The sequence below is a fragment of the Oryctolagus cuniculus genome, chromosome 18 (genome assembly GCF_051225735.1).
Source record: "Oryctolagus cuniculus isolate XC-2025 breed Fujian yellow rabbit chromosome 18, ASM5122573v1, whole genome shotgun sequence".
In the NCBI taxonomy this organism is placed as follows: Eukaryota; Metazoa; Chordata; class Mammalia; order Lagomorpha; family Leporidae; genus Oryctolagus; species Oryctolagus cuniculus.
In genome coordinates this window covers 22394875-22534528 of record NC_142884.1, presented here as the reverse complement: position 1 = coordinate 22534528, position 139654 = coordinate 22394875, and the positions used below count along the sequence as shown (strand labels likewise).

General features: G+C 53.0%; 4 protein-coding genes, 1 long non-coding RNA gene and 1 pseudogene across 25 annotated transcripts; 4 read left to right on the top strand and 2 right to left on the bottom strand.

Moving 5' to 3' along the window:
- Positions 1 to 18038: 18038 nt before the first annotated feature.
- On the bottom strand, positions 18039 to 20129 carry LOC149120850 (major allergen I polypeptide chain 2-like). Its single transcript, XM_089320057.1, has 3 exons — positions 19971 to 20129; positions 19025 to 19206; positions 18039 to 18280 (listed from the first exon to the last, which is right to left on the bottom strand). Exons 1-3 carry the CDS (start codon positions 20038 to 20040, stop codon positions 18167 to 18169), a joined length of 366 nt encoding a protein of 121 aa, XP_089176183.1. The 5' UTR covers positions 20041 to 20129; the 3' UTR covers positions 18039 to 18166.
- A 4008-nt stretch (positions 20130 to 24137) lies between these two features.
- LOC149120849 (major allergen I polypeptide chain 1-like) lies at positions 24138 to 25062 on the top strand. The gene is made up of 3 exons (XM_089319707.1): positions 24138 to 24215; positions 24348 to 24535; positions 24933 to 25062. Exons 1-3 carry the CDS (start codon positions 24155 to 24157, stop codon positions 24960 to 24962), a joined length of 279 nt encoding a protein of 92 aa, XP_089175833.1. The 5' UTR covers positions 24138 to 24154; the 3' UTR covers positions 24963 to 25062.
- Positions 25063 to 48746: 23684 nt separating this feature from the next.
- Positions 48747 to 77072, top strand: LOC149120848 (zinc finger protein 302-like). Of its 17 annotated transcripts, none has more exons than XM_089319534.1 (8): positions 48761 to 48894; positions 50085 to 50123; positions 51873 to 51994; positions 62886 to 62955; positions 63369 to 63497; positions 67019 to 67139; positions 67355 to 67438; positions 74946 to 75418. In XM_089319534.1, exons 2-8 carry the CDS (start codon positions 50091 to 50093, stop codon positions 75017 to 75019), a joined length of 633 nt encoding a protein of 210 aa, XP_089175660.1. In that variant the 5' UTR covers positions 48761 to 48894; positions 50085 to 50090; the 3' UTR covers positions 75020 to 75418. The 17 variants fall into 17 exon arrangements, 15 of the variants coding, with proteins under 15 accessions (XP_089175655.1, XP_089175656.1, XP_089175660.1 ...); XM_089319535.1 differs by having other exon boundaries at positions 74911 to 75418; XM_089319536.1 differs by lacking the exon at positions 63369 to 63497.
- Positions 77073 to 82221: 5149 nt separating this feature from the next.
- On the top strand, positions 82222 to 85028 carry LOC138846472 (uncharacterized). Its single transcript, XR_011383970.2, has 2 exons — positions 82222 to 84033; positions 84808 to 85028. It is a non-coding gene; the product is annotated as an uncharacterized LOC138846472 (long non-coding RNA).
- A 2840-nt stretch (positions 85029 to 87868) lies between these two features.
- On the bottom strand, positions 87869 to 107468 carry LOC149120847 (zinc finger protein 211-like). 5 transcript variants are annotated; one of them, XM_089319526.1, is made up of 7 exons: positions 107230 to 107467; positions 106523 to 106561; positions 104714 to 104843; positions 103367 to 103431; positions 94668 to 94757; positions 92722 to 92817; positions 87869 to 87995 (listed from the first exon to the last, which is right to left on the bottom strand). In XM_089319526.1, exons 1-6 carry the CDS (start codon positions 107239 to 107241, stop codon positions 92752 to 92754), a joined length of 402 nt encoding a protein of 133 aa, XP_089175652.1. In that variant the 5' UTR covers positions 107242 to 107467; the 3' UTR covers positions 87869 to 87995; positions 92722 to 92751. The 5 variants fall into 5 exon arrangements, with proteins under 5 accessions (XP_089175652.1, XP_089175649.1, XP_089175651.1 ...); XM_089319523.1 differs by having other exon boundaries at positions 94631 to 94757; positions 107230 to 107462; XM_089319525.1 differs by having other exon boundaries at positions 94631 to 94757; positions 107290 to 107458.
- Positions 107469 to 132863: 25395 nt separating this feature from the next.
- Positions 132864 to 133792, top strand: LOC149120846 (histo-blood group ABO system transferase 1 pseudogene; annotated as a pseudogene).
- Positions 133793 to 139654: the final 5862 nt, after the last annotated feature.

Here is a 139654-nt window from a genome sequence, read left to right as displayed (position 1 = left end):
TCCTGTTTACGCTGGAAAACGAGACAGGATGGCGTGAGCCCAGCTTGGGGCTCTGAGAGGGGCCCTCGGATGCAGCTCAGGAGCTCTGTGGGTGCTCAAATGGAAGGAGCCAGAAAAGGCACAGACCGTGAGCCCCAGATCTTCTGTCTGGGGGAGCATCGGTGGCCTGGCCTCTGACCCGAGCTGCCCCTTCATCAAGGAGAGCCCCTGAGCTCCAGCCAGGTCACTCCCAACCATGCCAATGAGTCAGGGCGGCCGACAGCAGACACCCCTGAGCTGCGGCTCACTTCTGGGACAGGTGAGTGTGGTAAGATGTCAGCAGGTGCCGTATAAGTACCGCATCGCAGGACCTTATGGCGCTCCCACTCACCACTGCCGAGCCCCACGTGCCCCCTCTGCCCAGCTCTGCTTCCAGATGACTGGCCCATGGCCAAGGACTTGTCCTTACCTTTGCCCCCGGGGTGCTGTCTTGGGGCAGCTTCTGCTCACTGGAAAGCAAGGGAGGCGGAGAGGTGAGGACAGGACCACAACAGGCACCGCGACCTCCCTAGTGGGCCAGGGAAGGACCAGCTTCATCCTCTCAGCCCAGGGGACTGAGATGGGGAGGGAGGGGCTGGTGACCATGAGCACAGGGAGCCTAGGGCCAGGCAGGGGCTCTTGCTGCCAGTGGGGGGCTCCAGGCCTGTCAGAGGTCCACCTTCGTGGGTGTGTGGCAGCCCCCCACAGCGGTTGGGGGCTGGCTGTCCTGAGCAGGGCCAGACTGCCCAGGGCTGAGGCAGCTATATCCCCACATCAGCTCTGCCCAGGACGTCACCCTGGAACTGACCGAGTCCGAGTGACCTGCCTGAGAGATGCTCAGTGCTGTGAGTGTGCACCTGGGGCTCGAGGCACCTGGGACCCCCACACCCCTCAGGGTCCCCCACTGCCCACCCTCCCCCCATGCCCTGGCCTCCTGAGGTCATGCGCCCCACCTCACCCCTCCTCTGTCAGCCCGGACCCTGGCCATCTCTCCACCACTCTGCTCCTGCTTATTCTCCAGGTTCTGGCACAACATGGAGGCAGAAGCCCTTATCCCCGTGCTAAGGTGGGCTGCTGAGTCATGCCAGAGATGGCCCGAGATGGCTCCATCCCTCCAGGTCACCGGAGCCCACCCTCCAGCAACGGGGCCTCTCTCCCCGACATCTGTGGGAACAGCCTCCACGTCCGACTCCTGCCCCCAAATGCTGACCAGTGACTGCCTGTGACCACAGCTGGGCTCAAGGTCGGGGCCGGGGACAGGTGTGCCGCCTCATGTTGGGGTTTCTGACCCCAGTCCCGCCCTGGGGTGAGCTGGGGTGTGGAGGACTCACTGCAGGAACCCAAGCCTGTCTGGGACGAGGCAGCCGCCCTCATCGTCCTCTTCTTCGGGCACCAACAGTGCCGCTCCTCGGCGTCCCTGCAGCCGAGAGGGGACCCGGATGAGAAGTCACTGGGGGAGCTGTCCACCTGCCCCCTCCCCCGTGTCCCCAGGGAGGCGGGGTCTGGCTCTCACAGGCACAGTCCTTGAGGCAGGGCCCCACCTCCTCCCCCAGCACCCTGGCCAGTACCTGCTCATATTGTCTGAAGAGCGCTGCTCGCTCCTGGGCCCTCCGGGACCTCAGGGCGTTCATATCCAATCTGTAAGACACACACGCACATGGGAGCCAGCACTGGGGAGCCCACAGGAATGCTGCTTTGAGGGCTGTCCCCCTGGTCAGAGGTGGGGCAGCCACACAGCCAGGCAGGCGGGCACCTGGTGGCCGGGTCCTTGGATTATGACTTGTGCAGAGCTCATTGACTACGGACGGTTGGGGAAGGACAGCCCCCACCTTGCCTCCCCTGCCCTTGGAAAGGATGCTCCTCCCCCAGGCTGGCAGCCACGTGTCCTCCAGGGGGCCCAAGTCCCAAGTCTACGGGGCTCCCTGGCCTGCTCCCAGCTCCCGCATCTCTGGGGCTCTCAGAGCTGGCCTCCCTGCCCACCTGATACCAGCTGACCCGACACCTAGTCTTGAACCTGTGTCCAGACTCAGACTCACACCAAGGCCCATTCAACACTGGTGACCAGCAGAGCGGGAGGAATGAGACGACTGTGTACACACTCTGCACACAGGGGCACAACTCAGAGCTCCACCACATCGCCCATGGAATCCGGTGTGGGAGACCAGGGCCGCCCCCCTGGTGGGACCTTCCCCACACCACAGCTCATGCAGAGAGCAAGTCCCACTCACCTCCATCGTGAATCCATGTGATTCTCTGAAATGCGCCTGCTGCCTACACTACCAACTGGTCAGTTGGGCAGTAGACGCACTACTGGCCTCTGGTCGCCTCCCAGCCCAGAGTGCGCATCTCAGTGACTGTGACATCACAGAAGCCTGCCAGCCAATCCCTAGTGGCTCTGCTGTGGCAGGGCTCAGGGTCCTCAGGCCTGGCTTCATTAAAGGTCACCAGAAGTGGGGCCTGTGTTCTCCCCAGGGCCCAGGTGAAGAGGGCAGGGCTCTGGCAGAACCGCCCTGGAACCAGGGGTGCCAGGGCCCTCTGCCACCTGCCGTAATGGTCCCAAGTCTCAGGCAACCGGCACCTCCTGCCCCTCCTTTCTGCCTCTGCAATTGTATTACAGCCCAACTGTGAAGGCCTCTTTCTTTGAACACAAGGTCGCATAGGGAGCCCCACATACACCTGTCCCCACACTCCGGGGCTGCCCCTGCCATGACCTGAACTGAGACTCCCGGGGGTGCAGCCTCCTGTCCTACCACAGGCCCCACCCCAGCACTGCCAACCTCTGCTGCCCCTCCTGCTCTGTTCCAGCCCTTCTTCCCTGGACTTGTAGGAGGTGGACACAGGGGTCCTCTGGGATGGAGGGCAGGGGAGCATGGCCCAGCCTGTCCAGAGTGGGAACCAGGGCCCTGTCCTGGACACGGGCCAGGGCTTCAGGCACAGAGCACTGAGAACTCCTGGGCACCAGCACCTGAGCCACATGCTGGTAACACCGGGCTGCTGCTGACCATAAGGACAGGGACAGCACACGTCAGGCTGCAGGCAGGAGTAGCCACAGGCCCGCGGCTCCCCCTGGAAAAGTGGCTCAGGTTGCTCCCCCTGGGAAAGTGGCTCAGCCCTCCCCCAGCACCTCCTTGGTCCTGGGCCCCACACTGCCCCTAAGCTGCCACCTTATGGCCACAGTCGGTTCTTTTCCCTTCAAGGGCACACTGCTCTGCCTCTCTGCCCACTTCCCCTGCCCTGGCATGGAGACCACAGGGCCCAGGGCCCTGGTCACCCACACACCTGCTGGCCTCCTCTGCGGAGTGTGAATGAGTGCACTGCTGTGTCGTGTCCAGAGATGCTGTCCAGCAACACTTGGGTTTTAACTGATTCTTATATTCCCCCCCCCAACTCAGCTTCTCCGCTTTTAAATTGCATTGTAAACTCTTTTGGAGATTCACAAAGTGCTGTAAAATAACACAGCGAGTGCTGAATGGGGACCACTCAGCTTCAGCAGTCAAATGTTTCTAATTGGGTGGAGGACGCCCATACATTTTCGTTTCTCTGCCTGAGTTCAAACTCCAGATGCCTAGGCTTAGTGTTCTCCACATTGCATTTTCCTTCACTGGGGGTGAGGTTTGTTCCCCAGAGTCCGAGTCCAAGGAGCATGGGTGCATGGGCCCCAACCCAGTTCCTGCATGGACTGACGCTGGCCTCCTGGGGTGGCTTAGGGTGCACAGGGGTGAGTTCCCATTGTTGTTGCTACAAATGTTTCCTTACTATCAAGGTGTTGCTACAAATGTTTAATTCGTGGATCTTGGGGGGTGGTTGCTTCCATCCACTGTTCCCCTCAGCATAGGCCTGCAGTGGCCAGTGGCTAAGGCCTTAATATAAATAAATTTTTAAACAATAAAAATTAAAGTTCAAAATAAAAGCAAGTTCCTCTACTTCTCTCCCTCTTTCTCTCTACATCTTTGACTCTACCCGCCTCTCCCTGCACCCCCATGGGATGTTGGCCACCATGTTGCATGCAGCACGAAGGCCCTCACCAGACAGCATGAATGCCCTCCAGAGCCATGAGCCAATCAGCTCGTGTGGCTTGGACATCGCCCCAGTCTGTGGGATTCTGTCACAGCAGCAGAGAGCGGACCGAGACACCTGGCGTCTCCTGTGTCCTCACTGTGCATAGATTTGCATCTGTCGGATGGGGTGTGGTGGGACACAGCCCCAGGGTCCCACAGGTGGGGTAATGAGGGGGTCTCTGCTCCCCAAGCCCTCCTGTCCCCTGGGCTCCCTTTCACTCCTGCAGAGGCAGGGGTCCCCCATTGCTCCTCTGTGGAGGGAGCTCAGTGAGCACAAAGAGCAGGTCTCCCCTGGGGTAAGTGCTTTAGACAGAGTTTGTGGCACCAAGAGGGGTGTGGGACCTTTAAGAGGCAGGCAGAGTAGGAGGTTGCTAGGTGAGATGGGGTGGGGCCCTGGGAAGGGGTGAGTGCTGGGCTCCCAGAATCAGGGCTGGGCCAGGCCAAAGGCAGGAAATGCATCTGGGTCTCCCTCCCTCGTGGGTGAAGGAACCCCAGTGCTTGGACCACCACCTGCAGGTGCCACCTGAACCCCCGAGTGTGCATTAGCGGGGAGCTGGAATGGCAGCCAAGGAGCTGGGAGTAGAACCAGGCCCTCTGACTGGGGATGTGGGCACCCCAATCCGGGACTTCACCACTGCCTAGATCGCCCACCCTGACCCATTCTCTCTGTGAAGGCAGCCCAGGTATAAGTGTGGGAGAAACAGGAAAAGTATCAACCCACCCTGCCACCCACCCCCCCAGCAAGACCCCGGGGACAGGAGCGGCCGCTCCACCCTGTCTGGGCCTCCCAGCAGCTCACCAGGATGTCACAGATGCTCTTCCCCAGACAGCCCTGTGCCGAGTGCCCTCAGTGAGTTGTGACAGAGCAGGGGGCAGGTGGCAGATCCAGGCCCAGAGGGCACAGACAGGCGTGCGGGGGGCCTGAGATAGGCGGCAGCATCATGACCACAGGGCTGAGCCACCACAGACACCCAGACCCTGGGCCCACTGTGCGGGAGACCCCACGCGGGGTGTGTTTGTGGGGTCACAGCTCCATCCACAGTTGGGGGTTGGCACTGGGACCAGCTGAGGCAGGAGAGAGGATTTCTGGATCATGGCCAGGGGCGTTCATGCCCTCTGGGCTTTAGGTCTTTTTGTCCGGTCAGGGACCCTTCCCACCCCTTATGTCCCTTGGGCCTGGAGGTGGGAGGTCTCATATGCATCTACAGGTGGGCACCACTGCCACCATGCACGGCCTCACACTGAGCAACCCAGCTGGTCTCCCTGCAGAGGGCGGGGCAGCAGAGTGGCAGCTGCTGTGCAGTGTTGGGCACGTGCCCCGGCTCTGAGCCGCAGTGTGCTCACGGTGACGCTGGGACTCACTGCCGCTCTGAAGGTGGCTGGCCGGCTACGCCTGGTTGTGATGCGTGTGTCCTGCGGATCGTGGCCACGGTGACAGAGATCGCACCCCCACCCGCCCCGCCCCACACTGCACCCCTGCAGGAACAACACGGACAGCCCTGGATCCAGCCGCCACTTGCAGTCATGGCAGCCGGCCCCACTGCACCACCCGCCTCCCACACCCACGCCCGGTGTCCGGTCCAGCACTGAGCAGACTCTGTGCAACGCAAGCTTTTATTGTTGCCTCCTTCAATGAGAGGCCGGCAGCGCCTGGGCTGCACCTGCTGACCACGTAGGCGCGGGGTGGCCCTGGGTCTTCTTGCCGGGAGGGCTCCCTTAACAAAGAGGATCTGAGAAGATTTTATTCTGCAAAGAGAAGTCGGGACACCTGGTGAGGCCGGGGCCTAGAGACACCTGCAGGGCACAGGCACAGGGCGCTTCCTGGGGAGGAGCTGCAGCCTGGCACTGGATCTGGGCAGCTAAAGGCAGATCCTCTCCTGCACCCCGGGTGCCTGAGAATCTCTCGTAAAAATCCCTCCTTTGATGAGGAATGAGGAGGAGGTTCTCTGTGGGGGGTGCAGGTGAGGCTGGGACAGGCAGGGGCTACACGGAAGGCCTGGCAAGGTGGCAGGGGCACTAGGGGCCTTCAGGAATGCACTGACCCCAGTCCCCTGGCCCTGTCTATCTCTCGCAAGCTTTCAACCTAGTGCCCATCCCCGCCCACGCTGCACCTGTAGTCAGGGTTCCCTCTGCTCTTCCCCAGGTGTCGCCAGGCCCGGGAGGACAGGAAGGGCTGTTGGAGGCCTGGTTCCAGGCTCGGGAGCCCCAGATGGCCCTTAGGGGTCCAGGGAGAAGGAAACATGAGGTCTGGGGGTGGAGGAGGGCACCCGAGGGGTCAGGGTGAGGAAGTGAGATTCGAAGGCAGGCAGCACCCAAGGCAACATCTTGAAGAAGATTCGGGCTCGGGCGCTGGACAGGTTGTGGTCAGGGAGGCCAGAGCTGAGGTCTGACACAAGCGGGGCTGCCGTGGGGACAGCGGCCCTGGAGGGTCTCGGGCCTGCATGGGGGAGCTGAACAGCCATGGAGCCCAGGGCTCCGGGTCCAAGCAGTCGCCCTCCCTGTCCTTTCTCGCACCACGGGGGGCGGCCCACAACTCTGCGTCCTCATCCGGAGGTTTTTCCCACAGATTCCCAGGCCCGGCTGTGGTGGGCACAAACAGTGCCCCTCCCCAGGGCCCCGGAAGGAGCCGGTGTCGGGCCACGCCCGGCTGGACTCACCACGGCACTGATTGCATGCCCCTTATCCTCCTCTGTCAGTTTCCCATCAATGCACTGCTTCAGCGCCAGGGCGTTTTGCAGCACTAGCGGGTCACTTTGGTAATTTTGCACATAGGAAATATACTCATCGGAGGGTCCTGACAGAAATTCATAAACAGCTGTCTGCACAGCTGGGCAGATGTCACAACCTGAAGAGAAACAGAAGGCATGGGTCACAGCAGGTGCGTCCCTTCATCCGCCCTGGGAGCCAGCACTGCCCTGGAAAGCTGGCCCCTGCCCCCAGAGCACCCCCAGCCCAGGCGCCCGTGGCTGGCACCCACTGGCAAGAGAGATCAGGAGCCAGGCAGAGCCGAGCAGTGCCAGGCAAGCAGCAGGCTTCATGGTGCAGGGACAGCCGCTCCCACCGCGGGGCCCTTTATACCTGCTCCGGGCCACCAGTAGGGCAGGAGGGGCCTGTCCTCCCCCAGGGTGGGTGTGTTCCCTCCCCGCCCCTCCCAGGCCACAGCTTGCATGACCTGCAGTTGCAGAGGGTGCACGTGGGTGTGTGTTGATGTTGGCCGAGTCCAGCCCTGGGTTAACACAGGGGTTGACTCCTTCTCCCTCTCTTTCCGGGGACCTGACACGCACCCATGCCAGGGTGCAGGGAAGGCGCAGAACCAGTGGAAACCCTGCCTGGGCAAGGGGAGAAAGCACCACACAGGGCCTCTGGAGCCCTGGGCCAGCTCAGCCTCTCGCACCTTGGCTGGGACCCTGACGACCAGCTGCTGTGACTATGGGAACTGCAGGAGACCCAGTGCCAGTGTGGCGGGCAGGCTGGAGCGCAGGTCCTCTCCTTCTCTCCTGCACTCACGGCCCTGAAGTCCAGGGAGCACGGGGTAGACCAGTTGTCTCTAAAGACCTACTTGGCATTTGACCGCATTTTGTTCTTTGGGGCTAGAGGGCCCTGGCTGGACTGGGACAGATGCCCAGGTCCTTGTCTTCCCGTGGGGAGAACAAACTGGGACACAGAGAGAAGTACAGCCTTGTCGAAAGGCAGGGGTGGTGCCCGGCTTCTCCATCTCTTCCAGCGCCTGTGCTCCCCGCCAGATGCCCCAGGGGAGCCCAGCTCCCTTCTGTCCCTGGCTTCCCCGCACACACCCTCTCCCACCCTGCTGCCGCTGCCAGCTCCTGCCCCAGTCTCCCTCCCTCCATGGCCTCCTTCCATTTTGTTTTTTTTTTTAATTTATTTGAAAGCCACAGTTACAGAGAAGCATTGACAGAGTCAGAGAGAGAGCAAGAGGTCTTCCACCCGCTGGTTCACTCCCCAGATGGCCACAACAGCCGGAGCTGCGTCCATCCGAAGCCAGGAGCTTCTTCAGGGTCTCCCATGTGGGTGCAGGGGCCCAAGGACCTGGGCCATCTTCTACTGCTCTCCCAGGCCATAGCAGAGAGCTAGATCGGAAGAGGAATGGCTGGGTCTAGAACCGGCACCCATATGGTGAGGGAAGTCTTGGCAGCTGCAAGTTCACCTCCCCCACACAGGGGCTGGCCGGAAGCTGGCCAGGAAGCAGCAGTGGGACAGGACTCTAAGCGTTCTGATCTGGGATGCCCACATCCTAAGCAGCAGTGGAACCCGCTGTGCCCCAGCACCTGCCCCACACATGAGTTCTTGCTGTGGCAGGACTGGGCTGGTAGAGGGAAGCTTGTGCTAAGGCGAGTTCCACTTCCTTGGCTTGCTCTGCTCTCGTCCACCTGCACACGCTTGCCTTCTGCTGTCCACTGTGGCCAGGAGCAGCAAGAGGGCCTGGTGGGGAGCGCTGATGTGCTTGGGGCTCCCCAGGGTGCAGCCCAGGAGCCCAAGTCAGACTCTTCCCCCTGTGAATTCCCTGGTCGCAGACATTCTGTAGGAGCGACAGCAAGGCTCAGCCCAGCGCACACTCGCCCCTGCACGCTCGGGCTCGCCCTCCCCTGTCTTCAGTTCTCCGTGGTTTCCCTCCCTTGTGGAGGGATGGGAGCTCCAGGAACATGAGGGCTGTCAGAGGAGCTGAGGGCGTGGCCTGCTTCTCTGAAGTCTCTAAACAAGGACACGTTCACATCAGTAGGAGAGGACTTCAATAAGTTTATGGAAATTAGCATTTAAAGTGTAGGGGCCACGGTGGTGCTACAGCAGGGTAAGCAGCCACTTGCAATGATGGCATCCCATAGTGGAGAGCCGGTTTGAGTCCTGGCTGCTCAGCTTCAGATCCAGCTCTCTGCTAACAGGCCTGGGAAAGCAGTGGAAGACGGCCCCAATATGTGGGCCACTGCTCCCGCATCGGAGCCCCAGTTGGAATTCTGGTTCCTGACCTTGGCTTGGCATAGAACTGGACCTCAAGCAGTTTTGGGGAATCAACCAGTAATTGAAGGATTTGTCTCTCTCTTTCACTGTCACTCTACCTTTTGAATAAATAAATAATTCCCTTTTTTTAAAGATTTATTTATTTATTTGAAAGTCAGAGTTACACAGAGAGAGGAGAGGCAGAGACAGAGAGAGGTCTTCCATCTGCTGGTTCACTCCCCAGATGGCCACAACGGCTGGAGCTGTGCCGATCCAAAGACAGGAGCCAGGAGCTTCTTCTGTGCCTTGCACATGGGTGCAGGGGACCAAGGACATGGGATATCTTCTACTGCTTTCCCAGGCCATAGCAGAGAGCTGGATCAAAAGAGGAGCAGCTGGCCAGTGCAGCGGCTCAATAGGCTAATCCTCCACCTAGCGGCGCCGGCACACTGGGTTCTAGTCCCGGTCGGGGCGCCAGATTCTTTTCCGGTTGCCCCTCTTCCAGGCCAGCTCTGTGCTGTGGCCCGGGAAGGCAGTGGAGAATGGCCCAAGTGCTTGGGCCCTGCACCCCATGGGAGACCAGAAGCACCTGGCTCCTGCCTTCGGATCAGCGCGGTGCTCCGGCCACAGCACGCCAGCCGTGCTGGCCATTGGAGGGTGAACCAATGGCAAGAGGAAGACCTTTCCCTCTGTCTCTCTCTCTCTCTCACTATCCACTCTGCCTGTCAAAAAAAAAAAAAAAAAAAAAAAAAAAAAAAAAAAAAAAAAGAGGAGCAGCTGGGACTAGAACCGGTGCCCATATGAGATGCTGGTGCCTCAGGGAAGGGCATTAACCCACTGGGCCACTGTGCCAGCCCCAATAATTCCTTTTTAAAAATAGTAAGCTGGGGCCGGTGCAGCCAGCTTGAGACCTGGCTGCTCCACTTCCAATCCAGCTCTCTGCTATGGCCTGGGAAGGCAGTAGAAGATGGCCGAAGTCCTTGGGCCCTTGCACCCACGTCGGAGACCAGGAAGAAGCTCCTGGCTCCTGCCTTTGGACCGGCACAGCTCTGGCTATTGGGGCCAGTTGAGGAGTGAACCAGCAGATCGAAGACCTCTCTCTCTCTCTCCCTCTGCCTCTCCTCTCTGTAATTCTGACTTTTAAATAAATAAATAAATCTTAAAAAAAAAACACAGTAAGCTTATTTCACTTCAAAAATTTCAAAAGTCACATATGACTTTTCCATAAAATGAATCTTCCATTACGTTTTTGAAGGTCTTTTGTGAATGTGTAGATATTGCCTCACATTAATTAAAAAAAAAAGACTTGTTTTATTTATTTGAAAGACAGAGTTAGGGAGAGAGAAAAAAAGAGAGAGAGATAGGTCTTCTATCTGCTGATTCACTCCCCAAATGACCAAAATGGCCGGAGCTGTGCAGATTAGAAGCCAGAAACCAAGAGCTTCTTCTGGGTCTCCCACGCAGGTGCAGGGGCCCAAGGACTTGGGCCATCTTCTACTGATTTCCCAGGCCATAGCAGGGAGCTGGATTGGAAGTGGAAGAGCCAGACTTGGCCAGCAATTATATGGGATGCCAGCACTGCAGGCCAGGGCTTTACAGCCACTGAGCCACAAGCCAGCCACTCACATTAATTTTTAAAAGTGCAGGTTTTAGATGTCACAATATGTCAAAATCAGGGTCCGTGTTGTGGCTTAACCGGTAAAGCTGCTGCCTGCTGTGCCGGTATCCCATGTGGGCGCCAGTTCCAGTCCCGGCTGCTCCACTTCCCATCCAGCTCTCTGCTAATGGCCTGGGAAAGCAGTGGAAGATGACCCAAGTGCTTGGGCCCCTGCACCCAAATGGGAGACCCAGAGGAGGCCCAGCTGCCATTGCAGCCATTTGGGGAGTGAACCAACGGACTGAAATTTTCTCTCTCTCTCTCTCTCTCTCTCTCTCTCTCTCTCTCTGCCTCTCTGTGACTCTGCCTTCCAAATGAATTCAAGCTTAAGCACTTTTGTTTTCTTTTGGCTGGAGGCACTCTATCACCAACAATGACAGAATACGGTTTGCTGAGCATCAGAGCAGAAAAGACACACAATTATTTCGAGCCCAGGGAGAACCCTGTGCCAAACAGGATTCACATCCGGCAACTGCTTTAGGCAAAGAAGCACCCAGAGCTGAGCACCAGCTGCCCTTTGTCCACCTGTCCTCGGGGCTAGGAGCTTTCTCAGCCTGTCCTGAGTTTTCTGACCTTGCCACTCTAGGGGAGGCCTGGCCAGGGATGACCCAATGTCCCCTACACAGAGCTTGTCAGGGGACTTCTTGTAGCTTGGACTGGGGTTGGGGAGTTTGGAAAGAAAACCAAAGAAATCAGGTCCCTTCTTGTCACCTGGCATCCAGGTGTGCATGACAGCTGTGGCTGACCACGGGTTATCACCAGAGCACTGTTCACGTCTGCCAGGGAGGGGCAGTAGCTCCCCCTGCTGGAGGGGAGTCAGCCATTGACTACTTGGGGTCTCAGGAGTATTTGTCTTCTCCATCCGTCTGCTTATGCAGTCAACTGTTTGTATCAGGATGCACTCACATGTGGGGTTTTATTCATGGTTATAACCCGATATTAAGTTACTCGTCTTGCTGCTCACCGGGTTCCAGATAAGAGCACAGGCAGCTGTCTCGGGCTCGCTTCTGCTAGCGTTTCCATGGACACCCTCATCTTGTTGGAGCCAACACACTGTGCTCCTGCATCGGAGGCTGGGGGAGCTCTCTGGAGGGTCTAGGCAGAGCAGCACTGCCCCTGGCTGACCCAGTGCGCGGGCCTGTAGGGCTGCAGCCTCGGGGGCCGGAAGGGCTCGGGACAACTCAGTCTGGGGAGATGCCTCTCTCCCACCACCGCCTGTGGGTGCTGATGGAGGCATGGGGCACTTCAAACCGCCCAGGGGGCCCTGTTCACTGAGGAAGAAGAGGGAGCCAGGAGAAGGGGCCAGGCTGGAGTAATGGGAAGCAAGAAAGGCCCAGGACGTCATGAGCTTCCATAGGGTGAGAAGGAGGCTGGAGGAAGGATCCAGCTAGTGAGAGCCTGACCCAGGTTCTCTGCAGCTACAATGCTCCCACCCTCAGCCCCGGGCTGAAACACAGGCACGCGTCAGTGTTCTGGACAGCATGTTGGCTCCCTTTGGCAGTGTAGACATGACCTTGAGGCCTCCTGTGATTTTTCTCTCTGCATTTAGGGGGATTAGTGCATTGGGAGGCAGGAGAGGCGGGAGGAGGATGTGGCTGGAAAGCCGAGGTGACCCTGGGGCTGGGACAACAGAGCACTTGGCTCAGGATGGAGCCACTCAGAAAGGTCACTTCTCCCCTAGAGCCAACAGCGTCAAATGTCCCCTGCAGCTCGCTCCTCGATGCTTAACCTGTGTGCCACAGTAATTGTGCCATATTTTGTTATTATTTTTAAACATTTCACTTACTTGCAATTTCATTTGAAAAATTGGTTACAAAGACAGGGAGATAGAGCTTTTCCATCACTTTTTTAAAAATATTTATTTATTTATTTATTTGAAAGGCAGAGTTAAAGAGAGGCAGAAGCAGAGAGAGAGAGAGAGAGAGAGAGAGAGAGAGGTTTTCCATCTGCTGATTCACTCCCCAAATGACCAAAATTGCCAGAGCTGTGCTGATTAAAAGCTAGAAGCCAAGAGCTTCTTCTGGGTCTCCCATGTTGGAGCAGGGGCCCAAGGACTTGGGCCAACTTCCACTGCTTTCCCAGGCCACAGCAGAGATAGGATTGGAAGTGGAGCAGCCGGGACTTGAACCGGTGCCCATAGAGGATGCCGGCACTGCAGGCGGCGGCTTTACCTGGTCCACATCAGCACAGGCCCCAGAACCTGCCACTCTGATACAGGCTGCAGGCATCTTACTGGGGCTACCTAACGACTGCATCAAATGAGTGCCCCCATAGGACTGGACACGAGCTGCGGCCTGACCTGAGTTGCTCTGTTTTGTCTCTGGATGATTTCCAGTCATTCTTTCTGTCCTCTCTGTTTCTAACCAGTTGCACAACTACCATCCACTCAAAAGCCAGCCTTGTAAGAATGCTAGCTATGAGGACTGCTTACACCGAGTGCTGGGGAAATGTGTTCAGTGCCCTCCTTGGTAAGGTTAAACTTGCTTGTTCTGGCTTCTGTGACCAGTGCTTGGCTTTGAAGAAACTCTTGGCTCCCGGCTTCGGATAGGCATAGCTGTGGTTGTTGTGCCCATTTGGGAAATGAACCAACGGACAGAAGATCTCTCTCTCTCTCTCTCTCTCTCTCTCTCTATTCCTCTGTCTCTCTATAGCTATGCTTTTCAAATAAATAAAATAAATCTTTTATTAAATTTATTTGAAATAATTACACACACAGAGAGAGAGAGAGAGAGAGAGAGGTCTTCCATCCGCTGGTTCACTCCCCAGTTGGCCACAATGGCCAGAGCTGTGCCAATCCGAAGCCAGGAGCCAGGAGCTTCTTCCATGTCTCCCACGCAGGTGCAAGGGCCCAAGGGCTTGAACCATTTCTACTGCTTTCCCAGGCCACAGCAGAGAGCTGGATCGGAAGTGGAGCAGCCAGGACTCAAGCTGGCTCCCATATGGGATACCAGTGCTTCAGGCCAGGGCTTCAACCTGCTGACAGTGCCGACCCTCAAAATTACTTTTAATAAAAGTTGTGACACTCAAATAGGTGCACAATAGGGACTGGGGAAAAAAATTCACCATTTTTCTCTTCCCAGCAAAAAGCAGCGTGCACAGCTGCTCTCCCTAGTGGATTCGTACAACTTTACCTTTAAAAAAGCAAGGGATGGGGGACCAGCTTTGTGGCAAGCCTGTAAAGCCACCAGCTGTGACATCAGCATTCCTGGCGGGCTGCGATTTGAGTTCCAGCTGCTCCATTTAAAGTCCAGCTCCTCACAAGAGCTCTCCACTCCCAAGGCTGCACTTACAGACTGGGTTCTCGTGTCCGTTTGCATACAGTTTAATGAGAGCTTGGGCTCCGACAGGGCTTCACGCCAGGGTCTTGGAAGATCTTCTGGGGTCAGAAAGATCAGCTTTGCACACTGTGTTGCCCAAAGAGGATGGCACCAGCAGGTACCAGGGTAGATCAAAAGGTTCCAGGAGGCTGGCGCCATGGCTCACTTGGCTAATCCTCTGCCTGCGGCACCAGCACCCTGAGTTCTAGTCCCAGTTGGGGTGCCAGATTCTGTCCCGGTTGCTCCTCTTCCAGTCTAGCTCTCTGCTCTGGCCCGGGAAGGCAGTGGAGGATGGCCCAAGTGCTTGTGCCCTGCACCCGCATGGGAGACCAGGAGGAAGCACCTGGTTTTTGGCTTTGGATGGGCGCAGTGCCGGCCGTAGCGGCCATTTGGGGGGTGAACCAACGGAAGGAAGATCTTTCTCTTTGTCTCTCTCTCTCACTGTCTAACTCTACCTGTCCAAAAAAAAAAAAAAAAAAAGGTTCAAGATGTTCCAGGAAAAATAGAATCAAAAAGCCTAGATTTAGGCTTGCGGCTGCCCCTGCACGCCCCGCTCTGTATGAGTGATCGGCATAGTGGGGTCAAGGTGAGGGACGGCCCCAGCCGCACAGTTGCACATCCTTCACTGCACTTCCCGGGCCACAGCAGAGAGCTGGACTGGAAGAGGGGCAACCGGGACAGAATTCAGCGCCCCGACTGGGACTAGAACCCCGGGGTGCTGGTGCTGCAGGCGGAGGATTAGCCTATTGAGCCGCGGCACCGGCCAGTAACTCTTTCAAATAAATAAATCTTAATAAATCCTGGCTGCTCCACTTCCAATCCAGTTCCCACCTAATACACCTGGGAAAGCAACTGAAGATGCCCCAAGTTCCTGGGCTGTTGCACCCACATGGAAGACCTGGGTGAAGCTCCTGACTCCTGGCACAGCCCTGGCCATTGCAGCCATATGGGGAATGAACTACCAGATGGAAGACCTCTCTCCTCTCTGTGTAACTCTACCTTTCTTTTTTTTAAGATTTATTTATGTATTTATTTATTTGAAACTCAGAGTTACACAGAGAGAAGGAGAGCCAGAGAGAGAGAGAGAGAGAGAGAGTCTTCCACCCACTGGTTCACTCCCCAATTGGCTGCAACTGCCGGAGCTGAGTTGATCCGAAGCCAGGAGCCAGGAGCTTCTTCTGGGTCTCCCACATGGATGCAGGGGCCCAAGGACATGGGTCATCTTCTGCTGCTTTCCCAGATCATAGCAGAGAGCTGGATTGGAAGTGGAGCAGCCGGGACTAGAACTGGTGCCCATATAGGATGCTGGCACTGCAGGCAGCAGCTTTATCCGCTACTACAACTCTAGCCCTGTAACTTTACCTTTCAAATAAGTAAATATTTTTTTCTAACTTAAAAATAATTTTGATAAGAAAAAACTTTTTTCATTGATTCTTGGTGAACACCTAAGAGGACTGCTAGAGCATATAAGAAATGTAAAATTAATTTTGCAAGACCAGGGCAGCGTAATGGATAAAGTCACCCCCTGTGGCGCTGGCATCCCATATGAGCACCGGTTCTAGTCCCAGCTGCTCCACGTCTGATCCCGCATATGTTGACTCAAGTCCCTGAGTCCTTGCCACCCCTGTGAAAGGACCAGATTGCATTAAGGGATTCTGATGTTGGCCTAACCCAGCCCTAGCAGTTGCAGGTATTTGGAGAGTAAAACAATGGTTGGAAACACACACACACACACGCACATATATAATCTCCTGGGGTCGGCGCTGTAGTGGGCTGAGCTTCCGCCTGCAGTGCCAGCATCCCATATGGATGCTGGTTCGAGACCTGGCTGCTCCACTTCTGGTCCGGCTCTCTGCTGTGACCTGGGAAAGCAGTAGAAGAAAGCCCAAGTCCTTGGGCCCCTGTGCCTCTGTGTCTCTACCGCTCTCTCTCTCTCTCTCCACCTCTCCTCTCTGTGTGTAGTTCTGATTTTCAAAATGATAAATAAATCTTTAAAAAATATAATCTCCTGTCTTTTTAATAAAAATGAAAATAAGCAAAATTCTTAAAAATAATAACAAATATGGCACCAGCATTGTGATGCAGTAGGTTAAGCCACTGCCTGCTCTGCTGGCATCCCAGTTCTGATCCAGCTCCCTGCTAATAATGTGGGAAAGCACATATCTGGTAAGAAAGAGCCTGCTGATAGTTTTTGTTCTTCTACATTCTCTGGGTTGACTTCAAGCATTTATTCTTTTGGCTAAACATTAGATCACTCTTCCCTGGAACACTGATTCATATAGATGGATGTGGAATAGCCAACCTGTCTACAATGTCCATTCCACCCACACAAGAGCAGGAGTTGGTTCTTCATCTGTTCAAGGTTCATTCTGTATTTCTCAATAGAAATGTAGACCTTTCAGTGTGACCTACTCATTTAATCCAGCTAACAGGAAGCCCGGGCTTGGTAGCTGTAAGATGAACATCGAATAACCAAACAAGAGGATGCATATTGAGCCAGCACATCAGACAAGAGCCAGGACTCAAGCCTTGACTGTCTCAGCTCCAATGCCCACATCCAGCTTTCTATATTCGACCTTACTGTGGGACCCTGGCCCAGACAGGCAGAGAGAGATGACCGGAAAAGTCACTTTTGTTGTAAACCATTCTCACTTGAACCAGCAGTGATCTGGTTTGCTGGAGCGAAGTCAAACTAGTCTCTGCCCTGTGGACTCCCAGGTGGGCTCCTGGCAAATGCAGTAGCCCATTCGTGCTGTGGGAAGTAGACCCAGAGGGGTCATCACACACCCAGGTGGGAGATCCTACAGGTAAGACTTGAGAGCCTGAGCCCTTTCCACGACAGGGCAATTTCCTCCGGGAATGCTGCCATCCATCCCCTCCTCTGTCCTCCCAGGCCATGGCTGTGTGGGGTCTTGGTCTCTACTGGCAAATTCAAGGGTCAGGGGTCAGTGTTGTGGTGTAGCAGGAAAAGCTGCCACTTGCAGCACCAGATTCCAATATGGGTGCTGGTACATGTCCCAGCAGTTGCACTTTTGATTAAGGTCCCTGCTAATGGCCTGAGAAAAGCAGTAGAATACAGCCCAAGTGCTGAGGCCCCTGACACCCATGTGGGAGACCCAGAGGAGGCTCCTGGCTCCTGGATTTAGCTTGACCCTGCCCATGCCATAGTGGCCATCTGGAGAGTAACTAGTGGACAGAAGACCTAACTTGGTCTCTCCCATTCTTTCTATAACTCTTTCATAAATAAATCTTTTTAAAAAAATCCAGAGGGGTCAGTGCTGTGGTGCAGCAGGTTAAAGCCCTGGCCTGAAGCGCCAGCATCCCCTATGGGCGCCGATTCTAGTCCTGGCTGCTCCTCTTCCAATCCAGCTCTCTGCTATGGCTAGAGGACGGGCCAAGTCCTTGGGCCCCTGCACCCATGTTGGAGACCCGGAAAATGCTCCTGGCTCCTGGCTTCGGATCGGCACAGCTCCGGCCATTGCAGCCTCTGGGAGTGAACCAGTGGATGGAAGACCTCTCTCTCTGTCTTTACCTCTCTCTGTAACTCTGTCTTTCAAGTGAATAAGTAAATCCTTAAAAAAAAAATCCAGAGACAGAAGATGTGAATACCACCGGAGACAAGAGGATTGGTGATGAGCCAGGCCTGGTCAACTCCTGGGGTGATGCCTAACGGGCTAGAGGCTCAGTAACTGTGACAAAGGCGGTGCCCAGACTGCTGTCCGTGGTGCCGACACCATTGTTCTCCATCCATGTGGGTGCAGCCTGTGCTCCAGGTACCTTTCACCCTCACCCAACCTTATTTACAAGTGAGGAAACAGCCTCGGGGAGACAGGGCACCTGGTCAGGAGAAAACAGCCGGTCTGTGGCAGGGTCTGGATCTCTCTCCCTGGATCTCCCTCTGTCTTGTCTGAGTGCAGACCCCAGAGTCTGAATAGCCAATTGGGTCTCTGCTCCCTCCCCCACTGCCTTGTCTCAAGCTTTCCCACCAGTCCCCACAGGCTCCCCACACAGCACACAGACCCAGGCACCCGGAACTGAGCTACACATGTTTTATTAGAATCAGCTGAATGAAGACTAAAGCAGGTGGGGCAGGTGCTGGGTTCCAGCTTCAGGTGAGAAGAGGGCAGGACGATGGCACTCAGATCAGGCGTCAGTGGCAATATTCACCTTCCCAGAGCATTGGCAGGTGCTACGGGAATGGGAAGGGCCTTTATAACTTCCTCCTTGGCTGTCTGCAGTAAGTGGAGTTTGCATTCTTTGCTGCCAGTGATGGATGACTGGAAGAGTCAGAGAGTGGGAACAGAGGTGGCTAGAGGCAGGTCCTGGACCCGGGCAGGGCTACCCAGGACCCCTGGGTCACCCTGGCTCCAACCCACATGTCCACTCCTGGAGATGGGGCTGCATTGGTTAGGGCCAAGAAGAGGATGGCTCCCACATCCCGTGTTAGGACCCGGTCTGAGCATTCTCCCCAGCCAGAGAGGGAAGGAGCTGAGAAGGTTCTGCAGGGCATTGCGTGGCCTGGGCTTGGGGAGGGGCAAGGTGGCTGAGTCTGGGGTGGTGTGAAATCTCTCAGCCCTGAGACCCATCTGCCAGCCATGTTGGCTGCATGGGAGTGCATCATGTGTTGTAAACAGTCCCCCTGGGTCCTCTCTAATGCACATAATAGTGAATTCTGCATTTGGATCAACCTTACTTTTGAAGAATCAGATGCCCAAAGGCAAAGGTTAAAAATCTCCTGCAGTGGAATTCCTCACGCTTTCTGTGTGGCACTGGTATTATTCTTCAATGACCAATTGCATGTGAGTGGTTTAGTGTTTTAGAAACATATGTAGCAAAAGAATGGGCTGCACAGCCTGTGACACACATGGCAAGTGGCTGAAGGTTGTATGTGCTGAAAGAGGGAATAAGACCTGCATGTTTGTGTATCACATCTGTCATGTAGCCCCGATTGCCTGGTCTGTTGGTGCATGGTGGTTTAAGTGTGCTGCTGTGGGGGCAGGGGGACGTGGAGAAGAAATTACCATGACCCTCAGATCCAAGGCCTTGGCTGCAAGCCCTCCCTCATTGTAGCAGTCCTGGACTTTTCCAAGGGCTTCTTTTTCCGATTCATTAGCATGGACCAAATCCAAAGCTGCGTTCAACAGGTTCCTGTCTCCAATGGGCAGCGTCCCAAAGATCTTATAAAATATTGGGCAACCTACAGCTGAAAACACAACCAGAAAACACCTCATTAGAGGAGCTACCAGGCTAGGAGCCCTGGAGGTCACATTTCCCACCTCTTGAAGGTAGCTCCTGTGTCTGGCATCTCTTGCCTGACCTTCCACAGAGACCCGCTCGCCACCCCTGCACCTCCCAGGACTGCAGCTACTGCAGACAGAGAGCACAAGCCCTATGGGAAGAAGTGAGCAGCAGGTGGAGCCACAAACAAGACCCCCGGCCCTGACCACTGCCCAAGCAGAAGAGCCTGCACACCTGTGCCCTTGATGAAGCACCATCCAGGCGAGCCTTAGGCCCAGCAGCCAAGACGCCAACAGAAACCCCCAGGCCCCACAGGGCAGTGCCCGGGCGCAGGCCTGACACAGACGCTGGGGGACCACAGTTTTGGCTCCAATAGCTGGGCTCCTGGAGACCTGCATTGAGTTCCAACTCCAGGTTAGACTCTGGCTTGGCCCCTGGGCATCCCAGGCACTAGGGGAGTGAACCAGTAGATGGGAACACACTCTCTCTTTCTCTCTCGAGTTTTGTAAAGGAAGCCCCATGTCCCCTATGTGTACAACTAATGACCCCTCCATGCCCAAGCCTCTCCCTCCATCTGAAGACCCACTGCCCCTGGTGTTTTCCGTGGCGTTCCTGGGTAGTGACCTCCCAGCTGCCCCTGTCTCTCCCAGAGGCTGCCCAGAGCTCAGCACATCAAGGTGGAATGACTGGTGAGTGACAGCCCAGTAAGCCCACCAATTCCCTCCTTACCACTCTCTCCCAGCTGCAAGCCCAGCTCTCCGCTCACCAGCAAGGCCAGCACAAGCAGAGTCCCCTTCATGGTGCAGGCTGCTGCATGCTCCGCTTGTGGCCAGCTTGCCACTGCTTTATAAACTTCTGGCTCCCCACCCACCTGTGGGCAAGGACCCAGCCCTGTGGTTTCCCAGGTCCGGGGTGAAAAGTATGGGAAGCCTTTCCCACTGCAAGGAGCGAGCTAGTGGGGATGTTTGCCTGACGCTGTTGGCTTTGGAGGAGAAGTGACCTTTCTGAGTGGCTCCATCCTGAGCCAAGTGCTCTGTTGTCCCAGCCCCAGGGTCACCTCAGCTTTCCACATCCTCCTCCCACCTCTTCTGCCTCCCAATGCACTAATCCCCTTAAATGCACAGAGAAAAATCACAGGAAGCATCAAGGTCATGTCTACACTGCCAAAGGGAGCGAACACGCTGTCCAGAACACTGACGCGTGCCTGCGTTTCAGCCCGGGGCTGAGGGTGGGAGCATCGTAGCTGGGTCAGGCATGGGGGCCCAGGACTGGTGGCCGGGCGGCTTCCTAGGTCTGGCGGTACCCCTTTGCTCTCACTAGCTGGATCCTTCCTCCAGCCTCCTTCTCACCCTGTGGGAGCTCATGACGTCCTGGGCCTTTCTTGCTTCCCATTACTCCAGCCTGGCCCCTTCTCCTGGCTCCCTCTTCTTCCTCAGTGAACAGGGCCCCCTGGGCGGTTTGAAGTGCCCCGTGCCTCCATCAGCACCCACAGGCAGTGGCGGGAGAGAGGCATCTCCCCAGACTGAGTTGTCCGGCCCCTGAGAGCTGCAACTCTACAGGCCCACGCGCCCGGTCAGCCAGGGGCAGTGCTGCTCTGCCTAGACCCTCCAGAGAGCTCCCCCAGCCTCCGATGTAGGAGCACAGTGTGTTGGCACCAACAAGACGAGGGTGTCCATGGAAACGCAAGCAGAAGCGAGCCTGAGACAGCTGCCTGTGCTCTTATCTGGAACCCGGTGAGCAGCAAGACGAGTAACAATATCGGGTTATAGCCATGAATAAAACCCCACATGTGAGTGCATCCTGATATAAACAGATGACTGCATAAGCAGACGGATGGAGAAGAGACAAATACTCCTGAGAGACCCCAAGTAGTCAATGGCTGACTCCCCTCCAGCAGGGGGAGCTACTGCCCCTCCCTGGCAGACGTGAACAGTGCTCTGGTGATAACCCGTGGTCAGCCACAGCTGTCATGCACACCTGGATGCCAGGTGACAAGAAGCGACCTGATTTCTTTGGTTTTCTTCCCAAACTCTCCAACCCCAGTCCAAGCTACAAGAAGTCCCCTGACAAGCTCTGTGTAGGGGACATTGGGTCATCCCTGGCCAGGCCTCCCCTAGAGTGGCAAGGTCAGAAAACCCAGGACAGGCTGAGAAAGCTCCCAGCCCCGAAGACAGGTGGACAAAGGGCAGCTGGCGCTCAGCTCTGGGTGCTTCTTTGCCAAAAGCAGTTGCCGGATGTGAATCCTGTTTGGCACAGGGTTCTCCCTGGGAAAGCAGTAGAAGATGGCCCAGGTCCTTGGGTCCCTGTGCCCACATGGGAGACCAGGGGGAAGCACATGGCTCCTGGCTTCGGTTCGGCACAGCTCCAGTGTTGCAGCCATTTGGGGAGTGAGCCAATAGACTTTCTCTCTGTCTCTCCCTCTCTCTGCATGTGTCTCTCAAATAAATAAATAAAATGTTGTTTTTTTTTTTTTTTTTTTTTTTTTTTTTTTACAGGCAGAGTGGACAGTGAGAGAGAGAGACAGAGAGAAAGGTCTTCCTTTGCCGTTGGTTCACCCTCCAATGGCTGCCGCGGCCAGCGCACCGCGCTGATCTGAAGGCAGGAGCCAGGTGCTTCTCCTGGTCTCCCATGGGGTGCAGGGCCCAAGCACTTGGGCCATCTTCCACTGCACTCCCGGGCCACAGCAGAGGGCTGGCCCGGAAGAGGGGCAACCGGGATAAAATCTGGCATTCCGACCAGAACTAGAACCTGGGGTGCTGGCGCCGCAGGCAGAGGATTAGCCTATTGAGCCGCAGCGCTGGCCTAAATAAAATCTTAAAAAAAAAATAAAGTTAAATTACATAGATGTTCAGATATACTTCATTAAAATAACAATGCTTCATTCTGACATGAAAACATCTAAAATATTCACTTTTTAAATTATCCTTATACACAAGGGGCCTTCAAAAGGTTCCCGGGAGATGCTATTATCAAAACTGATATGTGATTTTCAAAACTTTTGCACTAAAATAAACTTATCCTTTTTTAAAAAAAAATTATTTATGTATTCTTTTAGAAGACAAAATGATAGAGAAAGAAGGAGAGACCCAGAGAGAGATGATTCCTCAAAGGCCACAAGAGCTAGGGCTCTGCCAGGCTGCAGCCAGGAGCCTGGAACTCGATCCGGGTCTCCCTTTGAGAGCAAGGGTCCAAGCGCTTGGGCCATGTCCTGCTGCTCTCCCAGATGCATTAGCAGAAGCAGCCGGGATGTGAACTGGAGCTCCCATATGGGATGCCAGCAAGTCAAATGGCAGCGTAACCTGCTGTACCACAATGCCCGCCCCTCAAATCTCTTTAAATTCCAGTTTCCATGAACTTTTTGCAGTCCTCTCCTCCAAATGTGAAATGGGCCACACCCTCAGCTCCTCTGACAAACCTCCCAGGGCCCCTGACCCCTCCCACCCCTCCAGGAGGGAAGAAAAACCACAGAGAATGGCAGATGGCGGCGGGGGGTGGGGTGGGGCGGGGAGCGCAGTACATAAGGGGCGGTGAGGAGCCAACCCTAGGTAAGGGGGCAGGAGTGTGGGCGGGGCCTTAGCCTTCCTGTAGCTCCTGCAGAAAGTCTGAGACTGCAGGCAGCTAGGCTCTAGAAGCGGAAGGAGGGGCCGGCACTGTGGCATAGCAGGTAAAGCCGCCATCTGCAGTGCCGGCATCCCATATGGACGCTGGTTCTAGTCCCAACTGCTCCACTTCTGATCCAGCTCTCTGCTGTAGCCTGGGAAAGCAGTGGAAGATGGCCAATGGCCATGGGCCCCTGCACCTGTGTGGAGACCTGGAAGAAGCTCCTAGCTCCTGGCTTTAGATCAGCACAGCTCTGGCTGTTGCAGCAATTTGGGAAGTGCACCGGCAATGGAAGACCTCTCTTGCTCTCTCTCTCTCACTCTGCCACTACCTCTCTGTAAATCTGGCCTGGGTATGGCGAGCCAGGAGTGAGGAAGGGATGGGGAGGCAGGATGCCCACGGCCCCGCCCAATCCCAGCACCTTCCACGCCAATGCAACACAACAGGACTCTCGGCACCCACACTGCTCACCCCACAGCTGAGCCTCACTTTCCATCCTGGTCCAGAAGCCAGGACACCTTCCTGGAGACCACCAGGCCCCCTGCAGCCCCACCCCCAGCCCCTGCTCCTTCCCATCTTCCCTAAGATGAGGGTGATCCCAGCCTGGGCAAGGGCAGCTGTCTCCTGAGGGCGTTCCACTCACGTCTCCCACTGTGCACCACCGATGCCTTTCCACAATGCTGCACTTCTCTCTGTGTCCCGGTTCTGTTCTCCCCACGGGAAGACAAGGACCTGGGCGTCTCTCCCAGCCCAGCCAAGGCCCTCGAACCCCAAAGAGCAGAATGTGGTCAAATGCCAAGTAGGTGTTTAGAGACAACTGGTCTACCCCGTGTCCCCTAGCCTTCAGGGTGTGAATGCAAGAGAGAAGCAGAGGACCTGCACTCCGGCCTGCCCGCCACACTGGCACTGGGTCTCCTGCAGTTCCCATAGTCACAGCAGCTGGTAGTCAGGGTCCCAGCTAAGGTGCGAGAGGCTGAGCTGGCCCAGGGCTCCAGAGGCCCTGTGTGGCACTTTCTCCCCTTGCCTAGCCAGGGTTTCCACTGGTTCTGCACCTTCCCTGCACCCAGGCATGGGCCCATGGTCAGATCCCCGGAAAGAGAGAGGGAGAAGGAGCCAAGCCCTGTGTTAATCCAGGGCTGGACTTGGCCAATATCAACACACACACGTGCGCCCTCCGCAACTGCAGGTCATGCAAGCTGTGGCCTGGGAGGGCATGGAGGGAACCCCCCCCCGGGAAGACAGCCCCTCCTGCCCCACTGGGGGCACGGAGCAGGTATAAAGGGCCCCGCGGTGGGAGCGGCTGTCCCTGCACCATGAAGCCTGCTGCTTGCCTGGCGCTGCTCGGCTCTGCCTGGCTCCTGATCTCTGTTGCCAGTAGGTGCCAGCCACGGGCGCCTGGGCTGGGGGTGCTCTGGGGGCGTGGGGGAGCTTTCCAGGACAGTGCTGGCTCCCAGGGCGGGTGAAGGGACGCACCTGCCGGGACCCATGCCTTCCGTTTCTCTCCAGATTGTGACATCTGCCCGGCTGTGCAGGAAGATGTTTACGTGTTCCTGAACGGATCCCCTGAAGAGTATGTTTCCTATGTGCAAAATTACCAAAGTGACCCGCTGGTGCTGCAAAACGCCCTGGCGCTGAAGCAGTGCGTTGATGGGAAACTGACAGCGGAGGACAAGGGGCACGCGATCAGTGCCGTGGTGAGTCCAGCCGGGAACCCTGACTGCAGGTGGAGCGTGGGCGGGGACGGGCCCTGCTAGGCTGCAAGAGTGCCAGAGACAGAAGGGGCCAGCAGACTGGGGTCTGTGCATTCCTGGAGGCCTCAGGTGCCACTGTCGCCTTGCCAGGCCTTCCGTGTAGCCCCTGCCTGTCCCAGCCTCACCTGCACCCCCCACAGAGAACCTCCTCCTCATTCCTCATCAAAGGAGGGATTTTTACGAGAGATTCTCAGGCACTCGTGGTGCAGGAGAGGATCTGCCTTTAGCTGCCCAGATCCAGTGCCAGGCTGCAGCTCCTCCCCAGGAAGTGCCCTGTGCCTGCGCCCTGCAGGTGTCTCTAGGCCCCGGCCTCACCAGGTGTCCCGACTTCTCTTTGCAGAATAAAATCTTCTCAGATCCTCTTTGTTAAGGGAGCCCTCCCGGCCAGAAAACCCAGGGCCGCCCCGCGCCTACGTGGTCACCAGGTACAGCCCACCTGCTGCCTGCCAGCCTCTCATTGGAGGAGGCAACAATAAAAGCTCGCATTGCACAGAGTCTGCTCAGTGCTGGACCGGACACCGGGCAAGGGTGTGGGAGGCGGGCGGTGCAGCGGGGCCGACTGCCGTGACTGCCAGTGGTGGCTGGATCCAGGGCTGTCCGTGTTGTTCCTGCAGGGGCGCAGTGTGGGGCGGGTGGGTGAGGGTGCAATCAACATCGCCATGGCTGCGATCCACCAGGCACATGCGTCACCGATCAGGCATAGCCGGCCAGCCAGCTTCAGAGCGGCAGGGAGAGTCCCAGCGTCACCGTGAGCACACTGCGGCTCAGAGCCGGGGAGCGTGCCCAAGACTGCACAGCAGCTGCCACTCTGCTGCCCCGCCCTCTGCAGGGAGACCCGCTCAGCTGCTCAGTGTGAGGCCATGCACGGTAGCAGTGGTGCCCACCTATAGATGGATATGAGACCTCCCACCTCCAGGCCCAAGGGACATAAGGGGTGGGAAGGGGTCCCTGACCAGACAGAAGGACCTAAAGGTCAGGGGCATGAACGCCCCTGGCCATGATCCAGAAATCCTCTCTCCTGCCTCAGCTGGTCCCAGTGCCAACCCCCAACTGTGGACGCAGCTGTGACCCCGCAAACACACCCCACGTGGGGTCTCCCGCACAGTGGGCCCAGGGTCTGGGTGTCTGCGGTGGCTCAGCCCTGTGGTCATGATGCTGCCGCCTGACTCAGGCCCCCCGCACGCCTGTCTGTGCCCTCTGGGCCTGGATCTGCCACCTGCCCCCTGCTCTGTCACAACTCACTGAGGGCACTCGCACAGGGCTGTCTCAGGAGGAGCATCTGTGACATCCTGGTGACCAATGAGCTGCTGGGAGGCCCAGACAGGGTGGAGCAGCTGCTCCTGTCCCCAGGGGCTTGCTGGGGGGGGCAGGGTGGGTTGATCCTTTTCCTGTTTCTCCCACACTTGTACCTGGGCTGCCTTCACAGAGAGAATGGGTCAGGGTGGGCGCTCCAGGCAGCGGTGAAATCTCGGATTGGGGCACCCACATCCCCAGTCAGAGGGCCTGGTTCTACTCCCAGCTCCTTGGCTGCCATTCCAGCTCCCCGCTAATGCACACTCAGGGGTTCAGGTGGTGCCTGCAGGTGGTGGTCCAAGCACTGGGGTTCCATCACCCACGAGGGAGGGAGACCCAGATGCATTTCCTGCCTTTGGCCTGGCCCAGCCCTGATTCTGGGAGCCCAGCACTCACCCCTTCCCAGGGCCCCACCCCATCTCACCTAGCAACCTCCTACTCTGCCTGCCTCTTAAAGGTCCCACACCCCTCTTGGTGCCACAAACTCTGTCTAAAGCACTTACCCCAGGGGAGACCTGCTCTTTGTGCTCACTGAGCTCCCTCCACAGAGGAGCAATGGGGGACCCCTGCCTCTGCAGGAGTGAAAGGGAGCCCAGAAGACGAGAGGGCTTGGGGAGCAGAGACCCCCTCGTTACCCCACCTGTGGGACCCTGGGGCTGTGTCCCACCACACCCGGTCCAACAGATGCAAATCTATGCTCAGTGAGAACACAGGCAACACCAGGTGTCTCGGTCCGCTCTCTGCTGCTGTGACAGAATCCCACAGACTGGGGCGATGTCCAAGCCACAGGACCTGATTGGCTCATGGCTCTGGACGGCCTTGCATGCAACATGGTGGCCAACATCCCATGGGGGTGCAGGGAGCGGCGGGTAGAGTCAAAGATGTAGAGAGAAAGAGGGAGAGAAGTAGAGGAACTTGCTTTTATTTTGAACTTTAATTTTTATTGTTTAAAGATTTATTTATTTTAAGGCCTCAGCCACTGGCCACTGCAGGCCTATGCTGAGGGGAACAGTGGATGGAAGCAACCCCCCCCCCCAGATTCACGAATCAAACATTTGTAACAACACCTTGATAGTAAGGAAACATTTGTAGCAACAACAATGGGAACTCACCCCTGTGCACCCTAAGCCACCCCAGGAGGCCAGCGTCAGTCCATGCAGGAGCTGGGTTGGGGCCCATGCACCCATGCTCCCTGCACACGGACTCTGGGGAACAAACCTCCCCCCCAGTGAAGGAAAGTGCAATGTGGAGAACACTAAGCCTAGGCATCTGGAGTTTGAACTCAGGCAGAGAAAGGAAAACGCATGGGCGTCTTCCACCCAATTAGGAACATCTGACTGCTGAAGCTGAGTGGTCCCCATTCAGCACTCGCTGTGTTATTTTACAGCACTTTGTGAGTCTTCCAAAGAGTTTACAATGCAATTTAAAGCGGAGACGCTGAGTGGGGAGGGGAATAAAAGAATCAGTTAAAACCCAAGTGTTGCTGGACAGCATCTCTGGACGCGACACAGCGGTGCACTCATTCACACTCCGCAGAGGAGGCCAGCAGGTGTGTGGGTGACCAGGGCCCTGCACCCTGTGGTCTCCATGCCAGGGCAGGGGAAGTGGGCAGGGAGGCAGAGCAGTGGGCCCTTGAAGGGAAAAGGACCGACTGTGGCCCCAAGGTGGCAGCCTAGGGGCAGTGTGGGGCCCAGGACCAAGGAGGTGCTGGGGGAGGGCTGAGCCACTTTCCCAGGGGGAGCAACCTTGCGATCAGCACCCCGGGGAGCCGCGGGCTTGTGGCTACTCCTGCCTGCGGCCTGACGCGTGCTGTCCCTGTCCTTATGGTCAGCAGGAGGCCGGTGTTAGCAGCATGCGGCTCAGGTGCTGGTGCCCAGGAGTTTCAGTGCTCTGTGCCTGAAGCCCTGGCCCGTGTCCAGGACAGGGCCCTGGTTCCCGCTCTGGACAGGCTGGGCCACGCTGGCTTGAGGTGCTCAGCGGGAGGCTCCCCTGCCTCCATCCCAGAGGACCCCTGTGTCCACCTCCTACAACTCCAGGGAAGAAGGGCTGGAACAGAGCAGGAGGGGCAGCAGAGGGTGGCAGTGCTGGGGTGGGGCCTGTGGTAGGACAGGAGGCTGCACCCCCGGGAGTCTCAGTTCAGGTTATGGCAGGGGCAGCCCCGGAGTGTGGGGACAGGTCTATGTGGGGCTGCCTATGCGACCTTGTGTTCAAAGAAAGAGACCTTCACAGTTGGGCTGTAATACAATTGCAGAGGCAGAAAGGATTGGCGGGAGGTGCCGGTTGCCTGGGACTTGAGACCGTTACGGCAGGTGGCAGAGGGCCCTGGCACCCCTGGTTCCGGGGCAGTTCTGCCAGAGCCCTGCCCTCTCACCTGGGCCCTGGGGAGAACACAGGCCGCACTTCTGGTGACCTTTAATGAAGCCAGGCCTGAGGACCCTGAGCCCTGCCACAGCAGAGCCACTAGGGATTGGCTGGCAGGCTTCTGTGATGTCACAGTCACTGAGATGCGCACTCTGGGCTGGGAGGCGACCAGAGGCCAGTAGTGCGTCTACTGCCCAAATGACCAGTTGGTAGTGTAGGCAGCAGGCGCATTTCAGAGAATCACATGGATACTCAACGGAGGTGAGTGGGGCTTGCTCTCTGCATGAGCTGTGGTGTGGGGAAGGTCCCGCCCAGTGCCCAGGTGGGTTTCCATGGTCTCCCACACTGGGTTCCATGAGTGATGTGGTGGAGCTCTGAGTGCTGCCCCTGTGTGCAGAACATGTATACAGTCATCTCATTCCTCCCGCTCTGCTGGTCACCAGTGTCGAATGGGCTGGGTGTGAGTCTCAGTCTGGACACAGGTTCAAGACTAGGTGTTGGGTCAGCTGGTATCAGGTGGGCAGGGAGGCCGGCTCTGAGAGCCCCAGAGATGAGGGAGATGGGAGCAGGCCAGGGAGCCCCGTAGACTTGGGACTTGGGCTCCCTGGAGGACACATGGATGCCAGGCTGGGGGAGGAGCGTCCTTTCCGAGGGCAGGGGAGGCAAGGTGGGGCTGTCCTTCCCCAACCGTCCCTAGTCCCTGAGCTCTGCACAAGTTATCCTCCAGGGACCCAGCCACCAGGTGCCCGCCTGCCTGGCTGTGTGGCTGTCCCTGCTCTGACCAGGGGGACAGCCCTCAAAGCAGCATTCCTGTGGGCTCCCCAGTGCTGACTCACATGTGTGTGTGTGTCTTACAGATTGGATGTGAATGCCCTGAGGTCCCGGAGGGCCCAGGAGCGAGCAGCGCTCTTCAGACAATATGAGCAGGTACGGGCCAGGGTGCTGGGGGAGGAGGTGGGGCCCTGCCTCAAGGACTGTGCCTGTGAGAGCCAGACCCCGCCGCCATGGGGACACGGGGGAGGGGACGGGCGGACAGCTCCCCCAGTGACTTCTCATCCGGGTCCCCTCTCGGCTGTAGGGACGCAGAGGAGCGGCACTGCTGGAGCCTGAAGAGGACGATGAGGGCGGCTGCCTCGTCCCAGACAGGCTTGGGTTCCTGCAGTGAGTCCTCCACACCCCAGCTCACCCCAGGGCGGGACTGGGGTCAGAAACCCCAACGTGAGGCGGCACACTGTCCCTGGCCCTGACCTTGAGCCCAGCTGTGGTCACAGGCAGGCACTGGTCAGCATTTGGCCAGAGCTGAGTGACCCTGGGACTCAGGACTGCAGGCAGGGACAGAGCTGGACATGGGGCAAGCACTGGGCACTCTTACTCTGAGGTGTCTGTTTCTGTTAAGTAGAGGGGGTGGCTTACGGGTCCCCATGCTCCCAGGCAACACAGCCTGGCCATCGCCACTCCAGAGCTGTGTCCACAGGGTTGGGGCACCAGCCTAGCATGTGGGCAGTTGTCCAGCAGGTGCCTGGGTTCAGGGGCCAGGCTCAAGGCTTACGAAGACCTAGTCTGAAGGATGGCCAGGGATGTGGTCTCTGTGGCTCTGAACCTGCTTGTGGGCTCCCGCAGTACAGACTGTGGGGAGGGTGCAGCTGAGGGCCCTGCCCCCGGGTCTGTGCTGGCAGGAGTGGGGCCTGGGGCAGGAGTCGGACGTGGAGGCTGTTCCCACAGATGTCAGGGAGAGAGGCCCCGTGGGTGGAGGGTGGGCTCCGGTGACCTGTAGGGATGGAGCCATCTCGGGCCATCTCTGGCATGACTCAGCAGCCCACCTTAGCACAGGGATAAGGGCTTCTGCCTCCATGTTGTGCCAGAACCTGGAGAATAAGTAGGAGCAGAGTGGTGGAGAGATGGCCAGGGTCCGGGCTGACAGAGGAGGGGTGAGGTGGGGCGCATGACCTCAGGAGGCCAGGGCACGGGGGGAGGGTGGGCAGTGGGGGACCCTGAGGGGTGTGGGGGTCCCAGGTGCCTCGAGCCCCAGGTGCACACTCACAGCACTGAGCATCTCTCAGGCAGGCCACCTGGACTCGGTCAGTTCCAGGGTGACGTCCTGGGCAGAGCTGATGTGGGATATAGCTGCCTCAGCCCTGAGCAGCCTGGCCCTGCTCAGGACAGCCACCCCACAACCGCTGTGGGGGCGCTGCCACACACCCACGAAGGTGGACCTCTGACAGGCCTGGAGCCCGCCACTGGCAGCAAGAGCCCCTGCCTGGCCCTAGGCTCCCTGTGCTCATGGTCACCAGCCCCTCCCTTCCCGTCTCAGTCCCCTGGGCTGAGAGGATGAAGCTGGTCCTTCCCTGGCCCACTAGGGAGGTCGCGGTGCCTGTTGTGGTCCTGTCCTCACCTCTCCGCCTCCCTTGCTTTCCAGTGAGCAGAAGTTGCCCCAAGACAGCACCCCGGGGGCAAAGGTAAGGACAAGTCCTTGGCCATGGGCCAGTCATCTGGAAGCAGAGCTGGGCGGAGGGGCACGTGGGGCTCGGCAGTGGTGAGTGGGAGCGCCATAAGGTCCCGCGATGCAGTACTTACACGGCACCTGCTGACATCTTACCACACTCACTGTCCCAGAAGTGAGCCGCAGCTCAGGGGTGTCTGCTGTTGGCCGCCCTGACTCATTGGCATGGTTGGGAGTGACCTGGCTGGAGCTCAGGGGCTCTTCCTTGAAGACGGGGCAGCTCGGGTCAGAGGCCAGGCCACCGATGCTCCCCCAGACAGAAGATCTGGGGCTCACGGTCTGTGCCTTTTCTGGCTCCTTCTATTTGAGCGCCCACAGAGCTCCTGAGCTGCATCCGAGGGCCCCTCTCAGAGCCCCAAGCTGGGCTCACGCCATCCTGTCTCGTTTTCCAGCGTAAACAGGAGGTAAGAAGGATCCAGAAGTGGATAAAGATGATAAAGAACCATAGTAAATACCGCGGCAGCGACAAGGTACCGTGGCGATGAGGGCCCCTCGGGAACACTGAGAGCTGAATTGGGGTTTGAGCAGTGCCCATTCCTGTGCCAGGCACCGCCTGCCTCTCAGATGCCCAGGGGCAACTGTCCAGTCCCTAGGGACACGGGTCATGGGCACACCTTCCCCATACACACAGGACACTGTCCTGGTAGAAAACCTGAAGTCACTGCTGAAGACAATCCCGGATGCAGGGCAGGCGTGGTTCCAGGAGCCCTGTGGGGGCAGTCCGTACACGGCAGAGCCGGTGCCCCTGAGCCCTTGGCCCTCCAGTCACTGTGGGTCATAAGGCCCCCCTCTGGGCAGATCCTCCCTCTGCCAATACACAGGGAGCCCCTGGCGTCTCCCTCTGCTGTCTCACCCTGCGCGGCCTCCACGAGTGGCCACGTTCACCACTCACCAGAGCCTCCTCTCTCCTGTAGTTTCAGCGCAGAATCTACAAAGGCATCCCTGCCCAGGTGCGCGGGAAGGTGTGGGCCGTGATGCTGGAGGTGGACAAGAGGAAGGCCCAGAACCCGGGCAAATACGCGGTACGGCTCTGCACTCAGCCCAAGGGGGCCCGGCCTGCTCGGGCCTGCTCAGGAGCCTGAGTCTCCGTGGAGGACCGTCCCTCACTGAGCCCTCGGGAGCCTCCTCCCCATCCTGCCTTCCTCTCCCTAGATCCTAGTCAGTGCCTCCTCCACGTCTCCTCAGACCCAGCTGGGACTGGACAGGTGTGTTTTGTGCCAGAGGCTTTAACCTGCTCTCCGCTGAGCTCACCTGGGCAGCTTGGCATACGGCCAAAGAGAGGAATTGCTGTTCCCTGATGGGCGGGGGTCTCCCAGGATGAGATCACAATGGTGTGAGGTAGGGAGCCCCACAGGCTCTGTGCTAACATGGCCTGCCCGCAGCTGGCCAGCCCTCACCTAGGCCTGCCCACAGCTGGCCCTGCCTTCACATGGACTTGCAGCCCCTGGCATTGCCCTTGCCTGGAGAGGCCGCTCCAATGGTCAGACAGCTCTCAATGCTTCTGGGAAAGGAGGGAGGGAGGACTGGTGTGAGCAGAGGGCTGTCAGCTGCAGCTGGCTCTCATGGCCCCTGGCTGCCATCAGGGAGCAGGGCCCAGCTGTGTGGCTCACCCTGCCTCCCCCAAGTCTGCAGTCTGGGGCTGGCCCTGGGAGCTGGGCCTGGAGACAGTCATTGCCCAGGCTCAGCTCCAAGCCAAGGGTGGCTTGCAATGTCCAGATGGAGATGGGCCCCTCCAGCGGGGGCAGCATGGAGCAGTGGTCAGGCTGTGGCACTCCTGGAGGGCAGGGCATGAGATGCCAGCGAGGAGGCTCGGAAGCCTGTCTGGGGGCAGACCGCGTCTGTGCTGAGAGCTGAGGCAGGCAGGGGGAGTGCACAGGCACCTTTCAGAGCCCCTGTCTGCTGCTGACTGTCGGGGTGACGTGGGCACTGAGGCAAGTGGGGAGCCCATGACCCTCCCTCAAGGTGGGACCCAGCAGGGAACTCTCCCTGTCAGCCAGAAGAGCTGACGTGGACTTGAGGTCCTTGCGTGGCAATGGGGCTTGGGCAGTTCTTGAGGCTGCCCCTCCCCCTTGTCCCTGCCCTGCAGGAGATGAAAGAGCTGGCCAGGCTGGGCGCCACTCACTTCCATCACATCGACTCCGCCATCGCATGGACTTTCAGAAACCACCTCATGTTCCGGGAACGTTACGGAATGAAGTGAGGCCTCTGGGCTGGGGAGGACCCGCGGGTGGGAGGAGCAAGGGTCCTGGGGCACATGGGGTCCCTAGGGAAGATTGGGTGCAAGCCTAAAACAGTTCATTGAGCACAGAAAACAAACTTGCCTTTTCTATAGTACACAAACTTTCCCAAGACACTGTGGAGAGAATGAAATGAAAAGAAACACCAGGGGAGACAATAGTAGCAATCTATCTAATAAAGATATTGTTTCCAGAATATTCAAGGAGTCCTTCGACTCAGTCATAAGGAAGCAGTGGGCAGCCCCCCAGTATCCCGGGGACACAGGCTCGGGGGACCCTTCATGAAAGCACACACAATTCACCTCTTCAGCGCATGAACACACGCTTATTCCCTACACCACAAAGGCGCACCAGCGCACAGCTGTGGGAATGGGGGAACTAAAACCACTGAGGACGCCGGGTGCTGGGGAGAACATGAGGCGAGGAACAGAGCACAGAAGCCCAGGCCCACGGCAGCACCCAGGGCCGTGTCACAATGAGAAACACACACCTCCCACACGAACCCCCAGCACGTACGCACATTTACACAACCACTAGAACAGCCGAGTGCACAGAAAACACACACACACACTTCAGGGTTGTGTTCACAGTCACTGGATGCAGGGGAAGCCTGCACGATGCTCAGTGGGGAGACAGAGAAGCAACCCGTGTGACAGCTGAATCCTAGAACGGGATTCAGTGAGAGGCAGGACGAGGCTCGGGCCTGGGCTGATCTGGAGGCCTCTCAGGTGATTCTGCTAAGAGAGGAAGCGTCCCTCAGAGCCTACACGTGCTGTGATCCACTGACAGGACGTCTGCAAGAGGCCGACCCCTGGGACACACAACAGGGCAGGGGTGGCCACAGCTGGGGAGGAGGGGAGTTGGGCCACAGGGGGCTCCTGGGGAACACACAGGTGACAGGAGCTGCTCCCTACCAGGCTGAACGTGCATGGGAGGCTGACTCTCCACAGCTTGGACCCATGGGACTGCACTCCCACAGTGGGACGCTCACCTGTGCCCTGAACACCCACCAGGGGAAATGAAAGTCCCAGAACTGCGCCCTGGGAGGTGTGCATGTCCCTGCAGGCAGCGCTCACCCACACGGTGGACAACACGCAGGTGCCCTGATGATGTCACTGTGCATGAGCAGAGTGTCACGGGCCCTGCGTGTGGCTGTCAGGCTCTGTTAGGCAGAGCTGCACTGAGAGCCTCGGCAGCACAAGACACACGGCCTCTGTCCTCTCTCTTCCAGCCAACAGGCCTTATTCCACATACTGATGGCCTATTCCGTCTACAATCCCGTGAGTATTCTGGGGTCATAGCGCAGGTGCTATCCCGGCAGTCCCTGCAGGGCACCCCTGGTCACAGAGATTCCAGCCTGGGTTGAGGGGCCTCGCTCATCCTCAGCTCCGAGGAAGAGCGGTAGAGGCCAGGCTCTGAGCCTCTTGGACCCAACCTCAAGTTCTGGGAGGAGAAAGGCAGCCTTCTCCTGGGCTGGTCTCCAGACCCCAGGAGCTTGGCCGTGTTGGGATGCCCCTCCCAGGACTAGCATTCCACACAGTGCGGCGGGGGGGAGAAGGCAGGGCAGATCAGGTGTATGACTTTGCTCTGGGTCCCACTGATGCCATTACACCCACCAGCCCTGTGGTTGGACCCATGGGCCTGAATCCCACTCTGTACAGCGCCACTGCCACAACCACCCACTCAGACTTTCCCATGAGTGGAGCAGGCGCAGGGCTCCATGGGTGACCCAGCAAGGCCTGGACATCCCCACCCCCCTGACCTGCCACTGGCCAACCTTGCCTGGTGCCCTGGTTCCCAGGGTGCCTGGCATTCAGGAAGCCCAGGCCTGCACCCATGCCAGAGGCACACCACCTGTTCTGGTCCTGGTAGCACTTCCTGGCTTATTTCTTCCTCGTGTGAGAAAGGGCCACCAGCTCACCTGCAGAGCTCAGGGGTCCAGAAGCTTCCATGGGCGTGGATCTGGATTCCCACAGCAACCTGGCCCATGCTGACATCTTGGGGGTAACAGGTGTCCATACTTGAGCTCTCCCCCTGTGCTGCCTAAGCTCAGGGCCTGCAGGATTCCCTCCAGGAACTTGGAGAACTTCTCTGGGCTCCAATTCTTGGGCAGCTGACACCAAGTGGCAGGATTCAGGCACAGGGGCTCCCTGTGCTTGAATCTTCCTAGACCCTTCAGTGGGTGACCCTGATCTCCCTGAGAGGTGGCCATCCTAGGATATCATTCTTGCCAGGGGAGGTCTCCTAAAGGTATTCTGGGATCTTGCAGGAGGTGGGCTACAGCCAGGGTCTGAGCCATGTGGTGGCGCTGTTGCTCATGTATATGCCTGAGGAGGACTCTTTCTGGGCCCTGGTGCAGCTCATGGAAAGCAGGAAGCACGCGATGCACGGTAGGTGGATGGCGTGTGGGGCCCAGTGCATGCAAGTCCGTGCACGGCCCTCACTGGCTCCTGAATGTGCAGGCAGTGTTGCTGGGGGGGGGGGGCTCCCTAGAAGCCAGGGCTGGCAGAGGCCTCCCAGACTGAGCCAGCCCCCTTCTTTTACCACCACCCAAAGGCCCTGCAGCTTGGCCATGGCCATCCTGGGTGTGGGAACCTTCAGAACAAGGGGTCCTGTCCTTGTCCAGTGACTCAGGTCGGTTCTGGATCTTCTGCCTCACACATGTATACGCAGATTCTCAAGCACAGAGCCACACCCAGGGAACTTGTGGAAGGCAGCATCCCCTGTAGGGTCACCCCTCCTTGCTCCTGAGTCTTGGAATGGTCAGGAGTCACCCAGTCTGACTGCACCCACCCCAGCGGGCTCCAGGGGGCAGCCAGGCCTGGGCTGCACACAGTCACCCACCTGCACCCACCTCCCAAGCAGATCCTCTGCCCTGGCCACGTTCATCCCCACCTGCCCCTGGTCCAGCCTCCCCTGACCCTCAATGCTCAGAAGCACCCCACCCAGGCCTGGGGCTCTCCAGCCTTCCTAAGAGGAGGCTCTCACGTGGGGGTGTCTCTGATTCTACTCAGGCTTCTACAAACCAAACACCCCCAAACTGGAGCGATTCCAGCAACACCTGGGGCTCATTGTGCATCGCGTGCTCCCCTCCCTGGAGAAACACCTGGTAAGTTAAGCATCTCCTTTCTCCTCTTGGGGGCTCTGGGCTCATGGGACTGCTTCCTGAGCCAGGGGAGGCCACGCCCTCACCAAAACTTTCCTTGGTTACTGGGGTCCGCGGCAGCTTGGGTGTTGGTTTGTTGTCCAGCACTTGGTCCCCCAGAGTTGGCGTAGATTGAAGGGAGACGCTGTCCCCAGAGCAGAGTGGAAGGAGGGACCTGTGTCCCTTCAGGAACCTGCATGGCTGGGAGGGGGGATGCCCCTGCTGCTGGGCTTCCTGCACCCAGGGGCTCTGCCCCAGGGCTCAGATTAGAGGGAGTCAGGCCTGGGCCCTGGGCCCTGGGCCCTGAGCCCCCTCTGCCTCTGCCTCTTCTTAGGAGAAGGAGGGTGTGTGCCTGGAGGACTCCACCGCCCACTGGTACATCCAGTGCTTCCTGGATGGGGTAAGTGCCCCGGGGACCCCTTGCCCAGGGAAGCTCCTGCCCCAGTGCCTGGTTCTCTGGTGCTGGTGGCCTGTGACTCTGAGCTCCCCCAGCCCCAGCAGACACAGGAGGGAGCCTGCTGTGCAGACCAGGCAGGCCCTGTCCAGCCCTGCTAAGGGTGGTCCAAGCTGAGGCTGAGCCTCAGAGCCAGCAAGGAGGGGACAGGGCCCACCAGGACCCATCCTGAGAGCCTGGCAAAGGCCAGAGCCCTACAGTGAGAGGCAGGAGATCCATAGACCCCCGGAGGCAGCGGCTGGTGGCAGCACAGCCCAAGGGCTGACCCCTCCCCCAGGTCCCTGGGGTGTCTGGCATCTCCAGTGTGGCTTCCAAAGTGTGCAGACCCCCAGGGTCCAGGACAGGACATGGTCATCCTCTGTGGGTCTGGTTCCCTGAGTGCGCAGGGATGTGGCCATGAGGCATGGCCTCCCCTCCCCTCCCAGGAGGAGCTCTGGCCTTCTTGTGTGATCAGCCTCTGGAGTCTCCCTCTGTCCTAGGGGAGTGACACTGCACACCCACCCCTGTGGGCCCTGCTGAGGCCCTGACGGGCGTGTCCTCCAATGCCTCTGTCCCCAGGTGCCGTTCCCCCTGGCTCTGAGAATATGGGATATATACATCCTGGAGGGTGAGCACGTGCTCCCCTCCATGGCATACACGGCCCTCAAGATCCATAACAGTGAGTCCTCAGGGCCCACAGAGGCCTGGGTGCTGGGGATGGAGGAGCTGGGGGTCCCCCTGCCTGTGTCTCGTGAGCAGGGCTTGAGGGAGGGATGAGGGGGTTTGGGAGGCCTGGGTTCCCTTCGGGAGGGCACTGAGAATCCCCCTGTTGCATCCCCAATCCCAGGCCCCCACAGACCACAAGGAGAAGTGGCCAGGGTCATCACACTGGAAATTAACCCCTGAGCAGTCCCTCCAGTGCTTGGCTTGACACCCAAGGGTGTCCAAGGGTGTCTGCAGCCCATGTCTGGCGCTGGGACAGGGCTTGGAGCAGCCATGGTGGCTGCGCCATCCCTAGGGCCCCTCCCAGCCTGACGCCCACCCCCATGTCTAGAGCGCCTGCTGAAGATGCCCCGGGACCACCTCCGGGAGTTCCTGCAGGTGACCCTGAAGCAGGCCTGGTCTCTGAGCGAGGACGCGGTCATCAGGCAGCTGCGGGCCTCCATGCGTGAGCTGGGGAAGCTCCAGTGCCTCCTGCCTCCCGAAGGTGAGTCCAGCACATGGCCCCGTCCCATGGTCCCTTGGGGGAGTCAGTAGTGGGAGTGCCAGGCCCTGACATCCCCGCCCAGGGCCTCACCTCTTCCTGGTCCTCCTTGTCCTCCCCGGGCTCAGCAGTTCTGCTTTCTGAAGCTCTGACAGCATGGCCTGGCAGGGCCTCGGGCAGCTTCCCAGAATCCTCCTGTGGGTGCCAGCTCTCCCCCCAGACTCTGGGGCCGGGCCGTGGAGCTGTCCTCAGGGCCTGTTTGTGGCTCTGGCTCCTCGGCTGACCCCCACTCTGGAGTGGATTGGAGGCCCCGCCTTGAGCTACCCTGCCCAGGTCTGGAGCAGGTGCCCTGGCTCAGTGCCCCCAGGAGCCCAGAGCGCAGCTGGACCCCCACTCCAGCAAGATGAGAAGTGGCCCTGCCTGCCCAGGGGGCTCTCCCCGACTTACCCCACACAGCCTCCTGGCCCAATGACCACAGCTGTCTGCACACAGGACCCTCCTAGGACAGGGGTGGGCGGGGCTCCCAACTGCATGTGGTCAGGGCTAGAGGGAGGTGGGGCTGTGGGAGACCCTGTGCAGTGAAGGGGAAACCAGCCAGCACTGGATCCCCTTCAGCCATCTGAGAACTCCTGGAAGGCCCAGGTGCCCTGAGCCCAGTTGTGGGGGCCGAGTGCACTCCTGTGAGCAGGGCTGGGCACAGAGGCAGGCACTGGGGGCCCCGTGGCAGAACTCAAGGGCAACTGAGTGTGGGCTCTGCAGCCCTAGCCTTGGGCCAACAGAAGGCAGCGGGACCCGGAGCATCGCTGGCCTCTGGGCTCCGGTGGGGAGGGGTCCCCGTGCTCGTCCCCTGCTGCTGCTGCCATCATGGACCTGAGCGCCTGGGTCCCCATGCAGAGCAGAGATGGGCTTGTCCCAGGTCTAGAGGCTCTAAGTGGGGGCCCAGGTGCAGGCTGTCCAGGCACTGGGGAGGCCCCACTGTGCCTCCAGGTGCTGCCTCCCCTGGGTGCTCCTGGGACAGTAGCGGTGACAGCCCAGTCTCACCAGGAAAAAGACAGTGGCCCAGGGGCAGAGGACACAGGGCACCCCTGCCACCTCTTTAGAAGCGGCATTCCCTGTCCCTGAGGGCCTGCACCAGACTCCATGTCTGCCCCACAGCCCCAGCTCTCACCCCATCATCTTAGGCTCAGTTCCTTTCCAGCCATGTAGGAGGGACTCAGATGCGGGAAATTCAGCCAATGCACTGTTAGGGCGCAGGAGTTGGTGCCTCAGTCCCCAGAGATGAGAGTGAGGTGGGGAGTTCAGGGCCATCCACCCTGTGGGGACTGCAGGAGGAGCCGGTGGTGTCCCAGGGCTCCCCTTGCCCGGGCTGCACACACCCTCCCCTCTGGGGCCAGCAGCCTGGAAGAGTCCTCAGCGTCACACGTGGTGATGGGGACCCCAGGATGAGGTCGGGGTAGGCACCCTGCAGGCCAGACGGGGGCTGTGGAGAAGCAAACCGCGTCTCTTCTTCTTGCAGCCAAGGCCATCGAACAGTGCAGCAGGCCCCTGGGGCAGGCACGCGTCTCCCAGATGCACGTTCCTGCCCCCACTGCTCCGAAGGCCAAAATCACCATTCAGGACACAGTGGCAGTGTGGGAGCAGACCAGGGGTCCCGCTACCCGTGCAGTGATGATCCGTCCTCCAGGAAGCTTTGGCCTCCGCATCGCCGAGAGGGAAGGCCTGGAGGAGGAGGAGAGCTGGGAAGGCAGCCCAGAGCCCCTCGGCCTGGGCTCCCCTGTGGGGACCGCAGAGTCTCCAGGTGCGGCCAGCCCCACGGAGACCTCGTGGGGGAGGGGAGGCCTGTGCCAGTGCGCCAGTCTCCCTAACCTGAGCGGGCCAGGGCACAGGGAGGGCGACTCCTCCGACGCTGGCAGCCGGGAGGGCCTGTGGATGTGGGCTCCTCCACAGGCCTCAGAGCCCCCGGAACTAGGGCCCATGCAGGCTATCCCCGCCTGGGGGCCACGGCTGAAGACTCCCCACTACTGGCATGGCAGCCCCACGCACTCTGGGGACAGTCATGGGCTGGAGCCGGCCAGAGCCAGCCCTGGGCTGGGAGACCAGGCCCGTGTGCCCTCCCTGGCCAGAGGCCTCCTTACCTCTTATTCTATGGGGCACCTGGATGATGGGTGCCTCCTAGAAGAGAGGCCGAGTCCACCATCTGTCCTGCCCAGGCTGGGCAGCAGCCTTCCGTGTGTCTTCACGGCATCCTATACACTTGGTTGAGCCCCCACCCCCCAGGCTCTTCCTGGGGCCAGGACACCCTGACACTGGAAGACAACAGCCGTGCCAGGAGCCACTGTACTCTCCTCCCCGCCCCCTCCCCCACCGCCACCCTCAGGTGGTGCTGAGTCTGTATTAAATTGTTCCATGGAAAGGAGTTTGCTCCAGTTTGTGACCCCGGCGCCCAGCGGCAGCAAGCTTCCCCGTGTTCCTGGGGAGATGGGTGGTTCCACAGCCCCCAGCCCCAGGCAGAGACCCACTCAGGACCCTGCAGACAATGCCTGAGATTCAGCTGTGCCCTGTGGGGCTGGGTCAGGGTGGGAGAGCAGCAGCTGTGAGTGCCCGTGACCTCTGGGACAGATCGGCACAATAGGAACAGCCGTGGTTGGAGGGCCTGTGTCACCTCTGTGCTCTCCCCTAGACCTGGGCGGCCGTGGCTGCAGCATCCCTGGCTTGACCCCACACGGCTCTCCCACATGGGAGAGGATGTGCACTCTGGGCTGGGAGGCGACCAGTGGCCAGCAGTGCATCTACTGCCCAACTGACCAGGTGTTCGTAGCATAGGCTGGAGGCACATTTAATAGAATCAAATGGATTCTCGGTGGAGGTGAGAGGGACTTGCTCTCGGCTGTGCCTGTGTGTGAGCACCACGGGAGCAGAGCCCTTGGCCCTGGGACTCAGAGAGGTTCTCCAGGAAGGGCTGCCGCAGAGCGCTAGAGGGGCCTGGTCTGTGTGCTGAGCTCATGTGCTGTGGGCGGGAAGGGCCCTAGCACGCAGGTCACCTTGCTCTCCCACAAGCACCACTGTCAGAGGTGATCTCTGTGGCCGTGTAGCCACAGCTCTCAGCCGTGCACGCGGGCCACAGCTCACCTGAAACGCAGAGGCGGCTCCAGAGCCCTGTAAGGACTGGCGGTGAATTCGCAGACTCAGCATTTCCCAGCTCCTGCCTGGCTCCTGTCTCCCAGGACACACATGAGGCCCCGCGATGTCTCTAGAGGTTGACCTGAGGGACTCGAAGTCCTACCGGAACCCAGGTGCTGTGAGCAGTGCCACTGAGCTGGCCTCTGCCTGTACCCCCAGCCACCCCTAACAGAGGACTCAGTGCCTGGGGGTTTAGGTGGCACAGGAAGCCAAAGTGGGTTTAGGGAGACCTCAACTAAAATCCGGAATGGGGAACCCCTGATACTTCGGGAAGAGACTTTCTCAGAAACCCTTCAGGGTCATTGGAGGGCGTTTAGCTGAAGTTGGAGGGGAGTCCTGGCCACTCTGTGTGGCAATAGCAAAATACCTGAAGCCGCGTTGCTTAGAAAATGAAAGAAGTTCACTTTGCCTGTGGCTTGACCAGCCCGAGAGTGTGGCACGGCACCAGCTTCTGGTGAGGGTCTCATGGCAGACAGCATCCCCCAGCAGGAGTCCGAGTGAGATGGGGCTGGAGGAGTGGGCCCTGTCCCTGATGACAACCCCAGGGCAGGCAACGTGGGGAAGACACCACTGGGACACGTGCATCCCCTCCTGGACCACGCGGGGTCCATCCCCTGCCTCGGCCCCTGAGTCCAGCTTCTTACACACGTGCACCCTGGGAGGCAGCGAGGATGCCTCAAGTAGTTGGGTTCCTGCCACCCACATGGGAGATTTGGGTTGAGATCCAGCTTCAGCCACGCCACTGCAGGCCTCTGGTGAGGGGAACAGTGGATGGAAGCAACCACCCCCCAAGATCCACGAATTAAACATTTGTAACGACATCTTGATAATAAGGAAATATTTGTAGCAACAACAATGGGAACTCACCCCTGTGCACCCTAAGCCACCCCAGGAGGCCAGCGTCAGTCCATGCAGGAGCTGGGTTGGGCCCCATGCACCCATGCTCCCTGCACACGGATTCTGGGGAAAAAACCTCCCCCCCCAGTGAAGGAAAGTGCAATGTGGAGAACACTAAGCCTAGGCATCTGGAGTTTGAACTCAGGCAGAGAAAGGAAAACGCATGGGCGTCCTCCACCCAATTAGGAACATTTGACTGCTGAAGCTGAGTGGTCCGCATTCAGCACTGGCTGTGTTATTTTACAGCACTTTGTGAATCTCCAAAAGAGTTTATAATGCAATTTAAAGGGAGAAGCTGAGTGGGGGGGGGGGGTAAAAGAATCAGTTAAAACCCAAGTGTTGCTGGACAGCATCTCTGGACATGACATATCTGTGTGTTGAGGTGGATCTGTTCTGAGAGGAGGAGCGTGGTGGGGGACAGAGGCGTGGAGCCACCACACAGACCGGGGAGTCGGGTGAAAGTGAGCCAGATCGAGCGGCCCACAGACTAATTTATTTCAGTTGGTACAGCAGCTTATATAGCCAAGACATCCAATCCAGTCATGGGACAGTCTGTGCCCTAACCAATCACAGCCTGTGGCCAGGCAGTTTCCAAAACCATCCATTCACAGCCCATTGCCAGGCAGGCTTTGCTGCCATGTGGTTTCCCAGGTGGTTTTGAAGTAACCTGAGTAACATGCTCGCTTGCCAGCGGCCATCTTGGCATGGCCTTCTCATTCCACCACATTTCCCCCTTTTCATTTATTTTTGAGCAATGGGAGGCATGATTCTTGGCCATACCATTGTTGACCCCATTTCCATGTGGTATCTGTACGCGGCTGTGCCTGTCTTAGGTTGTCCCCCAGGGGATCTTACCCGTCGTTGACTAAACAGTGCTCAACACGGGAGACCACAGGAGTGCTTGCTCAGATGGGGTAGGAATGAGGAAGAATGGTAACCAGGAATTGTGTGACCACACACAGGCTGTGGGCCGTTTGAGTGGCTGATCTGTGCTAGGGGGGTATGAAGCATTAATGGATGTGGCTATGGGCAGTTTCCCAGGGTAGGATGATAGGGCAGGTGCGTCTGCTAACAAGGCTGACTCTCAGTCTTGTTCAGCTGGTTCTGGTTGGCTGTCAGTTGCAGGCTGGATGTTTCTGGCTGGTACCCAAATGGGCTGTGCCGCATTCTCTGGAAAGACACAAGCATATCCTCGACCTTTGGTTAGAGAGGGTGTGGCCCCTTCCATTCTCCTGTCAGGGGTCTTTCCACCTAACCATAGGGGCCGGGGTCTGGGATGGAAAGGATCCCCAGTGTTTATAAACTGGGCTGACCCCTTGGAATCAAAAGGAAGAAACTTGATAGTGAAAAGGACCTCAGTCAAAGCAAGCTGTGGGTCTGGGGGCATACGGTTGTTTTTCTGTCCTTGTAAGAGATCTTTAATCGTCCTATGAGTTCTTTCAATGATTGCCTGCCCCTGTGGCTTGTATGGGATACCTGTGGCAGACTGTATGTTCCAGGACCTCAGGAAGGAATTAAATTCCTGTGGTGTATACGCTGGCCCGTTATCAGGCTTTATTGTCCAGGGGACACCGAGGACCAGCAGGGCTGACTTAACCGCCTTTATCACATTTCTAGCCTTTTCTCCGGATTGGGCTGCTGCAAATACAGCCTTTGAATATGTATCTCCCACCACTTGGACAAACATAAGTTGACCAAAGGAGTTCATGTGGGTGACGTCCACTTGCCAGAGCTTCTTAGGAGCAAGGCCTCGCGGGTTCACTCCTGCTTGTAGCAGTGGGCCTGACGGGGCGAGGGGGCACAATTCTTGCAAGAGTGCACTAGGTGTTTGCATTGGTCATTGTTAGCTCCGGGAAAAGTGATTTTGTGTTGCTTTCTGCCATGTGAAGTTTTTGGTGTAGAATAGGGGCTTGTTCTAGGTGTCTGATGGCAGCCATGTTGCAGGAGATAAGACGATCCACCTTTTCGTTGCCTTGGAAATCTCACATAACAAGCAGCAAGTATGACCTGCAAACCAACGTAAGCACAGCAATGGAGTTTTCTTTCTGAAGTTGAGCCTTGAAGGATCAAAATTGAAAGTATGCATCAGGAACTGAACCTCACCTGTGTTTAGATGGGGCCTGCTGAGTGGGAGAAGTCCTCATGAACTCATTATGTCAGAGTTCTCACTTAGCCTGTGAGAAACTGTTTTTTTTTTTTTTTAAGATTCATTTATTTGCCGGCGTCGCGGCTCACTAGGCTAATCCTCCGCCTTGCGGCGCCGGCACACCGGGTTCTAGTCCCGGTCGGGGCGCCGGATTCTGTCCCAGTTGCCCCTCTTCCAGGCCAGCTCTCTGCTGTGGCCAGGGAGTGCAGTGGAGGATGGCCCAAGTGCTTGGGCCCTGCACCCCATGGGAGACCAGGAGAAGCACCTGGCTCCTGGCTTCGGATCAGCGTGGTGCGCCGGCCGCAGCACGCCAGCCGCGGCGGCCATTGGAGGGTGAACCAACAGCAAAAGGAAGACCTTTCTCTCTGTCTCTCTCTCTCTCACTGTCCACTCTGCCTGTCAAAAATAAAAAAAAAAGATTCATTTATTTGAAAATCAGAGTTACAGAATGGGAGAGACTGAGAGAAAGGCCAGGCCACATTCAGGAGCCAGGAGCTTCTTCTATGTCTCCCATGTGGGTGGCAGAAGCTCAAGTACCTGGTCCATCTTCTTTTGCTTTCCCAGGCCATTGGCAGGAAGGTGGATTGGAAATGGAGCAGCTGGGATTCAAACCAGTGCTGATATGGGATGCCAGCATTGCAGGCAGCGGCTTTGCCTACTAAGCCACAGCACCGTCCCTGAGAGAGTTTTGTTTTTTTAAAGATTTATTATTTGTTATTTATTTGAAAGGCAGCGTTAAAGGGGGGGCAGAGACAGAGAGAGAGGTCTTCCATCTGCTGGGTCACTCCCCAAATGGCCGCAACAGCCATATGGGATGCCGGCACTTCAGGCCAGGGCTTTAACCCGCTGTGCCACAGCGCTGGCCCCTGATAAAGTTTTCACTTACACGCTGAATCTTGGCCAGCTGAAGCTCCGGCTGGGCGGGAGAAACGTGGAGTAAGCAGTGGCAGGAGCAGGTCAGAGGTACTAAGTGGCCTGTGACGATGATTGAGGCTGCAGGCATTTTCCCTGTGCTTGTTCTGTGTGTTTGGGTACGGACACTGACGATTCGCACTTCTCCCTTGCTGTTGTTTTCCACGCCCATTGTTGGGGTTGTCTTTACATACAGTTTTCAGGTTACAGAATGTTCAGCGGGACCATAATGAATTTTTTTTTTTTTTTGACAGCAGAGTGGACAGTGAGAGAGAGAGACAGAGAGAAAGGTTTTCCTTTTGCTGTTGGTTCACCCTCCAGTGGCCGCCGCGGCCGGCGCACCGCACTGATCGGAAGCCGGAAACCAGGTGCTTCTCCTGGTCTCCCATGGGGTGCAGGGCCCAAGCACTTGGGCCATCCTCCACTGCCCTCCCGGGCCACAGCAGAGAGCTGGCCTGGAAGAGGGACGATCAGAACAGACTCCGGCGCCCCAACCGGGACTAGAACCCAGTGTGCCGGCTCCGCAGGCGGAGGATTAGCCTAGTGAGCTGCGGCGCCAGCAACCATAATGATTTCGAGGACCGGCTGCTGAGTCTCATGGAGTCGGCGATTGTTGCTTCCTTATTTTGGGCGAAGCATGAGGACTCCTTTACCTGCGCGAAGCCTACCTGAGTCATGTTGGCTGGAAACAGGATTATTTTTACTGTTTTCTAGTAGCTCAGATGTGTGTAGAAGAGCGTGTATGGGAGCTGAGTACCTAAGGCAGAGACCATGGTGCTGTTAACTTATTGCCTCTCAGCCGCGATTTCTTCTCCGCCCAGCAGTGAGACACAGAAGCTGCACCTGCGTTCACTGGTTTTCTGCTGGTGCAATACCAAGCTCTGCCAGTAGAGGGTGTAGGAGACGCACTAAAGCAGAGCTGAAGAAGGGATTTTGGAATTTGTTCTTCCCACAGTGCACCTGCCGGCGCGTTGTGAGAGCTTTAGGAAGATTTTTATGTCAGCAGGTTTTGATGTCAACATTGAAGTGCCTTCCTGTTCAGCAGCCAGCCCGCAAGCTCCCAGAAAGCTGCTTTCTGTTCCCTAGGCGTGGCCCGTTGCACACAGCATAACCTGCACCGTGCACGGAGTCCCACATCCACCTACTCGGCTGGCGTCTGAACCCAGCACTGGAGGCCCCTTCTTCAGGCATTCTCCCCTTCAAGGGCGACTGGCAGCTTCCTACAATTGCTATTCCTGAGTCTTTAGATTCTGTTTTATCAGATCTACAGTTAATGATTGTTTGCTGCCTAATTATCCCACGTATTAAAAAGGTCCGATTCCAGGTCCAATAAAATTGGGTGTTGAAAACAGTTAATTAGAACTAGAAGGATGGGGCTGGCACTGTGGCGCAGAGGGTTAAAGCCCTGGCCTCAAGCACCGGCATCCCATATGGGCACCAGTTCGAAATCTGTCTGCTCCGCTTCTGATCCTGCTCTCTGCTATAGTCTGGGAAAGCAGTAGAAGATGGTCCAAGTCCTTGGGCCCCTGTACCCGTGTGGGAGACCTGGAAGAAGCACTTGGCTCCTGGCTTTGGATCGGTGCAGCGCCAGCTGTTGTGGTCATCTGGGAAGTGAACCAGCGGATGGAAGTCCTCTCTCTCTGTCTCTACCTCTCTCTTTCTGTGCCTCTCCTCTCTCTGTGTAACCCTGACTTTTGAATAAATAAATAAATAAATCCTTTTAAAAAAAGGAATAGAAGGGAACTTTTTCAACCTAGCAGAGGACATTGGTGTAAAACCCATTGGATGCAACACTGAAGGACAGAGCTTGGCCCCGCAGTCAATAAGGGACAATGATGGCTGCTTTTGCCACCACTATTCGGTATCGTCCTGGATGTCCAGAGCAAATAGGCAAGAAATAGAAATGAAAGGTATCTAGTCAGGGAAGAAAAAGCAAAATTATACTTAGGAATGACAGGACGCTGTATCCTCAAAGCATCTGCAAAACCTAGTAAATTGGCCAGCGCCGCAGCTCACTAGGCTAATCCTCTGCCTGTGGCGCCAGCACCCCGGGGTTCTAGTCCCAGTCGGGGTGCCGGATTCTGTCCCGGTTGCTCTTCTTCCAGTCCAGCTCTCTGCTGTGGCCCGGGAATGCAATGGAGGATGGCCCAAGTGCTCGGGCCCTGCACCCGCATGGGAGACCAGGAGGAAGTACCTTCGGTACTTCGGATCGGTGCAGCGTGCCAGCCACAGCACGCTGGCCGTAGCGGCCACTTGGGGGGTGAACCAATGGAAAAAGGAAGACCTTTCTCTCTGTCTCTCTCACTGTCTAACTCTGCCTGTCAAAAAAAAAAAAAAAAAAAACCCTAGTAAATTGAGCAAAGTTAAATAATCCAAGACCAACACACAAAAACTGTTGTTTTAAATACACAATAGCCATGAACACTACAAAAATGGTATTGAGAAGACAATTTCATTTATAACAACATAAAGAGGCCAGCACTGTGGCATAGCGGGTAAGGCCACCACCGCCTGCAGTGCCAGCATCCCATATGGGCACAGGTTCAAGTCCCAGCTGCTCCACTTCCAATCCAGCTCTCTGCTGTGGCCTGGGAAAGCAGTAGAAGATGGCCCAGGTCCTTGGGTCCCTGCACCCACGTGGGAGTCTCGGAAGAAGCTCCTGGCTCCTGGCTCCCAGCTCCTGGCTCCTGGCTCCTGGCTTCGGAACAGTGCAGCTACAGTCGTTGCAGCCAACTGGGGAGTGAACCAGGTGATTGAAGACCGCTCGCTTGCTCTCTCTCTCTCTTTCTCTCTCTCTGCTTCTCCTTCTCCCTCTGTGTAATTCTGACTTTCAAATAAATAAATAAATCTTAAAAAATAACAGCATTAAAAAAAGAACTTACACAGGAATAAATTTAACCACAACAGAGCAAGACTTGTACACTGAAAATGACAAGCTATCGAAGACCACAAAGCATTGTTGAGAGACATTATGCAAGACCTCAATAAATGAAAAGGTATCCTGTGTGCATAGACTTGACAACTTAGTGCTGGACACATAAAATCGTCTATGTTTATGGGATGCCAAGAGCTGTTTTGACACACGGGTACATGTGTCATGTCCATTCAGGGCAAATACAACCTCCTCCACTGCTTTCCCAGGTTATTAACAGGGAGCACCTGGGACTCCAACCGACACCCACATTAGATGCCAGCACTGTAGCAGGCTTAGCCTTCTACACCACAGCGCCAGCCCCAAATAAATGCATCTTTAAAAAAATAAAAAAGATGCCCCCTTCCACATTTCCTTCACCAGTGATGCGGTCTTCACAGAAAATGTCACTTGGTAAAAGTCTCTTCTTCCAGATAGATGTCGAACTCCTTAAAAGTACTTGAATATCTCTCAGAATATGGAGCAAGACATATTACCGGGATACAATGATGTTGAAGGGTTGGGGCATGCGCACCGATTACACAGTAGGGCTGCTGCTTGTGCGAATTAGCAGGAGAACTCCACACCTGTCCACCTGCGGTACCCTGCAAGCTTCCCCATCTGAGCCTCTCTGCAGTTTTTTATTTTCTCTCGGCATCACCCTGACAGCCTCGAGCCTACAGAATTGACTTGAAAATTTTCTATGAAGGAAAGTACTATGATCTTTATTAGCTCTTAAGATAATAAGTGCTCACGTGTGTGTGTGTGTCGGACCGACGTGGTTTAGTTTGTCTTTTGATTTTGTCGCTTTGGGAAGCACGTGGGTCTCAGAACTTCGGCGCACATTTGCCACCTGTGCCAGAGTCTGGAGCGCGCGCGCCCTCCAGCGCAGAGGCCCGGGAGAACTACATTACCCAGAATCCTTGCGCAGAGCCCCTGCGGCGCTAAGCCAATGGGGGCCCTTGCAGAGGGACGCTTGGGCACGTCCAGGCGGGACTTCCGGCGCCCCTGCGGCGGCGGTCCTTTTGGTGACTCTTGGGTCGGTCCACCTGGACAGGGTCTGAGCTCTTGGTCCGGCCCAAGGTAAAGGGAGCGGGAAGGCGTGAGCCGAGGCGTCGCTCACGGTGCATGGGGGCGGGTCTGTGGCTCGGGAGGGCGACTCCTCGCGCGGGGCAGGCTGGCGTCGGGGTTTGGCTGGGTCGCCTGCTCTTGCCCGCTGAGGCTGGTGCTGCGTCCCCTGGTGCTGACCTGTCCGATCCCGCCACCCCCTGGAGCCCCGAGTGAAGGCGGCTGCTCGGGGCACTGCAGCCACAGCTCTCTGTTCGGGCCAGTCCAGGGGCGGTACGGGTAGGTCCCCTGTTTTTGACACGCGGAGTGATGAGAGATGTCCCTTACAGAGGGACCAGGGTGTGCAGAGCCTGCGGATGCGACTGGGAAGCGTTTGGGACCCGTGAGCAGATGAGCTAATCTGAGGGCACTGGTGGCCCCGGACGGTTGTCATCAGAAAGACTGGATCCCAGGGACGATTTTAAAAGGTTCCCGAAGGTTACTAAGAAGCCGGCCGACTGGGGATAGAAGGCAAGGGTGACTGACGAGGAGAGGAGAGACGGGCAGACAGGAGGCGCAGGGTGACAGGAAACATTGTTGCGGGACCGGAGTGGCGATGCAGTGGTGCACAGATCTTTGAGAACAGAGAAGGTACCCCCCCGCCTTGGAGTCACCACACCCCGGTTTAACTTAGGGAGAAATGGAACAACCACTCGCTTCCACATTAAGGGATCAACGTTCCTCTAAAAGTGTTCATGTAAACACCGAACTGTGGGAATTTAGCAAGTTAAATTTGTGCATGCAATGCAAATGTGGTTAACACCATAATATACTCCCAGAGCCGTACGTGAAAACACTAAACATCACAGTATTGCATCCTCATACTTTCAAAGACCCATCGCATGATTTACACTGAAAACATTGACAGAAGACTTGATTTTGTGGATAGTGATAGAGCCTACTTAGCACTCGATGCGTAATTACTGATGCATTCGATACCCGTTCCAACCCCAGGATGTGGGTGCCATTCTTAGGTCCATTCAGTGAAGATAGGCACCGGAAAGTTGAATCCTTGTTCTGGGTCACATAGCAGGTAAGAGGTCGCACCAAGGACTGAAACCCAAAACTTGGTCAGTTAGCCTAAGGTCACCTTGCAGGGCATGATCAGGCGATCCCTTGGGGCGCAGCATGGGTGCCTTTCGCTCACAGTCTCACTCTTCCCTCAGGTTTCCATGGCTTCAGATGCGTTCACGAACCACGCACAGGTGAGTAGATAGTGTCCCCCTTCCATACCTCCCCATGACCCATATGGTCTCCTGGATTTATCCTGCTACTGCTTGTCTGCCACATTACTCAGTTTGGCCTGGGGTAATGTGTCATCAGACACCTGATCTGGCATCTAGGCTAGTTTCTGGCCACCTGTAGAATGTTCTGTGGCAGGTGTTGTAGGCAGAGGGTCAGCATGTGCCAGTGCACAGTGGTGAGACAGAGCTGGCAGGCGGCTGTCACGGGCCTCTGTATGTCTTAGAGGACCTGCGAGCCAGGATGAGGGAGTCAGGCCTGGAGCAGGGGCCCAAGGACTAGGGCCATCCTCCACTGCCCTCCCGGGCCACAGCAGAGAGCTGGACTGGAAGAGGAGCAACTGGGACTAGAACCTGGTACCCATATGGGATGCGGGCGCTGCAGGCGGAGGATTAGCCAAGTGAGCCACGGCGCCGGCTCCTGGATTTGCTTTTAAAATATATCCAATCAGACTTTGTGATCGAGAGATGGATGGAATTTTGACCCTTGCAGCTAGCAGGAAGGAGATGCCATCAACTGAGAAGGGGAAGTCAGTTGTAGGCGTGAGTTTCAGAAGAATTATCAGGAGGTAGGTTGGGCTATGGTCCGTTTGTGATGTTCCAGAGACCCTGAGTGGAGTGAGTGAGTGGACAGCTGGACACACAGCTGGAGTTCAGGCAAGAGGTTCATGCTGAGGACAGCACAAGTTGGTGACCTGTGTGTGGCCTGGGGCAGAGCTGTGAGTCCCATTTAGGAGGCGACATCTTCAGGTCATGGTGACCATGTTACTGGGCACCTGCCTAGGGTTGGTGAATGTCACAGAGAGGTAACGCCAGAGAGGTGGCTGTGGGGTTTGAGGTGGGTATGGCAGATGGCCAGAGCTTCCCAGGGGCGTGACCATGGGAGGACAGCAGTGATGGAGGTGACATGACAGCCCAAAGCCTGCACTTACTCCCCCTTGTCAAGGCTCACCAGTCCAATGGTGACCATTGGTGGGGCTGGAGAATTTACTTAGGCTTACAAATAAGCTCAGGGGCCAGTGGGAGAGTCGGTGACGGATGGGCGGCCAGGGGAGCTGGGCACTGAACGAGGCTTTGATGGGAAGAGGACAGCTGCGATAGGGGAGGCACAGCAGTAGAAGAGGGCTTAAGGTATTGCCACCTGCATGTGAGGTTGAAGCAGGGGCCAGGACGAGGTGGAGAGGTCTGGACAGCAGGGCCAGAGGCCTTCCCTGGCCCTGTGGGCTGTCAGATGTGGGACTCGGGATGGAATCACCCTTACATTTCCCAGTGTTTTCTGGGTTCTCCCCGGAGCTCAGGGAGATGCCCATGGTATACGCAGGGCATGGACAGTGGCAGTGAGAATCCAAATGTGCGTGATTGATGGTGCCCAGAGGGATGTGGCCAAGGGAGAGCGTGAACTGAGGCTCCCAGGGGCTGGGCCCTAGGAGGTGAGGGAGGACGCTGGGCCCGTGTTCGCTGGTACGGGAGGCATGAACTGGAAGGCATGCCCAGGGGAATTCGTCAGTCCCAGGGCTCAGCATTTACCTGCCCACATGTCTGCAGTTGATGTGGGGGACACAGCGAGGGGACTGTGGTGCTATCCGGCCTCCGCCTCCCGTGAGCCTTCCTGAGAGGAGGATGGGAGGGACTGGGTTTAGGGAGCCAGGGATAGAGAGGGCCCTGGGAGAGGGGCTGCTTAGAGACACTGCTGTGCCCGTCATGGTAGGGCAGGGTGACCTTGGAGGATGTGGCTGTGGACTTCACCTGGGAGGAGTGGCAGCTCCTTGGCGAGCCTCAGAGACTCCTGTACCGGGATGTGATGCTGGACAACTTCACCCTGGTGGCCTCGCTGGGTAAGTCCCTCACCCTCGCAGCGTCCGGGCTGGGCTGGCCCCTCCTCCTCTCTGCAGGGCTCTCTCTTCCCTTCCCACAGCCGCCAGTGGATCTTGCCTCCTTCCTGGGTCTTCTTCCTAGGCTTCAGGCATTCCTCACCCTCTCCCACGGAGCCCCAGCGTCTGGTGCCCTCAGGCCTTCTAGGGAAGGATATGGGGGCCCGTGGCTTCCACTTGACGTGGCTTCACCTTGTCGGGGGACCGTCCGGGATTGCCGCCCCTCTCTGCCCTTTACTGCACCCTCCTTCCTCCAGCTGACGCTGCCTCTTGCCCCATGTCAGGAATCACAGGCGTCAGCTGGAGAACCGGTTTTGGGGGCAGTGGGCCGATCCTAGAGGACGTTTCTCCAAGGTTCTTCTTGTAATACTGGTTGTCACTCCCGGTGGGCTGGGTGCTCTGGCTGTTGGTGTCCATCCACTTAGCTGCTTTGTCTTTCTCTTAGGATTTGCTTCTTCCCAGATCCGTGTAGTTGTCCGGCTGGAGGCGGGGGAAGGCACCTGGGCGCCTGGCAGGGCAGGCGTTGGGCCAGCTGCGGCACTAGGGACTTGGAGGGGACCTGGCCCTGGTAAGCGACAAGGCAGGGATAGTTCAGTGTCAGGGCTAGGTTCTCCTGGCACCCAGCACGTCTGCCAAGACAGGTCCATAACTCATTTCAGTCTCTCCTTTTCTTGGCATTTTCTCCACTTACCCCTCCTGTTTGATTTCTGACCAGAGCTAAGCACACCCCTCTTGCCTGAAAGTCTGCCCCGTTCCTGCCCACCTGTCGTGCTCTCCAACAAGGAGCTGCACATACCGCGCTGTGAGACGTGCTCCGGGCCTGCGTCGTGCTTCGGCAGCTTCTCGGATACGGTTGGTTTTCCCAGATCTGGGCACAGCCTTCCGTTCAGGGCTCCCAGGTCAGCCGCCGAGAAGCCCCTGCTGAAAGCCGTCGGCAGATCAGCGAGTCAGGCTCACAGCGCGCCCTTTGCTGTACTGTGTTCTTGTTCCTCCCCAGAGCCCCCAGTGGTGCAGTGCTGCCGGGCTCGGTATGGAGCCTGCCTCAGCCCAGCTGCGGCCGCCTCATCCTCCCAGGAGCCCCGTGTGTTCGATCCTGGAGTTACAGAACAGGCGTCTGCATGTATGGCAGGCAGTGTTTCTCTGCTTTCAGGCTGTTGGTTTCGGATGGAGAATGCCGAGGCGCCTTTGCAAGCAGTGCCGCGGATCAGGACTCCTGGGTCAGGTTCGGCCGCGCACACTGCCGAGCCATGTGGGATGTGTGGCCCGGTCGTGAAGGACGTTTTGCTCTTGGCCGAACATCAGGGGATTTGCTCTGGGCAGAAGCTTCAGGCATGCGGGGCGTGTGGAAGACAGTTCTGCTTCAGCCTAAGCATCGCTCAGCATCAGGACGGAGAGGGGCTCCCCAGCGGGGAGGAGGACGGGGCGTCACCACTTACGGGCTGCAGAGGCCACCTGTCAGAGGAGCCCTTTCTGTGCGGGGACGATGGGGAGGACCTCCTGCCCCACCCAGGCCCTCTGCACAACCAGACCGCTGACCTCCGGGGGCGTCCGCCCAGAAGTGCAGGGTGCAGCGAGGTCGTTCCCACTGGCAACGGGCGATACGGGTGCCGTGAATGCGGGAAGGCCTTCAGCCAGCAGCACCGCCTCGGCCAGCACCAGAGGGTTCACGCTGGAGAGAAGCCTCATGCGTGCCGCGAATGTGGCAAAGCTTTCAGACGGAAATGCAGACTCGTTCAACACCAGAAAATCCACGCCAGAGACAGGAGTTACGAATGTACGCAATGTGGGAAGTCCTTTAGACAAAGCTATGGCCTTGTTCAACATCAGAGAGTTCACACGGGGGCAAAGCCTTATAATTGTGTAGAGTGTGGGAACTTCTTTGGCTGTAAAACCACCCTGGTTCGCCATCAGAGAATCCACACTGGAGAAAGGCCGTATAAGTGCACAGAATGTGGGAAATCCTTTAGACAACGGTCTGGCCTTATTGGACACCAGAGAATTCACACAGGGGCCAAACCTTACGAATGCAGCGAGTGTGGAAAATTCTTCAGCCGCAAAATCACGCTTGTTCGGCACCGGAGAATCCATACCGGAGAAAGGCCTTACAAGTGTGCTGAATGTGGCAAGTTCTTTAGCCAAAGCTCTGGCCTGGTCTCACACCAGAGAGTTCACACCGGTGAGAAACCTTATGAATGCGCCGAATGTGGTAAATGGTTTAGCCACAGGTCTAGCCTCAATTTGCACCAGAGAGTGCACACTGGGGAGAGGCCTTATGCGTGCAGTGAATGCGGGAAAGCCTTCAGTCTGAAATTTACACTTCTTCGACACCAGAGAACCCACGCGGAAGAAAGACCGTATGAGCGTAGTGCACGTAGGAAGTGCTTTAGCCACAAATCCAGCCTCATTCAACATCGGCAAAATCATGTCGGAGAGTGTTGAGCCAGTGGCCTTCCCTCGCTTGGTACCAGAGGGTTCGCCCTGAAGAAAGGCCGTGGAATACAAGAGTGTTATCTGCTTGGTCAATGCATGACGGCAGAAAAGCTCTGAGAATAGAGTTGTGAAGTGGCCGTCAGCCAAAGGCTACACCTCACACCTGTTGTGCAAGCCGCAGTGTGTGGGGAGGCTTCCGGAGGTGCGTTACCCTGTCTGACCTGCACGAGGCCCTTCCCTGAGTGCTCTCCCTGCCGGTGCCAATGGCAGAATCCATCTCCTATGTACCATCCGGTCGCCCTGTGAGCGGAGGGACGGCCAGTCTTTTACTGTGTCCCCTGTAGGAAACCACAAGTGGCGTGAGGCCATCACAGTTTACCCTGATCAGCTTAACACACTGATGGGGTTAATAGAATTGGAGCCAGCAAACCAGAAGGCATGTGCCTTATCCAGTGGTGCTTAGAGAAATATTCTGGTCACTATAGCTGTGAGGGATTCGGGTATTCAGGTATTCTTAGAACTTCCAGATTTAACGTCTCCTGTGGCTCAGATCACTGGTAGGGCAAATAATCTGAATGTTTTCTGAAATGTCAAGACTGTTTGGGTTGCTTACTTCAAGGTCATTGCTATACAGGCAAGAAAAAGAAACCAAGAAAAGTGCTGGTTGTCTAGGCATGTGACTTATTTAGCATCTATTGCTTGCTAGGCTTTGCTTCCATTGGTGTAGGGCTGTCCCTTCCAAAGGAAGAACATATTTTTTTTTTAAAGATTTATTTATTTATTTGAAAGAGTTACACAGAGAAAGGAGAAGCAGAGAGGCAGAGAGAGAGAGAGGTCCTCTATCCAGTGGTTCATTCCCCAGTTGGCCACAATGGCCAGAGCTGAGCCGATCCGAAGCCAGGAGTCAGGAGCTTCTTCCGGGTCTCCCATGTGGGTGCAGGGGCCCAAGGACTTGGGCCATCTTCTACTGCCTTCCCAGGCCAGAGCAGAGAGCTGGATTGGAAGTGGAACAGCCAGGACTTGAACCAGCACCCATATGGGATGTCAGCACTTCAGGCCTGGGCATTAACCTGTGCCACAGCACCGGACCCCCAAAGAAGAACATATTTAAGATGTGTTTGCCAAATCATCTCATTTTTCAAGAGAAGTGAAGGACCCAGATCTCCATGTTGAACTGTTAAAAAATTTGTTTTATTTATTTATTAGAGAAAGAGCCCCCATCTGTTTGTTCACTACCCAAATGTTTGCAGTGGCCCAGGGGCAAAGCTGGGAGCTGAGATCTCAACCACGTCTCCTAGGTAGGTGGCAGGAACACAACTATTTGAGCCATCAATACGGCCTCCCAGGGTCTGCATTGGCAGGAAGCTGGAATCAGGAGCTGGAGCCAGGGAGTCACCCAGGTATTCAGATATGGGACATGCATCTTAACCACTAGGCAAAATGCCTGCCCTGAACCATTTTTTTTTTTAAAGACATTTATTTGAAAGGCAGAGAGTTACAGAGAGGCAGAGAGAGAGAGAGATCTTTCATCTGCTGGTTCACTCCCCCAAATTGCCACAATGGCCAAAGCTGGGCTGATCTGAAGCCAGGAGACTCTTCTGAGTCTCCCACATGGGTGCAAGGACCCAAGAACTTGGGCCATCTTCCACTGCTTTTTCCCAGGTCATAGCAGAGAGCTGAATTGGAAATGGAGCAGCCGGGACTCAAACTGGCACCCGAATGGGAAGCCAGCACTGCAGGAGGTGGCTTCACCCGCTACACCACAGTGCTGGCCCCCTTGAACCAGTTTTTGAAGGCTCTATGTAGATGCAGTTGATGTTCAGTGTGAAGAATGATTTTTAGGTATCCATGCAACCTTCACCACGGTCATGATAATGAACAGATTTCTCAACCACAAATTTGCCTCATCCTTTACAGAAATCCCCCTTTATCCAGTTTCTTTTTTTTTCTTCCTTTCCTTTTTCTCTTGCTGTATGTCTCTTTCTTTATTTAAAAAGATTTATTTATTTGAAAGAGTTACAGAGAGAGGGAGAGAGAGAGGGGGAGATCCTCCATCCAGTGGTTTATTCCCCAATTGGCTGCAACAGCTGGGCAGGTTGAATTCCATCCGGGTCTCCCACATGGGTGGCAGGAGCCCAAGCACTTGAGCCATCTTCCATTGCTTTCCCAATTGCATTAGCAGGAAGCTGGATTGGAAGTGGAGCAGCCAGGGCTCAACCCAGTGCTCATGGGATGCTGGTGTTGCAGGCAGTGGCTTAACCTGTCATGATGTGGGACCCCCACAGTCTCCAAAGTTTTGCTGTGGTGAATCATAGTCAAAAAATACTAAATGAAAAATTTCAGAAATAATTCAAGTTTTAAATTACTTTTATTAGTTTTTTTTTTTTTTAAGAAAAAGGTTATTTATTTATTAGAGAGAGAGAGTGAGAATGAATGACATAGATCTTCCATCCATTGATCGACTCACCAAATGGGCACAGTAACCAGATCTGGGCTAGGCTGAAGCCAGGAGCCTGGAACTCCATCCTTGTCTCCCACATGGGTGGCAGGCCCCAAGTGCTTGGGCCATCATCCACTGCCTTCCCAGAAGCATTAGCAGGGAGCTGAATTGGCAGTGGAGTAGTAGGGACATTGTGTGTCCCTATGGTACATTGTTAGAATTGTTTTATTAGCTATGTTTGTTAGTACATTGTTAGAATTGTTTTATTAGCTATGTTTGTTAATCTGATATGCCTTATTTATAAGTCAAAGTTTGTCATATGTATGTATATGTAGGAAAGGCCAGTTTGCTTATATACATGGTTTGGTACTGTCGACATCCACTTGGTACATACGCCCTGTGGATGCAAGGGGACTACTGCAGACTTTTTAACTTTTCTAGAATTTTATGTGAATGGAATACCAAAATATTGTTCTAAAGAAGTTTTTATTTTTTTTACACAGTGTAATTATTTTGGGATTCCTCCATGGTCCATGTCTGATTACTTCATTGTTTTAGTCTAGACTAGTATACTCGTGTGGTTATCCCACAATTTGTTCTACATATCTGGTAAGGAACATGAGTTGCTCCCAGTTTGGGATTATTACAAATAAAGTGGCTGTGAACATTCACATACTTGTCTTGTGTGTTAATAGCTGGGAGACAAAGGCCTGAGTGTCTCATTTCTAACCATGGGATTTTAATTTCAGTTGTGACAAAGTGATGACATAGGCCAAGGTTGAAGAAAAGAATTTATTACCTATAGTTCCTAAGAGAAGGGGGAACATCACGTCACACAGGGCTACAGAGAGCACCCTGTTGGTCAGGAGGCAGAAGTGAGCAAGGGGAAGGCTTAGGCCACAGCTTCTGCGGGAATCCCACAGGAAAGACGTGGAAGGGCAGTTTGTAGTGAGCTGGTTTGAATAAGTTAGCTGGACTTTGGGCTGAGGATTGCTCTTGTTACCTGATAATTGCTCCTGGGATGCTTTAGAGCAGAGCGTGTGTTGGCTTAGTGTGAGAGTTAGAGAAGCAGTTGGGGCAAGAGATTTGGGATTACTGATTGCATAGAGTTGTGTGCTACTAGTCAAGCCCTGCGTTAGCTTGAAGAAAGGATAATGTGGAAGGGGCAGTCTGGCCAGCTCGCTCAGCTGTCAGAGCATCAGAACTTAGACATAAACACACGGGGTCAGCTGGTGTGTGGATGTTTGTCTCTTTAGAAACTGACAGACTGTTTTCCACAGTTTCCAGCGGTGTACTAGAACTTTGGTTGCTTGCGAGGCTCACCAACATGATCTAATGAGTTTGCCATTCTCATTAGATAGATAGTGGAATTTCTCTGTGATTTTATTTTATATATTCCCTAGTGACTAATTTGAGAATTTTTAGTTTTGCTACTGCCATCACTACATCTTTAAATATGTATCTTTTGTCCATTAAAATATTGAATTTTGAGAGATCTTACTAAATATTGGATACAAGTCCTTCATTAAATATGTGATTTGTCAATACTCTATCGTGTGACATTTTAAAAAATTTCTTGAGTGTTTCCTATGGCAGAGGTGATTACTGTTGATGAAGTTGAACATGTGGATTTTCCTCCCTTTTAATTAAGCACTGTTTTTGTGTGTGTAGGAAGCATTTATCAAGCTAAAATTTTCCCTTTTGTTACATAATAGAAGTTTCATACTCCTAGGTTTATAATCCATTTTGTGTTAACTCTTTTATACTGTATGAGGTTTGAGGCTGGAGTTGTTGTTGTTGTTGTTGTTTTTTTAATTTTAAATGTGGACACTCAATTGCTCCCTGTTGACAGTACTATTTACTGAGTTGCTGTTGCACCTTAGTTGAAATTCATTTGATCTTGTATATGTTGGTCTGTTTATAGATATTTTTCCTGTGTATTATTGCTGATTATCTTAAAGTTTTACATATCATAATTGTATAATGTATCTTCAAATCAAGTAATGTAGTATTTTAAATCTGTACCTTAGGAAGAATTTCTTGTCCTTATCATTTCCATATGGATTTTAGAACTCTCTTGTCATATTCCTCAAAAGTGTTGTGTGATTTGGATCGGGAGTGCATGGACTATATATGAAGGGACTTCAGCAAGTTCGTGAAAGAGTATAATTGAAAGATAAAAATGTACGCCTTATTTCTCAACAAACTCTATTAGGGTCAAGACACTGTTGTAAATGATGCTACAAGCCATTAATCTATCCTACCCCCCCCCCCCAAAAAAAAAAAACAGTTCTGGGAATCCAGTCATGTCCTTGTAGTCTTCTTTTGTTTTGCTTTACATTGTTAAGACAAGTGGGTGCCCTGTCAAGATATTTGAGGATTAGGAACCCAAAAGTCAAGAGGAACAAGATCAGGACTATAAAGTGATGCTTCATGATTTCCTGTCACAACTCTCAGCAAGGGTGGGTGCTGTGGTCAGTGGGCTAAGCTGCTGCTTGGGACACCTGTATCCCTTACCAGATTGTTGGTTTGAGTCCTGGCTACTCTGCTTCTAATCCAGCTTTTTTTTTTTTTTTTTAAGATTTATTTATTTGAAAGGCAGAGTTACAGAGAGGCAGAGGGAGAGAGAGAGAGAGAGAGAGAAAGTTGTCCATCCATTGGTTCACTCCCCAAATGGCCACAACGGCTGGAGCTGTGCCAATCTGAAGCCAGGAGCCAGGAGCTTCTTCTGGGTCTCGCACACGGGTGCAGGGACCCAAGGACTTGGGCCATCTTCTACTGCTTTCCCAGGCCATAGCAGAGAGCTGGATCGGAAGTGGAGCAGCCAGGACTTGAACTGGCACCCATATGGCTTTACTTACTATGCCACAGTGCTGGCCCCCAGCTTTAATTCTGAAACATCTGGCAGACAGCAGTTAATGGTCCGAGTGCTTGGACTCCTGCCACACACAGGGGAGACCTGTATGGAGTTCTGGACTCATGACTGGCTCAGCCGTGGCTGTTGCAGGCATTTGGGGAGTGAACCAGAATATGGAGTGAACCAGAATATGGAAGAAATTCTGTCTCTACTACTCTGCTTTTCAAGTAGATGAAAATAAACATTGAAAAACTCTCACCAGATTGCTCTTGGTTTATGAGAGGCATGAGTAGGAGCATTGTTGTGGGGGAGAAGGACTCTGGAGAAGTTTTCCCAGGCATTTTTCTGCCAAAGCTTTGACAGTCTCAGAATACGTTCACGGTAAGCAGATGTTATTGGTCCTTGGCCTTCCAGAGCGCCAACAAGAAAAATGCTTTAATATCCCTCCCCCACCCCCAAACTGTTGCCTTGACAGTTAGTCTTGGCTGGTTCACTTTTGTTTTGACTGGATTAGTTCCAACTCTTAGTAGCTACTGCTTTGTGCTGTGTGTTCAGGATTATATTTGTAAAGCCATGATTCATCTCTCGTTATATAATTTGAAAAAACGCTTTAGATCTTGATCCCACTTGTATAAAATTTCCATTAAAAGCGCTGTTCTTGTCTGCAGCTTTGGCACCCATCAAGCCGAAAGTGTGCCCAACCTTTTCAGTCGGAATTGTGTAAGATGAGCCTGTAGAGGTATTTGGTGCTGGCAGTTTGTTTCTGCTGTTAGTCGTTGGTCCCCTTCAGTTAGGGCACGGAAGAGATGTTTCCTCCCAAATTGATGTAGACGGTCTGCCAACATTCTTGTCCTTTGCTGAGATGCGTGATCTGCTCTATCTCATTTCTTTGGGGCAGTCTACATACATTTTTCACTCTCCTACCCAGTCTTCACCATAGATTTGATGTCTAGTCTTGTTTCAAGTTTTAGCAGAATTCATGTTGCTCTGATGGGGCTGACGTCATCTTTCCTAATGCCTCAAAACCAGACCCTGTGTTGACATGTTATAACAAGTTAGCTGGAGTTTATTTTGGTGACAAAAAAATTGAAATCCATGCATAGTTTTTCATGTGTGCTTTTCATGAACTATTTGAAGACCACTTTATAAATCAATTTGAAGAGAATTAACACAGTAACAATGTGGAGTGTTCCAATCCATAAACATGGTATACCTCTCCTTTTATTAAATCTTTAGTTTTTCTGAACAATCTTCTATAGTTTTAGTTGTACATATCTTGCAATCTTATTTATCTTCATGTAAGAGATGTGTTGTAAGCTCTGTAAAGAATACTATTTTAAAATTTTCAACTTGATAATACATGGAAAAACAGTTTAAAAAAATAGCCATCTTTATCCTGTGTACTTTATGGCTTATTTATGTAGTTTTCCTTGCAGATTCCATAGATTGACACTTTTGTTGCCTATAAATAAATACAGTATTTCTTTTTAAAAATGTTCTTGTATGAAAATAAATACTTAACCAAAAAAAAAAAAAAGGATAACTTAAGACACAACTTAGTTTCACACGGAACACTGGAAAAATATGTTTCACAAATGGGGCACTAATAGCAACCAAAGCAATGACTCGAGTAGGAGCGTAGGTTGGTAATTCTGGGAAACAGTGTCATCGTGCAATAAGGTCATAGGAGGGGACACACTGTGCGTCAGCCATTGCAGCTGATGTCATGCCTTCAAAGCTGGGGCTGCTACAGGGCTTACACGCCATAGCCCCCGGCCTATCAGTGGAGACGCACTGCCTAACGAATATCCTACCTGGTTTCTGACAAGAACATTCAGACACATGGTGTTTAATTGCAACAGTAAATAATTTAAATTTAAAAAGAAAGCAGACAACCGACTCATGCAGCAACAGTAGTCTGACGTCCATCGCCCTTTGGACGCCGGGCTGGGTCGTGGGAGGGGGATTCTCTCCCGGGGTGAGGGCCCCTGCCTTGGGAGCGCTCACTGGAGTTCAGTGTTTCAAATCCTTCCGGGGCATGTACGGACCCTCGAAGGACCGTTATTAGCACCGTGGAGTTGACGCGCCCGCACGGACTTCCGGGAAACGGCCCTGGTGGGCGGGGCAAAGCTGGACAGGCTGCAGTGCATTCTGGGAACTGGAGTCCTGGAAGGTGGGCGCTAAATACTCACGCCCTCCTGACCCGGACAGCGTGGCTGCCGGGCTGTGAACGAGAGGAGTCAGGGACGCCTGCAACTACCCAAGTGAAAAATGTACTTGTGAGCGCACGGATGAGCCCGAAGACCTTGTCGCAGCCGCCTGACTTTCTGGGAAATGTAGTTTCGTGGTCGGAGCGCCACTGTCCTCACAGCAAGCCGACTGCGTGCTACGATCCCGGCTGAGCCGCTGGGCGCGTCGCCTCCGCAGAGGCTCTTGGGAGGTGTGGTTTTCCGGTGCGCGAATGGCCGCCGTGCCGGACGCGGAGGACTCTGGGAAACTCGCGCGGCCGTGGGCGCCGCTCCTGGCTAGCCCCGCGGTCGTCGGCGACCCGGCGCCGGCTCCTGGGATCTGGTAGGACGCCGGGCGGTGTGGTTCCCGGGGCCGGCGTCCACTCACGAGTGAGACACGGAGGTGCCGGCGGGGTCCCTCCCGGGAGTCCCGCAGCTGCGGGTCACGGGAGGCCGGCGGCGGGCGGCATCACGGGGGACCTCGGGCAGGACCGTCGCCTCTCCGGGGCTGCTGTGGGGCGCTCACCCCTCAGAGCCGCCGTGCGCGGGACGGGGCGAGAGAGCACGCGCCCACGGCGGACGCCACAGACGGTAGATCTGATGTCGCCCACTCGTGACCCCCAACAGATGAGGGGTGCAGCCTTGTCGCCGTTCAAGATGGAAGTTGGGATTCCGTGGGGGTGGTGCCTGACGTTGTGTTCTGCGCGTGTGCCCCTGGTGTGTGAAGGGTTGCTGTCCCCGCAGGGGGCGACCCACGACCTGTGCCAGGACACACCCGCGAGTTCCCGGGGAGGGGACTGGCGCCCCAGTGCTGGCACAGAGCTGCAAGATAAGCCCGACTTTTGATCACTGTTTTTTTGTGTGTGTGGTTTTTTTTTTCCCTTTATTCTGTCTTCTCAGAACACTGCCCATTCGTAAGATAAGAGCTTGGATTGCTTGCATTTTTGGAAATTGCAAAGTGATGTTTCAGGTGAGTCGGTATGCCCCCACACCGTGGGACACTTGCTTCCCTGGGTCTTGGGTGTTTGCTTTGCCTCCTCGGCCAGTCCTCACTCTGTGGCGGCCATTGACGGACCGGATCTCCCGCTCCCTTGGTTGTAAGAGAGGGTGGCACCTGCCAGAGAGCGCCACGGTACTGCCCTACTGCCCTAGCTTTCTGCTGGAAGACTTGCTGTAGAGTCTTGTGCCCAAAGGAATTTCTTTTATTACAATTCAGAATGCAAACTTAGAATTTGAGGTTATTTACGGTTGCCGAAGCTGTATCACGTGGTCAGTGGCTGATGGGGCAGGCTTTCCGGTTGCCCACTGGATGTCTGGAATTGTCCTTGATTCCTCCTTTTTACTTGGAAGGCCCGCTCAGGTACTGTCTTTGGAAATACTTAGGACCTGCCCACTGGTCTCCGTCACTGCCTTCACTGCTGCTGCCCTGGCCCCAGCTCCCTGCGTCGCTGCAGGAGCCTCCTGGGAGGCTCTCCTGCTCTGCCCGCGCCCGCTCTCTGCTCGGCACAGCTGGTACGGTGATCCCGTGGATACGTGGAATGCTGTCGTTCCTCGGCTGAAACATTTCAGCGGCCTTTTCTCAGAATAGAAGTCAGAGTTTCTCAGTGATTATAAAACTTTGTATAATTAGGCTGTTGCCTCTCTAATCCCACCTTCCTTTTCTTTCTTTTTTAAAGATTTATTTATTTTGAAAGTCAGAGTTACACAGAGAGAAAAGGAGAGGCAGAGAGAGAGAGAGACAGAGAGAGAGGTCTTCCATCCACAAGTTCACTCACCATTTGGCCACAAGAGCCAGAGCTGGGCCAATCCGAAGCCAGGAGCCAGGAGCTTCTTCCGGGTCTCCCACGTGGGTGCAGGGGCCCAAGGACTTGGGCCATCTTCTACTGCTTTCCCAGGACATAGCAGAGAGCTGGATCGGGAGTGGAACAGCCGGGACTTGAACGGGGACCCATATGGGATGCCGGCACTGCAGGCGGCGGCTTCACCCGCTACGCGAAAGTGCTGGCCCCTCACTTTCCTTTTCTGTTCCAGCCATGGCCTCCAGGTCTTGGAAGCTGCTGTGCCCGTACTATCTTTTTGGAATATTTTTCGCCCAGACATGCACAGACCTCACTATTCCCTTTGTGTCTTTGCTCAGTGGTTACTTTATAAGTTGTGCTTCGCAGAAGTGTATTTGAACTTGAAGTCACCCTCCCTCACCTGCTGCATGGTTGCGTTTCACAGCACCTGTCACTGACTGGCTAATAGGTTCAGGGTGTGCACGCGCTCATTGTTTGTCTCCTGCTGGGAGCTTGTTGATGGTTCTGTTTTCAGTGCCTGCAGGGATACTTGGCACAAAACAGATGTTGTGCGAGTAAAATTGGTGACCAAAACAGTGGAACAGAGTCATGGGGTGGCAGGTAAAACCTACACCGGAGCGGGCATGAGTCACGGACGTGCATGTTGGGCAGTCCGTTTTCTTGAGAAAATTAGATAATTAGAATGGAAAAAATCTTGTTTGAAAAAGTAAAAGCAAAATCATTTGTTGATTCATTTCCTAAACTCTTATGAAGTATCTGTTAGGAAAATCGAGTTTGGGTTGGGTGTATGCTGACATGCAGGACTTGATGGTCTTGTGCGAACTTTTTATGCTCCGTGTGTGTGCTATCCTGTGTAGTAGCCAGCAGCCCCACGTGACTTGGGCTGTGGCTGTTAGCGGCCGAGGAACTGAATATTAAATTTTTATACTTTGAAACATTTTAATGATTTAAGTTTTGTAGGTAGATTGAGGAGTGGCTGCTGCGTGGAGCAGTCAGAACTGGCAGAAAAGTAAGAGAGCGTAAGATCTGAAGGGAAGTGCTAGGACAGATTTCGCAAGTTCTTCTGGGAACAAAGATGAATGAACACCTGAGGAGACCACCTAAGGCTGCCCATGCCACGGAGGGGGATGCAGGTGGCCGCGTCCCCAGGGAATAGGCAGGAGCTGGGTTTGGTGGCCCACGGCACCAGGGAGGCAGAGGCAAGAACACACTCACACGACCTGAGAAGACACCTTGAGTGTAGTGGGTAGGCCCACGAGGATCTCTTAAGGATCTGCTCAAATTTCCTAAAGGGGTGGTTGGTTCTCAAATACGGGTGATTTTCTTCCCCTTTGGTTCCAGTATAAGGGCCACTTGGTCATGTCGAGAGGCATTTCTGGGTTTTTTGGTTGCCATAACCAGGATGGCGGTGGGATGGGGGTAGAAACCAGGGATGCGGCTAATGCACAGGACAGCTCCTACCAGCCAGGAATTATGCAGCCCCGGATGTCAGAGGTGTCAAGGTAGAGGAACCCAGCTCTACACAGAGAGCAGAGGGTATCTCATGAGGGGCTGTGGATTTCCTTCTGCAAGCTGTTAATGCAGTGACGTTAGTATATGTTCAGAACAGTGTTAAGTAGCTTTGCGTTTGTGGAATGAAACTTTTATGCATTTGACATAGTGTTGAGTTTTTAATTTGGTTTATGAGATGACATTTGTAGAAGCTAATCATTTAAAAACCATTATGGAAAGTAGGAAAAGATATGATAAGGCTGGAACAACCCTAATACCTGGGAGAGTGTACATATGAGCCAAAAGTAAAAAGGAATTTTCTTCCCTACTAAAAGGTGGAGACACCCCTGTTTTCTCAGCGCATTTCTTTGAAAAGGACTAATGATAGAACTGCCCCTCTGAGGCATGTGCAAATCTTTCTAAAAGCTGCATAGGTCTCTTGCCAGTTTTACTGGTTTGTCAAGCTGTTCTTAAGGCCCTTGGGACCAACGTTTTGAAATACAAACATTGAGGAAGACAGTACTCCCCCCCCTCGTGTGTGTGTGTGTGTATGTGTGTGTGTGAGAGAGAGAGAGAGAGAGAGAGAGAGAGAGTGTTTAACCTAGACTCCTGGTTCCCAAGTTGAAACCACCTGCTTAACATAAAGGGACTATAAATCTTATTTTTTCTTTGAGAAATAAAGGTGATTGACTAGCATGGTGGCCATTCCAGTTACAAGGAAGTGTAAGTAGCAGACTGTGCTGTGAAGCCTCTCACCTGAGGACAAGTTACCTGGACAACGCGCTCCGTCTGCTTGGTTCTGTGGACGGAGCTCGCGTCTGCTTGCCGACTCCTCAGTGGCTCGCCCCTGTGTTCGTGCTCGTTCAGGGGTGCGGCTGTTTACTTTCTGCCCTGCGTCTGTGGAGAGGGCTTTCTGCAGCGGCAGGGCATTTGATGTTTCAGTATTTCCCCAACTCCTGACAAACGCAAATCACCCCGTTTGAAGCCAAAGACCTCTGTCACTAGTCAATAGCAACATGTACCAAAATGGCAGTGGCAGAAGGGGCAGGCTTTTGCTGCGGGCTTTATTTATTTATTTATTTGGCAGGTAGAGTTATAGACAGAGAGAGAAACAGAGAGAAAGGTCTTCCTTCTGTTGGTTCACTCCCCAAATGGCCGCTACCGCTGGCGCTGTGCCGATCTGAGGCCAGGAGCCAGGTGCTTCTCCTGGTCTCCCATGGGGTGCAGGGCCCAAGCACCTGGGCCATCCTCCACTGCACTCCCGGACCACAGCAGAGAGCTGGACTGGAAGAGGAGCAACCAGGACAGCATCTGGCACCCCGACCGGGACTAGAACCCGGGGTGCTGGCGCCGCAGGCAGAGGATTAGCCAAGTGAGCCACGGCGCCGGCCCCTGCTGTGGGCTTTTGATCCCACTTGGGATGCCTGGATTCAGGTCCTGGCTCAGCCCTCCGTTCCAGCCTCCTGCTAATGTGCATCTTGGGAGGTAGCAGATGACGGCTCAGGTACTTGGGTTCCTGTCACCCACACAGGAGACTCGATGGAATTCCGCTCTGGCCTTCAGCCCTCTGAGACTTGTGTCTTACCCTGGTTGTAGAGCAAGCCTGTGATTATGTAGTTACTACGTAACTGAGACCAGATTCTAGATCACTGCCTGAACCTGGTCCCTTTACTCTACAGGGGACCGCAGGGCAGTACAGTGAGGCCTGGGCGGTGGCCGAGCTAAACGTCCTTGCTGTTTCAGGTGACATTCAGTGATGTGGCTGTAGACTTCTCTCCTGAAGAGTGGGGATGGCTCAGTTCTGCACAGAGAGACTTATACAGGGAGGTGACGGTCCAGAATTACGAGAACCTCGTCTCTCTAGGTGAGGATATCTCTCCTTCCACTTCTCCTTCTCCAGGGGCCGTGGAGATGGTAAATGGCTGAATACCACGTTCCCAAGGAGCTGTTTAGCCCTTCTGTGCCGGGCCCTAAGCGTGTCGTCCCATCTTAGTGAACACGCCTCCCTTTGCTGCCTTTTGTGGTGACCTCTGACCCCTGTGGCTGCAGTTTGAGCGAGTTCTGTCTTCCTACACACAGGCCTCTCCGTGGCTAAGCCATGTGTGGTCACTTTACTGGAGAATGGAAAAGAGCCCTGGATGGTGGAGAAAAACCTACCGAAAGGTACGTTTCCGACTAATCCTGTGAGTTAGGTGAAGGAAGTCTCTGTGAAAGATGCTGGCAGTGGGAGTGGATGCATTTTAGGAGAGCTGTCTTTAGGGATTCCAGAGGTAAATTTCAAAATGATCGTTCCTCTTTTCCAAACTGTTACCTGTATTGCTTATGTCATCTAATCAAAATGAGATTTTTGTCATCATAATTTTTTGCCATCATAATAATTAAAAATGCTCTTTATTTGAAACAAAGCAGTACAAGAAACAACAACTCAGAAAGCCTGAACCTTTGTGACCCATAGGTAGTACTTAGGTTATTCTGTTGTCATTGTAATGGTTTAATGTAGTAGTATAAACTGTGTATTTTAATCATTAATCTGGCAGCAAACAGATTAATTGAAGGTTGGAGAAGAAGACTATGAGATAAAATGTCATTGTTCACATAAATATAGTATAAAATGATGGCTTGGAACCTAGAATGACCTCCATATTTTCTTTCTGATAGTTTGCATTTTTTAAAAACATTTATTTATTTTAAGATTTATTTAATTTATTTGAAAGAGTTACAGAGAGAGGTAGAGATAGAGAGAGAGGTCTTCCATCTGCTGGTTCACTCCCCAGATGGCTGCAATGGCTGGAACTGCACCGATCCGAAGCCAGGAGCCAGGAGCTTCTTCCAGGTCTCCCACGGGAGTGCAGGGGCCCAAGGACTTGGGCCATCTTCTACTGCTTTCCCAGGCCATAGCAGAGAGCTGGATTGGAAGAGGAGTAGCCGGGACTAGAACTGGTGTCCATATGGGATGCCAGCGCTTCAGGCCAGGGCTTTAACCCTCTGCTCCACAGTGCCAGCCCCTATTTATTTATTTGAAAGTCAGAGTTACACAGAGAGAGAGAAAAAGGTCTTCCATTCACTGATTCATTCCCCAGATGGCTGCAACGGCTGGAGCTGTGCCAATCTGAAGCCAGGAGCCAGGAGCTTCCTCCAGGTCTCCCATGCAGGTGCAAGGACCCAAGGACTTGGGCCATCTTCCACTGCTTTCCCAGGCCACAGCAGAGAGCTGGATAGGAAATGGAGCAGCCGGGATGCGAACCGGCGCCCATGTGGGATGCTGGCACTGTAGGCAGCATACTTACCCGCTATGCCACAGCACCAGCCCTGCTTGCGTTTTTATTTTAACTGATTGCCTGTATTTACCCATTTCCCTAATAACACTCTTTTTGCCTCTGTGAGCTGTCTGCGTTCCCTGTGAGCTTTGCTCAGAAATAGCTGAAATGTGGGACTTGTCAGAATCATGTGTTTTCCAGGGGTTTTATTTCTCCTGTTTCCGTCCTAGAAATTTCTTTTTAAGAAGTAGAACGGCCGGCGCCGCGGCTCACTAGGCTAATCCTCCGCCTTGCGGTGCCGGCACACTGGGTTCTAGTCCCGGTCGGGGCACCAGATTCTGTCCCGGTTGCCCCTCTTCCAGGCCAGCTCTCTGCTGTGGCCAGGGAGTGCAGTGGAGGATGGCCCAAGTGCTTGGGCCCTGCACCCCATGGGAGACCAGGATAAGTGCCTGGCTCCTGCCATCGGATCAGCACGATGCGCCGGCCACAGCGCACTGGCTGCGGCGGCCATTGGAGGGTGAACCAACGGCAAAGGAAGACCTTTCTCTCTGTCTCTCTCTCTCACTGTCCACTCTGCCTGTCAAAAAAAAAAAAAAAGAGAGAGAAAGAAAAAAAAGAAAAAAAAAGAAGTAGAGAAAAAGCACCACTTTACTTTCTTTATATATTTCAGATTGGGCACCAAGATGGGAAAGCAAGGAATTATCAACAAAAGGGGATTTTTATAATGAAGAGTCACCCCAAACAGAAATAGAAAGAACAGAAAAAACTGTAAAACTAAGTTGTGAATTTTCAAGTGCCAGTAAGGACCAGGAGTGCAGAGATGCAGAGGAGGGGAGGCCCAGGAGCCGGGGAACACATTTCAGACCAGTGCCTCTCCCCTGTAGAGAGAGCCCCACTGGGGAAGCCTTTAACAAGTGCGATGCGTTTAGAGGCACCTTCCACTTAAAGCCCACCCGTTCTGAACCGCACAGACTTTCTCCTGAAGCAAAGTTGCGAGCCTGTGACACGCTGAAGACAAGCCCACCAAGAACGTCCGTTGTCAGGAATGAGGGCGCCAGTGGTGGGAGGAAGCTTCTGAACTCTAATGAAGCTGCAGCGGCCTTCAACCGGGGCACATCGCTTAGCCTTCGCCAGACTTTGTGTAATCGAGAGAAAGGCTATGCATGTAGAGAATGTGGGAAAGCCTTTGGCAAACGGTCAGTCCTGAATCGCCACTGGAGAATTCATACAGGGGAGAAACCCTATGAGTGTCACGAATGTGGGAAGACTTTTAGCCACGGCTCATCCCTTACTCGACATCAGATAAGCCACAGCGGAGAGAAACCTTACAGATGCGCTGAATGTGGGAAGGCCTTCAGTCACGTCTCATCGCTTACGAATCATCAGAGCACTCACACTGGAGAGAAGCCGTATGAATGTACGCGCTGCGGGAAGTCTTTCAGTCGTGTCTCACATCTCATTGAACACCTGAGGATTCACACGCAAGAAAAACTCTATGAGTGTCCAGTGTGTGGGAAGGCCTTCATTCATAGGTCATCTCTCATTCACCACCAAAAAATCCATACTGGAGAGAAACCGTATGAATGCAGCGACTGTGGGAAAGCCTTTTGCTGTAGCTCCCACCTTACTCGACATCAGAGGATTCATACCATCGAGAAGCAATGTGAATGCAACCAGTGTCTGCAGAGCTTCAGTAGCCTCCCGCTTCTCATTCAGCATCAGAGTCTGCACACGGACGAAAGACCCTTTGAGTGTCAGAAATGCAGGAAGTCCTTCAGCCAGCCCGGATCACTGGATATGCATTTGAGAAATCACATCAGACTGACACCTTACGAATGCAGTGTTTGCGGGAAGGCCTTCAGTCACAGATCGTCCCTTCTTCAGCATCACAGAATCCACACTGGAGAGAAACCTTACGAATGTATTAAGTGTGGGAAGGCCTTCAGCTGTAGCTCCAACCTTACTGTGCATCAGAGAACTCACACTGGAGAGAAACCATATAAGTGTAGTGAATGCGGAAAAGCTTTCAGCAAAGGCTCCAATCTCACCGCCCATCAAAGAACCCATAACTGCGATAAAGCCAGTGAGTGTGGGAAAGTCGTCGGACCATTTGAATGACTATGCATGTGAGAGACCAGGTGCGAGTGAAAGCAGGAATCAAAGTAAACCTCAGCCGTAGATCCTAAGTCAGCAAAAGCCAAACTTCTGCCGGAGAGAAGCTCTATGAGTGCAGAAAACTAGAAGTCCAAGTCCTTTAGTTTAAGCGCATTCCTCGTTGTACATTAAAGAGCTCCCGCAGTGTGAGACATGTTGCCAGGTGTCCACTAAGCTATCTTGCTAGACATCAGATTAATGGTAAGGCAACCTGAAGGGTAAGGCATTATGTCTATTTGGCAGCAGCACTGTAAACAGAATCCTACAGGAGAGCAAGCAAGTTTATTATAAATAAATATACATTTCTCAGAGCAGTAACATAGTTTTGCTCTATGCTCTATAGAAAAAAAAATTTTAAAAGATTTATTTATTTATTTGCAAGTAAAAGTTACACAGAGAGAAAAGAGGCAGAGGAGAGAGAGAGGTTTTCTGTCTGCTGGTTTGCTCCTCAAATGGCTGCAACAGCCGGAGCTGTGCTGATCCGAAGCCAGGAGCCAGGAGCTTCCTCCGGGTCTCCCACATGGATGCAGGGCCCCAAGGACTTGGGCCATCTTCTACTGCTTTCTCAGGTCACAGCAGAGAGCTGGACCGGAAGTGGAGCAGCTGGGACTCCAACCGGTGCCCACATGGGATGCCGGCACTGCAGACAGCAGCTTTACCTGCTACGCCACAGTGCCGGGCCCTAGAAATTATTTTTGACTAATGGTTATGTGCAAATATCTAGCCATCTAGTGGTTCCAGTAAATTGTACACTATTGAAAATTAAAGCTGTCAAAGAAGTAAAAATAGTATTAATAAAATTTTTGGTCTCTAATAAAAATTATTTTGTATATAATGAACTCTCTGTGACTTTTGAAAAAAGTGTTACTACTTCTTGAAGAATTTGTTTTAGCCATACTATAGCCTTTAGTGGGAGATTAGAGCAGTGTTGACTGTGGGTGTGGTTTTTAACTGAATCTTACTGGGTGAGTGCTAATTATGTGATGAGCACTAGATTAGCTTTTTGTTACTATAACGAAGTACCCATGGCAACACACTGTCCAGAGAAGAAGGCTCATTCAGCTCAGTTCGGAGGCGCACATCCAGGATGGTGCAGCTGCACCGGCAGTGGTAGAGCGTGGCGGGGACAGATCACAGGCACGCCGGCAGTAGAGAAAGTGCTGATGCAGGGAGCCCTGGGGAGAACCACCTGCTGCAGGCGCGTCCCCAGAGACCTACGGGCCTCCCGTGAGGTCCACATCCTGAACACCATCCTGGGTTGTCGCTAACCTCTTGGTTCCATTAGCGTATGACTCTGGGTTTTCACGCCCAGCATGTGGTTTATTAATTTTTTTTTGTAAAGATTTATTTATTTGAAAGGCAGAGTTGCAGAGGCAGAGAGAGAGATCATCCCACCCGCTGGTTCACTCCTTAAATGGCCACAACGGCTGGAGCTGGGCCAATCCAAAGCCAGGAGCCTGAAGCTTGTTTCCAGGTCTCCCACATGGGTGCAGGGGCCCAAGGACTTGGGCCATCTTCCACTGCTTCCCCAGGCCACAGCAGAGAGCTGGATCGGAAGTGGAGCAGCCGGGACTCGAACTGACACAAGGCACCTCTCCTGGTGGAGAGGTGGGGCTCTGCTCAGTGAGCCCAGACTCCCTGAGTCCTCAGCGTCACCTCTAGTACCGGGTCCCCTGGCGAGGTACAGCGGCTCTCGCTTTCCCTGGGGCCAGCGCTGGGGCACACGGCTTAAGCTGCTGCATGCAACACCAGACTGCTGGTGTGAGTCTGTCGTTCCACTTCCAAGTCGGCTCTCTGCTAATACTCAAGTATTTGGGCCCTGCCACCCATGTGGGAGACCTGGTTGGAATTCCTGGCTTCGGCCTGGCTTAACCTTGGCTCTTGGGGCCATTTAGGCGAGTGAACCAGCAGATGAAAGATCTCTTTCTGTCTCTCCCCGTCTGTTTGCTTGCCCTTCAAATAAATAAACAAAAATAAATAATTCTTAAAAAAAAAAAAAAAAAGGTTACAACCATGATTTTGAAGGTCGCTGGTGCTTGGAAAGTGTGTTCATTAGTGTTGGACCAGTCAGGTGCATTAGAGCCTGTTGCTGAAGATCTAGGAAGACCCAAGGCACTTATCACATAGCATTTTCTGGGAGCCTACCTTTGTGCTGGGCAGGCACTGCTTTAAGTAGACTGCATTAGAGCATAAAGCCTTCCCTGTAAAAGTCATTGACAAAAGACACAATAACAAGGCCACGAGACTTGAGAGGTGCAGAAAGTAAGCAGTGTGACGAGAAAGACGCACGTGGAAAAAATAAATACAGGATGGTTAACCACACCAGTGAGCCTCCCCAGTCTCCCTGTGGGCCTGTCACAAGGGCTACATATTAACGCAGCTCTGGATTCGAACTCAGCCTGCTGAGACTACACTGGCCCACTTCTCAATGTCTGCATTCTGGTTGTGAGAATTTGAAAAATAACCTTAAAGGAAACATTAAGTTCTTTGGGCAGCCTTGAGATTTTAGGTAGGCACTTCAAGGACGGAAACTAAAGGCTGAGGTTCCAGGCAGCTAAAAGCCTAAAAAAACCAACAAAAAGGAAAAGAAACAACAACATTGTTGCTTTAGGTGCCTGTGAACCCACCTCAGGAGGAGAGGTAAGAAAAGGACATTTAAACCTGTGTGCTGAACAAATGCCAGGCCCAGCAAACATACGCTCATTCTAGATTGTTTAACCCTTTCAAGCAAACCCAGGGGGCGGGCATCTGGCCTCGCGGGAAGGATGCCAGGCAGGGCACCTGCACCCCACACTGCAGTCGGTGCTTGTGTTTGATTCTGCGTCTGGCCCTTGAGGAACTCCTGATACTGCAGACCATGAGAGGCACCGATGATGGCGCCAGCGGTTGGGCTCCTGCCCCCCAGCTCCCAGCCTTGGCCTAGCCCAGCCCTGGCTGTTGGGAGATGAATCAGCAGCTGAGTGTGCACTCTTCTCTGTCTCTCAGACAACTAAAGATTTAAAAATAAACAAGCAAAAATGAACCCCCACATACACTGGGAGAAAACAACAGGTATTCAGCTAAATTACATACAGCTATTGAATACTGTATGTAAGTATATACTAATTTATATAAATTAAATATATAAATTATAACAAAGTTCCATAATTTGGTTCAATTGTAAAGCCAAAACTTAAGTACTAAGTTATATTAGAATTTATAGAGTAAAAATAAAAAGAGCAATGATTGGCTTTTGTGCCTTTCAAGATGTTAAAATGTTAAAGACACCTGCTAAATGTAGCAAAAGGAAACTTTGCACTTAATCTATGTTGGGGTTCAAAATTATAGTTACAGCCATGGATTCCATTAAGTTTAAACAGTATGCCTCCTATAATCTTACAAAGTGAGTACACAGAAAGTAGAGGAAAAATTAGACAAGTTTCATTTTAAACGTAGACTTGCAGGGCCGGCGCTGTGGTGCAGTGGATTAAAGCCCTGGCCTGAAGCGCCAGCATCCCATGTGGGCGCCAGTTCTAGTCCCAGCTGTTCCACTTCCGATCCAGCTCTCTGCTATGGCCTGGGAAAGCAGTAGAAGATGGCCCAACTGCTTGGGCCCCTGCACCCACGTGGGAGACCTGGAAGAAGCTCCTGGCTTCGGCTCAGTGCAGCTCTGGCCGTTGAGGCCATGTGGGGAGTGAACCAGCGGATGGAAGACCTCTCTGTCTCTACTTCTCTCTGTAACTCTTTCAAACAAATAAAATAAATCTTTTTTAAAAAAAAGTAGACTTGCCTAAATTTCTATAATCATAGCTGTGCCCACTACCGTAGGACATCCCTTGTTGGAGCACAGATCCTGGAACACAATAAATCAGAAGGTAAACTCTTCAACACTTAGAAGCAGACTTGATAAAATAAGACCTCATGGGCCCCTAATTAAAATAGTCAACATGGCCCAACACAGGTTACAACAGGGTCTTCAAAAGCTCATAGGAAACCAAACTAATAAAGGGGTGACTGTCCCCACCATTTCCCCATTTGACATCCTGACCTTGCCTGTTCTTAAATGTGGGGGTTGGGGGGAGAAGGTAGTGGGAGGCACTTCAGGTGCAGGATTACTACAACCTTAATGCTGTGTTCCTGTCAGTAGCTAATATTATCAAAATTACTGATGCTATTCAATCAACTGCTGGCGCATCGTTTGCTTGTGTACATTTGGCTAACATGTTCTGTTCATGCCTATTCCAGCAGTCTCTTGACCTCTTTTACCTTCACTTCCAAAGCCGACGTGTTCTGGGTGACCCGTGGGGAGCCTCAACAGTTCTGCCACACACGATCCTTGTGGACAAGGTTGTAGCTATGTACAGAGGCTCACATCTGGAGAAGCCATCACTGCAGGCAGCATCTCCCCAGCTTAAGATGTTGGCGGGGCCAGCGCTGTGGCACAGAGGGTTAACGCCCTGGCCTGCAGTGCAGCATCCCATATGGGTGCCAGTTCAAGACCCGGCTGCTCCTCTTCCGATCCAGCTCTCTGTTGTGGCCTGGGAAAGCAGTAGAAGATGGCCCAAGTCCTTGGGACCCTGCATCCATGTGGGAGACCTGGAAACAAGCTTCAGGCTCCTGGCTTTGGATCAGCCCAGCTCTGGCCGTTGCGGCCAAATGGGGAGTGAACCAGCGGATGGAAGACCCCCCCCCCCCCGCCTCTCCTCTCTCTGTGTAACTCTGACTTTCAAATAAATAAATCTTAAAAAAAAAAGATTTTGGCATTGTAGATGAGTTCACCTCCTGTGCCAGGGACAACTTTACCCAAGACACCAAACTACCCAGTGATGCCCGTGGACACGAGGTAATTTTGCTTTCCTTTCCTTCGACACTAACGGTTCTGTTTCGGAGCTCTCTGTCTGCCTATTCCCATGTTCCTGTTCTATTCCTTGCTCTGTGTCAAAATGTACAGCCTACACGCCAATACCTAAAGAAAATCTAGTAGAGATTACTACCACCTCTGCCGTTCTGAAACATGGTAGGAATGACCGCTTCCCTAGGAGACGTGTGCCTCTCAGTGAAGCCCTCGGCCCTGCAAAGAGAATTCTCCACTCCCTGGTGACTTCTCCAGTCACTCTTCCGGCTTGATTACACATGAATACCCCGCTTCTTACATACAGTTTACTGACCAACTGTTACAACCTCCAACAACCGCTGGGCCATCATCTTCATGGGCACATCTTCTAACACACCTCACAACTCCATCAAGGTATTGTCAGAGACCTAAAAGGTCTTGGGTCTATTTTTTTGTCTAATACCATATAAACAGAAAGCCCCCCAAGCCCCATTTGCTTGAGTATATCACTTGTTTTCATTCTTTTGTTAAAGATTTATTTATTTTTATTTGAAAGTCAGAGTTACACAGAGAGAGGAGAGGCAGAGAGAGAGAGGTCTTCCATCTGCTGGTTCACTCCCCAGTTGGCCGCAATGGCCAGAGCTATGCCGATCTGAAGCCAGGAGCCAGGAGCTTCTTCCAGGTCTCCCACGTGGGTGCAGGGGCCCAAGGACTTGGGCCATTTTCTACTGCATTCCCAGGGACAGCAGAGAGCTGGATCAGAAGAGGAGCAGCCAGGACTAGAACCAGCGCCCATATGGGATGCCGGCGCTTCAGGCCAGGGCGTTAGCCCGCTGCACCACAGCGCTGGCCCCTTGTTTTCATAACCACTAACCAGGGATGATGGCTGCATGTTCTAATCAAGCCACGCTAACACCCCAACCTGCCACATGTGCCCAGGAGCCCCCCTGCTGGCCAGTCCCTGAGTGGGGCATGCACCTTCCTTACCTCACGTCCACACAGGTGCACTGTGCTCCTTCACCTTGTACATTCTTCCTCTCTACCCGCTCCTATTTTCCCTAATGAAACCACACCCCAGGGTATGGCAGTTACACCAGGGACTGTCATATTTTCTCATCTGATGGGTACCTTCCTATTTCCATCAACCTGTGGCAAGATGGGCAACAGTCCTTTTAGAGGTCACAGCCACAGGACCCACCACTGTTAGCCCCAGTACAGCAGCCTTGGTCAAACAAAATCAAACCCTGTCTACCAACCAGCATGGTCTGGTGGCCCCCTCTGATCGTACTCAAAGGGTGAATGAAACATTGCACCTTGTGCAATAAGCTGCTCTTAACTATTTAGTAACCAGAGAAGGAGACCAAGCTATGAGAAACAGGCAAAGCAGTGAAGGCATTTAATAACACAGCTGAATATTCCGGCAGGTTTCCTTAAATCCAGAGGTAGCTGACCTGTGCTTTTGGTTTTCTCCCACAAAGTGGAGTGCCTGATATGAACCAAATGATAAAACTTCACCAAAGCTTCTTCCTAGGTGTCTTCATCAAAGTTTACCTTCGGTGGCTGCATCAAGCTGTCCCACAGTCTAGGAGGGAAGCACTGCCCACCCAACATGAGGACTGTTAATGACGAGATACCACAGCATCACTCTATTACACTGATTTTCCTGTCGCATCCGTGTCCCCAGCCAGGTGAGCCGATGCACCAGTGTGGCGAGCATGGCCCTGACGCAGGCTGCCTGCGCCTTTCACCTGTGTACTTCATCCTGACACCCAGTAAGGGCCCTCGCCGTGGGTCCTTGTTCTCTCGGCTCTCTGGGCCTGTTCCCTGGGTGCTTACCCTGGTGCTGTCCCTTCCCCCTCTGTGCAGCCTCGTTGTGCTGGAAAATGGCTGTCTCTCTAGGACTTGGGAGTGTAACACATGTTCTTCAAACCTCTTGTGTGGTGCCTGACTGGCCATCCTGTGAACAAACAATTTAAATAGTTTCAACAACAAAGGGATCATAAGAAATATGCAACCCAAAGCCAGAAAAAGGAGAAAAAGTTAATATAGAACAGGATAAAGAGAAAACCAATAGCAAAATGGCATAGTGAAAAGCCCAAAACTATGGACAAACTGAATGTAAAGGTTGTAAATGCTCTAAATAAAAGACAGCTTTTTCAGAGCAGGTTAAAAGTAAGAAATAATGTGCCTACAAGGAAACCACTTTAAATATAAAGATACAAACAGTCAAAGCACAGAGACACACCATGGTAACCATAATGCCACATAAAACTAACTTCAGAGCAAAGATCACCTAAATATTTATACACCTAATAAAAACACTTAAATATAAAGAAAAGATGACAGGTAAGCTAGGAGGAATAGATAGACCTACACTCACAGCAGAGGGATCTTTAAAGCCCACTCTCTGTGTGGTTGATAAACAGGGACAGGGAGGGTGCAGAGACAGCGCTCTCGACCGCCTACACCCACTCGGCACTCAGAGACGCTCCGCTCAGAGAGCACAGCCTGCGTGAGGTTCCATGCACTTGGACTAATCACCAAAATATACATGTTCCGGGTCATAGAGCAAATCTCAGTAAAGAGTTTCAAGCTATACAAAGTATGTGCCCGGACCACAGTCAACGTAAGATAAATTCCACAGACCAAAGAAGACACTGAAAGGGAATTTCAAAATTATTAGTACTGATTGAAATTAAAATGCCATGTCAAAATTTATGTTACCGGGGCCGGCGCTGTGGCTCAGCGGGCTAATGACCTGGCCTGAAGTGCCAGCATCCCATATGGGTGCCGGTTCGAGACCCAGCTGCTCCTCTTCTGATCCAGCTCTCTGCTGTGTCCTGGTTAAGCCCCTGCAGCCATGTGGGAGACCTGGAGCAAGCTCCTGGCTCCTGGCTTCGGATTGGTGCAGCCCCGGCCATTGCGGCCAACTGGGGAGTGAACCAGCAGATGGAAGACCTCTCTCTCTCTGCCTCTCCTCTCTCTGTAACTCTGACTTTCAAATAAGTAAATAAATATTTTAAAAAAATTTATGTGGCCAGCGCTGCAGCTCACTAAGCTAATCCTCTGCCTGTGGCGCCGGCACCCCGGGTTCTAGTCCCAGTTGGGGGTGCCGGATTCTGTCCCAGTTGCCCCTCTTCCAGGCCAGCTCTCTGCTGTGGCCCAGGAAGGCAGTGGAGGATGGCCCAAGTGCTTGGGCCCTGCACCCGCATGGGAGACCAGGAGGAAGCACCTGGCTCCTGGCTTCGGATCGGCACAGCATGCCCGCCGTAGCAGCCATTTGGGGGGTGAACCAACAGTAGGAAGACCTTTCTCTCTGTCTCTCTCTCTCTCTCACTAACTCTGCCTTTCAAGAAAAAAAAATTATGTTACTAAGTAAGCATTTAGAGAGAAATTTGTAGTGCTAAAAGCCTGCGTAGGAAAAGAAAAAGGCCTAGAATTAATGACCTAAGCTTAGGTTGAGAAATTTCTACCCCAAAAGTAGAACAACTACAAAATTTTTAGGAAACAGGAGAGAATACTTAGGTACTTGCTAAAATTATCCAGAGCAATCCAGGGCAACAGGGCAGTCAGAGGCGAACCCAGATTTTCACGGTGCTGTTGATCTGGCCCTGCTACTCTGCCCCACTGTGAATTGCTGCTCTACGTGTGAAGCCACTTTTACCTTGAGCTGCTTCCTCCAACAAACAAACTCTTGCCAGCCAAGAGGCCAGGATGTGCACTTCTCTCTCCTCGGTTCCTGCCTGCTTCCATGTCTGCACGTCAGGGAGGGGTGACATGGACAAGGTCACCCACCCAATCTTGTCATTAGTAAATGGCCTGAAATCCCAGTCCATCCCCAGGAAGCAGGCTGTTAGCCGGCAAGTTGGACTAAAGGTATATCCACGGGTGTAGCCATGTGAAGCAGAGTGAGATCAAGACGCAATGCTTTTCCGATGAGCAGAAAACGGAACATACTGACTACGCATATTTTTGTGACTTCTCGATTTGTGAATTCATCTATTCACTAAAATGTATTTGTACCCCTCAAATTGATACTCAAAGAACTCTGGCGGTCATGTGCGGAGCGGCAGAAGTGTTGACTTGTCCACCGTTCATATTACTGGCTGCGGCACACAATGGTGCTGTATTATTTCAAAGCTCACACTTTGAAGCATCTTTTTCAGTCTGTTTGGTGCATTCTCTCTCTCTCTCTCTCTCTCTCTCTGTGTGTGTGTGTGTGTGTGTGTGATTTTGCTATTAAAAATTGCCACCAGGTATAGTGCCGAGGTGGCGTCTAATGTTCCTACGTGCAGGAATTGCCCAGTGAAGAGAATGTGTGTGTCAGAGAAGCTGCCTTCAGTTACGGGTTATGCCGCTGTTGGCACTAAGTTCAATGCTTGTCAATCAACCCTACAGGGCCACCAGACAGGCGCAGCAGAATCACCCGTTTAGAATGAGGCTGGTTCAGAAAGTGCGAAAAGCAACATCTACGTGAGGCTGTGGGAAACATGGAAGAGGCGCAACTTGCGAATTCGTATGATGATGACCAGTTTCACAAAGCATGCAAGACAGCATCTCTGAGGGTGAAAGTCAAAGGCACTTAGAGTTACGATATTCAGATCAGAAAAGTGGGAACCTCAGCTTGACCCACTGGTTCTACATGTCAAGTGGTAACACAGGACAAAGGATGTCAACGCTGCAGGCGAAGCACATTCTGCAGATCAGAAAGATGCACTTTGGAAAAGGGTTTGGTGGAAACAGGATTCAGTGTTGAGGAGCCTGGCCCGCTTTGTGAGGTCCTGGGCAAATGAACCTACTCAACCCACACGGCCTCCCAATCCCTGACTTTAAGTCATGCAGAGGTCACCCAGCCTTGCTGCTGTGTGGGAATACCAGATGACATTCAATGTGAACCTAACTTTGCAAAGGACCCCAGATCCACAGGAAACAGAGGGAAAACCCTGATCTGTATGCCAGTCCATGGTGAGTAGAACAGATATGCATGGTAACATCAGAAACATTCTAGGATTGGCCCCACAACCACTTTATCCAAGCTGAATACCATCTCCATGGCAAAAACGCTGCCCTCACATTCCTATTACTTCTGGATATCGCCTCATTGCCATGGAGAACTTGCAAATTCCCACTCCACCCTAAATGTTCTTTTCAAGCCCCAAACACTGTACCTGCCATCCAACCTCTTCATCAGAGTGTGTGCTTAAAGGCTTTCGTATACACAACGTGAAGGAACTTTACAGCAAAGCTCGCGCGGCTCGCGACACCAGCAAGGGAAGCACCGGACTACTGACAGCCAGACTATCAGACATGGCTGCGCTGGCCAGCTTGGGATACTGTCAAGCAGGCTATTATTGATAACTGCTGAGAAAACATTTGACTGGCTGGACTTATGAAAAGTATTTGAAGGCTCTGAAAGGTAAGGAAAATATAAAGAAAAAAACCTCCCATAAAGCAATTGCTGTTAACACATTCCATACAGTACAGTGAGACAATAAAAATGATCCTACAGTGACAGATGAGTGGAAAAAGCTTCAATGATAAGAAATGAGGAGGGGGCCGGCGCTGCAGTGTAGTGGGTAAAGCTGTCGCCTGCAGTGCTGGCATCGCATATGGGAGTCGGTTCGATTCCGGCTGCTCCACTTCCTATCCAGCTCCCTGCTAATGCGCCTGGGAAAGCAGTGGAGGATGGCCCAAGTCCTTGGGCCCCTCCACCCACCTTGGGGCCCAGAAGAAGCTCCTGGCTGTGGATGTGTCCAGCTCTGGCTGTTACAGCCATTTGTGGAGTGAACCAGTGGGTGGAAGACCTCTCTCTCTCTCTCTCTGTAACTCTTTCAAATAAATAAAATGAATCTTTAAAGAGGGCCCAAGTCCTTGGGCCCCTGCACCTGTGTGAGAGATCCGGAAGAAGCTCCTGGCTTCGGATCAGCCCACCTCCGGCCACTGCAGCCATTTGGGGAGTGAACCAGAAGATGGAAGACCTCTCTCTCTGCCTGTGCCTGTCTAACTCCACCTTTCAAGTGAATAAATAAATCTTTTTAAAAAAAGAAATGTGGAGGAAAGTTTGGCAGAGAAAGTGCTGGGGGACACGAGGGAAGACCTAGATGGGATGGTAAAACAGAACACTGAAGTCAGCAGTGAGGAGAAGGCTGTGAAAGTCAGCTGGGGACTCCAGGAACCGTCCCTCTCGGGGCAGCCAAAACATCACCAATCAGCAGACTCAAAGTCAAGTCAGCCAGAGACACGTGCTTAACGAGAAGAGGCAGGATTTGAACCCAGATCCCTCCGGCCTGGGGTGTCATCACCGTGAATCCACAGTGACACGGGCAAGGAACCTTTCCAGGGACCTTCCCAGTTAAGACAATTTCAGCCACTCTGGAAACTGCTTCCAGGGCCATGCAAGAGCCAGGAGGAGGTGCCAGCCGCCTGGCGCCCCGCAGGGCTCCAACAAGCTCTCCATGCCCACAACTGGCAGCTGGGAGACTGTGGGCTCCGGGGAATATCTCAACACGAGCTACCAGCCCAGCCTTTGTCTTTTAGCCACTGTCAAGGCTTCCCTAAGGGATCGCTGTGCAAGCTCTCCACGACTCGGGTGCCCAAGGATGGTGCAGGCCGTGGCTCCAGGAAAGCCAGGATGTCTGTCCTGGCAGGGAGGCGACGGTGGGCTGTGATGACAGCAAACGTGCTGGAACATTCTGGTACTCAGGGTCTGTTTATATCCCCAGAGGCACAACATTCCAGGACACTATCAGTAATGAACATTGTAGGGGAATCACTTTTTAAATACAAGTAACTGTTAAAGGAAAATGGACTCACTACTGTTAAGTTGCAAGCCAAGACATCTGTAATAATAAACAGGTGGCGTCTGCGAAGGTAAATGCAGTCACCATCCCGTCTTCCGGGGACGCAAAGGATTTTCTACTCTTATTCTTTTTTTTTTTTTTTTTTTTCCACAGGCAGAGTGGACAGTGAGAGAGAGACAGAAAGAAAGGTCTTCCTTTGCCATTGGTTCACCCTCCAATGGCCGCCGCGGCTGGCGCACCGCGCTGATCCAAAGACAGGAGCCAGGTGCTTCTCCTGGTCTCCCATGCGGGTGCAGGGCCCAAGCACTTGGGCCATCCTCCACTGCACTCCCGGGCCACAGCAGAGAGCTGGCCTGGAAGAGGGGCAACCGGAACTGAATCCGGCGCCCCGACCCGGTGTGCAGGCGCCGCTAGGCGGAGGATTAGCCTAGTGAGCCGCGGCGCCAGCTCTACTCTTATTGGAAAAGCAGCACTTCCGGAGCCGCGCTGTGTCGTAGCCTGTAAGCACCCCGCCCTCCCTGCAGCGCCGGCATCCCATACGGCGCCGGTTCACATCCCGGCTGCTCCACTTCCCAGCCAGCTCCCTGCTAATGGCTTGGGAGAAGCATCAGAGGATGGCCCAAGTGTCTGGGTCCTTGTTACCCACGTGGGAGACGCAGGTGTACTTAAAGGGCAGAGAGAAAGACCCTAGTTCACTTCCCCAACGCCCACGACAGCCAGGCAGGAGCCTCAATCCCCCGTGGGTGGCAGGCACCGGAGCCCTCGGCTGCCGCCTCGCAGGGCGCGCGTTCGCATGAGGCTGGAACCTGCGAAGAAGCCGGGCATCCCCTCTGCCGCCCCGACCGCCTGCCCTAATATCACTATGGTAGATCCCAGGGATCGGAAGCCGGGGGCAGCGACCAGCTCAAGGACAGAGCCAGAGATGGGTAACTTTTCTTAAAACCCCCGACCAGGGTTCGGGATCCGGAATTGGAAACGACTCAGCTCCCCTGCGGACCCCCAGACCCAAGGGCATTAAAAGGCAAAGGGGAAGGGTCCCAGGACCACTACGTCACGACAGGTGGGACCCTGCGAGCAGAGCACCGAGCGCGCGCGGCTCTGCGCCACCTCCACTCTCCGCGCCGGCGCCGCCACGGGACTCAGTGGCCGGAGCCAGGCCGGCGTGGCGATTACTGAAGCTGGCCCGTCTCTGCCAGCGCCTCGCCCCAGCCGCGGGCGGAACCGGAACTCTGTCTCCGCGGGGCGAATAAGGGCGCACAAGGGCCAAGGCATCAACCCCGGGCGTTGTGAGTGCCAAGTGCCAGCGGACAGCCCTCGGGGCGGGCACGGCTCGCACACCAGCGCGTAAGCCACTTTTCCTCTGCTCAGTCTCGGAAGGTGTGAGACGCCACCTCAGGTTTGCGTGCAGCCCGCGTTGGGCTGTTAAGGACCGATCAGCCGGGAACGAGTGACGCTCTGAGGCGCAGCGCAAGAAGCCCCGCCCACTCTGCTACGGGAAACGCCCTTCTCCGTCGTCCGTCATTGGCCAGCGCCCGCGACGCACAAAGCAATGCCTTCTGGGTAATGTAGTTTCTGGCCTCAAGCCCGGTGGCACTTGGAGCGGACTTCCTGGTCTCTAAATAGCTTCTAAGGTCTCAAACAGGGCTTGGCTTCGCTTCCTCTTAAAGGAGACGCTCACAGATTTCCGTGGCTACTTGTGGCAATGACCCACCCTCAAAGACAGACCTTTAACAGGTAAGCGGTGCCTTGCTGTTCCTTTCTGTGTAGACTTGCACCAGCACTTTCTAACTCCGAGGCTTGAGATGGAGATTTATAAGAAAAATGAAGGTAGTCCTTTAACTCTAGATGGTCCCACATGCAGTAGCCTTCAGACACATCAACATTACCTGGGAATTTGATGCAAGTTCTCAGACCCCACCTCGAATCAGGGCCCAGCTCTGTGTTTGATGCTGGACCACCTTTGAGAACCGTGAGTAAATGAGATAACACTGGCTTCTTCGTTCAAGTGTTCTAGGGAGGTGTTTCCCGGTTTTTATATAACAAGTTCTTGTCTCTTCAGAGATAAGAATTCAAAACAGCGCCATAAACATAGTTCCAGAATGAGAGAGAGAGAGAGAGAGAGAGAGAGAGAGAGAGAGAGAATGCATTCATGGTGAGGGCAGTGAGTGCAGGAGGAGAAATGCTCCTTTATGGGGCGGGGGTGGGGGGTGGTCCTGTAATGGGTGGCGTTGGGTGGAGTTTAGTGTGCATGGGGGTTTTCTGGGAGACTCATGGCACCTGCTTGTATACATCGTGGCATCTCCTTCTTCCTGGTCCCGAGTGAAACACAGGTGTGTCATGGGAAAGTGCGTGAACTGGAGTGACAGGTGGGGCTGGGCTTACAGTCTAGGGCTGTGCAGAAAAACCTGGGGCCTGCGCTGTGGCACAGTCGGTTAATGCCGTGGCCTGAAGCGCTGGCATCCCATATGGGTGCCGGTTCTAGTCCCGGCTGCTCCTCTTCCAATCCAGCTCTCTGCTATGGCCTGGGAAAGCAGTAGAAGATGGCCCAAGTCCTTGGGCCCCTGCACTCACATGGGAGACCCAGAGAAGCTCCTGGCTTCTGGCTTCGGATCGGCGCAGCTCTGGCCATGACGGTCATCTGGGGAGTGAACCAGTGGATGGAAGAGCTCTCTCTCTCTCTACCTCTTTCTGTGACTCTTTCAAATAAAATATTAAAAAAAAAAAAAAAAGCCTGCAGCTCATCTATTCCTATCTCATCTTCCTGCCAAGTCCCCCTGTATCAAGAGGTAACTAAAACGTGCTTAGCGCTGGGCCTGGAACAGAATGCTGAGTAGACAGAATCCGTTGCTGTCATTGTTATTTTATATTAGTGCTACTGAAGACGTAATGGCAAGGATCTCAGATACGCTGTGGGAAGTAAGCCCGAGATACTCCGTTGAGCCGTTGGTAATATCTGCCTAAACACAAGCTACGCAGACCCTCTGATTCAACAAGGGGGCTCCTGAGTATGTTGACAATTTTTATGTAAAAATACTTTTTTAATACCACTTGGCTCACATAAGTTTTTATTTTAACAGTGAATGCAAGGTGGTTTCATGATCTGTGGGTACATACACTGCCCAAAGTGCTATGGGGCCCAGGCAGGGAGTTAGGGGAAAATGAACTGGAAGATTCCCCACAACTCTTGTCTCTAGGCCTGCAGTCAGCCCTGCAGCCACTTTCCCGTGAGGCACCTGTGTCTCTGCCAGGAAGGAGGAGATGCCCTGCGTACCTCTGTGAGCTGAACTCCACATGGAGGCCCATGGGAGCACCCAGAAAACCCCAGGACACTGAGCCACGCCCAGACTCCCCCTCACTGGTGTATTCAGTCAGGGCACCGCCCCCTGCCCCATCCAGGTGCCCGCTGGGCTGGGGAGCACCTCCCCCCTTGCCTTCTCCCACACTCTGGCTGGTGCAGCTCTGTGCCTGTCAGGCGAGCCTTTCTCCCTGTGGGGTTACCTGAGTGTGTTCTCACCCCCTCAGTTTCAGTAAGTCCTCTGCTCTCATGTACACTACTGATGCCTCTGCTTGGAATTCCTGTTTCCCATGGGGAAAAGGGCTCGGAATGAAAACCGGGAAACACGTTCCCACAACACAGAAACACTTGCTCACAGACCACAGGATCCAAAACTTAGGCTCCCCAGGCCTGCCAACGTGCAGCCCTAGGCGGAGGGTGGAGTTGGCCTGGTTTCTAGTTGGTGACGGAGCATCGGATGGGTCATCATTCGTCTCTAATTTACAGTGCGGGAGCCCTGCCCTTCTGCTGCTCCTCCAGCCCACAGGGCAGCCCGGGCCCGACACAGAAGGCTCCCATGTAAACCACGGCCCACAGAGGCGAGCACAGTGGAAAGTGAAAACACTGAGTGCAAACAGGCACGTGCTCAGACCACAGACGCCTGGGAAGAAACAGCAGAGCGAAGCACAGCACAGCGACTAGGAGGAGCATCTCGCAGCAGCAAATCCAGCAATCCAGGCGAGAGCTGATGATGTGAGTGCCTACAATTCCTGGCATGGCCAGACTCCAGGCACATCAGCCAAAACAAACAAACAAATACAGTCAGACAAATAAAAAGGCACAGAGCCCGAGTCACAGACCCGCGTGGAACTGGACAAGCATCCAGACTGGGAGCCACTGGGCTGCCCCCTGGACCCCTGGCTTCCAGGCACTTCCCCGCAGGCCTCAGGGGGCAGCTGTTGGGGATGCTCAGGCAGGCACTGTCCAGAGTAGTGCCCATAACGCAGCCCTGGTGCCCACAGCACACGTGTCCGCAACGTGGGGAAGGAAGACGCTGCCACGCTTCAGCTGGGAGAAGGCCAGAGCTGACTCTGGGGGACAGGAGGCGGTAGGGACGGGCCGAGGTCCCTGGCGTAGCTGTGGAGGTCTTTCCCAGCAGGGCTGTGTGAGGTCCGGCATCACACCGCCATACAGCAGTCTCTCAGCCTCATCCAGCAGCCGCCATGGAAAACCAATGGCCACCTCTCCCCAAAGGCCACCCAACAGCTCACGTGACGATAGACAGGTGGGCACAGACACACCAAGGAAGCTCTGGGCCTGGTATGTGGGGTATTTCAGAATATATAGGGAGTTGTTTTCATCAGATACAGTAACATGACAGACGTGGAGATAAGCATGTTTGAAAGGAGAGTTTATGGCCCCCCCTCCCGGCTCCCTGCTGGCCTGCAGGGCAGCCACGTCCAGGTACAAATGCTTGACCATGAGATGGCATGGTCTAACGTTCGGTGACTCAGAGTCACCACGTACCAGCCTCATTAAGATTCAGTCGGCCCATTACCTGAACTTGCAGTCCTCCAATGAGCACCACATCAAGTACGGGGGAACTGGGTGCCAGGAAGAGAAAATGGGGTGATGGCTCAGCACCTGGCCAGCTCCCAGCACAGCTCATCAATCTGGTCCCCAGCTAGTCATCGTATTATCTTTTCTACATATATTTTCGCCTTTCCTTGTCTGTGACAACTCTAAATTCCATATAGCCATTGCTCTCATCTAAATGTTACAATTTCAGTTCCTTTCCTAGCCCAAGACCTCAAGGTAATGGACAGTACTATATCTGTCACTACGCACTATAATACAGAATTATGAATGATGGACCCAGTGAAAAGGATTCATCCAAAGGGCCAGCACTGTGGCATAGCGGGTAAAGCCGCTGCATGCAGAGCCAGCATCCCATATGGGCACCAGTTCGAGTCCTGGCTGCTTCACTTCCGATCCAGCTCTCTGCTATGGCCTGGGAAATCAGTAGATGGCCCCAGTCCTTGGGCCCCTGCACCTGTGTGGGAGACCCGGAAGAAGCTCCTGGCTCCGGATTGGCTCAGCTCAGGCCGTTGTGGCCATCTGGGGAGTGAGCCAGCAGATAGAAGACCTTTCTCTCTCTGCTTCTATAACTCTACTTTTCAAATAAATAAATAAATCTTTTAAAAAACAAAAGGATTCTTTCAAACTGCTAAAGAAATAACCTTTAATCCAAATTTCTATACATGGCAAAAGTGATTTTGAAGAAAGAACATGACATAAAAACTACATGAGAAGTTTAATGGAAAATTAACCTGAATAAAATCAAGTTCTTACAGGAGGATGAGCGCAAGTGACCGCAGGTGCGACCTGTGAGGACGGCTGTGGAGCTCCGAGGGAGGTGCACCTGTGGATTAAAGAGAACACTCGTGGTCTCCATAAAGCATGGCTGATGCTGCCTTGGGGCGGTGGGAGGGTGGAATTACCACATATGGCCTGAGCAACACACACGTGTAGAAGAAGAACAGCTTAAGGTTTTGAGTCTCTTAATATCACCCAAGAAGAAGATAAAATATTTAAACCTTGGCTCTAGCATGTTAAATTAGTGCTTGTGATTTTTAGCTTAGGTAATACTAAGTAGAGTTGGAATATACACTTTCAAACTAGAAGAGAGACAATTTGCACTGGAAATAATCCACCAAGAACAGTGAAGCAGAGATCCACCAGATGAAAGGCTGTGCTTCAAAGCTCTACAGCAGGCACTGCTGCTATTCGTGAGCAGGAGAGGATTGCTCCCGTCAGCACGCGGTGGGTTTTACTGGCCCTACGGCTCTTTTATGAGGCCTTCCATTTCCATCAGGGGATTTGATTTCCATTCAAAGCACAATTAATTCCATGGCTTCCTCAGCCACCCTCTATTCCCAGAGCGATAAAGGAACCAGGAGGTGGGCAGAGTGTGCTGGGTTTGGCCAGTGGGTACCAAGATGTCATGTCGAAGGCCACTGGGGTGGTGGTCAAGGTCCTTGAGGCCTACAAGCAGCTGACGCATCGCCAGGAGGCCACAGTGCGGCTGTATCTGACGGACCCCCAGGCCAGCAGCATCTTCTGTGCGGGAAATGGTGGAGTGGAAAAGACAGCACAGCCGGGGAAGCTGTGAGTGAGGACAGTGAGTGACAGCTGCCATTTGCTAAGCACTTCCCGCAGCAAGCACGCGCACAGACCCTGCGGCCTTTAGCGGGCACGGCGGCCCACTGAGCTGTGTTGGCTTGGCTTACAGAGCAGGAGCCAAGGCCCAGAGGTTTCCAGGCTGCCTTCAGCAATGGTTGGCAAGTAGCTGGGAATGGAGCTCCCTAAAGTTTCACTTCTGTTTTTTCAAACATTTATTTATTCACAGAGACAGGGAGAGACAGAAGGAGAAGTGTTCATTCACTGGTTCACTCCCCAGATGGCTGCAATGGCCAGTGCTGAAGCCAGGGTCCAGGAGCTTCATCGAGGCCTCTCACCTGTGTGGCAGGGACCCAAACGCTTGGGGCATCCTCCACTGCTTTCCCCAGACCATTAGCAGGGAGCTGGATAGGCAGTGGGGCAGCCGGGACGTGAACTGGTGACTGTGTGGGATGCTGGCGTTGTGGGTGGTGGCTTCATGGGCTGCACCACAATGCTGGTCCCTATCATCCCTCAAGGTCTCTTTTCTGGTACGATCTAATCTGGGCAGGGACAAGCTCCCTTCTTGTCAGAGAACTAGACCATGGCAAAATGGAACTGCTCAGGTGACTGTCATGGCGCGAGGGACGAACTCTGACTTTTCTTTGCTTCAGAAATGGTGGCCTCTGGCATCACTCAGGCCTCATCATGTTTCTGCGTGCTGACACAGAAACGGCAACATGAAGACAGGGCATGGCCGGCGCCACGGCTCAATGGGCTAATCCTCCACCTGCGGTGCCAGCACCCAGGGTTCTAGTCCCGGTTGCTCCTCTTCCAGGCCAGCTCTCTGCTGTGGCCCGGGAAGGCAGTGGAGAATGGCCCAAGTGCTTGGGCCCTGCACCCACATGGGAGACCAGGAGGAAGCACCTGGCTCCTGGCTTTGGATCAGCACGGTGTGCCGGCCGCAGCGGCCATTGGAGGGTGAACCAACGGTGGGGGAGGACCTTTCTCTCTGTCTCTCTTTCTCTCACTGTCCACTCTGTCTAAAAAAAAAAAAAATTAAAAGAAAAAAAAAGACAGGGCGTGTCCTGAAGAATCATGGCTACAATGGGCTGTCTTAGACTGCCTGGGAAAAGCCGTTCGCGCCATTACCCAGCTATCGACATAGTCTGTTGACTCTGCCTCCTAAAACAGGGCATGTTGTTGGCCTGCCAAGACCTTCACACAGCCTCACAGAGCAGTTAGGATAAAACACAAATTTGTTTTGGTGACCCTCAGAAACCTGCGCGTCAATCTCCATGTCCTCTCGTTCACCCCCAGCCACTCTCCCTCTCTAGCCGCAGTGGCCCAGCTCTGGCTGGCCTCAGGATCTTGGCACAAGATATTCTTTTCTGCAGGATACTGTGTCCCACCTTTGAACCTGGCCTCACGTCTACATCCTGCAGGGGTGAAGCCTCTTCGTGGTGTCTGCTCCCTTAACTGTGGCTGTCCTATTTCCACAGAGGGGAGAGCTGAGGCCCAGGAAGAAGTGACACGCCCAAGGCCTGGTGACAGGCATGGCTCAGAAAGTGCTAGAACCCCAATCTACACCCAGGGTCCAAGCTCTTAGCAATCAGTCCTCTTCTTCCTGCACATCTGCCCCTCAGCTGTGGGTACGGCGCAGGTTTTGAGAAAGGTCTTGGTGTCTAGGGGAGTTGACGCAGGAGGCAGAGCTGACCAGAGCCACAGAGACGTTTACGTGCAGAGATCAGCTGGGAGCCTGCTAGCGTGATGGAGGTAGGAGTTGACGGCAGCGCAGACTAGGGTGTGAGTGGCAGAGCTGATGGATCTGGGAGATGAGGATGGACAGGGCTCCGGGATGGCTGGGTTCATGGTGTGGCTTGGCTTGCGATGTTCAGTTGCTGTCTGAGACCGTTTCCTGTGTCTCAGCTTCCTCAACACCAGGCAGTGTCACTCACAACAGCTTAGCAAATGGCAGGAGGAGTCGGAAGTGCCTTTGAGACAGTCACATGGAGGCACGAGACTGAGGAGTCGGGGAGCACAGGGAGCAGACTCCAAGGGGCTGCGGAGGGGTTGGCCAGAAACGCACTGGCCATGCAGCCTGGGGTCGGCAGGGAGGGAGGCCTGCACAGGGATGGCTTCCAGGTGCCCTCGGCAGACCAGAGGTGGGACCCACAAGGCCAAGAGACTCCTTGAAGTTTTACAGGACAGCAAGTGCAGGAGGGCATGGACGAACGATTGCTTCTGGGTGTCTGACAAGAGCAACTATGCATGCCTGTTTATATGGACAGAAAAATGAATGAAGAAGGCAGGGTAGGGTAGCAGAGCACAGCTGGAGCGATGGGCGGGGAAGAAAGGTTCTTTATCATGGCAGCCCAGAAGGAAATGTCCTCTACTGGGAGCAATGTAAATCAATACAGTCATCATGGAAAACAGTATGGATACTTCCTGTACACCTACACATGGAATTCACCATGTAACCCAGCAACCCTGCTTCTGGGTATATATCCAAAGAATTGAAATAAGTATGTGAAGCTATATTTTCACTCCCATGTTCATTGCAGGCCTATAGCTAAGATATGGAAGTAACCCAAGTGTCCATCAACCGATGCATGGTGTGGTATATAGTCACAATGGAATAATACTAAGCCTTGGGAAATGAAGGATATCCTGTTGTGACAACAGGGATGAACCTGGAGGACACTATGCTAACTCAATAATGCAGGCACAGGAAGACAAAATTCCACTCACATGTGGAATCTAAACAATTCAAACTCTCAAAATCAGGCAGTAGAATGGTGGTTACCAGGGACAGTAGGGGTGGCAAAAGGATGGGAGAGGGGAGATGTTGATCAAGGGTAGAAAATTTCAGTCTGACAAGAGGAGTTAGCGTTAGTGATCTGTTGTGGAGAATGTGACTACAATAAATATTCATACATTATATATTTCAAAATTGCTAAAAGAGCATATTTTGAATATTTCCAGGTGATGCATTTGTTAATGAGTTTGATTCAATCATTTCACGATGTATGTATGTATCAACACATCGCATTTGTGCCCCACAAGTACATATGATTATTATCTGTCAATTAAAAATAAAATTAAAAATTAAAAGAAATTAGAGGGGAAAATGAAGGTGCATTACCGCATGAATCATTGTGATGAACGTTCCTGTGTGCACAACAGAACACAAGCTGACTCTGCCGCAGGCACTATCCTCCGCCGTTCCTACGTCCCCAAACAACACAGTGAGCTTGAAAACCATCACTCTCACTTTCTAAATGTGGGCTGAGTGTAGAAGACGGGGCAGGTCTTGCCAGAGCCATTTGCTTTTCCCTTTGGGCACACAGCTAGACCATTTCCTGGCTCTGAGGATCCAGGCGCGGCCGATGCCCAGTTTTGTCAATGGAGGGGCAATGGTAACACCGGAGTGCAAGGAGGCATGAATTTTTCCTTCCTCGCTCATCTTCCCTCTACCGGACTAGATGATGCCAGGGAATCCTTGAATGAAGCCAGAGGCTGACAACAGAAGGAACGCTGTTCCCCGAATAACTGTGTGGTACGGAGCTTCTGGTTCGCCTATATGTATCTTGCAATGAAAGAGGAAACGAAAAACAAACGAAAGTTTTCCCTCTGCTGAGCTGCTGAGATCACAGAATTTCTCCGTTACAGCAACCAACATTGTTAGCCAAGTTCTACACTGGTGAGATGAGGCAACACCTTCAGGCTCGCAAGGCTAGATGGGCAAAGCCAAGGTTTAAGCCCAAGGCATGGAGCCTAGGGCCTTACTTTCACCTAATAGAATAAACTCCCCCAGCAGTGGCGGGGAGGGGGGAGTCTAACGGGGATAAAACAGTAGGTCAGCGGGCTGCACAGCCTCTCAAGCCCTCAGGAGGTCACAACAAGAAGCTTCCCTCTTCCCAGACAAGAGGTCCCGACTGGTCTGCAGGGTGCGGGACTCCTTCCCCTGCCGGCATTCAGCCACCCACCTGGGCAGGAACTTCAGGAGGGGCCTCTCTTCACCACACAGAGATCCTGCTCATTCTCCGGCGTGTGCATCTGTTCTGGTTTGGGAGCACGATACCCTGATGATGGGGAAACAGACAGTAAACATTTGGGTAAAGGCAAAAAGGAATCTATGTTCAGTACAGTGTCCCAGACAAGAGCAAGATCTTGGAATGATGCTACTCCCACCCATGCAAAGACAATGCTGACCGATAAGCTAGAAATCAAGAGCAAAGGCCCCATCTTCAGGCCAGCGATGACTGTCTTTGGAACACCCATTTGTCTTGCTTTCCATCCTGCAGAATCCATCATGGTTCAGGGGCGACCTCTTTCTCCGTGTGCACAGCCAAGGGGTCCCAGGAGGGCGACATTTCTCTAAATGACCCACGTCAGTGAATCTCAGCCTGTTGGTCCCAGAATCAGCTGCGGATGCCTGGCTTGGACCAAATGGAACGAAGTCCCCGGGGCTGAACCCTGGACATGAGTGGCTCTAACAAAGCTCCAGGCATGAGAGAGGTCTATACTGACTTGTTTTCCCTTTTCTTTGGAAAATGTTGGATGCTCTGCTCTGTGGAGCTGTGAGGTGAGGGGGTGTAGAGTGAAATACAGGGAAGCTGTATAAAGCAGGGAATGGCTGCATCACCACTGTCAGGACAGAAGTTAGTCCTGGAGACCCCAGACACGAGGCAGTGCACAGTGTGTGCACCCGTTCATGTAACGTTCAGGAAGAGGCCAATCCAAACCATGGGCAGGGGAGCCAGCAGAGCAGTGTCTTCTGGGAAACTGAGTAGGCAACGGCAGAGGGAGCCTGCTGGGACCCAGAATGCTCCAGGGTTCGATGCAGGTGGTGGGTACGCGGGAAGAAGGTACACGGAGCTAGATGCTTAGAACTGCACACTTTACTGGATGTAAGATGCATCTCAAAGAAACGAGTGCATTAAAGTTCTTCATGCCAAAATATGTTGTCTTTGGGAACCGGGTTCCTAGGAGGCCAAGAGCTGAATTCAGAGCCAGTAGCTTGGGGAAAATCTACAGTTCCCGAGGGAAATCGTGAGACTTCAGTTCGTGGAGCAGGAAGCGTGGGCCCTGGGACAGGGCCTGCCACGTGGCCAGTGCGGAGGGGACGCTCGCTATGGCCGGTACTACACACTGCTTTTCTTTAGGCTCACGCACTCTTTACTTGATTTATTCATAAATAATCTTGTACTGCTTGTAAGTAGGAAAACGCTTTCACAAACAGGACACCCCCAAAATACAACAGTGGCATCAAGATAGTGTTTTCGGCTCCACACGCCTGCGTGCCTGGCCTGGCCTGTGCTAGGAGTGGGTTCTGCAGCAAAGGTGAGGGGGGACTCAACGTCTCATCACCCACCAAGACTTTGTCCTGGCAACAGCCACAAGGCAGGAGAGAAGGAAAAAGAACAGCTTTCTCGGGGCAGTGCGCCCCCTAAAGTCATCTGGAGCTGCAAAGGAGCGTGGCCAGGCCTTAGGAAGCACGGGGTACAGCGCAGCCTTTTAATGAAGATGTGTGGTTTGGAGAGTTGCCAGCTGGCCAGCCTGACTCACGGGCCTTCTGGAGAATGATCCATCACTTACAGGCCCTGGCTAACTGGACTGTGCGGGGGCCTAAACCAACAACGCTCGGCCAGTTTCCCTCAAGATTCAGAACAAGGAGCTGAGACTGAGGCCAGTGTGCCAGGCATTGGAGTGCAGGCTTGGTTTAATTCTTGATTTCCAGTCCTCACAGTGCCTGGCCGGACACAGGGAGGTCAGCAAAGAGGTGGTAAGATGAAGACACAGCAGGAATTATGGGTAGGAGGACAACTGGGCTCCAAAAGGCCTTCTCCAGGCCCAAGCGAGAGAGAAATGGAGGCAGAGAGAGGTGAGCCCTACCCAGCGACACCAGGTGCCTGCAAGTCTCCATCATCACCTCCTGATACAAGTGCTTCTGGTCCTGGTCCAGCTGCCTCCATTCCTCCCAGGTGAAGGTCATGGCCAACAATTTGAAGGTCATCAACACCTGGAAAGTCAAATAGAGAAAGCTACGTTGGCTTTGGGACTGTTGGATGAGACCATAGCCTGCTCTCTGGACACTGGTAAAGGTGCAAAGAGACCCAAGGCCTGGATCACTGAGCACGTTCATGAGCCGAGCTCCGGGCTGAGCTTATTTGTGGAGGCGGGTGCTTCCCTTGGGCCTAGTGCACCTGAGCCAAAGTGAAAAACCTTCAGTGGAGGAAGCTATGGGAGAATGATGCAGGTAAGGACAAGACCGTGGTGACTGCAAGGCGCACCCAGTAGGTGCTCCGGCGTGTCGGAGTGGGGAAGTGACAGCAGCAGGGCTGCACCTCACTGGGTTGCTCTGGGTGTTGGCACCCATTGACAGGTTCTCACGCTGTGGTTGATTGTCCATAAGTCCCAGCTCTGGATCCAAACTCCCAGATTTCAGTCTGGCCTCCGGCAAGCAAGACTTGCCAGGTACACGGTCTTGGGGGAGTTACTTCATTTCTTCCAGCCTCAACTTCCTCACTGATAAAAATAATAATTCCCAGTTCACTAGGTATTGTGAGAAAGAGAGAATGTTCCAAAAGCAAACACTGGAGTAGTTGGCTTATGTAAGGGCGCTCTCTCTCTCTCTCTCAGAATTTGTAAGTTTCTCTTTTTATAACTAGACGTTACTTTCTACAGCAGTTTCAGATTTGCAGAAAAAGTTCCGTAGATAATACAGGTTTTCCATATGAATACCCTCTCACACATACAACTGAACCTATTATTAACATCTTAGTATGATGCACTTGTTAACATTAAGGAACCAACATTGATGCATCATTATTATCATTATTTGAAGATTTATTTATTTGAAAGGGAGAGTAAGAGAGGGAGGATGACAAAGAAAGACAAAAATACTTGGGCCCCTGCCACCCACACAGGAGTTCTGGGCTCTTGGCTTAGGCCTGGTCCAGCCCTGGTGGTTGTGGCCATTTGGGCAGTGAACCAGTAGATGGAAGATCGATCTGTCTCACTCCCTGTAACTCTGCCTTTCAAATAAATAAATAAACACACTCTTATAATTTTTTGCACCAATATAAACTTAGATTTTAATTCCATTTTCCCTGAGCTTTGGAAGTCCCGTGCATGAAATGGAGTATTATTCAATCTTATCAAAGGGGAGGTCCTGCCATATGACAGTGTGGCCCCCGAGAACACTACACTCAGTGAGCTAGGCCAGACACCACTTACATGTGTGGAATCCTAAAAACAACAAGAGTTGATAGCGAGATAGGGAGATGTAAAACAACAGCTCCCAGGGAAGGGGTGGAGGGGAGGGAGAGGTGAGGAGGCGTAGGCTCTGCTTGCTTTTGGTGACCTGCACAGCTTGGAGAGCACTGGTCAGAGCAGCCTACTGCATCGCAGGACACCCCTCTACTGGAGCTTGTTCATTGATTTTGTGTTTTCTAAGGGAGCTGTGGATTTTCAGGGAGGAAGATCAGAGAGGTAGAGTGCCATCATGGCACTCTAAGGGGACACAGCATCAGCATGACAGAAGTAGTGTTCGCCGGGTTTATCCACTTGGGCCATCCTCCACTGCCTTCCTGGGCCACAGCAGAGAGCTGGCCTGGAAGAGGGGCAACTGGGACAGAATCGGCGCCCCGACCGGGACTAGAACCCCGCTTGCCAGCGCCGCAGGTGGAGGATTAGCCTAATGAGCCACGGCGCCGGCCTCTCTCTCCCTCTTCTTCCTCCCAATACATATTATTACACAGAGAGAGGAGAGGCAGAGAGAGAGAGGTCTTCCATCTGCTGGTTCACTCCCCCGGTGGCTGCAACAGCCGGATCTGGGCTGATCAGAAGCTAGGAGCCAGGAGCTTCTTCCTGGTCTCCCACGTGGGTGAGGGGACCAAGGACTTGGGCCATCATCTACTGCTTTCCCAGACCATAGGAGAGAGCTGGATTGGAAGTGGAGCAGCGAGGACTAGAACCAGCGCCTATATGGGATGCTGGCGCTTCAGGCCAGAGTGTTAACCTGCTGCGCCACTGTGCCACAACGCTGGCCCCAAGTACTGATTTTTTCAAGAAGTCTTTGACTACCCCTTTTATGCACAGATTTCAGTTTTGTTTACAACAAAATAAACTGATTTTTTAAAAAAAGACTTATTTTGGCCGATGCCATGGCTCACTAGGCTAATCCTCCACCTGTGGTGCTGGTATACCAGGTTCTAGTCCCGGTTGGGGCACCAGTTCTGTCCCAGTTGTTCCTCTTCCAGTCCAGCTCTCTGCCGCCTCCTGGGAAGGCAGTGGAGGATGGCCCAAGTGCTTGGGCCCTGCACCCCATGGGAGACCAGGAGAAGCACCTGGTTCCTGGCTTTGGATTGGCACAGCGCACTGGCCGTAGCAGCCATTTGGGGGGTGAACCAACGGAAGGAAGACCTTTCTCTCTGTCTCTCTCTCTCACTAACTCTGCCTGTCAAAAAAAAAAAAAGACTTATTTCATTTATTTGAAAGGCAGGAGAGGCAGGAGAGAGAGAGAAAGAGAGAGAGAATGAATGAATCTTCTATCTGCTGGTTCACTCCCCAAATGGCCACAATGGCCGGGGCCAGGCCAGGCCAAAGCCAGAAGCCAGAAACCAGGAACTTCCTCTTGCATCTCCCATGTGGGTGCAGGGGCCCAAGGACTTGAGCCATCTTCTACTGCTTTCCCAGGCCGCAGCAGAGAGCTGGTTTGGAAGTGGAGCAGCCAGGACTTGAAGTGGCGCCCATATGGGATACCGGTGCTGCAGGCTGGGGCTTTACCCCACTGTGCCACAGCAACAGCCCTGAACACTTTTTAAAGTCAGTCAGTCTGTCTGTCTGACTATCTATCTATCTACCTCTATATATCTATATATAAAACATCTGTGTCTATCTAAAATTAAACATGAATTCTTACTAATCCATTCCCACAGGCTCATTCTGGAGTACTCCCCTTGCTTAACTATAAACTCTTCTTCCTACAGGGAAATCCTGGTCCCCACCATGCACCATCCGTTTACTTACTAGTCCAATCCCAGTATACATGTACAGAAGTGTCAGAACTGTTAACCTGCACATCTTTATTAACTGCAGTACAGGGCATATTCGTGGTTCATTTTGTAATTAGTCTTATAGCCTCATTTCCAATTAAGAAAAAGGAAGGTAAAATTATATTTTATCTTTCCTCATTCTTCTCTAGCACTCTTCCTTCCTGAATTTCTGATTTAAATAATTTTCCTATTCTCAGGAGAACTTCTTTTAAACATTTCTTGCAAGATTTGGTTGTCTAAGAAAGTCCTTACCAGGGCTGGTGCTATGGTTCAGCGGGTTAAAGCCCTGGCCTGCAGTGCGGGCATCCCATTGGGTGCGGTTAGAGTCCCGTCTGCTCTGCTTCCGACCCAGCTCTCTGCTAATGCACCTGGGCAAGCAGTGGAAGATGGCCCAAGTCCTTGGGCCCCTGCACCCGTGTGGGAGACCTGGAAGAAGCTCCTGGCTCCTGGCTCTGGATCGGCTCAGCTCCAGCCGTTGCAGTCATTTGGGGAGTGAACCAGCAAATGGACCATCTCTCTCTCTATTTCGACCTCTCTCTGTAATTCTGCCTTTCAAATAAATAATTTTTTTTTAAAAAAAGAAAGTCCTTATTTCTCTTTCACTTTAAAGAATACTTTTACTGGACACAGAATTCTAAGTTGAAGGTTTTTTTTTTTTCTTTCAATACTGAACATTTCACTCTTTTCATGTTTGGTTTCTGGAGAGAAGTCCAATATAAGCTTCAACCTGTTCCTTTATAAAGTACTGCCTGCTTTCTCTGGTTTCTTTCGAGATGTTTTCTTTTTCCTAATTTCCTGCAGATTGAATATTATATGTCTGGGTTCAGAGTTTCTGGTATTTATCTTGTTGGTGTTCTACGTACTTCTTGGATAGGTGGTTGGTGGCTGCAATTAACTTTGGAAAATTCTTGGGGGCCAGCACTGTGGCGTAGCGGGTACAGCCACTGCCTGCAGTGCCGGCATCCCATATGGGCACCAGTTCAACTCCGGGCACTCCACTTCCAATCCAGCTCCCTGCTATGGCCTGGGAAAGCAGTAGAAGATGGTCCAAGTCCTTGGGCCCCTGCTCCCACGTGGGAGACTGGGAAGAAGATCCTGGCTCCTGGCTTTGGATTGGCACAGCTCGGGCCGTTGCGGCCATCTGGGGAGTGAACCAGTGGATGGAAGAACTCTCTCTCTGTCTCTCCCTCTCACTGTCTGAAACTCTACCTCTCAAATAAATAAATAAAAAAATCTTAAAGAAAAAAAGAAAATTCTTATTCATTTTTACTTTAAATATTTCTTCTGCTCCATTCTGTTTCTTATCCTAATATTTTTTTAAAATGTATTTGACAGGTAGAGTTGCAGACAGAGAGAGGGAGAGACAGAGAGAGAGGTCTTCCATCTTCTGGCTCACTCCCCAAATGGCCACAATGGCTGGAGCTGAGCAGATCGAAGCCAGGAGCCAGGAGCTTCTGTCGCCAGGTCTCTCCTCTGAGTGCAGGGGCCCAAGTACTTGGGCCATCTTCCACTGCTTCCCCAGGCCATAGCAGAGAGCTGGATGGAAGAGGAGCAGCAGGGACTAGAACCGGTGTCCATATGGGGAACTGGCATCCATATGGGATGCCGGGGCTACAGGCGGAGGCTTAGCCCACTATGCCACAGCATCGCTCACCACCACCCCCGCCTTTTTTTTTTTTTTTTTAACTTATTTGAAAGGTAGAGTTACAGACAGAAAGGGAAGGTCAGAGAGAAAGGACTCCTAGTATTATTATGTGCCTTTTATAATTGTCCCACAGTTCTTGGATATTCTCATCCATAGTTTTCATTCTTTATTCCCTTAAAGTTTCCATTTGGGGAGCTTCTATTGACCTACCTCCAAGCTCACTGAGTCTTTCCCCTGCCAAGTTTAGTCTGCTGATGAGCCCATCAAGGCACTGATCTGTTGCAACTGTTTCAATTTCTAGCATTTAATTTTCATCCTCTCTCAGCCCATCTCTCCACTTAACCCACCTGTTCTCACATGTTGTCTACTTTTTACAATAGAGTCTCGAACATCTGAATTAGTTGTTTTGACTCCATGTTTTTGGGACATTTGCCCATCTTCCCAGAGCTGTGAGATAAACATCACTGTCTTCTCTGTATCCCAGTCGGTGACCTTAGCTGGTTGTCCCAAGCACTTACAGTCTAATGAGGAGAGGCAGGATTTGAACCTGGCTCTCTGTGGTCTGTGTATGTGTGTAAACTTCATGCTCCTTCATCACCTCAGGAATCATGGATAGGAAGAGTCTCCGATATTAGTTGCTCTTAAATTGACTTTATCCGCCCCAAACATAATTCTGTGGACGTGGGCAGAGGGGCGGAGCTCCCACCACGGCCGACACTTCCTGGGGCACTGGGCACCCACCATACACATGACCACCTCCCTCGTCTCGTAGGAGAAAATGTTTTTGATTTTTGATGAATTTTAATTTATCTTGGAGGAGAGAGGATGGCAGGGGGTAATCTTCCATCTGCTGGTTCTCTCCCCAAATGCAGCCAGGAGCTGGGAACTCCGTTCTGATCTCCCACATGGAATTCTACTGGACAAACCACCCAGAAACTTCAAGAAAACAGGGGCTTGTATTGTGGCACAGCTGGTTAGGCTGCCACTTGTGAAGCCAGCATCTCTTACCAGAGTGACAGTTCGAGTCCTGACTGCTCCACTTCTGATCCAGCTCCCTGCTCGTGTACTTGGGACGGCAGCATCAGATGGCCCATGTACTTGGGCTCCTGCCACCTACTTGGGAGACCTGGATGGGATTCCTGGCTCTTGGCTTTGGCCTGGCCCAGTCCTACCTGTTGTGGTCATTTGGGGAGTGAAGCAACAGATGGAGGACCTCTGTCTGTCTGTCTGTCTCCCTTCCCCATTTCCACCCCCAGTCCTTTCCCTCTGCCTTTTACAATAAAGGAATCTTGGGGCCGGCATTATGGCATAGCAGGTGAGGCCGGTGCTGGTTCATGTCCTGGCTGCTCCACTTCTTATCCTGGCCTGGGAAAAAGCAGAAGATGGCCCAAGTGCCTGGGTGCCTGCTACCCATGTGGGAGACCTTGGGCCTCTGCACCCACGTGGGAGACTCGGAAGAAGCTCCTGGCTCCGTGGCTTCGGATTGGCGCAGCTCTGGCCACTGCGGCCAATTGGGGAGTGAATCAGTAGATGGAAGGCCTCTCCTTCTCTCTCTGTGTAACTGACTCAAATAAATAAATAAATCTTTAAGAAAAAATAATGGAGGGCTGGGCCCAAATCCTAGGGCTTCATAACATTGTCTTTTCCAGACATTTGAAAATATCTACTGAAAAAGGCAGAATATGTTTTTGCCTCAGTGATTTTATGGTAATTAGGATGATTAAAAAGAAGAAGAGGAAATTTTTTTTGCTTCAGGAGTGTGAGCATGTGTCAAAACATCAAATTGTGCACTTCAAATACATTCATTTTAAGTCCACTATAGCTTAATAAAGACATTAGAAAACCCAAAGTATTAAAACTCAAAACTTGTTGCTTCCTCATTATTTTGTTACTATCTGTTATTGGGTTTATGTGTGGCTCTCTTATGAGTTTGGTAGACACAGACTATAATGAGGCATTCTGCGAATCTTTCTCAATCCCACTTCCAGTAATATGCTGGCAGCTTGAAAGTCATTACTGAGGGGACCCGCCAGCTGGCAGGACTGAGACCCGGCCTCTGCAGTGGACACTCGTAGTCGGCTGCATCTGGCCAGGCGCCTGGGAAGGGCAGAGGTCGCATGCCAGCTCCTGAAAGCTTTCCACTGAACTGCAACTTAGGAGGCGTCTCGTCCCTGTGGACATCCGCGTGGGCAGGCTTCCGTTTCAGGCAGAAGTGGGCCTCAGGGGGCTTCCTCTAGTGTCCTCATGCTGGACCAGGGGCCTGCACGGTCCCTGTGTGTCTATGGCGACCCCCTGACCGTCTGTGCTCAGTGAGGTTATGGGTCAGCCTGGGCGAAGATGTTCGTAAGTCACCGCCCTCACAAAGCCCACCTGGCTGAAGCCTGTTTTGTGTTGGCTCCGGCTCTGCTGCCTCTCTCCACCATGGACTTTCTCCTCTGAGCGAGGGCAGCCTCCGGCTGAAGGCTCTCTCCTATCAGCTGAAGATAAGCTTTCACAGGTTTATTTGTAAAGATCGATTTATTTTATTTGGAAGGCAGAGTTACAGAGAGAGGGCGAGACAGAGAGAGATGGATCTTCCATCTGCTCGTCCACTCCCTGAATGCCAGGTAGAAGCCAGGAACCAGCAGCTTCCCCCAGGTTTCCCACGTGGGTGGCAGCGGCCTAGTACCTGGGCCATCTTCTGCTGCTTTCCCAGGCTATTAGCAGGGAGCTGGATCAAAAGTGGAGCAGGCAGGACTAGAACCAGTGCCCATTTGGGATGCTGGCATTGCAGGCGGTGGCTTAACCTGCTGTGCCACAATGCCAATCCCAAGAAATCAATCTTTTTAAAAAATGAACCGAAGTGGATCTGGAAATGAAAGCTTCCCTATATTTTTCTGCACATCACGAAGCCTTTCTCTAGTGTCGGCTCTTCAATGCTGAACAAGGCAGGTGTTTGAAAATTCTCCACGTTCCTTACACTCACATACCTTTTTCCACCCCAGACACTCCAGTGTAGAGGCCAAAGCTTTGGCAAAAGGATGCCCGACATCTGTCACACTCATAAGGCCTTATTCTCGTGTGAACTTTGATATTAAAGAGGCTGACGCCTTGGCTAAAGGATTTCCCACATTTGCTGCTCTTTCAAGATCTTGTCCCATTGTGAACTCCAGTGTTGAATGCACATGGACTTGTTTCAAGAACTTTCCACAATTCCCTGCATTCCCAAGACCCGTCTCTAATGTGAATTCTCTGTTGTTTAGTGAGGCTGGCATTCTGGCTAAAACAAGTCCACACTGAGTACATGAACAAGGCCTCTCTCCAGTATAAATTCACTGGCAAAGAACAAGTCTTTGCACTTGAAGGTTTTTCCCATTCATCGAATTCCTACGTTCTTTCTCCAGGGTAGACTCTCTGACGCCGGGAAGGTTTATAGTCGAGGCATTTCACAGACTTGAGCACTCCCACACTCTTCTCCAGTGCCGACTCTCCCCGAATAAGTACGCTATAGCGCGATAGCGTTAACAGCTCTAGGCTTCCTGCGTTTATTGTACTTCTAACGATTTTTTTTCACTGTGACTGGCTTTCCCACACTAGGTGGCGCTGTGTGGCCTTTCCTGCTCTATGTGACCTGGTGTGGAGGAGGCCTGAACAGACCAGGAAATAGTTGCCCATCTCCCCAGAAGTAAAGGACTTTGTGCACACGGGATCTGCAGCCCTTCATAAACAAGGCCCTATCCGCAGCCCTCCTGAACCATCTGCCTGTACTGGAACCCAGCTGGTGAGGGTTTATACTGAAGGAATCTCCACCATGTCCCAAGTGTGTGCTTTCTGCCTGGACTCTGTCCCCTTGTCCTCAGCGAAGCACAACATGTCCTTCAAGACCAAGACAAACATCTCGTGGGGCTGGGCTTTCTGGGGAGAGGGAGCTGCTCTGGGAATCCTGACCTGTGACACTTCCACAGAAACGCTCTGCTCCGGCGCTCCCTCGTCTTCCGCTCCACACCAGTAACCTGAAAGCAAAGAAATGCAGTGAGGTGCGTGTGGACTTGAACGAGAGGGTGCAGTGGCCTCCCAGTGTCCGTCTGTGCACCAGTGAACAGGTCTGTGTGAGCTCGCGGGACTGTTTTCAGGAGGAGGAGGCCTGGGTGAGGTTGAGGAAGCAGCTGCCCTTCGGTGATGGTCTTCCAAGAGTCACAGCTCGGGACAAGCCTCAGCGGGCAGAGCACAGAGGACAGAGCGCAGCATGAAGAGGAGCCGCAGGGTCTATGCTGACCCCCTGTCAGAGGTCTGCAGAACTTGTGTTGACACGTGGGTGGCTGTGTAGAAGACTGCAGGCCCGAGGAAACCCAACTTCCAAACACAGGAGCTCACGTTCAAAGATACCTTACGGATATGTGTGCATCTCATAGCACAGTATGTGTGAGCCCGTGCGGGGGGAAACTGTGAGAGGGAGCAGTGGGCAGATATGGAGGAGATGTGGGACCAAGGGAGCTCAAGATTAGCCCCAGGCCAAAAATCACAAAAATGACAAACTGACAAAGTGTCAAGAGTGGGAAAAGGGGGGACCGGCACTGTGGCATAGTGAGTAAAGCAGCCATCTGCAGTGCCGGCATCCCATCTGGGCACCGGTTCGAGTCCCGGCTGCTCCACTTCCCATCTAGCTCCCTGCTATGGCCTGGGAATGCAGTGGAAGATGGCCCAGGTCCTTGGGCCCCTGTACCCTTGTGGGAGACCTGGAAGAAGCTCCTGGCTTCAGATCGGCCCAGCTCTGGCCATTGCGGCCATCTGGGGAGTGAACCAGTGGATGGAAGATCTCTCTCTCTCTCTGCCTCTCTTTAACTCTTTCAAATAAATAAAAAAAAATCTTAAAACAAATATTACAAAGGGAGTCTCATTGAAGGACACAAAGAGTGACCATGTTGCTGATGGCCATTCTTGACTCAAGCAGACGTGTTTACGCCAGCTCGAGGAAGGGAGTGGAACCTGGGATGGAGGGGTCACCTGGCCAGGGAGAGAAACGTGGCATCCAAAAATCCAACTGCAAGACTCCTGACCCCCTACACTGAAAGGTTTTGGGGCAGCAGCTACTGGGGGTGCTTGGGGAAATGGTAGGACAGTACAATAGCTCTGTCCTAGAAAACAGTGAGCCTACATCTATCACCCTGCTCAAAATAAAGAAAAAGAAAATTGGGGCAGTCCCTAGGGTCCCCATGTGAGGCTGCAGCTGTGTCTGGGGAAGAGAGCAAAGGCAACGCCTCACCCAAGGCACTGGGGCAGACGTGAGGGCCTTACCCAGAGAGGTCATGAGCGCGAGGTTCTCCAGCATCACGTCGCAGTACAGGAGTTTCTGACCTTCATCAAGGAGGTCCCATTCGTCCCACGAGAAGTACACGGCCACATCCTCAAAGGTCATATACTCCGGCTGCAATCGGGACAGGTGACGTCACCAACCGCTTGTCTCGAGAGGCCCACCAAGCCATCTCTCCGTAATCCACCGCTTGCCCACACTCCTCCCGAGCTTACAACTCAGGGGAGATATCAGACCCTGGTGCCAGCTGTGACTGCTCCCTCCCACGGCCCCACTGGTCAGCGTATCTGGCCCTCAGCAACAATGAGCAAGTCAGTGGATGGACATGATTTAAGTTCTGGGTCTGCCGGGCAGGGCCCTACTCTTAACCCTACCAGGAAATTACCAGAAAGTCTCCCGAGACGAAGCCTTCCAAGTATAACCAAATTGGACTTCGCCTTCATCTGTGGCAGGGCACTGGGACATCTGTTCATACTCCCTCTCCATGTGCGTATCGTTCTTTAGACTGTACCTCCCATTGCTACTCTACCCATTGCTACTCTACTTTCCTGCCCACACTACAGGCCTTCCCTGGCCTCTTCCCCAAGTGCTTGTCACCACGTGGCATCAGGAGAGTGCTTGGTAGATCCCAGAGGGCTACTGCAGATTTCCAGTGGCTTACACTGCCAGGGGCAGCCCTAACTCCTGCTATGAACACCTTACTGCCTGGTTCTGTTTCTTGTGTTGATCTCAGCCATCAGAATGATATGCAGACTTCACATCTTGCCCTTGCCTTCCCAGTGGCTCTACCAGATAACTACACTGGCCCTTGGGCAAATCCACCAGCCTGGGTGAAACTCTTCCGGGTCACCTAAAAGTCCTGGAGAGTCCACAGAGCTGTAAGAAGCAGCTTCAGTTTAGTCTTTCCTCTAACACTCCTGCGCCCCTGCACTGCCCTCAGCAGCCGTGGCTACCCACCAGGCCACCCATTCCCTGCTCGGGCCCATTACGGTCAGTCCCCCCCGCCCAGTAGTGTTTATAATGCCCACGCTCCCCAGCCAGATGCCCCAGAGAGAGGGCCCATCCTCAGAGGCCCCATCCTCCCTTCTTGACACGCTAACAGTGCCACCACCGTGACCTGAGGTCACTCTAACCATGACTCCCCCCGCTCCACCTCACTTCACCATCTGGCCACAATGAAGAACACACTAGATCATACTGGATGTGACCCACTTCTGGGAAATGGAATCAGCCCATGAAAGAGACACTTGTGCTCCCATGTTCACCAAAGTCCCACCCACAACAGCCAAGATATGACAGCAACCCAGCTGCTTATCAACAGATGAGTGTACAAAGGAAACGGAATGGCATTCAGCCACGTCAGAGAGTGAAATCCTGATGTCTGCCAGGAAATAGATAGAATGGAGAGCATTATGAAACAGGCCAGACACAGAAAGACAACTACTGTACATTGTCTCTTATACGTAGAAGTTGAAAGAACAGTCAATTTGAATTTAGAACAGTGATTACCAGAGATTGGGGAGCATGGGGAGGCTGAGGGAGGTTGGGTAACAGGTACCAAAACTCAGACGGAAGTAACAGATCTTAGTGTTCACAGCACGATGGGGTGACTATGCACGCTATGTAGATGTGTTGAAATATTCACTGTACCCCACAAAAATGTACAAGTATTGCACTGATACATTTTAAAAATAAAACAGTTAAGAAAAAGAGGCCCCTGGCCCAAGGACTTGGACAGTGGCTGAATCCCAAGGTGTGTGGGCAGGGGTTGTGACCAGTGAGAGTCTACTCACCTGCGTAGGGGGCGTATGCACTTCCGTGGCCATAGGAACCTGCAGGAAGAGAAAGGCTATGAGAAGCAGGAAGAGACAGGTTCCACGGGCTCCGCCGTCTCCTGTACCCGTGGCCAGACCTGGAAGCAGGTGACCTTGGAGTGACTGCATGACCTCTGCACTCCAGCCCCCAGTGCTGCCTCTTATTTGCTTTGTGACTCTGACAAGGACTCAGTGGCCCCGGGGTGTTGATCTGCTCTCTCCTCTTGCAGCCCGTGTCCCTCAGCCCGTGTCCCTCCTTTGTTCACAACCCCACACCATCAGGACGTACACGGCCTTGTTCTGCCATTCCAGGCGTCATTTCTCTTCACACCCTGACCCATGAGGACACACGTGGACCCAGGCTTTCAGGAATGCTCCCAGAGTGGGGGCTCCTCCAGCCTTTGCACACGCTAATCTTTCCGGTTGTAATGCCCTTCCGTGCCTCATTACACTGGCTTTCAGAAATGGGGGCAAAATCTACACGCACCCCCACTCCCGTGCTAGACACTAGGGCCTAGCCTGCAGGGCCCTGAACTCCCATAACTTAGGGCTTTAGGATTTGAAAACAAGATTGTGTTGTGTGTGTGAGGGGCCAGGGTGGGGGCCCAGAGGTCGCAACACCGATTTCTGCAGGGTCCGTCGGCGAAGGCACCGTGATCTGAGCCGCGAACCGCAACCCACAGCACCTCCACCTCCATCCCAGCCCCAACGCTGGGTCGCCATGAGCCTCAGAGCCTCAAATCCACCTCTGCAAAGGACTGACGATGGCGCCTCTTGATCCGTCCACTTCCTGTTGCCTCTGACCTGGCTTTGCGCTCTAGAACCAGCCCGCAAACGGCCAGCACGACGGCCTCGCCGGAAGTCCTGCCCCCTCTCTTTCGCTCCGAACGCTAATCGCCCGTCTCCTGCGCTTTCATTGGATGAGCACTGCCGACGCGGCGCAGAGCATTCTGGGTAAGGGCGCCGCAGCGCTCGCAGTTCCACACCCAGTCAAACATGGTGGACAGTGTGTCCCCAGGCTCGGAGAGATGGATGGACGGAGTCAGGATTCAGTTACCAGAGTGGAGAGGCAGTGGTTCAGGCTGTCGGTGCTCTGAGCAGCTGACGTAGGGTTTCCTGTCCTCCAAGGCTACAACTCCAAAGGGAACGGTGGTTTTTATGGTGTCGGAGCCAGCGCGCGTCCCTTCGCGGCTGGGAATAAAACACTGGCTTACTGCTCTTCGAATGGGTGGAGCCTACAGAGCTTGGTTTGGTAAATCTCAGAATGTCGAGCCGCAAAGCCTCCAGGCGGGGGAAGAGGGGTGTTGGGCGGCCTGGGTGGTGCTCTGCCTCGGATTCCCACAGGAAACACGGAAGTCGGTTGTTGTGTCCAACCCAGAGAGCAACGTTGTATCCATACTGTGCTTCTTACCCTGTCTCTTGAGATGTATTCAGTTCCTTCTGGAAGTGCGATCCCCACCTCAGCTGAGAGCGACTGGCACTGTGCTGTCCTGGGGCGGAGCGGGGGCTGCGGGGTCACAGCTGCCCAGGCACCTGGCGCCGGCCCGACCGCAGCTTCCTGCTAGGCATGCCCTGGGAAGCGGTGACCACGGCTCGCAGAACTGGGTCCGTGCCACCGATGGGGGGACGTGGACTGAGTGCCTGGCTCCTGGCTTTGGTCAGGCCCAGTCCCAGCTTTCCTGGGCATTTGGGGAGTGAACCAGCAGACCGAAGTGCTCTCTCTCTGCTTCCAAATAAAAAAAAATGTTAAAGTCTTATTTTGTCTGATATTAGTCTAGCCACCAGGCGCCCTGGTCACTATTGACAAGGAAGGTATTTTTCCTGTCCTTTCTTCCAATCTTTTTATGTCTTTCCTTATAAGTAGCATACAATTAGATCATGTTCTTTAATCCATTCTGCCGGTCTCTACCATTTTATTGGAAAATTTAATCCCTTTTCATTTAAAGTTATTGATAAGGAAGGACAGTGGCGCCATTTTGTTACTTGTTCTCTAATGTCATACGAATTTTGTTTCTCAGTTCCTCTATTACTACTTCCTTTATTTTTTTTTTTCCCCAGAGGGAATCATTTGATTCCTTCCCAGTTTCTTTTCTGTAACACATTATCTTGTTAGTGGCTACCCTAAGGATTATGATGAACATCTTAAAAATGATAGGAATCTAATTTAAATACCAAGTTTATTGATATACAAACTTCTGCTTCCAAATAACTTGAATCTTCTTTATGTTTTTGGTCACAAATGAAATCTTTATGGATTTTATGCCTATTGAGCTAGATTTATAATTATTGTTTCTGCATTTGTCTTTAAAATTAATTAAAGGAAAAACTGGGATTTACACATCAGGAATACAATAACAATGGATTTTATATGACGTTACTTCAACCGCTTGGGGAAAATGGATTTATATAAGTTTATTGCAATAAAATTTTGAAATTCATGCATAGTTTTTTTTTGTGATACACATTTTCCATGAACCTTTTGAATATCCCTCATATGCATCGCTTTCAAAGTTTCTTGCACCAAAATAACTTACCTTTTAACTACATGTTCCAAACTTTTTTAAGTATCCTCATATTTTCTTATAAGTATTCTTTACTGATATTTCTTCTTCCTTTTTCTTTTCTTTTTTTTAAGATTCATTTATTTATTTGAGAGGTAGAGTTTCAGACAGAGAGGGAGAGACAGAGAAGTCTTCCATCCGCTGGTTCACTCCCCAATTGGCCACAACAGCTGGAGCTGTGCCGATCTGAAACCAGGAGCCAGGAGCTTCTTCCGGGTCTCCCATGTGTGTGCAGGGGCCCAAGGACTTGGGCCATCTTCTGCTGCTTTCCCAGGCCATAGCAGAGAGCTGGATCAGAAGTGGAGCAGCTGGACTCAAACTGGTGTCCATATGGGATGCTGGCTTTACCTGCTACGCCACAGCACCAGGCCCTGTGGGGGAAATCTACTTTTCAGAAAGGGTGACTGCAGATTCTGGCTTCCACCCAAGATGTAGCCAGCAGGAAGGAACGCATTTCCTCTCCTTAGAATAGCAACATCACAAGGCTTGTTTAGTGTGAAATTCCTGAGTGTTTCTATTCAACCCTGCAGGGAGCTAAGGCAGAACAAATAACTGGCCCAAATCCAAGAGGAAAAGGGCCCCAACAAGAGAGAGGTGATGCCAACACACGCTGTCCTGGTGCCGTTGCAGGAAGATGTCTAAGGTGACCAACCGCCCTGGCCTCCCAGAGGCCATCTTGGTTTCACGCTGAACGCTCCCTGTGCTGGGACGCCCTCCCCAGGGCAGAAGTCCCAGTGTTAAGTAACAGGTGAAGTTTGCAGAGTGGGTTTTTTTTATTTTTATTTTTAATTTGCCAGGTAGAGTTATAGACAGAGACAGAGAGAAAGATCTTCCTTCCATTGGTTCACTCCCCTAATGGCCACTTCGTGCTGATCCGAAGCCAGGAGCCGGGTGCTTCCTCCTGGTCTCCCATGGGGTGCAGGGCCCAAGTACTTGGGCCATCCTCTACTGCCTTCCCAGGCTACAGCAGAGAGATGGACTGGAAGAGGGGCAACCGGGACAGAATCCAGCACCCTGACCGGGACTAGAACCCGGAGTGCCAGCGCCGCAGGCGGAGGATTAGCCTAGTGAGCCACGGTGCCGGCCATGCAGAGCGGTTTTTAACCTCGTGTAGCTGCTCTTGCAGCTCTGGCTGTTGGAGCTGACACATGCACACTGGAAGCATTTCTAGGATGTGACGTCACGTGGAAGTCATAGCTTAACTTGATGACACCTGGGGTGTGTAGTTCATCGATGGGCGCACAGGAAACCGGGCATCCTTTTCCCTGCTACTCCGCTTCACTGGGCGGTGAGCGCCGCCGGACTTGCTCCAACTCCTGCTTTCCAGTTCTTTCCTCTGCTGCCTGCCTGGCCCTGCCTTCTACTAGTCCTGCTTAAAAAAAATAAAAAATAACTACGGCAAATGTAGCAGCTTCAGACAGCTCAGATATCTTCTCTGTCGGCCTCTGTTGCCCTCAGAAGTTGGAGGGAGCGATGGGTCTTCTGCTCGCGGTCTGGCAAGGCCAGCATCAAGGACCGGGGCCGGGACTGCTCGTCGAGCCCTGGGCCCGCTTCCAAGATGACTGGTGTTCTGCAGGATTCACTTCCTTTTCTCCTTTCTTGGGTGGCTCCCTCCATCTGTGGGTCAGCACCAGTGGGTTGGGCCCGTCTCATGCTTTGACTCTGACTTTCCCTTTCCGCTTTCTGCCTTTAGAGCCCCTGAGATTAGACAGGCCTACCCAGATAATCCAGGATAATGTCTTTATTTGCAAGTCAGCTGACCTGGGGCCCGCGCTATGGCGTAGTGGGCTAAGCCTCTGCCTGTGGCACCGGCATCCCATATGCACACCGGTTCGAGTCCCGGCTGCTCCTCTTCTGATCCAGTTCTCCGCTATGCTCAAGTGTTTGGGCCCCTGCACCCAGGTAGGAGACCTGGAAGAAGTTCCTGGCTCCTGGCTTCAGATTGGTGCTGTTGTGGCCATTTGGGAAGTGAACCAGCAGATGGAAGACCTCTCTCTCTCTCTCTCTCTCTCTCTCTCTCTCTCTGTAACTCTGCTTCTCAAATCTATAAATAAAATCTTAAGAAAAAGGCCGGCGCTGTGGCTCACTTGGTTAATCCTCTGCCTGCAGCGCCGGAATCTCATATGTGCCCCGGATTCTGTCCCAGTTGCCCCTCTTCCAGTCCAGCTCTCTGCTGTGGCCCGGGAGTGCAGTGGAGGATGGCCCACGTGCTTGGGCCCTGCACCCACATGGGAGACCAGGAGAAGCACCTGGCTCCTGGCTTCGGATCGGTGCAGCACGCCGGCCGTAGCGGCCACTTGGGGGGTGAACCAATGGCAGGAAGACCTTTCTCTCTGTCTGTCTCACTAACTCTGTCTGTCCAAAAAAAAAAAAAAACAAAACAAAAAAAAAAAAAACAAAAACAAACAAACAAAAAAACCCACACTTGTAATAAGGGTATGTCACAAAGTTCATGGAAAGTGTCTTGAAAAACTCAGTTATTTTGATGCAAAAACTTCTGAAATCCACACAGTTTTTTTCATAATATGTATTTCCCTTGCGATTTTTGAGATACTCCTATATATTCCTGTTTTCTTTTTTTAAAGATTTAGTTATTTGAAAGGCAGAACTACAGAGAGGCAGAAGCAGAGAGAGAGAGGTCTTCCATCTGCTAGTTCACTTTCCAGATGGAGCTGCACTGATCGCCCTGACTGGGACTAGAACCCGGGGTGCCGGTGCCGCAAGGTGGAGGATTAGCCTAGTGAGCCGCGGCACCGGCTCTTTTAAAGGCTTTGAGCACAGTCGCCTTCTGAGGGCTCGGGGCCAGGACTTTAGCACAGACATATTTCAGACATACATTCCAGCTAATAACATTGTGATACGTGTCATAAATATAGGAAATTGTGGAATACATAATTGTATGTGAAAAGCAGATGCACACGCACATGCACACCCACACTCACAGCCACACACACACACATCTTCCATCCATAGGTTCGCTCCCCAAACATCCACACTGCAGGAGCTGGGCCAAGCCAAAGCCAGGAGCCATACCTCAACCTGGGTCTCCCACATGGCTGGCAGCGTCTCAGTTACCGGAGCTGTTGCCTGCGGTCTCCCCGGGTGTGTGTTAGCGGGAAGCTGGAATCGGAGGCACAGTCAGGACTGGAATCCAGGCACTCTGCTACGGGATGCAGGCCTTCCCAGTAGCGTCTTAACTGCCACTCAAAATGCCCTCCCCAATATCTACATGGACGTTAACGAATCTTTCTCAAGTTGATGCCTACATAACTACAGCTTGAAGGCCACACAAAGAGCGTTAGCAGTGTCAGAGTCCTGAGTGTTCCTCCCCAACACAAGAGGAATACGATGTCTTCACATTTCCAATTTGTATTCCCCAACTTTTTTGGATCCTTTTTTTCCTATTGCGCACAAATCCCTCAGAGGTAGTTTGAATGTGGTTGTTAGCGACCTTTAGTCTGTAGCCGTCTTATAGCTTCTGCAGAGGGAGGGTAAGGTTCGCCCACCTTACCCCACACTTCCCTGCGTTATCTAGTCTCCTTGTGGTTGAATGAACGATTCACCTGCTCTGCTGCCACTGCGCCTCTGTACTGCTCTCAATGAGTGCTAATGAGAGTGATACTGCTGCACATCTCGTCTTTTTTTTTTTTTTTTTTTTTTTTTGACAGGCAGAGTGGACAGTGAGAGAGAGAGACAGAGAGAAAGGTCTTCCTTTTGCCATTGGTTCACCCTCCAATGGCCACCACGACTGGCGCGCTGCGGCCGGTGCACCGCGCTGATCCGATGGCAGGAGCCAGGTGCTTCTCCTGGTCTCCCATGGGGTGCAGGGCCCAAGGACTTGGGCCTCCTCCACTGCACTCCCTGGCCACAGCAGAGAGCTGGCCTGGAAGAGGGGCAACCGGGACAGAATCCGGCACCCCGACTGGGACTAGAACCTGGTGTGCCGGCGCCGCAAGGCGGAGGATTAGCCTAGTGAGCTGCGGCGCTGGCCACACATCTCGTCTTTATAACTGATGCACAGAAGAGTGTGTTTTGGACAGCAGCACTTACTTCACACGCTTTTCTTAAGGACCTTTCATTGGGAAGATATAAATATCCTAGGTGTTTATGTACTTAATCACAGAATTTCAAAATATACGGGCAAAGACTGACCAAACTAAAGGATAACAGGCAAATAATAATCAAAATGGGAGATGTTAATGTTTCTTTTTCTCTTACTGCTTCAACAGACAACAAAAAGTGCAAAAGATTTATCTTGATTTGTATCACACTTTATCCAACAGCTGGACACACATTTGCTTTCAAGTGAACATGAATATTTATGATGATACACATATCCTAGGTCAAAAAAATTCCAAGACATGTCGGAAGATGGAACACATTAATAGTACATTCTCTGACTGACCACAGTGGAATTAAAATAGAAATCAACAAGATGTCTAAAAAGTCTTCAAATATTTAGAAAGCAAAACACACTTTTACATAACCAGCAGGTCCAAGGAGAATAAAGGAAAGTAGATACATTTTGAATAAATAATAGTTGAAAACTTGGGGAATGTAGTTAAAGCAGTGCTGCGGTGTTTACATTAAAAAATTGAAAAGTCTAAAAATGATTTAATTTCCACCCCCAAACAGATAATATAAGTTAATACAAAATAGACATAAATATCAATTATAAGCATAGAAATAGAAAATATACAAAAGAGAAAGCAAAGCTAAACATGGATTTTTCATGATGAATAAAATTGGTGAATGTCCACCACGTTCAAAAATTATGAGAAAACTCAAATTACCAATGCCAAGGAAAAGAGGGAGGCATTGCTACAGGCCTGGCAGATATTAAAAGGACAACAAACGATTATAAAAACTTTTCCGGGAAGAAATTTATTGCTCCTAGTAATTTTCCTGGTAAACTCAATCAAGAATATAAGAGATACTTTACTAGTATACACAAACTCACAAAAAGTAGAGGAGGTGGCAATTTTTCCTAATTCATTCTGTGAAATGAGCATAACTCTAACATGGAAACAAACTAAATGTACACAATAGTATCACTCGTGGGTAAAGACGGGAAAATCTTTAACATTTTATGAAACCAAATGTAACCAAATACAGAAGGCTGATACAGCATTACCAAACAGAATTTGAGCCAGTAATGCAAGGTTGGCTTGATAATTAAAATCCGTGTTATTTACCATCTGAAAAGAGGCATCAGAATGTCTCGAAGATGTGAGAGAATTGCCAAAATGTAGCATCCTTTCAAAACTGTCAGCAAAGCAGGTGTTGGAGGGCATTTCCTTTTTCTGAAGGGAAAGCAGGGTTAGGGATTTATCTCAAGAGATCTCGCCTTGGAACAGCAGGCTTGGATACCGGGGTGGATCCTGTGTCCACCTGATGTGCCCTGGCACCTGGGAGAAGACGGGCTGTAAACAGAGCTGTGGTTTGCTGCAGGCTCAGTGGGAAGACAGACGCCCTGGGGTGTCGAACTGAGAATGGCTGATCTGTGTTCTGCATCTTCTGAGAACATCAGAGCCCGGGGTGGCCGTCTGGGTACCGCAGGCGTCCACCCAGGCAGGCAATGCATGTGTTCATTACAGGTGTGCGTGGTTGAACTACCCCAAGGACACGCGCCTATGTGATGAGGAGGCACCGCAGTCAGGAGGTTAATGCATGAACGCTGGAATCAGACAGACTGGGTTCAAATCCTGGCATCTCCACGACCACCTGGGTAGCCTGAGGAAGATTCCTAAGGCTTCCACACTGTTGTTCTGAACTTGGAGAAAGTGGAGAGGAGCCGCCTAGCAGGAAGGGATGCGGCGTCCAGGCAGGTTAGGGCTCTCCAGCCCCACTTCAAACACCTTGCAGCCCAGCTGGTGATAACCATGGCCATGGAAGTGGTTTGTCTTTCTCCAGGACTTGGAGGGCCTACTGCTCCCTGGCGAATGAATCAGCATTGGCGTGGCAGAGGGGGTGGGAGTGACCAGCTGTCCTCCGTGGAGGCTGCCCAGAAGAAAGAGGCTGGGGCCGAGTGGACCCTGCACTGCTTTGTCTGTACCCCTCTCCCCCATCTTAGCACATGTCCTGCAGCTGCCATCCTGGGCCTCAGGGGTGCTAGGACCCACAAGAGCCTCCTCCTGTCCTCTCCAAGTTTCTCTTACTCTGGTTGGTCCCCGGCGAGCTGGCCTCCACTGTGCCATGATCCGGGTTGATCCAGGGCTCCTGCTCTGAACATTCCCTGTGCCTCCAGGGAAGTCAGTGGCTCACGGGCACTGCTGGCTGAAGCTACCTCCCCGGGCACAGGAGCTGAGGGATCTGCCGGGCAGGCGTCCTTGGTGGAGCCGCTTCTTTTGGTACTGCTCACTCCCAGTCTTTCACAGTTCCCATCTAGGGTGGGGCCCCCAACTGGCAGCGGGGTGGGGGTGGAGGAGTCCAAAAGGAGGAGCCAGAAATTCCCAATGGGGAAAGCTGCTGGGCCCCGCCCTTTGCCTCGTAGTGCCTTTTCTTCACAGCCTTTGCCTACAAGCCCCCTCCGGTGCACCTGCCAATGACATGTCCGGGGGGACAGTGCATGGCTTGTCTTGGAAGAGAAGGCATTTTGGAGCCATGTCCACACTGTGTTCTGTTTCTAGGGTCAGACAAGCACACACTGCTCTCCATGGACAACTTTCTGGCAGGCTTTCCCCTCTCTCGCTCTGCGCGCCAGGCTGGCTGGGACCCCCTGCCCCGGCAGCTTACGCAGCCTACTATGTTTGTCGCTCACCTACACCAATACCTCAGTCTTCACTGACCAGCCCATCGCTGACTGGCTGAGCCCCTCACTTCCACCATGCAGTCAGCATGTGTGTGGACCCAGCCTCCCATCCTGGTTGGGACATGGGCATAACCGACACGGACACCTTCCCTGTATCTCCTGGCCTCCTGCAGGAGCCAGTGTGCGCTTCCTCCTGGTTGGCCAAGTCCATCCCAGCGTGGGGCAAGTCCGTGTCTCCACCATGCAACCCACATTTATGGTCAGCAGCCCTACCTCACTTTGAACCTCTCCTGTAGCCCAGCAATTACCCTTTAGTCACATTAGGGGGTCCAAGGAGCAGTGTCATGGAATCTCTTTCCCCAGAGCCCCTGTTTTCACTGGTATATTCAGGAACCCAGGCAGAACCTTGGCCGGCGGCACAGCCAAGCTTGCCTCTGACCCTGCTGAAATTGATATGGCTACCGTATCCCCTTCCCAAATTCTCATTGGCAGTCTCACCTGACAGCTGTCGTAGCCCTGACCCTTTGGGAAATCTGGAAGGCTCAGGACAAGCTCCAGACTTAATCTCCACGGTAGCTCCGGCACCCAGTGGTGGCAAAAGGCAATCAGCTTTCGCACACCTGACACCCACGTCCTTTGGCATACGTGAGAGCGCCCAGCGGGGCCTTGGTGGCTCTGCAGGGTCCGAGCAGCCACTACTTGCTCTGGGGTCATCATGGAGATGTTCAGCACTGGGCACGGCTCACCCGTTGCTAGCCCTGCTTCAGACCCATTGCCTTCACGGGCCCTGCAGTCCCGTGGGTGCTGGCAGCTCTCTGGCTGGTGTGTCTGCTTCAGGCCCAACTCCACGTCTAAAGCAGTCTGGCTTTAGGAAAGGGCTAAGAGGGACGCCCAACATCTCAACTTAGGTTGGGGGAGGCTTAGGCCTGTGCACCGGCGTTCTTGCCATCCTATAAAGCACCTCTCATACAATTGGCCAGAATTTCCGAGAGCAAAACTTTCCAGGGAGACTAGCTGGGGCCTGCCCAAACAAAGCACACCTGTCATACCATCACTGAGCAAAAGACTCGTGCCCAAAGACACCTGTGTTCTTCCTTGCGTTAGATCGCCCGGAAACCATCTGGCCAAAACACATTTGTTGTAGTCAGAGGGGCCTGTGGTGGGAGTACTCCTGCTCTGGCCTGTGGTCGGATCACCTGGGGTGCACCTGACAGAGGCAGCTGTCTCTCGCAACCACACCTGTGCTTGGAGGCCCTTCTGTTTCCGCCTCCAATCAGAGCACCTGGCTTCACCTTGTCCCTAGCACATGTATTGCAATGGGAGGGGACAGCATGGTGTCTGTCATGGAGAGCCTGTCCCTCCTGCAATGGCTCTGGGCACTTGAGGGCTCATAAGCCAAAGCAGGCCTGTTACTAATGGAGAAGGCCGCACCACTGAGACACGCACACCTCAAGACGTTGCTGGCCACAGCTTCTGGCGGACACCCAGGGGCCACTTGGCTTGAGCACATCTGTTGCTGCTGGAGGGGCTGGAGCCGTATCCGTGACTGTAGGAGCCACTCCGGACAAAGGCATCTTGGATCCGTAGATCCACAGAGTACAGGTGTTGCAATGGGAGGTGACGGCACCACACCCCGTGTTTGGGGACACTTCTGTTCCTACCATCATTCCGAGCAGTTGGGGGCACTCGTGATGAGAGCACACCTGTTGTGGCCGGATAGGACAACATTTGGAGGAAGACATGTCTATTCTCATTGCCCTTCCGAATCCCTGGGGCCTAGGCCAGGGTGTCTGCCCCCTTTGACTTTGTGGGGGCTAACACGACTGAGAAAACATCCGATAATCCGGAATTTTTTTACCTACTTTTGATCATATCAAGTGGGCACTGTAATGCATTGTGCGTGGCAAGCAGTGTTTTCACCACCTGTTTAGGGTTTCCTTGGGGACAGAAATACGGGGGCATCAGCCCATTCATTTTCTTCTAGCATAAGAGCTAGGATCTCAGCAACTAAAAGCAAAAGTTTCCTCCAGGAATGGCCAGGGGGTCACAGGCCCCCCATCGGATGGATCTTGTTCTCCAGGGAACAGGTTCAGCCCCTTCTAGTCATGTCAAACAAACTCAACCTGCCTTTTGTCTTCCAAGGCTAAGCCGCAGGCCCAATGCCTCTGGGGTCTGTGTATGTGTCAAAGGTCGCAGGTTCAGATGAGGCCGAACATGGTGGCCTTGAGGCATTGCACTGTGGAAAGAAGCGAGAGACCTGTAAGTACCAGCTAGGCAACACTCTGGTTTCAACTCCCAGCTCGAAAGACCCAAGCTCTGGGCCGGTTTTCCTCTGGCCTCAAAACTGTCAGGACACACACTGCTGGCTGTAGCCACCCCCTTTCTCTTACCTCCTATTTTTCTTTCCCAGGCTCTACCCATCATTTACTGGTCTGTCCATCCACCTGTCTACATACACATGGCATTGTTCTTGTTAATTGGTTCTCTGCTTGTATGTTTTTGCTCTTTGACTCACTGTAGAGGAAAATTTGACTTCTGTGAAGGGACTTCAAAATGCTCATGCAAGACAGAATTAAAAATAAGTTGGTTTTCATGGAAAAAATTGAAATCCATGCATACAAGGAGTCTTCAAAAATTCAGGGGAAATGCATACTGTGAAAAAACTATGCATGGATTTCAAAGTTTTATTTTGCACCAAAATAAACCATGGACTTCTTTGAAGTACCTTCCTGGGAGGGGCAATGTGTTGAGCCAAAGTTATAAGTGTGCAAAGTTTCCGTGGCCCAGGGAACAGCCCTACTTGACAAGAGTGTGCACTGACTTCTTCTTCTTCTTCTTTTTTTTAAGATTTATTTAATTATTTGAAAGTTAGAGTTACAGAGGTACACAGAGAGAGGAGAGACAGAGGCAGAGGCAGAGAGAGAAAGAGAGAGAGAGAGAGAGGTTTTCCATCCGCTGTTTCACTCCCTAGATGGCCACAACGGCCAGAGCTGCGCCGATCCGAAGCCAGGAGCCAGGAGCTTCTTCCGAGTCTCCCACATGGGTGCAGGGACCCAAGGACTTGGACCATCTTCCACTGCTTTCCCAGGCCACAGCAGAGAGCTGGATCGGAAGAGGAGCAGCTGGGACTGGAACTGGCGCCCACAGGGGATGCCGGTGCTTCAGGCCAGGGCGTTAACCCGCTGCACCACAGTGCCGGCCCCAGCGCTGACTTCTGAGGCTTGTGTTTCCCGAATGAGAGCTGAGGGCCCACGGGAAGGTAAGGTTCGGGGGGAGGGGAATGAGGCAACGCGGCCCCCTTTCCTGCTTCTCTCTGCGCCTCGTCGCTGCTCTGACCCCACCCTAGGCTACATCATCCCTGTTGTGTGTTGAACATTTTGGCTTCCGTGTCTTCTCTTTTAATTTACACTTGTGCCAATAATACACACACACATGCGCGTGTGCTCCACCGGTTGAGGACTGGCGTGGCATCCACGCCTTTGAGCCTCAGGAGAGAAGGATGCAAGAAATCGAGCCTGCTTTGCAATTTGGGGAAAATTGCCACCTAGAGTGCCTGTTATATAGACGCTGTTATCCACTGTAACAGGCATCATGCCGCTTTGGAAAACCAGAACCAATTCTCCTTTCAGGGAAATAACTAAGTTGTGTTTGGAAAAATAACCCGTCTTTTTTTTTAGCCTAAGCCACTAAGAATATCAAATAACTAGATTTATAATTTCACCCAGTCTTGGCTGGCTGTAGGACTGTGCAATACCAAGAATACAGTGTTTTCTGGGACATTTTACAACCCAGGAAAACCATCATAAATGCCGCAATGGCAGGGGCTGGAATAGGCTGAAGCCAGGAGCCTGGAACTCCATTCAGGTCTCTCGTGTGGGTGCAGGGACCCAAGCACTTGGGTCATCTTTCACTGCTTTGCTAGGTGCATTAGCAGAGAGCTGGATCGGAAGTGGAGCAGCCAGGACTCGAACCGGCACTCACAAAGGTTGCGTGCATCCCAGGTGGTGGCTTAACTGGCTGTGCCACAACGTTGGCTCCCACATGCTCCTTCCAGAAGGCCTTCACCAGAGCTGAGCCAATGCTGGCACCATGTCCTCGAATCTCCAGAACTGTGACCAAAATACCGCCCCCCCCCCATTTTTACAAAGTTAGCCAGCCTCGGGAATTTCATCATAGCAAGACCCCGAGCGAGGGGTAGTGATGGCGCACAGGCAAGATGGCTGCAGTGGTGCAGTGAGAAGTGAACTCTGCACACTCGTATGTTTTGAAGTGCTCGCTGTGGGATTGCAGGGCAGGACCGTATGTGAGAGACAGAGAGTGGTGCATGGACTTGCCATTTGAGTTCAGACAAACTTTTGGCTTCATCAGGGCGTACTTGGCCACTAGCCTATGGACTCAAGTGACCGATTCAGAATGCGTACTTGAGAAAGGAGAAATGGGGAAAACAGACTCGTGACCACGTGTGCTTGTGTTCACTGCACATAAAGTAAAGACCCTCACCATGAACCTCCGTGGAAACGAATTTAGGACACCAGACTACAGACTCAAAATTATGCATGTGTTAGAGCAAATGTGAGAGACCCCAATTTATAGCCTTAGGATAGAAAGTTATTCTTGAGATTTAAAAGATCATAAAAATTTTAAAAAGCCATGAGAAATAGAATTCCATTGAAAATTTTAAAAAACCTAGTTTTTAAGTGATAAACAAGATTAAGAAAGCACAAAGACTTAAAACTGATGTTCAAAAAAAGCTACAATGCAGAAAATGGGTAGGCAGCCATCAACTGGGCAAAACTATTTGCAAAACATCTATCTAGCAAATGACTGACACAGAATATGTAAAGAACTCCTCAAGCTACTCAAAAAAATGGGTAAAATAGTTGAGCAATCCCTTTAGAAGGAAAACATTCAGTAAGCATGTATGAACGTGTGTTCGTACTCATCAGTGGGCCAAAGCAAAGAGGAGTAATCAAAGAACCGATTCACGGAACGAAAGAAGTCCTACAAAGAGGGAACCGAGTCTGTTCCCACTGATGTGAATTTCCAGAACTGCCATAGCCAAATCTGCAGTCACCCCAGGTTTCTGAAGCACTAGGGGGCAGGGGGTGCACCTGGGACCTGTCAAGTCGGGGAGCAAGGACGGCCCCTCCCATAAGGGATCTTCTTCTAAGGTCCAGGCGCTCCCTTCCTTTGCTGGCCGGCCTGCTCCAGGGACTAGGAATCTGACTTGCTGTGTCAGAGGAGCCACAGTCCAGGCACACCCATCTCAGGAGCTGGAGCTCCGTGGTATTCGTCAAGGTGTTTTGAAGCAGACACTCTGACAAGGTCAAGGCGTGTCTGCTTATATGGTCACTAAGCCTTTTCTGCACCAAAGCTTTCTTGTGGCTTTATCTTCCTACTTTGTGCCTCCCCACTACTGCCAGCCATCCTATTGCCCAGCGCACACCTACTTTAACATTAAGCTTTCTGGATGAATTATGTAAAAGGTATTGGAAGAGCAATACAAGAAAATGCTATTGGGGTGGGCATTTAGCCTAGTGGTGAAGATGCCGGCACCCCACCTTGGAATGCGTGGATTCAGTACCTGGCTCCGAGATTCAACGGTGATGGCCTTGCCCTCTGAAGGGATTGACGCAGCTCCCGAGGGGCACTGGCTGGTTCCTGTCACAGTGATTTGTTATCCATATCTGTATCTGTATCTGTATCTACATCTATATCTATATCTATATCTACATCTATATCTACATAAAAGTGGGTGTGGATCCTAAATTCCTCCGTCCTCCTGTGCTGCTGTGTGATCTCCTCTGCATGTACTCTCACCAGGGTGATGCTATTTGCTCTAAGACCCTCACCAGAAGCCAAGCCAGGTAGGCAGCTTGATCCTGAACTGTGAGCCTCCAAAACTGGGACATAAAGAAACCTCTTGGGGCCGGCGCTGTGGTGCAGCGGGTTAATGCCCTGGCCTGCAGCGCCGGCATCCCTTTTGGGTGCTGGTTCTAGTCCCGGCTGCTTCTCTTCTGATCCAGCTCTCTGCTATGGCCTGGGAAAGCAGTAGAAGATGGCCCAAGTGCTTAGGCCCCTGCATCTGCATGGGAGACCGGGAAGAAGCTCCTGGCTCCTGGCTTTGGATCAGTGCAGCTCCAGCCTTTGCGGCCACTTGGGGAGTGAACGGAAGGAAGACCTTTCTCTCTGTCTCTCCCTCTCACTGTCTGTAATTCTACCTCTCAAATAAAATAAATACAATCTTAAAAAAAAGAAAGAAGAGAAAGGAAAGAAGGGAAGAAGAGACGTATCACTATATTCTTAGAATTGTATCTATGAACTACATTAAATCTTTTCTCTTTATGGTAATATCACATTAGCATGAGAATTGTGTTGTAGTAATTATCTTGTATTTGCTGTGACCCTGAAAATCTAGGGCAACACTAAATGTCTTAAAATAAAAAAAGTTTAGTAAAACTGAAAAACTTCTATAAATATTGAAGAAGAAATAAAAAAGAGAAAACTGAAATGACCAATATTGGGATTACAAACGATTAAGATTCAAAAACGTGTTACAGATCTGAGGGACACGGAAGGGACAGCATGTGGCCACAGTCATCTCCCCGGGGAGAAACTGGTGGGTCTGAATGGTTTTCCCCAGGAACCAATAGCAAACATGCACAAACTCAGAAAACAGAGAAGGAAGCAACTTTTCCTAATTCATACTAGAAGGCCAGCACAGCCTGCATATCAAAAGCTGCCAAGAAAATGACATTAGTAGCCCTCGATAACACAGACACAAAATCTCACAATATTTTAGTAAATCAAATCCAGCCAACTATAAAACAATCTTGTATGACTGAGTAGGTTTCCCGCAGGAATCCAAAGGTTGGTTTAACATTTAATAACATTGATCAATGGGATTCACCATATTAGGAGAATAAAGAAGACAGACATATGATTAGTCTCAGTAGCTGTGGTTTTCACACCACTTAGACAACGTCCCAGGCAAGTAGGAATGGGAGAGAATATTCCATGTGTGTGATAAATCACATTTATGAAAAAACTTCAGTGGATAGTATACTGAGGAATTTTACCATATGCTTAGCAACTAGAAAAGGCTATCTGTTATCTCTGCTTGTATTCTATATTTATGATGTTGTAGCAAATATAGAAGAAATAGTAAGGCACACAGATTAAAATGGAAGCAGGACTTTCAGCGTGGAAACATGACTGTGTGTGTAGAAGGCCCAGTGGAGCCTACAGAGAACCTGCAGGAAGAGATGAGGTTAGCAAGGTTTCAGTACAAAGGCGAACACATCAAAAAATTTTCTTGGTAAAACTACCATAAAACAATATATGCCTTGTGTACATATGTGCAGGTATACACACACGTATCATTTTCAAAGGTTGGGGAAGTTCCTCTTGGCCAATTCCAAGTTTTTATTAGGACCCTAACAGCTGGACCATGGAATTACTACAAGTGATGTCTGTGCCCTTGAAGCCAGCACGAGGCTGGTACCCACCTGTCATGCAGCTCGTGTACGTGTACTGGGGACGCACGCACTCACAGACAGCTGTGAATCAGGCTGCGCTTCCTGGAGGAGAGGGGCCTGCCGACTGTCCGTCCCTGTGAGCACAAGAGGAAATAAAGAGAAATAAAAGGCATGCAGATTAAAACAGAAGTAAAGTGAGCGGGATGCAGACAAACCGTGTAAGTCAAAAATACCAAGGGACCCACAGAGAAATGACCGTAAGTCAAGAGTGGTGTTAGCTAGCTCTCGGTGTACAAAGTCCACACACACACACACACACACACACACACACACGGATTATCTGCATAGTATCAACGAACTGCTGAAAACAAATCTTCCAAAGATCCCGTTTAAAACAGCATTCACAGGGCCGGCGCCGCGGCTCACTAGGCTAATCCTCCGCCTAGTGGCGCCGGCACACCGGGTTCTAGTCCCGGTCGGGGCGCCGGATTCTGTCCCGGTTGCCCCTCTTCCAGGCCAGCCCTCTGCTGTGGCCAGGGAGTACAGTGGAGGATGGCCCAGGTGCTTGGGCCCTGCACCCCATGGGAGACCAGGAAAAGCACCTGGCTCCTGGCTTCTGCCATCGGATCAGCGCGGTGCGCTGGCCGCAGCGCACCGGCCGCGGCGGCCATTGGAGGGTGAACCAACGGCAAAGGAAGACCTTTCTCTCTGTCTCTCTCTCTCACTGTCCACTCTGCCTGTCAAAAAAATAAAAAAATAATAAAAAAAAAAAAAACCAGCATTTACAAACCCCAGAGAATACTTGGGAATTTGCAAAAGTTTTGGAAGACCGATACACAAGCACTACAAAAACAGTGGTAGCAACGTTTAGGGAGTGGATCGGCTGATGGAAGATCTGTCTTTCAAAGAAGTAAATTTTTAAAACAGTGGTGGCAAACTTTCTCCTAAAAGACCAGATAGGCTTGGTGGATGCCTTGGTCTCTGTCCCATATCGTGTGTGTGTGTGTGTGTGTGTGTGTCCTACAACTCTGAGATTGTTAATGTGATTCTAGCTCGCTGACCATAACAAACCAGCTAGGAACTGCATTTGTTGGACTAAGGCCCTGGTGCCGATCCTTGCTATAAAACACCACTGAGAGAAAACATAAAGGACTAAGCCTGGAAAAGCCAGTGCTGCTAAGCCGTCAGTTTGGGCCAGGACTCGGAGAGTTGGTCCGTGGAGTCACTGTAAGAGACGTCGGTGTCCCTGGAGGCACAGGTGGACCCTGCATCCATCTGCTGTGCCTCCACCTGAGAGAACACAGCTCCCAGTCAGCTGCTGGGGTCTGCTGCAGAACTCAACGAAAAGACAATTCGCCCTTGTGAAACCCATGTGCTCAGGGGTCTTCAAACAGTTCGTGGAAAATATTATAAAAAGGCTACAGCGGGCCGGCGCCGCAGCTCACTAGGCTAATCCTCTGTCTGCGGTGCTGGTACTCTGGGTTCTAGTCCCGGTTGGGGCGCCGGATTCTGTCCCGGTTGCCCCTCTTCCAGGCCAGCTCTCTGCTGTGGCCCGGGAGTGCAGTGGAGGATGGCCCAAGTGCTTAGGCCCTGCACCCCATGGGAGACCAGGAGGAAGCACCTAGCTCCTGGCTTCGGATTGGCACAGTGCGCCAGCCATAGCGGCCACTTGGGGGGTGAACCAACGGAAGGAAGACCTTTCTCTCTTTCTCTCTGTCTCTCTCTCTGTCTACTCTGCCTGTTTTTTTTTTTTTTTTTTTTTTTTTTTTTTTTTTTTTTTAAGGCTACAGCAGCAGGCGCTTGCATGCTGCGGGTTAAGCTGCTGTATGAATGCCTGCGTCCCATATTGGGGTGCCTTGGATCGAGTCCTGCCCCTACTTCTGATCCAGCCTTGGGCAGTAGGTGATGGCTCAAATACTTGAGTCCTTGCCATCCGTGGAGGAGACCCGGATGGGGTTCCTGGCTCCTGGCTTCAGTGCTGCCCAACCATGGCTGTTGTGGGCATTTGGGGAGCCAACCAGTGGCCGGAAGATTCTCTCTCCCCATTACTCTACCTTTCAAGTAAATAAACATTAAAAAAAATAAAGCTATCAATGGATTCTAAAAACTGTTTTGCACCAAAATGAGTTTATCTTTTAATTTCACGTTTCCCCAAAGGTTTGGAAGCAGCCTTGGGTATCCCCAAGGATGACAGCCTGGGCGCAAGCCCTGTCAGCGTCACTGTCACTTTGTGAGCTGAGGCACTCACTTCTTTGAAGGCTTAAATGTTCTACCAAATTTATAACAAGGCGTGAAGGTAAACTGCCGGCCAGGAAGGGAAGCTTTGGGGTGCAGCAGGCAGAGAGCGCCGCGCCCCACAAACCATCACAGCCCAGCTCGGGGTGCTGGACTGACGCCTTTCCCGGGCGGCCACACGAAAGGTGCTCGCCCCCCAGGAGCTGGAGAGACGCGGTCCAAAGGGACAGTGAGTGTCCTGGGTCCTGTGCCGCCAGGATCAGGCGTGGGGTGGGGGTGGGGCTGGTGGCACCGACGGGCGCCCCCTGCTGACCGTCTCCCAACACTTGTCCGGCATCGTTCCCGCCCGCCCTCACCCGCGCAGGGCAGACTCTGCCCTCCCGAGTCCCCAAGGGAAGGAGCCCAGGACCCCCTGGCTGTGATGGCCGCAGCCAGCCAGCGCCTCCTGGCCAGGCGCCCAAGATGCTCACTCTGCGGCTGCCTGGCCTCCGCGGTTCCCAAGAGCGGCACACAGCGCGGGGGCCATCTGGTGCCACACGCCTGCACCTGAGTGCGGGAGGTCCCCAAGGCGGCCAGACCGTTGGGCGTCCCCTTGGCCGTTTGCGGCTTTGACTTCGAGCCCCGCGCTCGCGTGCGCTCGGCTGGCGCATGCCTGTCGCGCGCTCCCACGGGGCTCGCAAGCCTCCGGCCGGCTGGAGTCGGAGGATCTAGTAGATCTGAGTTTTTCCTACCCTACTCCGAGAATTCACCGGCTCGCCAACTGCTTTTTCTGGCAACTTCCTCAGTGAGCTTCGCCCCCGCCCTGTCGCAGGCCTCACCACCCCTGGCCTGGCTCACCCTGCTGCCCCTGTGTCTCACTTCTGCTCCACGCCAGGGCCCTTCTGACGCAGTTTCCGGTCTGACATCTTGGTGCAACATCCCTTCCAAGAGGTGGTGTCTGACGGGCCGGCTCAGTGTCGGCTTTGTGCCTCCAGCCCGTCTGGCCCCTCTGGAAGGGCAATGAATAGACTCTCCCCTGCTTGCCACCTGCCACCTGCTATGAGGTCTTGGCTACCCAATCCCCGCACCCTCCAGACCTTTTTTTTTTTTTTTTTTAAGATTTATTTTACTTATTTGAAAGAACTACAGAGAGAGGTAGAGACACCCAGAGAGAGAGGTCCTCCATCTGCTGGTTCACTCCCCAAATGGCCACAATGGCCAGAGCTGAGCTGATCAGGAGCCTCTTCCCGGTTTCCCACGCGGGTGCAGGGGCCCAAGGACCCCGGGCCATCCTCCACCGCCCTCCCAGGGCGCAGCAGAGAACTGAATCGGAAGTGGAGCAGCCGGGACTCGAACTGGCACCCACACGGAATGCCCCGCGCCCTAACCTTTGAGCAAGAGAAACTGAGAGGAAGGCCCTAGGAGAGGGGAGGAAAGGGGTAGGTCAGGTGGAGGGTGAAAAATAACAGTGGCAGGTGGGTCAGGGGAGGGCCACCCATGGCCAGAGGACAGCACCACCACCAGCAGGTTCTTGGAGACCAATGGAGCTATCACTTCTTTAGTGCAGTCCAGGGCCTCAGAAGAAAAACTTCCATTCCAAGCACTTGAACTTCTTCTATGAGGCCATTCACCAAAGGCCACGACATCCACAGCTCACACCGGCCAGCTGGAGGTCCCCCCACCTCTCTTTTAAAGAGTTGCTTATTTGAAAGGCAGAATTACAGAGAGAGGGAAAGACAGAGAGGTCTCCAGCCTGCTGGTTCACGCTCCAAATGCTCACAACAGGCAGGGCCAGGCCGAAGGTAGGAGCCAGGACCTCCATCCAGTTTTCTCACGTGGGTGGCAGGAACCCAAGTACTTGGGCCATCAAAACTGGTTTTTGAGGTTTTGATCCTGTAACATTCCAACTTTGGCTTTCCTGTCCATGTGCTCTGGGACCAACCCAGGCACCAGCTTCGTGTTGCTAGGACTCAGCTTTCTTTCTTTCTTTCTTTCTTTTTTTTTTTTTTTTAAAGATTTACTTATTTATTTGAAAGTCAGAGTTACACAGATAGAGAAGGAAAGAGAGAGAGAGAGAGAGAGAGAGAGAGAGAGAGAGAGAGAGGTCTTCCATCCGCTGGTTCACTTCCCAATTGGCCACAATGGCTGGAGCTGAGCCATTCCGAAGCCAGGAGCCAGGAGCTTCTTCCGGGTCTCCCATGCGGGTGCAGGGGCCCAAGGACCTGGGCCATCTTCTACTGCTTTCCCAGGCCATAGCAGAGAGCTAGATCGAAAGTGGAGCAGCTGGGACTCGAACCAGTGCCCATATGGGATGCCAACACTGCAGGAGATGGCTTTACCCGCTATGCCACAGTGCTGGCCCCAGGACTCAGCTTTAAAGCAGGAACAAACACCTTGGTTCATGTTGGGAAAGGCTGGAACCTGAGAACCAGGGTCCTCCTGGCCTGTAGCAGCTTTTCTGCAACTACAGAAGCAAATCTCCAGCGAGTGAGTCTGTTCTTAGGAGATGCTCTATCCATGGGCCTCCAGGCAGACGGTCACGGCAGCAGGACACGGAAGCCAAAGTGAGCGACGTGGCTGCTGTGTGGAGTAGGGCATATCGTGAACAAGCTTGCATCCCAGGATGGGCTCAGAAGAATGGGGAGTCATGAGAAGGGGGTAAGAGGAAAAAAAAAAACAGACAAAATCATATGGAGATTTTAGAAATATTCCTGGAGTTACCTAAGAAGAAGAATTGAAGGAGTGCCAGGACGGAGACAGACAGCCTTAGGGGATTCTTTGCAGTGGTCAGAGCAGTGAGGCCTGCTCCTGGTCTGGAGGAATAGACAGAGGGATGGTAACGGAGCAGTAGGAGGAGGAGGTGACTAGCTATGAGCAGGTGACAAGCTACGGCAGCACACCCAGGGCAATCTTAGATACGTGCACTCGAGACATTTCGGCAGAAATGTTGTGAGTTCAGCGTAGGGAGTGTGATAAACTTATGAAACATCCAGGTATTATTCAGAGGGCAGTTTTATTTTTAAGATTTATTTTATTTATTTGAAAAACAGAGTTACAGAGAGAGGTAGAGACAGAGAGAGAGGTCTTCCATCTGCTGGTTCACTCCCCAGATGGCTGCAACGGCCAGAACTGCACTGATCCAAAGTCAGGAGCCAGGAGCTTCTTCCCACAGGTCTCCCACGCGGGTGCAGGGGCCCAAGGACATGGGCCATCTTCTACTGCTTTCCCAGGCCATAGCAGAGAGCTAGATCGGAAGAGGAGCAGCCGGGACTGGAACCGGCGCCCATATGGGCTGCTGGTGCTTCAGGCCAGGACATTAACCTGCTGTGCCACAGTGCCGGCCCCAGAGGGCAGTTTATTCACAACTTTAAAAAAAAAATTTAATATGTGTTCCAAGGACTATTCTAGGAAGTAGCATCAATTAAAAAAAATGGAAAAAAAATCCTGGGCTTGTATAACCTACATTTTCATGGGAGAAGAGAAACTGAACAAGAAACATAATAAGTGAGTAGATTACTAGCAGATCAACCATCAACAGATTCTGTAGAGAATAAAGCGGTGTGTGGGAGTTGAACTCGGCGTTAGGGAGAGATGGTTCCAGCTCACACAGGGTGGACCAGGTGGGCTGCAATGGGAAGGTGAGATCTGGGGAGAAGCCCTTGAAGGAGGCGGCTGAGTGAACCCCAGCAGGATCTGGAAGAAGAGTATCCCGGTGCCGGGAACGCGTGCTGCGAAAGCCCAAGCAGCAGCGGGCAATCCGGTGGCCCTGGAACGGAGTCACCAGCTGGGGGAGTGGAGGAGAGGACAGAGGTAGGCAGGCAGGAAGGGACGCTGGGGGGCCTGGAAGGCTGTCCAGGAGCGCCGCCCTTGACTCAGAGGTGGGAATCACGGAGCTGGCATCCCAGGGTCATCCGGCCTGCGGGAGGCCGGCGCAGAAGCGCGCAGACCACCGGCGGAGGGCGGCGCGGTGGGGGAGAGGGGGATTCTGTGTAGGTTTCCCAGGATTTGCGCTGGCCTCAGTGAAGGTCACCGTGGATGCACACTTGTCACTGTAGTTTTGGAAGCAGGCTGCTTGTGGAGAACCCCGAGAGGGAAAATGAGGACAAAACAAAAACATGGAGGGAGCATGTTGGAAAAACGCCCTGAGGTCCTCGCCCACACCCTTGAAACAGAAACCCAATGACGTCAGATGCTGAAAATAAAGCTACTAATGTTTATGAGAAAATCAGTTTACAGCCTTAGGATATAAAGGATTTCCTTTTTCACAAAGACAATTTGTGTCTATTTTCTTTAAAAATTCTTTTTTTAAAAATAAGATTTATTTCCTGCTAATATGCCTGGGTAAGCAGTGGAAGATGGCCCAAATACTTGGGGCCCTGCACCCACATCGGAAACCCAGAAGAAACTCCTGGCTTCTGGCTTCAGCCTGGCCCAGCTCTGGCTGTTGAGGCTATTCAGGGAGTGAACCAGTGGATGGAAAATTCTGGCCCCCGCAAGACATCCTCCACCTGCTGGTTCACTCCCCAAATGCCTGAAACAGCTTGGCCTGGGCCAGGCTGAAGCCAGTAGGCTGGAACTCCATCTGGGTCTCCCGCATGGGTGGCAGGGACCTAAACACCCAGACCATCTTCCGCTGCTCTCCCATGTGCATCAGCAGGGAGCTGTGTCAGAAACAGAGCAGCTGGGACTTTTACCTCATTCCCACATGGGATACGGGCATTGCAAGCAGCAACTTAATCTGCTGTGCCACAATGCCAGACCTGAGGGTGTTCATTATATTTATTTACTCATTTTATAGTGAGAGGTAGAGTTGCAGACAGAGAGAGAGGTCTTCCATTCCCTGGTTCACTCCCCAAATAGCTGCAACAAACGGAGCTGGGCCAATCCAAAGCCAGCAGCCAGGAGCTTCTTCTGGGTCTCCAACATGGGTGCAGGGGCCCGAGCACTTGGGCTGTCTTCTGCTTTCCCAGGCCATAGCAGAGAGCTGGATCGGAAGAGGAGCAGCCAGACTACAACCAGGGTTCATGTGGGATGTCAGCGCCTCAGACAGGGCTTAGTCCACTATGTCACAGCACCTGCCCCTAATTAATTTATTTCTTAAAGATTTATTTATTTGACAAACATAGATACAAAGAGCGGGGGGAGAAAGAGAGAGATACCTTCCATCTGCTGGTGTACTCTCCAAATGCCTGCAACAGCCAAGGCTAGGGTATGCCATATGGGTGGTAGGGAGCCAAATACTTGTTCTACCAGCCCTGCCTCCTAAGGCCTGGTCTAACAGGGAGCTGAAGACGGGGGTGGGAGGTGGATACTGAACCCAGGTGCCCAGAGACGGAATGCAGTGTCTCAGCCACCAAGGCAAATGCCCCTGCTGTGTTTAGTCACCAGCCCAGTGAGGGTGTCTCATTGTGGATTTTGATCTGCATGTTTCTAGCGAGAAGTGATGTTGGACATCCTTTCACGTGCTTCTGGGCCATGTGTATGTTTTCTTTGAAGAAATGTCTATTCAATTCATTTCTCCGTTTTTCCAGTGGCTGGTTTGCATGTTGGATTGCTGAGGTTAGGGCTCCTTCATATATTCTGGATATAAATCCTTTTCTGATACATGGCTTACAGGTATTTTCTCTTATTCCATCAGTTGTCAGTTGTCTCTTCACTCTCTTGCTAGTATTCCTTGATGGATAAAGAGTTTTTTATTTTGACGAAATCCAAATTTTTAATTTTGTTAATTTTCAATTTTGTTGCCTGTGTTTTCAGTATCATCTAGGTAATCATTGCCTAAATCCAATACCATGAAGCTCCATTCTATGTTTTCTTCTAGGCGTGTCAGCCCTTAGCTCTTAGGTTTAGATCTCTGATCCATTTTGAATCATTTTTGTGTATGTTGTAACCTAAAATCTAACTTCATTCTTTTGCACGTGGATATTCAAGTTTCCTAGCACCTTTTCAAAAGGAACCACAAAAGACTACTAATAACCAAAGTAGAATGAGACAGAAAAGCCAAGTTGGAGACCCCACATTTCTTGGTTTCAAATTATATTACTAGGGGCCGACATTGTGGCACAGTGTGTTAACGCCCTGGCCTGAAACACCGGCATCCCATATGGGCGCTGGTTCAAGACCCGGCTGTCCACTTCTGATCCAGCTCTCTGCTGTGGCCTGGGAAAGCAGCAGAAGATGGCCCAAGTCCTTGGGCCCCTCTACCCACGTGGGAGACCTGGAAGAAACTCCTGGCTCCTGGCTTCAGATCTGCACCGCTCCAGCCGTTGTGGCCAACTAGGGAGTGAACCATTGGATGGAAGACACCTCTCTCTCTCTCTTTGCCTCTCCTCTCTCTGTGTAACTCTTTCAAATAAATAAATAAAATATTAAAAAAAAGAAAAAATAAAACACAACTACTTTTTAAAATAAAATTATATTACTGCATTAGAAGTAATCAAACAGTATAGTACTGGCATTAACAACAGATCCGTAGACCAACAGAACGTACGAGAGAAGCCAGCTTTCTGTGAGGATTTAACAGGATAAAGCACATTAACTGTAGCAGTGTAATCCTAACAGCTCAACACCTGAAAAGTTAGTGCTCAGTGAACTGTAAGTGACGATTAGGGGAATAAAAGAAAGCCAACATTAACCCGCACCCTCCGCCATGGCTCCCATGGTGACCCACGCGGCCTATCTGCACATGCCCCCCGAGGCAGTCTGGTCTCAGTTGGAAGGGTTTCCCAGCTGCTGAGTGCCGCGGGCGGGCCAGGGCAGCAGCGTCTGAGCCCTCGGTCAGCCTGCCTGGTGGTCCCTGCCCAGCTTTCATTTCATCACAATCTCTGCCCCTGACCTGCTCTGTGGCCCCCTCCCTTGCTGCCGCCTCCTGTGCCTCTCTCAGGACTCCTAGTGTCTCCTCCGCTCAGGTTCTTACCTTCTAGCTGGCTGGTGACTGAGTGCCACCACCGGACCACCTTGACAGCACCTCAAAGCCAAACTGGATTTCGTGGAGTTCTCCTGGGACTCCAGCCCACCCTCAGCTGGCCCCAGGATTGGCCTTGGAGAGCTCCAGGGGCTACCAGATGAGCAGATTGTGTGGGCAGGCTCAGATGTCGCTGGGCCTCAGGTCTGGCTTCCCCCTGCCCGGGAGAGGTTGCCCTCCCAGCCAGGAGGAGACCCCAAGAACCATGGCCCAGCTGCCTCAGACACATCTGGAGAAATCAAAATCCCACTCCTTTCGTTATGTGATCTGCCTTCTCCTCCTCGCCCTTGTCTTGACCTCCTTGGGCTGTACCTTCCTGGCACCGAGAAGCCAGAATCTGGAAGACATTCTGGCCAGGGCCAGTCTGGCTGCTAAAGAAATGAACCACCTGGAAGTCATGAACGTATCAAGGTTGGTGTACCCACAGCCAAACCTGCTACTGTTTTCTAAGGAGGATGTCCTTGTCCAGACACCTTGGTTAGCTCCAATTGTGTGGGAAGAGACTTTCAACATTGAGATACTCAATGAGCACTTCTGGCTCCAGAATGTCACCGTTGGGTTGGTCTCGTTTGCCGTGAAGAAGTACGTGGTCTTCCTGAAGCCGTTCCTGGAGACAGCAGAGGCCCACTTCATGGTGGGACACAGGGTGAAATACTACATCTTTACCGATCAGCCCGATCGCGTCCCGCCCATCCGGCTCAGAGCCGGGAGGCAGATGGCCATCCTGGAGGTCCCGACCCCCGCCAGCCGCCGGGAGGTTTCCGGACCCCGCATGGAAATACTCAGCCATTTCTCTTCTCTGCACTTCTTCAAGGAGGTGGATTACCTGGTGTGCGCACACGTGGACGTGACCTTCCAGGAGCACGTGGGCATGGAGATCCTCTCCGCCTTGTTCGGCACCATCCACCCTGTCTTCTTTGGGCGCCATCGGGACACCTTTGCCTACGAACGCTGGCCCCAGTCGCAAGCCCACGTTCCGCTCGGCGAGGGGGACTTCTATTACACAGAGGCTTTATTTGGGGGTTCAGTGCTGGAAGTTCACAAGCTCGCCACAGCCTGTCACGAGGCCATGGCGAGGGACAAAGCCCGCCACGTTGAGGCTGTGTGGCGTGAGGAGAGCTACTTGAACAAGTACCTGCTTTACCACAAACCCACCAAGGTCCTCTCCCCTGAGTACATGTGGGACAAGAGGCTGATGGACTTGCCGGCCATCTTCCAGAACGTGAGATTTCAGGACAAGTGGGTGCTCCAAAGAATCACCAAGCAACCCAGAACGCGTGACGGAAGCGTCCAGGGAAGCGGGGAGAAGTCCAGTGGACAGGTAGCTTGAGAACCCGCCCACACGCAGTCTGCGTGTGCAAAATGGCTGCGGTCTAGCACGCACCCCACCCCACCCCTCTCCCAGCTTAGTAAGCCGTAGCGTCCCCTCCAACCCGTGAACACACAAGTGTGTGTACTCCTCTGGACAGGCCTGATTCCTGGGCTCGGGCACGAGTTCCAGAAGTTGCCACCTGGAGTCTCCCCACCCGGAGCTTCCCCGGCAGCCCTTCAGGCTGGGTGAGGCTGGCGGTCTCGTCCTGTGAGCCTGTGATAGCCCATAGTTCCCAGGGCCCCTCCAGGTGTAAAAGGCTCCAAATACCAGTTGTGTGTTTTTCCCATGTCCATGCTGAACAAGCTATTTTACACAAGAAGAACTTGGGAGAGCGTTTTCTCTCCCTAAGGCAAATTGCAAATATGCTCCCAGGATCTCAGGGAGGTGTGAGCAGCGGCCGTGGTAGCAGAGCACGTGCTGGGGTCCGGGTCTCGCAGCGCGCACTCTACTCCACAGCTATGGCGTCAGGGGTCAGGGCTGTCTCGGGGCTGGCCTGTCATTTCAGCCCTCCATTCCGTCAAGGTGATCTCTGACCCTTGAACTCAGCTGCAAAGGAACAAGGATGCTGGTTGTGAGGCTTCCGGTTTGTTGCGTTGGTTTTTATTTTATTAGGGAGAGATGGAAGCAGGGAGGGGAGAAGGAAGGAGACAGGAAAGGGGATAGGGAGAGAGAAAGGGGGCAGAGAGAGAGAGAGTGAGTGAAAGATCCTATTCTCCCATGTTCCCATCCACTGGTTCGTTCCCCAAATGCCCACAGGGACCAAGGCTGAGACAGGCTGGGCCTGGAAGTTAGGAACTCTTTTAAAAAAAAAAAAAAAGATTTATTTATTTATATGAAAGTCAGAGTTACACAGAGAGAAAAGAGGCAGAGAGAGTGAGAGAGAGAGAGAGAGAGAGAGAGAGAGAGAGAGAGAGGTCTTCCATCCGATGGCTCACTCCCCAGATGGACGCAATGGCCGGAGCTACACCGATCTGAAGCCAGGAGCCAGGAGCCTCCTTCGGGTCTCCCACGCAGGTGCAGGGGCCCAAGGACTTGGGCCATCCTCTACTGCTTTCCCAGGCCATAGCAGAGAGCTGGATCAGAAGTGGACAGCCAGGTCTCGAGCCGGTGCCCATATGGGATGCCGGCGCTTCAGGCCAGGGTGTTAACCCGCTGTGCCACAGCACTGGCCCCCGGAAGTTAGTAACTCATGGTCTCCCACGTGTGTGGCAGGGACCCATCACCTGATCCCTCTGTATTAGCAGGAAGCTGCAGTGAGGACAGGAGCCGGAGCCTGAAGCTGGGGACTGGGCTATGGGACTGGGCATCTTCACTGCTGGCTCAAATGCCTGCCCCTTACATTGGTTTCTTTCTCCTTCTCTCTCTCTCTTTAAAGATTTATTTATTTATTTGAAAGAGAGAGAGAGAGGAAGAAATAGAGATCTTCCATCCACTGTTCACTCCCAGATGGCCACAACAACCAGGGCTGAGCCAAGCCGAAGTCAGGAGCCAGGAGTTTCATACAGGCCTCCCATGTGGCTGCAGGGGCCCAAACACCTGGGCTGTTTTCTGTCGCTTTTCCCAGGTGCATCAGCAGGGAGCTGGATCAGAGGTGGAGCAGCCGGGACTCAAACTGGTGCCCATATGGAATGCCGGCACTGCAGGCGGTGGCTTTACCTGCTGTGCCAAAATGCTGGCCTCTCTTCTAATAGTTTTTATTTCTGTAGAATCAATACTCATAGTCCCCAAATATTCCCAACAGCCAGGTCTGGGCCAGACCTAAGCCAGGAGCCAGGACCCCCATCCAGGTCTCCCACACGGGTGGCAGGGATCCAAGTACTCGGGCCGTCTTCTGCTACCTTTCCAGGTGCATTAGCAGGGAGCTGGACTGGAAGCCGAGCAGCCGGGACCCAAACCAGCTCTCTGATATGGGTTGTTGGTGTCGCAAGCAGTGACTTAAGCTGCTGTGCCACCATGCCAGCCCCTGAAGCCCTCCTCTGACTCTGTCCCAGGGCACTGTCACCACCAGCAAGGTCAAAGGAATAAGCACACTGAATGTGACGAAGCTGAGCCCTGTGTGAGGACGAATCTTTGCCACCGACGTCTCCACTCGCGATCTGAGGCCTACTTCCTGCCTCTCCACACCTGAGGCTGAAATCCGCCCAATGGCACTTGTTTCCGTCTTTAGCAGACTGATTCTAATAAAAGTAACTGTGACTGATCTCGGAGTGCCTGGGCCTGTGTGCTGTGGGGGGAGGGAGAGGCCTGGCCGGAGATCTTGGGGGTGGAGAGGAGAAGGGAGGTGCGTAGCCGTACAGGGTAAAGGGGCTGCAGTCTGGCAGAACCAGGAGCCACCCAGGCCCCGGGCAGACTGGCTGTTTGATCTCAGGCAAGCTGTTTGATGGTCCTGAGGCTGCTTCCTTGTCCATATTACGTTACAGAATCGCAGTGTCACTGCAGGGTTCACTAGCCTGGCAGGTTCAACGTGCTGGCCACGCCCACACACAGCTTTTCTCTGGCTTTCGCCTTCGCAGGGTTGTAGGGCTTTTGCTCCCCAAAAGACGACTCCAGCGATGGAGGGGACGACTGGAGATGATCTTGGTGGGCTCCTCTCAAGCCCCTTGGTCTGCCAGTGGCATCGGGCCTTTTCTGCCCCTCCTCAAGGAGGCCGAGCCGTCTTCACAGAGGCTGTTTCCAACAACTGCTCCTGTGTCCCACCGGCCGCCCCCCACCCCCCCACCCCCCCACCCCCGCCTTGCAGGCTGGTCCTGGACCCAAGGACAAAGGGAGTGGGTGGCAGAATGCTGTTGTCATGGGAACAGTCCAGGCCCCAGATGTGTGCTTGGGGATTGCAGAGAGTGCAAACTACTTGATCCCAGCGAGCCGCCTTCTGGAAGTTCTAGTAGGGTAGGTGTATGGCTGGAAGGCGAGGACTGGTGCAGACAACCGAGGCAGAACTGGGTTAGGCTCGTTGCAAACTGAAACAGAACAGGGAGGGTTGACCTCATACTAGGGTTTGCAGCTCTGTATCCCCTGTCGACTGTCGAAGCTGCACCCCTAAGGCAACAGTACGGAGAGGTAAGGAGTTCAGGGGATGATTAGACCCGAGAGCTCCGCCCTCTTGGAGGAGTTCCGCAGCCTTGTGAAAGGGCTGGAGGGATCTTCGTGCCGTCCATGAAGAAAGAGCCTTTGCCATATAGCATGCCCGTCAGCACATTGCCCTGGGACGCCCCAGCCCCCAGAACTGTGAGCAGTCAAGCTATGTTATTTGTAAACTGCACATGCGGTGGGGTTTTGTTATAGCAGCGGGCATGGACTAAGACACCTCCCCCTTTGCAGAGGTCAGAACAGTGCCAGGCCTCAGCTGAATATGACTCCCACCCCCCCACCCTTCCAAAATAGGAAAGACAGGCACTTATTTTTCTTCTTCAGGCTGGCACAGTAAGGTCACAGGCAGAGAGCTGGCCTTGAACTTGGGGCTTGGAGACCCAGGGTTTGAGTCCGGGCCCTCCTCTTCCCTGTTGGGCCAACAGGCATTTCACGTTACCTACTGCTTGCTCTAAGTCTTGATTGTTACGCCTATCCAGTGCTTGTCACGCTGCCAGACTTAACGTTAAGTGAGCAGGCCATACTAACACCTATAAAACTTCACTGAGAAGGAAAAGGCTTTGCACAGATGAAGAGCTACGTCATGCACGAACAAAGATCTTTGCTCCTATGGAGCTTATTCTAAAATTCACTCGAAAGAAGAAATGCTTGATATCAGTGAGGAAAATTTAGTATCTGGAATTTGCATAAGGAAGAAGAGACAGACTGTGAATCAGAAGGGAAGGTAGCCAGAATTATGAGGAAGTCAGGAGTGGACAATAAAATCATAGTAACTGTAATAACAATTGTAATAAATCGTAAAGGCCATAATGAAGGTGATACAACATTTACCTGTCAAACTGGAAAAAAAAAAGACACAGACCTATATGGACTAGAGGATTTCACAAATCAAGCTACAGATAGCCCCACCCTCTGATAACCTCTTGTTGGGATAAAATTAGCATAATCCTTCTTGAACATTTTCAAAGCTTTAAGGAAGTTTTTACCTTACTGATAGGGGGGAGCTCAGTAGAGAGGTAGGTAGGAATAAATGAAGCTGGAAGGTTTTTTTTCTCCATAACTTCTCTGTAGTGCTGCATTGCAACCCCACCCTCTTGCCTGTCCAACCAGTGTGGCTGCATTCCCATAGTGCACCTGTTTCTCGCTCAAGACCAGGAAGGAGGAGATGCCATGATGGCCATGAGGAAGTTAAGCTGCACATGGAGGCACCAGGAAGCCTCATGCATGCTAAACTCCACCCTGCTTGTATACTCACTTAGCGGGCCACCCTCTGTCTTGCAACAGGCACTGACCACGTGGGAGTGCCCTTTGATTGCTGACTTTGCTTATGGGTCCTTCTCTGTCCTCCTTCCATGTGCTCTCCTAGGCAACTCTCTGGCCCACTCGTATCAGGTATCGCTCCATGTAGGACAACCACTAAAAACAGCTCAATGAAAACAAGTGGATTTGACATACGAAAAGAGGAGAAGGGCGGGGCCCAGTGCTGCGACATAGAGGGTAAAGCTGCCACCTGCTGTGCTGGCATCCCATATGGGTTCAAGTCCTGGCTGATCCAGCTCTCTGCTGTGGCCTGGGAAAGCAGTAGAAGGTGGCTCAAGTCCTTGGGCCCCTGCACCCACATGGGAGACCTGGAAGAAGCTCCTGGCTTCTTCTTGGATCAGCCCAGCTCTGGCTGTTACAGCCATTTGGGGAGTGAACCAGTAGATGGTGTCGCTCCCCGTCTTTGTAGAGGAACGACACAGGACCCTGCGCTGTTCTTTCGTCCGCTCGGCCCTTCCCGGGATTGCTGCTGGTTCTTCCCGGGTTGGCTACTGTCCCTCCACCTCCGTGGAGGGGCGGGCCCCCTGCCACCTTCCCCACTTCCGCAGGGGAGCAGCACACCGCCGGCCGGCTCTCTCGGGGGCTGCACAGGTGTTCCTTCAGATAGATGTTACCCTTAGATGTTCCTGGTGCATGTTGTCTCTCTCCTCCCTTATAGTCCTCTTCCGCCAATCCCAACTCGGCTGCCCACACGCCGAGTACGCTGCTCTCCTCCAATCAGGAGTAGGTCCTACAGTTTATTGGTTGAACTGGAGGCAGCTGTGTAGAAGCTGTTTCTCCCTTCTCAGCGTCATATTGTGGGAGAGCAGATGCATAGAATAAGTCTTAATTCCAGTAACTTAGTCTAGTCTGAGTTGCTCCCCAACTCTCTAACTCTGCCTTCCAAATAAGTAAATACATTACAAAATAGAATAGAGGAAAATAAGCTTTACCCGCTATGCCACCACGCTAGCCCCAAAATTTACTTCTTTTCATTTTACTTGAAAGACAGAGAGACAGAGAGAGGGATACAGAGAAATAAGCAGAGAGAGAGAGCGAGAGTGAGAGCAAGGGAGAGAGAGAGAGAGATTGCTCTTCTATGTGCTGGTTCACACCTGCAACACCAGGGCTGGGCCAGGGTGAAGCCAGGAGCCAGGAACTTCCTATGGGTCCCCCATGCACTTGAGCCATCATCTGCCGCCACCCAGGATGTGCATCAGCAGGAAGCTGGATGAGCAGCCAGCTTGTGAACCAGGCACTGCAGTATGGGATGTGGGTATTCCAAGCAGTGACTTAAGCCACTGTGCTAAAAGCCTGCCCTAAGGACCGGTGCTTTGGTGCAATGAGTTAAAGCCCCAGCCTGAGGCACCGGCATCCCATAGGGG

Bases quoted from the DNA above. Each gene is read 5' to 3' on its own strand.
- LOC149120850 (XM_089320057.1), bottom strand. From the start codon at position 20,040: ATGAAGGGGACTCTGCTTGTGCTGGCCTTGCTGGTGAGCGGAGAGCTG. The intron at 19,207-19,970 runs GTAAGGAGGGAA...TTGTGTTTTCAG, and splicing joins CTTGCAGCTGGGAGAGAGTG to CTGTAGGTTGCCCAATATTT. The intron at 18,281-19,024 runs GTAATTTCTTCT...TGACTCTTCCAG, and splicing joins CCTTGGATCTGAGGGTCATG to TCATCCATCACTGGCAGCAA.
- LOC149120849 (XM_089319707.1), top strand. From the start codon at position 24,155: ATGAAGCCTGCTGCTTGCCTGGCGCTGCTCGGCTCTGCCTGGCTCCTG. The intron at 24,216-24,347 runs GTAGGTGCCAGC...GTTTCTCTCCAG, and splicing joins GCTCCTGATCTCTGTTGCCA to ATTGTGACATCTGCCCGGCT. The intron at 24,536-24,932 runs GTGAGTCCAGCC...TTCTCTTTGCAG, and splicing joins GGCACGCGATCAGTGCCGTG to AATAAAATCTTCTCAGATCC.
- LOC149120848 (XM_089319529.1), top strand. From the start codon at position 48,764: ATGGGGGCCCTTGCAGAGGGACGCTTGGGCACGTCCAGGCGGGACTTC. The intron at 51,995-52,475 runs GTAAGTCCCTCA...TCTTTCTCTTAG, and splicing joins CACCCTGGTGGCCTCGCTGG to GATTTGCTTCTTCCCAGATC. The intron at 52,599-53,180 runs GTAAGCGACAAG...CTCTGCTTTCAG, and splicing joins TTGGAGGGGACCTGGCCCTG to GCTGTTGGTTTCGGATGGAG.
- LOC149120847 (XM_089319524.1), bottom strand. The intron at 94,758-103,366 runs GTCAGGATTCCC...TTGACTTTCCAG, and splicing joins TTTCTGTGGAAGTGTCACAG to GTGTTGATGACCTTCAAATT. The intron at 92,818-94,630 runs GTAGGGCTCACC...CCCCATCATCAG, and splicing joins CAGGCACCTGGTGTCGCTGG to GGTATCGTGCTCCCAAACCA.